Source organism: Manis pentadactyla, chromosome 8 (genome assembly GCF_030020395.1).
Source record: "Manis pentadactyla isolate mManPen7 chromosome 8, mManPen7.hap1, whole genome shotgun sequence".
NCBI classification, from domain to species: Eukaryota; Metazoa; Chordata; class Mammalia; order Pholidota; family Manidae; genus Manis; species Manis pentadactyla.
Window position 1 is genome coordinate 63888216 of NC_080026.1, and position 144179 is coordinate 64032394.

A 144179-nucleotide genomic window follows, 5' to 3' on the forward strand; every position below is an offset into this window, starting at 1 on the left:
CACTGAGGTAGTTTGGAGATGTGACTTCTAGTTTCTACTTCATCTGACTCATGAAAAGACTGAGACTGTGAATAGACCTTAATTTGGTCTGTTAGAATATAATGAAACAGTCAAAGCAGCTAGATCCTGTTCTCCAAGTCTATTAAAGACCTCTATGATGAAATGGCATCTACTTTCTGATCCGAATCTATTCTCCACTTCTTACAAAGCCAGATGTCCCAGTTATTAATTCCATTGCAAAGTTGGGAAGGGCCTGGAAGATGGGCATCTCTGAGGCTCTCAGACTGGGCCTGGGCTGCCGACTGTACACTCCCCACACACAGACACACACACTCTGAGAACCATAATATGGCTGATGAGTCTCACACTGGTTCATTTGTTTCAGCCAGAAACCACCTGTTTTCCTATATCTTTTGAATCATGGTCAGAGAAGCTGTGGTTAAGGTCTCACAACTAGTATTGATGGGGCTGAAGATGAGGACCCAGATCAGTGCTATGAAACAATTCCCACAAAACTTGTGACCCCCTGAAGCACTTCCATCTCACCATGCCTCAAAGAAGGCACAATTGAATGGACCAAAAAAAAAACCTCACTGACAAACTTGCAGCATTGAGGAAAAGAATTAGGTTGTCTTCTACTCTCTGAAAAAGTCAATGCAACCCTTTAGTGTTCATGGATTTCCACTTTTTTCCTACTTCAAATGAGGCCAATTTAATAAATAAAAGTCAGACAAAATACATTTATTTAATAAACAAAATACATTGGTGAGGGGATACAGGTGTTTCCATAGTGACTTGTTTTAGCATATGCTGCCTGCTGTGAGTGGCTCATAAGAACCTGGGTGGGGTATACAGAGAAAGGCTTTAGATCTTTTCACAAATTTCTTAGGATAGAGTTGCCCAAAGGTGATGATGACTCAAGCCACTGCTGAATTCTGTTTTTGCAGTTTTCAGAAAATACCCTATCTAACCAGTTTATTTTTACTACGTGCATTGTGTATGTGTGTGTGTGTGTGTACATGCGTATTTGATAAATACACATACACACCAATTCCCCTTTTCATAAAATTTCCCCAAAAGTTAAAAACAAAAAACACAAAACCCAACAGCTAAATACTATGACATCCCAATTAGTAAACACAAAACAAACACTTAACAAAAATGAATAAAATATACCATATGCACTCAGCTTCCACATGGTAGTACCCAAGTGAGGAGGCTACTGGGATGATGCCTGTAGGTGGTTTCTTGTGGTGGACAGCTCAGCGGAATTGCCATTCTCAGTTATTAAGTTACGTGTAAGACATGTGTGACCCACTGGATATCTGTGAAGTGACACTCGTGCTTCATCTCATGCCCTGTTCCGTCTGTCCGCCGGCAGCTGTCCACCTCAGAGCCTGAGAGCTATTGCCAACTCCCATACTGCTACCTCGGGGTACCCAATGCATTGGCCCGGAAGGGTGATCTCCATGACTGGGAGCCCACCTTGCAGTGGATGGCCGCAGACTTGTGGTGGGCCACCTATGGGATGCCCCGAGTGAGGTCCTGGACCTCCAGTTGGATTGTGAAGCCAATCAGAAACTCTGGAGGAGCTGTGGCTGAATGCCTCAGGGGCAAGGTTACTAAAACCTAGTATCTCACTTTCAAAATTGAAAGTTTTCATTTTTCTTGCTCGATGCTCCAGCAGGCTTCGTATTTGTTCCCTGCATTCATTCTGAAATGTCAGTAGCTCTTCTTCAATCTGTTGTGGTTTGGGGGGGGAGGCAAAAAGAAAGCTCATTTATTTTAAAAAATCTACAAACTACAGGAGCAATAATTATTGTGGTTTAAAGTGAATCATAAAATGTCCACTCAGGCTATTTTAAAGGATGTACATTTAAAAATCAAAGAGATGTACTGTAGGAATCATATATAACTTATATTGCTAAAATGTATAAAATCAAGTTCTTAAAAGCAAAGGTAATAACCTCTATGAAAATAATAAATCAAGGCAATTATCATCAATGGCTACTAAATCCATTATGTAAAAAGAATGAAAAATAAATTGTGTAAGGAGAATCTACCCTTATTAGACATACCATAATGTCACTCTAATAAAATAAATATGGTATTGGTGTAGGAATCAGCAATTAGTAAAACAGAAACAGAATGAAGTTTGTAAGTTTTTAATGCAGGACAAAAGCACTAATTAATTTAATGGGAAAAACAACACAGGCACAAGTGGCCAACCATCTGGAAGAAAATAAAAATGGAACCTCATCTGATACCATATTCCACACAGATCAGAGCATTAAGTGATTAAGAGTGTAAGTGAATGCACTGAACAAATAAAAACTATAAAGTTTCCATTAGAAAGTTAGGACACTCTATGTACTTAGAAATGAGTGGTTGGGTAGCCATCACAATCAGTTCTGGATGACTCACAGGCTTACAAATACATATAGCTGACTATAAATTTTCTTTAATGTGAAAAAATACATAATAAAGTCAATGACAATGGGAAGAAGTTGATGGAGAACTTGTTAATGAATGAGAATACCTGAACCCACTCATCAAATATCACTTCAAAGTGGGACAACTAGACATTATATATCTTTTGATGTGATGCAAAAGGAATTGTAACACAGTAACCCTTATGAAAATTCCTCACAATAATTTTTAAAAGGAAAAAATTTTTAATATAATCATGCCCCTAGATCTAATTACCAGTTTACAGGAAATATAAAGTAAAGAGGAATGCATTAAATGACACCATGAGGTTGGAATCAGCCAAATCCAAATGTGAGAATTCCTACAAAGCAAATGATCCAGTCCACAATAATACAAGAAAGGGCAGGGGAGACCAAAAGGCTTAAAAGACAATCAAATGCAATGTCTAGACCATGTTTGGGCCCCAGTCTAAATAAACCAAGAAGACATTTTTTAGATACAAAGGGAAATTTAAGTATGGACTGAGTATTAGATAATCTTAAACATTTATTATATTTTTCTTAGTTAACACAATGGAATTATGAGTATGTTAAAGTAAAACAGCCCTTATTTCTTATCTGTGTTTAGAGTGAAATGATTCTACGCTGGGATTTGCTTTAAAATATTCCAGATACTCTGCCCCATATTCTACTCCCCTAAAAAGCTGCATGTGGAGTGGGGAAACAGATGAAATATTAACAAGATACTGGTAACTGTTGAAGTTGGGTAATGAGTATTTGGGGACTTCATTGTACTAATTCTTAATAATTTCACTAATATTTTTGTGTATGTTTGAAAATTTCCATGATACAAAGTTTTTCAAAAATAGGAAATAAAGAGTATTTGTAAATAAATATTCAATTAGGTTTCAAGATATTTGAGGACTTAAGCCAAACGTCATTGTTCTCTACAGAAATCTAGCTCAACAAATGTTTAATTTTTATGTATTTTTTTTTACTAAGTTATCATTGATATACAATCTTATGAAGATGTCACATGAGCAACATTGTGGTTACAACATTCACCCATATTATCGAGTCCCCTCTTATATGTCATTTTTCAAAGTGTCCTTTAAAAAAACACAATTTAGCATGGAAACACATGCAAATAAAGAACTACCACATAATATGATCAGACATAATAACAGATTTATAAAGTGAAGCAGAAATACAAAGGGATGGAGTAATTCACTCTATAGGGGAAGAAGAGTAGGGCAAAGAAGTCTTCTCAGAGAAGGTGACAGAGACTGGATTCTGAAGGAAAAGCACAAGTTTACCAGAAGACAAGGGAAGGGAAAGATATTTTCAGCAGAGGGAACATGGGCAAAGGCATGCAAAATGATAAAATGTGTGTGGGGAATTACAAATACGACTTTGGTAGGGTGAATTTGAAAATTATTAAACTCTAAGTACTAAAGTGTTACAAAGGTTTAAAGAGGGCATTTCGTAATGAAGGTTGAAAGAGAACTTAGATTAGACACAATGCTTCTTTTAAGGGAAAGGTATTAAATTGTTAACTGTGGTGACTTCTGAGTGGTGGGATTAAAGACATTTTAATTTCTATTTGTTTCTCTATAACTGCCAAATTTAAAAAAATGTGTATTTGTAAAATAACTTTTCTACTCTTTTAATATCTACATATAAAATAACCAATTCATATAGAATTAAATTTATATATCTGTAAGGATTCAAATAACTTCAAATTTTTCTTTTAAATCTTTTTCTATTTTAAAATTTCAAAAATCCATTTATTAAGAACATTTAATTCAAAGGACCTAATAAATGATAGGCTTGTACTGTTCGAATACGAATGCCTTGTATATTATTTGAAGGAAACTCATGATACAAATGTTAAACACATTCATGCTTATCCACTTTTATCCAGTAAGCACAGCTTCAATTTTGTTTGCTGAATTATTTTGTCATTTAAGAAACTCAGAATATTTTTCAATAAAAATTAAAACTAAGATTTGTGATAGGTTATATTAACCCCCATTTCTTTGAAAATATCTTACTTATTACTGTAAATAAGAAGGGTGGTTTCACTGAGTATAAGACTTCTGAGACTTCTCTCCTAACCTATCTTTTCTGAAATCAAATGTGATATTTTTGTGTGAATACTTTTAGTTCGAAATGTCCTATAAGATATATCAATTGTCAATTCTTATTTAAAAACTACCAACCATGCTGTTGATACTAAGTGAAATATTCAGGAAAAATTAAAGGAAATGATAAAACAAAGAAAAGCCCATTTACACTTTGGAAATACTGCCACTTTTATGCATGTATGAAATTCACATAGAATTTTAACATTTATAGTTATGTTGTCATTTTGCTGAAATTTAATATAAACGAAGCACAAGAAAACTTTCAGTAAGACCTCATGTGAGCCTCAACTGAGGCTTACTCTGTTGGCGACCTGGAGGACAATTCTTGGTTCATTTGGAGGCTGAAAGCAATCTTCAAACAGAATTATTATTCATCTAGAAACAACTAACATTCTCTCTGGTTCCACCTCTATTTTCAGATGAGTGTTTCTTATCTGTGCAACCAGTAAGCACAAAGCACAGAAAATATAGATGTTATAATGTTTACAAGTCATACCATGGGTGCATCATGGTCTTGGTAGTTGCCAACTGACTGACCCCAAACTGCTTTATAGTCATGCACTTCATTTGAAATGTAAACATGAGCCCTAAAAATCAAGTAGCAACTCAAAGCACTGTAGATTTATTCCACTGTTTCTTTTATTATTTTTAATACTAAATGACCTTATGCATGTCCATTGTCAAAATAATGTAAACCATCACAACCAATCTACCATATTAATATAGCCACTATAAGCATTAGTTCAATTCACTTTAAGTGTGATTTGTCTTTATTTTATTCAACACCTCATAAGCATTTTTCCCCATTATTACTATCTTTATAGCATCATTTAAATGGTTGAGTAAGATTTTAAGTGGCTTGGTCATGAGCACTTAATTATTTTAGATGGTTAGGTGTTTTAAACCATTATAAATGATGCCATAATTAACATATTTATGCATATTGCTTTTACTGTATTCAGGATTTCTTTTCTCTAAATTCTTTGCTTAACATTTTCAAAGATCAATATATACTTCCAAATTGCTTTCCAAAATGCACTAACAATGTATGAGAGTTCCACTGCACCACTGGCAATGCTATCAGCCCTATGCCAACATTTTACCTGGTTTTGTAGAACATAAAGGCCTTAGTTCACATATTGAAATAAGACTACACCTGGTACTTATTAGCACTCTTTAACTGAGCCACTAGGTGGAGCTAAAAATACAAATAAAACTACCAATATTTCTCTTATAACACTGTTACTGAAATAGTATAGGTTTTTCTTTTAGAGATAATTTTGAAGCATAAGAGATGGAACTTTAAATTAAATTTTAAATGCGCAAGTTGAAATCAGGCATATTTATGAATTCTGTACATGGGACAACTACATTTTTCTAAAAATTTATATGTGTTTCAATCTGCCCATCTTGAATGAGAAACATAATTGAGATCATTTTTAGAGGCAAGTAACTGTCAAAGGAGCCAGTAATAAAGACAGCTGAATCAGCGAAATAGCAACACCTTAAGACGATATTTTTTTAATATAAATGAGGTATTCTATTTTTATCACAAGAACTGTAGAAAATAGGGGAAAATCTACGGGCCAGTTAATAGTCCAGAAGCAATGACAATTTTTAATAGACAAAACCCTTAGGCACATGGTAACTTACAATGGACCAATGCACCTAAGACCATACCAGCTGCTGAGAACTTATGGCTCAGGAATTCTGGAACATAACATTCGATCCTGGATACAACTGATATTCTACTACTACTCAAAACAAATGTCTTTCCACTCTTTCTTTCTCCAAATCTTCTACCCATTATTCTTTCTCCAAACACACACAGACATAAGCCTCAGTACCTTAACGGATACAAGTGAATTTAGGGATTCTAGTTCTAATGTATATGATAGAATAAGTAAAAAAAATAAAGATACATCTAGAAATATTTTCAGCCTAACTCTTCATCTGTGTAAAACTGGTTTTACCTTCTGTTTTCTAGTAATCTACCAATCTGTACAGTTCCAGACCAAGGATGAATGAATAAAGTATATTCCTGATCCTTTTTCCTTGTCTCTCCCAAGCAATTACTAAAGTTTTTTCCTTCACTATCCAACTTTTTCTCCAATTTATTTAGGTACAACTAGGTACACGAAAGAAGTGAGCAAGACAGAGCTGGAGCTATCCTTCCACAATTCAACTGTCTTCACATAATTCCACATCATTCCTCTAGCAATTACTACTTAAGTATATTCCCTTAATATATCGAACTCATTAATTTTAAGGTTCATTACTGAATCAGTAGTTTTAAAGAAAAAGAAAACACTACCAAAACTAGAATTAAGCAAATAAGGTATTGTGAAAACAATCTAATGCCACCTCTGTCATCATGAAAATATATTTATGAAATGATTTTGATGAAAGCAAATACACAATTACTTTTTTTGTTATCATTAATCTACAATAACATGAAGAACACTATGTTTACTAGGGATTATGATTACTAGGGTCCCCCCTTCACCAAGTCCCCCCCCACAAACCCCATTACAGTCACTGTCCATCAGAGTAGTAAGATGTTGTAAAATCACTACTTGTCTTCTCTGGGTTTCACAGCCCTCCCCGTGCCCCCCACACACATTATACATGCTAATCGTAATACCCCCTTTCTTTTTCCCCACCCTTAACCCTCCCTTTCCTCCCATTATCCCCAGTTCCTTTTCCTTTGGTAACTGTAAATCCATTCTTGGGTTAGTCCATTCCTGGGTTCACTTTATTCTTCCTTCACAGGATTGCTTTGGCTATTCAGGGTTTTTGGTGTTTCCATACGAATTTTTGAACTATTTGTTCCAGTTTGTTGAAGAATGCTGTTGGTAATTTGTTAGGGATTGCATCAAATCTGTATATTGCTTTGGGCGGGATGGCCATTTTGATGATATTAATTCTTCCTAGCCAAGAGCGTGGGATGTGTTTCCATTTGTTAGTGTCCTCTTTAATTTCTCTTAAGAGTTTCTTGTAGTTTTCAGGGTATAGGTCTTTCACTTCTTTGGTTAGGTTTATTCCTAGGTATTTTATTCTTTTTGATGCAATTGTGAATGGAATTGTTTTCCTGATTTCTCTTTCTATTGGTTCATTGTTAGTGTATAGGAAAGCCACAGATTCCTGTGTGTTAATTTTGTATCCTGCAACTTTGCTGAATTCCGATATCAGTTCTAGTAGTTTTGGAGTGGAGTCTTTATTGTTTTTTATGTACAATATCATATCATCTGCAAATAGTAACAGTTTAACTTCTTCTTTACCAATCTGGATTCCTTGTATTTCTTTGCTTTGTCTGATTGCTGTGGCTAGGACCTCCAGTACTATGTTAAATAACAGTGGGGAGAGTGGGCATCCCTGTCTAGTTCCCGATCTCAGAGGAAAAGCTTTCAGCTTCTCGCTGTTCAGTAAGATGTTGGCTGTGGGTTTATCATATATGGCTTTTATTATGTTGAGGTACTTGCCCTCTATACCCATTTTGCTGAGAGTTTTTATCATGAATGGATGTTGAATTTTATCGAATGCTTTTCAGCATCTATGGAGATGATCATGTGGTTTTTGTCCTTCTTTTTGTTTATGTGGTGGATGATGTTGATGGATTTTCAAATGTTGTACCATCCTTGCATCCCTGGGATGAATCCCACTTGGTCTGGTATATGATCCTTTTGATATATTTTTGAATTTGGTTTGCTAATATTTTGTTGAGTATTTTTGCATCCATGTTCATCAGGGATATTGGTCTGTAATTTTCTTTTTTGGTGGGATCTTTGCCTGTTTTTGGTATTAGGGTGATGTTAGCTTCATAGAATGAGTTTGGGAGTATTCCCTCCTCTTCTATTTTTTGGAAAACTTTAAGGAGAATGGGTATTAAGTCTTCTCCGTATGTCTGATAAAATTCCGAGGCAAATCCATCTGGCCCGGGAGTTTTGTTCTTGGGTAGTCTTTTGATTACTGCTTCAATTTCTTTGCTCGCAATTGGTTTCTTTAAATTTTGTGTTTCTTCCTTGGTCAGTCTTGGAAGGTTGTATTTTTCTATGAACTTGTCCATTTGTTCTAGGTTTTCCAGCTTGTTAGCATATAGGTTTTCATAGTATTCTCTAATAATTCTTTGTATTTCTGTGGGGTCTGTCATGATTTTTCCTTTCTTGTTTCTGATTCTGTTGATGTGTGTTGATTCTCTTTTTCTCTTAATAAGTTTGGCCAGAGGCTTATCTATTTTGTTTATTTTCTCAAAGACCCAGCTCTTGGTTTCATTGATTTTTTCTATTGTTTTATGCTTCTCAATTTTATTTATTTCTTCTCTGATCTTTATTATGTCCCTCCTTCTGCTGACATTAGGCCTCATTTGTTCTTGTTTGTCCAATTTTGATAATTGGGATGTTAGACTATTCATTTGGGATTGTTCTTCCTTTTTTAAGTATGCCTGGATTGCTATTTACTTGCCTCTTAGACTGCTTTCGCTGCGTCCCAGAGAAGTTGGGGCTTTGTGTTGTTGTTGTCATTTGTTTCCATATATTGCTTGATCTCTATTTTCATTTGTTCATTGATCCATTGATTATTTAGGAGCGTGTTGTTAAGCCTCCATGTGTTTGTGAGCCTTTTTGCTTTCTTTGTACAGTTTGATTCTAGTTTTATGCCTTTGTGGTCTGAAAAGTTGGTTGGTAGGATTTCAATCTTTTGGAATTTACTGAGCCTCTTTTTGTGGCCTACTATGTGGTCTATTCTGGAGTATGTTCCATGTGCACTTGAGAAGAATGTGTATCCTGTTGCTTTTGGATGTAGAGTTCTATAGATGTCTATTAGGTCCATCTGTTCTAGTGTGTTGTTCAGTGCCTCTGTGTCATTTCTTATTTTCTGTCTGGTGGATCTACCCTTTGCAGTAAGTGGCATGTTGAAGACTCCTAAAATGAATGCATTGCATTCTATTTCCTCCTTTAGTTCTGTTATTATTTGTTTCACATATGCTGGTGGTCCTGTGTTGGGTGCATATATATTTATAATGGTTATATCCTCTTGTTGGACTGAGCCATTTATCATTATGTAATTCTTTATCTCTTGTTACTTTCCTATTTTTGAAGTCTATTTTGTCTGACGTTAGTACTGCAACACCTGCTTTTTTCTCTCTGTTTTTTGCATGAAATATCTTTTTCCATCCCTTGACATTTAGTCTGTGCCTGTCTTTGGGTTTGAAGTGAATCTCTGGTAAGCAGCATATAGATGGGTCTTGCTTTTCTATCCATTCTATTAGTCTGTGTCTTTTGATTGGTGCATTCAGTCCATTTACATTTAGGGTGATATTTGAAAAATATGTACTTATTGCCATTGCTGGTTTTGCATTCGTGGTTACCAAAGGTTCAAGGTTAGCTTCTTTAGTATCTTACTGTCTAACTTAACTTGCTTATTGAGTTATTATAAACACTGTCTGGTGACTATTTCTCTCCTTTATTATTCCTCCTCCTCCATTCTTTATATGTTGGTTGTTTTATTCTGTGCTCTTTTGTGTTTCCTTTAACTGCTTTTGTGGGTAGTTGATTTTATTTTTTGTGTTTAATTAGTATTTGGTTGGTCTGCTTTCTTTGCTGTGATTTTATTTTCTCTGGTGACATCTATTTAGTCTTAGATGTGCTCCCACCTAGAGCAGTTCCTCTAAAATACCCTGTAGAAGTGGTTTGTGGGAGGCAAATTCTCTCCACTTTTGCTTATCTGGGAATTGTTTAATCTCTCCTTCATATTTAAATGATAATCGTGCTGGATACAGTTTTCTTGGTTCAAGGTCCTTCTGTTTCATTGCATTAAATATATCATGCCATTCTCTTCTGGCTGTAAGGTTTCTGTTGAGAAGTCTGATGATAGCCTGTTGGGTTTTCCTTTGTAGGTGACCTTTTTCTTCTCTCTAGCTGCCTTTAAAATTCTGTCCTTGTCCTTTCTCTTTGCCATTTTAATTATTATGTGTCTTGGTGTTGTCCTCTTTGGGTCCCTTCTGTTGGGAGTCTGCATGCTTTGTAATCTGAGCAACTATTTCCTTTCAGCAATTATTTTTTCAAAGACATTATTTTTAATTGAAGTTTTCAGCAATTATTTCTTCAAAGACACTTTCTATCCCTTTTTCTCTCTTCTTCTTCTGGTTCCCCTGTAATGCAAATATTGTTCCATTTGGATTGGTCACACAGTTCTCTTAATATTCTTTCATTCCTGGAGATCCTTTTATCTCTCTCTGTGTTAGCTTCTCTGCATTCCTGTTCTCTGATTTCTATTCCATTAACGGCCTCTTGCACCTCATCTGCTCTTAAGTCCTTCCAGAGATTGTAACATTTCTGTAATTTCCCTCTGGACTTTATCCCTTAGCTCTTGCATATTTCTCTGAAGAACCATCTGCATGGTTATGATCTTTATTTTGAATTCTTTTTCAGGAAGATTGGTTAGGTTTACTCCTTCTCAGGGGTTGTCTCTGTTGGTCTGGTCTGGATCAAATTCTTCTGCCTTTTCATGGTGATAGAGGTAGTTGTGCGGAGCTGGTGCGTGTGATGGCTGGGAGAACGTCCCTTCTTGCTGGCTTGCAGCCTTCCTCTTCTGGGAGAACAGTGACCCCTAGTGGCTTGTGCTGGGCAGCTGCTCGCAGACGGGGTGTCTGATTCTTCCTGGGCCGCTGTGGATGAAGCTCTTCCCAGTTGCTGTGGGTGTGACCACTGCCTCTATGTGCCGGAGGGGGAATGGGCCAGAGGTTGTTTATCACTGTGAGGGACCTCTGAGCTGCACTGTTGCCCAGGGGGTTGGGGCACCTGGAGTTCCCTGGGATTTCCAGTTACTGGGCTGATTGCGCCGGGGCGCTTCCATCCAGCTGTGAAGCCCCTGTTCCTTTAAGAGTTTCAAAGGGCATTCGCTTTTCTTTGTCCCAGGGGTGCCAGCTGTGGGGATGTGCTCACAGGTTTTCCTGTCCTGTTTCCCTAGCATTCAGCACACCACACACTGTGTGTCTGTGCTCCGGTGTGGATGGCTAGGGCTGGCTATTTAGCAGTCCTGGACTTCCTCTCCCTCCCCGGTCTGACTCCTCTCCTCCTGCCAGCAGCTGGGGTGAGGGGTGGTCGGGTGCCACCGGGCTGCATCTTGTATGTTACCCCCTTTGCGAGGCACTGCGTTCTCACAGGTGTGGATGTAGTCTGGCTGTTGTCCTGTGTCTTCTGGTCTCTCTTTTAGGAATAGTAGTATTTGTTGTATTTTCAATAATATGTATGGTTTTGACTGGAACAAATAGTTCAAGAATTCATATGGAACCACCAAATACCCCGAATAGCCAAAGCAATCCTGAGAAGGAAAAGTAAAGTGGGGGGATCTTACTCCCCTACTTCAAGATCTGCTACAAAGCCATAGTAATCAAGACAATTTGGTACTGGCACAAGAACAGAGCCACAGAGCAGTGGAACAGAATAGAGACTCCAAACATTAACCCAAACATATATGGTCAATTAATATATGATAAAGGAGCCATGAACATACAATGGGGAAATGACAGTCCCTTCAACAGATGGTGCTGGATAAACTGGACAGCTACATGTAAGAGAATGAAACTGGATCACTGTCTAACCCCATACACAAAAGTAATTTCGAAATGGATCAAAGACTTGAATGTAAGTCATGAAACCATACAACTCTTACAAAAAAACATAGGCAAAAATCTCTTGGACATAAACATTAGCAACTTCTTCATGTACATATCTCCCCAGGCAAGGAAAACAAAAGCAAAAATGAACAAGTGGGACTATATCAAGCTGAAAATCTTCTGTACAGCAAAGGACACCATCAATAGATCAAAAAGGTGTCCTACAGTGTGGGAGAATATATTCATAAATGACAGATCCGATAAGGGGTTGACTTCCAAAATATATAAAGAGCTCACACACCTCAACAAACAAAAAGCAAATAATCCAATTAAAAATGGGCAGAGGATCTGAATAGACTGTTCTCTAAAGAAGAAATTCAGATGGCCAACAGACACATGAAAAGATGCTCCACATTGCTAATCATCAGAGAAATGCAAATTAAAACACAATGAGATATCACCTCACACCAGTAAGGATTGCCACCATCCAAAAGACAAACAACAACAAATATCCATGAGGTTGTGGAGAAAGGGGAACCCTCCTACACTGCTGGTGGGAATGTAAATTAGTTCAACCATTGTGGAAAGCATATGGAGGTTCCTCAAAATGCTCAAAATAGAGTTACCATTTGACTCAGGAATTCCACTTCTAGGAATTTACCCTAAGAATGCAGCAGCCCAGTTTGAAAAAGACAGTTGCACCCCTATGTTTATTGCAGCACTATTTACAATAGCAAAGAAATGGAAGCAACCTAAGTGTCCATCAGTAGATGAATGGATAAAGAAGATGTGGTACATTTACACAATGGAATATTATTCAGCCATAAGAAGAAAACAAATCCTACCATTTGCAACAACATGGATGGAGCTAGAGGGTATTATGCTCAATGAAATAAGCCAAGCGGAGAAAGACAAGTACCAAATTATTTCACTCATATGTGAAGTATAAGAACAAAGAAAAACTGAAGGAATAAAACAGCAGCAGAATCACAGAACCCACGAATGGACTAACAGTTACCAAATTGAAAGGAACTGGGGAGGATGGGTGGGAAGGGAGGGATAAGGGTGGGGAAAAGAAAGAGGGTATTATAATTAGCATGTATAATGTGGTGGTGGGGTACAGGATGGGCTCTACAACACAGAGAAGACAAGTAGTGATTTTACAGCATCTTACTATGCTGCAGGACAGTGACTGTGAAGGGGTATGTGGGGGGGAGTCGGTGAAGGGGGAAGCCTAGTAAACATAATGTTCTTCATGTAATTGTAGATTAATGATACCAAAATATATATATATATATAGATATAGATATATATATATATATGGTTTTGGGAGGAGATTTCCACTGCTCTACTCATGCCACCATTTGGCTCCGGCCCCTCACAATTACTTTTTTCTATTACTTATACCTGTTGTTCTAAGCGTGCCCTGCGGGAGGAGACCCTCTGTTCAAGCTCCTGAAGCTCTTGAGCATGTTGTGCCTCAGCCTGCAGCTTGATTTTGTTCTGATGTGCATTCAACAGCTCCAGTACCTGCTGCAGCTGCATTTTCAAAACCTGGCGCTCTGCCTCCTGTGCTTCATCCAAACGCAGCTGAAAGAGAGAAAGAAAACAGATATATCCTCCTGTGAGCTATCTTTTCATGACCTCTGGAAAGGAGGAGGTGTAAGTTAAGACAGACTACTCTTCTAAGGTGCACAGCTGTTCTCTCTTACATCTTGGAGTAAACATCTCTGAAAAAGGAAAACATAGCACCAATGATGACATTATAAGGATAAAGCTATCATTAGCTATTTGGATGATGTCTAAATAATCATTATTTTTTTAAAGAATAGAATCTGATTGATATAAGACTCTGAATCATTTCTCTCCAATGGAAATAACTATAGAACAGGGACAAGCATGCTACAGCTTATGGGCCAAATCTGAACAGCTACCTGATTTTTTGTTTTTGTTTTTCAATAGCCCACTAGTTAGGAATGGTTTTTACATTCTGAAATGGTCACATTTTAAATGGCAATGTAAGTACCCACATAATAATCACAATTTTTCCTCCTGGCCCACAAAGCCTAAAATATTTACTATCTGGCCCATTAAGAAAACGTCTGTAAACTTACATAGCAAATATTTTGTATCTGCACTCAAATGGAACCACCTGGATTCCCAATCAAGTACTACTTTTCGAACACTGCTTAACAAAGTTGCTTCTCCAATCTTGATATGCTGTTGGTGTATGTACTAAACCCCTGCAAGGCACCAGCAGAGAGCCTATGTAGAACCTCATGTCCAAGTGTATCAAAGAGAATTATATATACATCATGCATATTTCCAAGCAATGCTGAGAACAAGAAGAATATGGACCAGCAGCACTATTTCCCAAGGTGCAGAAGAGTTTTCATTTCCAACTTATTTTAATTGTTGGGATTTTATTCAGGTGGTGGAAGGAAAGGGGTACTATATTTGTTTTGCCTAAGTAAAATAAACTTACGCCTTGAGTGGCGAGCATTTCACAAATGCTGTTGTCACACTGCTCAGCTAAGATGGCTAATTTCTGGGTATGCTCCTCCTTAAGCCGTTTCAGAGCAGCTTTGCGCTCACTCTTTGGTGTAGTCTCCCGTAAGCGATTTCTTAAAGCTTTGTACTGTCTGGTTTGGATTTTGCAGGTGTCCTGGAACTGCTTTTTGATTTGGAGTTTTTTAGACTGTAAAGAAAAGAAACAGACATATAATTTTTAACATGTGGCATTTGGTATAGCATATGCTTACATGAAAAAGCTAGAATAGAAAAGAAGAGGAAACAAAAACTCAGATCATAAGGTTGCAGGTACCTCTACACTTGGGTCAAACCATTGGATTCCATGCAGTTTTATAACAAACTCTAAAACATAAGAATACCAAGAACTTCATTTATCATAGGACTTCAGGCAATACTTATTTTGTTTTTAATTTAGTGACCTGAGTAAATATTAAAATTACCTTTACTTACTGTGTATATTGATGGCAGAAAATTATATTTCTTTTCATGCACTTAGTAGATGTAAAATAATTTTACTGGCCAGGCAATATTTTATCAGATCTCTGAAGCAGAAAATAAGTATATTTACTGTGTTCCTTGTCTAAGACATTTTGCTCCAATTTCTTTTAATGACAATCGCAACTGTAAATATAGTCTGTTGATGGACCCCATAAAAGTAGGATACTAGTAACTGACTGCTTTGTTATTACAATTGTCTTTTCCTTAAGATACTGGACTAGGTAGAAACTATTTTCATAAGGGTTTACTCTTTAGCACCATGAGCAAAAACCTGAAAGTTAACTAATCTTTCAAAGGTCAAAGAAAAGTTATGAGGCAAGGGAAGGGATGGCAAAAGTTTTGAGATAAAATAATTTGAGTTCAGAAACAGAATAACTCTGGCTTTAAATCACAGGTTAATTATTCTATAAACTCAAGTTTTAACAAAACTTAGTAAGATGAGATATATTTTATAATGTATACCCATCAAGCCTACGAGTAACAACACTCATTTACTACACAAAGGCAGAACCTATAGTCAAAATTATTTCCCTCAATATATATACTGCCAGATATTGAATGGTTGAGTCAGTGTGCAAATGCATGTAAGACCAAACACTCTTGTCAAGGAACTAGTTCACACTCTTTGCTCCAATACTACAAAATCAAATATATATCCTTTTCTGCATTTTACACCAATTGAGGTACTAAGTCATAGTCATGTACCTTTATTCTGTGAAGGGTCAAGAAATGTCTAGCTAGAAAGACAAACTCTTGGTTTAGTTGGCTTAGCACTGCTCTTAAATACTGCCCTTGGTTAATAAAATTCCTCCAAGTTAGGAATGGAACAATGAAATTTAGAATTCTCTTCTGACTTTGTGTAACAGACTCCATTCTTTAAAAAACTTTTAAATATTCAAATATTTTGCCAAGAAAACTATAGTCACTCCATATCACTAGCTAATGACAAAAAGGAATGCCCTGAAAATTTTTTTCAACAAGATTAATACTTATACCAAGAATAAACTATATCCCTCAATGTTTCAATCAAGTGAAAGCAGGATAAACATGTTCCAGTTGTTTCTTAATCACATAATACTGAAAAAACATCGCCTGATGGCAGATGAAGAAATGGCAGATAGACAATAGGTGTTTACCCAAGTCATTCCACAGAAATGGTGCCCAATGTCTACAAATACTGTCAGCTTATCTAAGTGTGCACACTGAAGTCCTCCTATCCCCCTTAAAGTGTTGGAGAAAGCTGAAATAGTTGCCACTATTGAAGTTGAGCTATTACTTAGTGAATAAAAATTTACCTAAAAAAATTGCAACTGCTACTTACATAAATGAAATGACCTGGTGTTAAAATAGAGTCTGTTTTCTCCACAAAGGGACTAGGGTTACCAAAGGGAAGGGACTGGGTATCGTGGGTGGGGAGGGAGGGAGAAGGGGATTAAAGGGCACTATAATTAGCACTGACAATATAGGTGAGTAATGGGGGAAGGCAGTACAGCATGGAGAAGACAAGTAATGACTCTGTAGTGTCTTACTACACTGATGGACAGTGACTGCAATGGGGTGGGAGGGATTGATAGTATGAGTGAATGTTGAAACCACAATGTTGCTCATGTGAAGCCTTCATAAGATTGTTTATCAATGATACCTTAATTTTTTTAAAAATAGAGTCTGTTTTGTTCAAATTGTGCAAGTAGATAGATATATACAACTAAGAGGAACATGGTGATTTTCTTTCCCACTAAAGTAACAGAACAATTTCTTTTATGGAAAATCTTGAGCTTATGTATCACGAAAAGGAAGCTTTCTATCCAAGGTCTGACTATGATTGTGAAACATTATTTTTCCCCTTGATTTTTTAATAGTATCTGTGAGAATAAGACTAGTGTTGTACAAGCTTTCAAACTGAGAAGGCTGCAACAGCAGGGAAAAAAAAGGAAGGGTTAAACAGCAAACAACTGACCTATTCCAAGCCCCAGAGAAATGAAGTCATATCAGATTTATGGTCTGACCAAAGAAAACCAACAAGCTTTCAGTTTGGTTTACTTCTGGGTGCTGCTCACTTTAAAATTGTAATTAATTGTATAGACATGCTTTAAATATTTTTTGGTGGGAAACTCTACTGTGTAGCTACTACAAAGACTAAATAAATCTGGAAAATCATCAAGAATTCTGATTTTCATAAACATTAACTAATGATGGTTATGTGCTTAGTCAACATATGAGCCACTCTGTAAATGATGTTCATTAGCTGTTTTGAAGATACAGCAAAGTAACATTTTACTTGGATTCACAAGGAAAGGGTGAATCTTAGCTTTGCTTCTGTATTTTCTTCAGGACAACCTGTATGAATGGAGCTGAATAGGAATTAGAGATACCAATGATTTAGCTTCTGGTTTTGACACAGATTACTTCTGTGAGTGAAGTTCAGTTCACTTCAGGACAGTTATTCAGGTAAGTGTTGATAGTTCTATAGTTAAATTGTCAAAGAGTTTGAAAAAAGGGGGTAAAGAAGATACTGTGGGATCTGGGCCTTATTGGATGTAAATAAAAGTTTAAAATGTGCATACATGTACAGATTAATTGAGATACTAGTATGGATGACAACATATATAGTGGGTTGTTTCAGTTTTTTGTTTATTAGGATGCATGTGATTATACTTCACATATTTATTACAAGTTATAAAATTTGAAAATTCCTTGGAATTGTTAACTCTGGTTGATTTTGGTAGAGGGGGCTGGACCAGGTGTCTTAAAGGACAAGGAGAGGGAAACCTTTAACTTTATAATAAATGCACTTTGGCATCTTTTGAATTTTGTATCCTATGAATAAATTTGTCTATGCAAAGCAAATACAAAATTTAAAGTCCTTAGATATTATATATCACCAACACTTGTCTTTCCTTATTTGTCTACAAGAGGGCATATAATAATAACTTGCTTCACTCTGATGTGCTAATTAAAAAAATACACTCCAACTATACATGCCCTGATCTTACCTATGCTACCAAGCACAGAAAGAATGAGAGTAACAGTGTGATAATTCCACTATTCCTCTTAGGATGAGTATAGGCAATGAAGGGAGAGGGGGTAAAAAGGCATTTTTCATTCACTGGTTTCTGTACTAATCAAGAACGTACTGCCTCTTTTGGATACAAATCACATTCAGAGGAAATAAGATCCTGAAACTATAAAACTTGGAACAACAGAGAGAAGCCAACAGGTTAGTATGTTGATATATAGTTGTAGTATCAACACTGGACATTTGGGTACACTTAAAATAAGATTTTGAACCTCATTTATGGCACTTTCTGCAGTGAAAAAGTTCTGGCCATTTTTTGGTACTCTGCTGAGAAATACATAAGCAGAAGTCTGTAGCTACAGACCCTCTACATCAAAACTAACCAAACATGCTTAAAATGAAAAGAAAAAAAGCTTATTCAATTTCTTTATGGCAGACATCTGGCTTAGACTTTTAGTGTTTACATGATGCCTTTTATCTGTTCTTCTTTGTCAAGAAGCTCAGGCTAAAGTTACCTTCAGACTCCTCGACTGTTGTCGAACCTCCATCACATGCTTTCGCCTTAGTTCTTGTTCTCTCCGTTTATTATGCTCCAGCTGGTTAGTGAGCTCGTCTTGTTGCTGCAATCTGAGCAGCTCACAGCCCATCTTCTGCATTGTGCTGAGCTGGCGGAACTCCAGTTCTTGCATTGATTCATGATGTCGAAGTAGCATCGCATGCTCCAAGACCTTGTGAGTCTGCCTCTTATTTAATTCCTAATTCATAACAAAAGACAAAGGCATAATTTACTGATGTACAATGCCAAGAGAAAAAAATCCTAAGAAACAGAATAACCAGGGTATAGATGTAATCCTCTGATTTAATACTGGCTGCACAGTAAATATTAGAGTTTTATTACTGTAACTGTAGAAAATGGGCAATTGGTAGCATAATTTCCTTATCTGTTCATTAGCTATTAATACTATTTTTAGCAATAAGCTTAAGACATATCAAATCTGTCCCAAGAGACTTAATGTCCTTTCTACTCTCTTTCATTTATGTTTCCTAATTTTGTATTTGAAGAGGACTTCTAAGTCATCCTTTGAATTTCTTCAGTGTATACATTCAATTCTATTACATGCAGTATACCCAGTATAGTGTAGTGGTTAAGAACACAAGACTCTAATAACAATGAAGCAAAACTGAAGGAACAAAATGGCAGCAGACTCAGAGACTCCAAGAATGAACTGGTGGTTACCAAAGAGGAGGGGTGTGGGAGGGTGAGTGGGGAGGGAGGGAGAAGGGGACTGAGGGGTATTATGTTTAGTACACATGGTGTGGGGGATCACGGGGAGAACAGTGTATCACAAAGAAGGGACATAGTGATCTCTGGCAACTTGCTGCACTGATGGACAGTGACTGCATTGGGGATTGGGTGGGGACTTGATAATATGGGTAAATGTAGTAACCACATTGTCTTTTCATGTGAAACCTTCATAAGAGTGTATATCAATCATACCTTAATAAAACTTAAAAAACAAGCAAACAAACAAAAAATAACACAAGACTCTAGGGCCAGACTGCCTGCTTTCTAAATCCTGGCTCTGCTACCAACAAGCAGTGAGTCCTTGGGCTAATTACTTAAACTCTCTGTGCTTCAATTTTATCACTTCTCAAATGGAGACCATAACATAGCTGTTTCATAAAATTAACGTGAGGCTGAAATGAATTCATAAGTGGAAAGCTCTCAGAATACCTACCTCATGATCAATAAATGTTACAACAATTTTTTCAGTTTAAAAAGATCAAATATACAACACACACACATACACTCACACACGCTCTCTCTCTTTTTCTCTGTAGAAGGAAGTCAGACTTGGCCCTTTAGCCTCTGCTGCCCCTTCTCCAGGGGCCAACATTTGGTGCATATGTTTCCCAACCTTCCCCATGCTATCGTGACACAACTATTGCACAAAAACATGCAGTTTTAAAATAGAATAAAATATATATTATAGGCATATAATATGCTTTCTTTACCTAAAAATATAATGGACAAATATACAGATCAGATCAGGACATACAGATCGTTTTTTTAAAGTTTTATAGTAGCTTCTACTTTGTTATAACGTAGTTGTTCTATTTTTTTGCTTTATGACAAATTTTCAATAAACATCTACACATGATACACCATATAACTATGTTACTATTTCTTTAGGGTTGAATTCGAGAAGTGGATTTGATGGATAGAAGATACATGCAAATTAAATTGTAAAAGCTGCTGAATTATGCTCCAAAATGGCAGTAGCAATTTATATTCTTCCCAACATCGCCCACTTTTCCATGCCACTACTAGGACTTACCAATTCTTTAGACTGATCTTATCGAATTGATTCAATTCTTTTAATTTGAATTTCTTTAATTATTAGTGAATTTGAATAATTAACTTATATTTGAAGTTTATTTTAAGCCACTCTTGGAAATAAATTGATCTTTGCTCATAGGTATACCTGATAATGAGAACCGTTGTTTTCATTGGCATAAGTTTCTACATATGCCCAATGAAAAATTTCATGATAATAAAAATATGTTAAGTGGTAGTATATACCTTCATGGCACCCATTTTGGATGAAAAGGCATAAATTATCCAATTAATTTTCTCACATTTAAAAATTAATACTTCTTTCACTCATGGATTTAATATTTATTAAATATTTACTTAATATATATTTATTGAATACCTATTATGGGCCAGCCACTAGGTATAAGGCCTGGATATATCTATCCACTGGATATAAAAGCCCTGAACAGAACCTGGGACTTCATATAATTTCCATTCTACTTGGGGAGAGAGAGATCCCCATAAAAAGTGTGCACGTGTGTGTGTGTGTGTGTGTGTGTGTGTGAGAGAGAGAGAGAGAGAGAGAGAGGAGTGCAAGAATATTTAAAGAAGGGAGAAGGATTTGGTGATCAGAATTGAGGAGATATGAAGTGAGGGAGAAGGTGAACTGTGTGGGTTGAGTTTCCAGGGAAGAAGGAATTAGGCAAAGAGAAGCAGAAGCGCTCTAAGGCCTTAAGGGTGGGATGTGACTGACATATTTTCAGGAAGATTCTGATTTCATGCCATTTAAACATACCTCCATGACAAGGTCTTGCTCCAAGTTACAGTACCCAAGTATTATCTTTCTTTGGAAGAGACGGCATTGCAGCCCTAGGTACTGTCCCTGATGTTGAAGAAGATCAGTCTTTTCCTCTTCTTGGAAATGCTGGATGTTCTCTATCTGCTTTGAAAGCCATTCCTGTTTTTCTTTCCTTGGGGTGCTCTGGTTTTCATTCAGCGCCTGGCAAGATAAAAAACAACTAAGTTCAAAATACATAAAAATTAACTACATGAACATATTATTTGGTAGCTGGTAATCTTCAGTAAAAGTACCTAATTTGTGCCCACTCTCATGGGCAGGCAGGGCGATGACCTTAAGGAAGTAGGTAGTATTTTTACGTTTCTTGAGTTATCCATGAAGTAGGACAAGAAAAGAGAAAACATACACTAGAAAACATGCATACTTTTTAGCTTTGCACAGCTATATTTATGATGGCTCGTAGCTTTGAAAGCACATAATGATTGGTGAATGAAGTAAAACATCTTTCTTTAAATCCCTCCCAAAAAGGGGAAGAAGGCAGTGCTTTCACGTAAAAATCACACATGAATTAAGATCAAGGTTAAAATATAGTTAAGCATCACTTCTTGATTTTCAACAATAGAAATGCTAAGTTTTTGGCAAAGTTAAGGATGGGTTGAGTATAAAAGACTTTGGAAATTCAATGGAAAATCAAGAAAACTATAGGAAAATAGAGACCTTTTAGAATGGATTTAATATTCAGCACTATAACCACTGCACAAGGCAAGACCAATGTTTTTCTACAGCATTTTAAATATCATCTCACAAACTACCTAAAAAAAATTCATTTATACTGGACAAGATGAGAATATTGACAATACATTCAATGATACAAACCCAAGGATGCTAATTAATACTAGCATATTTCAACCTAAAATGCATCAGCCTTGTAGAGAATATAAATCAGCCATCTTTCCTAGGTCTAAGATGACTTTTCAGAGACTATTAACCCTATGGTTCTTTATCTGTTATTCAAGAAAGAAACCAATTATTCATTACTTTCATTAATAAGATATTCAAACACATAAAAATAAAAAGCACATAAGTTTGTAGTTCTCAACTTACAGATGTCAGTGATAAGACAGGGATAATACAGGCATATACACAAAGACTCACTTGGCTATGTTTTTCAAAATCTTTTGCCAAGGAAACTCCCCACCCACCAAGACGCTAGTATGTCCCTTCCTCTATACTGATAATAATCATTCTAAATGAACACACACACACACATACAAATACACAAAACTACCTTCTAAAAGAAAATGAGCTTGTTAGTTAGACTACGAATTATATGCTTGAAGGATTATCTAAACCAACACATTCATTTATAAAACTAAAACCTCATTTCACTAAGAAACAACTATAGAACTGCATTTTGTTGGGTATTTATTTACAGTTGGGAATCCTATTTACCATCTTTTCAAATTCCATGTTCTAGTATTGAGTTTAGCTTTTAGATTACAGTAATGGGAATACATAGCAGGTTATACTCTTTTGAGTCAGAAAAATCTTATCAATGAACCTCACTTGGCAGGGTATATGTAGCAAGGCTTTGTGCCACCAATATGTCCTTTATAAGACTTATATATCTAATTATAGGTCAAATTCCTACACACACAAAAGCACTGTACCAAAGATATTATGGTTATGTCATCAAGGTTAATTTATCTGTGTGCTAATAATTTATTACATGGGCTAGAAATTTCAGCCCATCAGTTTGTAAGAGGGAGTGTAACTGGAGAAGTCTTGGTGGGTGGGGAATCTCCTTGGCAAGAGATTTTGAAAAACATAGCCAAATGATTCTTTGTGTATACGCCTGTATTATCTCTGCCTTCTTATTGACATCTTTGAGTTGAGAACCACAAATTTATGTGATTTTTTATATTTATGTGTTTGAGTATCTTATCAACAAAACTAATAAAGAATTGGTTTCTTTCTTGAATAACAGGTGAAGAACCATAAGGTCAATATTCTCTGAAAAATCATCTTAGACCTAGGAAAGATGGCTGATTTATATTCTCTGCAATATAATAAATATGCAAAAGCTGACACATATCATTTTCATGTCCTGACCACTATCCTGAATAATAATCCCCTTTCAAAAGTTGCCTTGGAACAACCATGGCTTTCCTCAAAGTTAGAGTCCATCTGCAATAAAAAGAAGTTCAAGAAAGCAGCACATAAAGGGCAGACACACATGAAATCATGTAGCCATAAAGACATAATTAGCATGCTTTCCTATTAAAGAAAATGGGATGAGCAGAAATGCCTCTTATCCTTATTCTATGTTAAAATCAGAGTAAGAACAAATTATTATAATCTGAGCCCGAAGTAATCTGAGCCTTTTAAAGGAAGAAATGTATGGCTCTTTTTCACAGCTAAAGTATTTTTATTTCTAGTGACTCAGTTACTCAGTAAGTGCTTAGGAAAGCTATTATAAATAATAGCTTCATAAAATAATTTAAATGTTCAAGAGATCACTCTTTTTAGATCCCACTCAACTGAGGATATCAGCCATTGAAAATAGGTTATAATCAATGTCCTCACTTAAACTGATATATAGTTAGTGGCCACAAACAAAAGAAAAATTTATGCTAATGGTTCTATGAGTAGATCAATATTGAATATAATCAGTAAGCAGGTAAGTGGCTTGAAAAGTTTTATAAAGTAAATACCTTCTTGAGCTGTTTCTTTTGAAGTTTATATTCCCTCTTCTGGGACTTCAAAAAGCCATTCAGTTCTTTCTTCTGTTGGGCCTGAAGATGTTGCTTAAATTTTTTCTCTTCATTGGACATCACTTTAGCCTATAGGAAATTTTAAAAATGGATCAAATTAGCTAAACAGATAAGCTTCAAAGCAGCAGTTTAATACACATTAGCAAGGATACTTCCTCCCACCTAAGAATATAAAATCAGTATAATCATTACCAAAACAAGAATATCCAATAAGTTATTAAGTATTACTCAGCATCCTTATTATTTGAATTTCAGAGAACCAATAAAATGGAACTCATCTTTAAAATGCTGATCTTTTACAGGGTCAGTGTTTTCACCTTTTAGAACTATGTGATCTAGTTCATTGAAGAATGCTGTTGGCATTTTGATAGGGATTGCATTGAACTGGTAGATTGCTTCAGGCAGGATGGCCATTTTGACAGTATTAATTCTTCCTTTCCATGAGCAAGGGATGTTATTTCCATTTATTGGTATCTTCTTTCTCTCGACTGTCTTGTAGTTTTCAGGATATAGGTCTTTCACTTCCTTCATTTGTTTTATCCCTAGGTATTTTATTCTTATTGATGCAATTGTGAATGGAATTGTTTTCCTGATTTCTCTTTTGGTTAGTTAATCATTAGTGAATAGGAATGCAACAGATTTCTCTGTATTAGTTTTGTATCCTCCCACTTCGCTGAATTCAGTTATTAGTTCTAGTAGTGTAGGGGTGGATTCTTTAGGGTTTTTTATGTATAATATCATGTCATCTCAAACAGGGACAGTTTAACTTCTTTTCCAATCTGGATAACTTTTATTTCTTTGTTTTGTCTGATTGCCATGGCTAGGACCTCCAGTACTATGTTGAAGAAAAGTGGGAAGAGTGGGCGTCCTTGTCTTGTTTCTGATCTTAGAGGAAAAGCTTTCAGCTTCCCACTGTTAAGTATGATATTGGCTGTGGGTTTGTCATATATGGCCTTTATTATGTTGAGTTACTTGCCCTCTATACTCATTTTGTTCAGATTTTTTACCATGAATGGATGTTGAATGTTGTTAAATGCTTTTTCAGCTTCTATGGAGATGATCATGTGGTTTTTGTCTTTGTTTTTGTCAATGTGGTGGATGATGCTGATGGATGTTTGAATGTTGTACCATCCTTGCATCTGTGGAATAAATCATATTTGATCATGATAGACGATCTGTTTGATACATTTTTTAATTTGATTTTGTTGAGTATTTTTGCACCTAGGTTCACAGGGGTATTGGTCTCTAATTTTCTTTTTTTGCGGGGTATTTGCCTAGTTTTGGTATTAGAGTGATGCTGGCTTCATAGAATGAGGGTGAAAGTATTCCCTCCTCTTCTACTCTTTGGAAAACTTTAAGGAGGATGGGTATTATGTCTTCACTAAATGTTTGATAAAATTCAGCAGTGAAGCCATCTAGTGCACAAGTTTTATTCTTAGGTAGTTTTTTGATTACCAATTCAGTTTTGCTGCAGGTAATTGGTCTGTTCAGATTTTCTGTTCCTTTCTGGGTCACCCATGGAAGATTGTACTTTTCCTTAATGTTGCCCATTTCTTCTAGGTTATCCAGTTGGTTAGCATACAATTTTTCATAGTATTCTCTCCTAATTCTTTGTATTTTTGTGGTGTCCGTAGTGACTTTTCCTTTTCATTTCTGATTCTCTTTATGTTTACTCTCTATTTTTTCTTGATAAGTCTGGCTAGGGGTTTATCTATTTTGCTTATTTTCTCAAAAAACCAGCTCCTGCTTTCATTGATTCTATTGTTTTAATCTTCTCAATTTATTTAAGCATGCTCTAATCTTTATTATGTCCCTCCTTCTACTGACTTGTGCCTCATTTGTTCTTCTTTGTCTAGGTTTGTTAATTGTGAGTTTAAACTGTTCATATGGGATTTTTCTTCTTTCCTGAGGTAGGCCTGTGTTGCAATAAACTTCGCTCTTAGCATGGCCTGTGCTGTATCCCACAGATTTTGTGGTGTTGAATTAGTGTTGTCATTTGCCTCCATATATTGCTTGATCTGTTTTTATTTGGTCATTGGTCCATTGATTATTTAGGAGCATGTTGTTAAGCCTCCATGTGTTTGTGGGCTTTTTCACTTTCTTTGTGTAATTTATTTCTAGGTTAATACCTTTGTGGTCTGAGAAGCTGGTTGGTACAATTTCAATATTTTTGAATTTACTGAGGCTCTTTTTTGTGGCCTAGTATATGATCTATTCTGGAAAATGTTCCATGTGCACCTGAGAAGAATGTGTATCCTGCAGCTTTTTGGTGAAGCATTCTGTAGATATCTGTTAGGTCCATCTGTTCTAAAGCGTTGTTCAGTGCCTCTGTCATGTTACTTATTTTCTGTTTGTTTGATTTGTCCTTTGGAATGAGTGGTGTGTTGAAGTCTCCTAAAATGAATGCATTGAATTCTATTTCCCCTTTTACTTCTGTTAGTATTTGTTTCACACATGCAGGTATTCCTGTGTTGGGTGCATAGATATTTATAATGGTTATATATCCTCTTGTTGGACTGACCCCTTTATCATTATGTAAAGTCCTTCTTTGTCTCTTGTGACTTTCTGTGTTTTGAAGTCTATTTTGTCTGACACAAGTGCTGCAACTCCTGCTTTTTTTCTCCCTATTAGATGCATGAAATATCATTTCCCATCCCTTTACTTTCAGTCTGTGTATGTCTTTGGGTTTGAAGTGAGTCTCTTGTAGACAGCATATAGATGGTTCTTCTTCTGTTATCCATTCAGTGACTTTATGTCTTTTGATTGGTGCATTCAGACCATTTATATTTATAGTGATTATTGATAGTTACGTACTTATTGCCTTTGCAGGCTTTAGATTTGTGGTTACCAAAGGTTCAAGGGTAACTTCCTTACTATCTAAGAGTCTAACTAATCTCACTTACTATGCTATTACAAACACAATCTAAAGGTTTTTTTTCACTTCTTTTTTCTTCGTCCTCCATTCTTTATATATTAGGTATCATATTCTGTACTCTTTGTCTACCCTTAACCTACTTTGGGGTAGTTGATTTAATTCTGTATTTGCTTAGTAATTAATTGTTCTGCTTTCTTTACTGTGCTTTTATGGCCTCTGGTGACAGCTATTTAGCCTTAGGAACACTTCCATCTATAGCAGTCCCTCCAAAATATACTGTAGAGACAGTTTGTGGGAGGTAAATTCTCTCAGCTTTTGCTTTTCTGGAAATTGTTTAATCCCTCCTTCAACTTTAAATGATAATCTTTCCAGGTAAAGTATTCTTGCTTCTGCTTCACTGCATTAAATATATCATGCCACTCCCTTCTGGTCTGTAAGGTTTCAGCTGAGAAGTCTGATGATAGCCTGATTCATTTTCCTTTGTATATGATCTTTTTACTCTCTGTGCCTTCTTTTAATACTCTGTCCTTATCCTTGATCTTTGCCATTTTAATTATTATATGTTTTGGTGTTGTCTTCCTTCGGTCCCCTGTGTTGGGAGATCTGTGCACCTCCATGGCCTGAGAGACTATCTCCTTCCCCAGACTGGGGAAGTTTTCAGCAATTACCTCCTCAAAGACACTTTCCCTTTTTCTCTCTCTTCTTCTTCTGGTACCCCTATAATACAAATATTGTTCCGTTTGAATTGGTCACACAGTTCTCTCAATAGTCTTTTATTCCTAAAGATCCTTTTTTCGATGCCTCAGCTTCTTTGTATTCCTCTTCTCTACTTTTTTTTCATTTATTCTCTCCTCCATTGTATCTAATCTGCTTTTAAATCCCCCATTGTATTCCATAATGAATGGATCTCTGTCTTGAATTTGTTCCTGAGTTCTTGAATACTTTTCTGTACCTCTATGAGCATGTTTATGACTTCTTTTTAAAATGTCTTTCAGGAAAGTTGATGAGTTCATTTTCACTAGATTCTTTTTCTGGTGTTTTTGGTATCTGGGGTTGAACCAGGTCCCTTTAATGTTTCATATTTGTATGTGGAACCCTCTAGTACCCAGAAGGTCTACTCTCTGGAGCTGCTTAGCCCATGGAGGGAAGTCGGGGGTCACAGGGGAGTGGTGCTGGTCACTGGGGTGTTGGGAAGAGCTGTTTCCTGCTTCCCGGCTGCTGTGCTTCTCTCCACAGCCAAACCAGTGGGCCAAACACACAGGTGTAACCCTGTATGTTTTGCATTTGTAGCTGCTGTAGGCAGGGCTTCCCTCTGACTGGACTGACACCAGGGCAGGGGCATCAGCTGGTTTGCAAGCCAGTGCCAGCTTTCCAGAAGGTGCTGCAGGCTGCATATCATGGTGGAAGGCCTCAGAGCTGTGTAGCCAGCCTGGGGGATGTAGCGCCTGAAGTTTCTGAAAAGTTCCCAACCTGCTGGGCAGAGTGTACCTGGACAATTTTGTCTACCTGTCCTTTTTCCTGAGCAGCTAGCCCTGTGCAATCCTTGCCCCTTTAGTAGTCCTCTCACTGTTAGGAAGTCTCTCATACTGCCTGCCTTTCTTTTGTCCCAGAGCAGCCAGATGTGGATCCCCATTTTCCACAAGTGGCTGGAATCTCAGTCTCTCCAAGTGTTCCTCCTGTCTTAGCTTTCCAACCCCACTAATCACCAGAGCACCATGCAATGTGGGTTTTTGCTCCCACAGCACAGCAGATCTCCAGGGCTGGGCATTCAGCAGTCCTAGGCCTCCACCCATCCCACTCCATTTCTCTTCCTTCTGCCAGTGAGCTGGGGTGGGAGAAGAGCATGGGTCACTGTGGATCATGGCTTTCATATGTTACCCTTTAAGAGGTTTGTTTTTTCTCCAGGTGTAAGCAGTCTGGGGCAGCCTTCTTTCCTGTTGATCTTTTAGGGTTAGTTGTATTAACTATATTTTTGTATTATATGTGGTTTTGGGAGGAGGCCTCTTCTCACCTGTCACGTCGTCATCTTTAATCTGATCTACCTGACTTAACCACTGTTAAACAATAAAACTATCAAGTTATCAATCCCATATCTACTGGTTCCCAGACTCAGCACTGAAAATTTTACCTATTATATAAATATTTCTCCCTTTCCCCAACTGATTTGCTTGGTTCTGGGGAACAGATACCCTAATAGCAAAATGCCATCTTGGTTAATTTTGAAATAGTCACAAGTTAGAATAAATACATTAGTAATACTGATCAGCTACCTCTTTTCCCATAGCAATCTGATGTTTCTTGTTAAGTTTATCCATTTCTGCGGCAAATTTCATACACTGAGTTTCAAAATCTTTTTCTAATCTGAGACAATGCTCATCCATCTCAGCCTTTAGCTTGTTTTTCAGAGTCATCAGCTTTTTTCGATGTTGCCAGCTCATTTCGATGTAACAAGACATTTGTTCTCTAGGCTCGTGTTCTTGCATTTGCCTTGTAACCTACAGCAATGGAGAGGAAAGAGTGAAGTAAAGCAAAACATTTTCCTTTCAAAACCATCTTAGACCAGTCCTCTATCAACTAAGCAGGTAATTCATGTAGGAGAATCCAGTCAACAGCTTCTAATAAAATTTCATCTGAAGAAGCAGACAAACTAGATGGTTCTAAAATTTAAATGGGAATGTAAAGGACCTAGAATAGCCAAAATTTTGAGGGGGAATAAGAAGTTGGAAGATGTAAACTACAGTAATCAAAACACTGTGGTATTGGTATAAGGACAGACTGAATAGAGGAAAGGTACACAGGAAAACCTGGAAACTGACCCACATATATTCAGTCAATTGATTTGCTACGATAAAGTCAAGTTAATTCAAAGAGGAAAGGAAAGTGTTTTTAACAAACCCTGCTGTAACAACTGGTTCTCTGTATTCAAAGTAAATAAATGCTTAATCATTCTACATACAGAAATTGATTTAGAAAGAATCACATGACCTAAACCTAAAATCCAGAATCACACAGCAGAAGAAAACACAGAATATTGTCATATCTTTGGGGTCAGCAAATATTTCTTGGAAAGGACACAAAAAACACTAATTATAATGAAAAAAAATGTACAAACTGCATTCTCAAACAGAGACAAAATTCATAATGTAAGATTAATCATGTAAAGTGAACAACTGAGTAGCATTTTGTATATTCATGATGTTCTGCAACCACTGCCCCTACTATAAAGAAAAAAATATACAAACTGGATTCTTAAATAGAGGCAAAATTCACACAATGTATGATTAATCATTTAATGTGAGGAATTCAGTAGCATTTAGTATATTCATGATGTTCTGCAATGACTGCCCGTATCTAGTTACAAAGCATATTTAACACCTCAGAAGAAAACAGAAAACCCTGTATGTTTTAAGCACTTGCTCCCCATTCTCCCCTTCTTATCACCACCAATCTATTTTCTGTCTATGGATTTATCTATTTTAGATGTTTCATATACTATGTGACCTGTTGTATCTGGCTTCTTTCACCTAGCATGTTTCTAAGGTTCATCCATATTGTATAGCATGTATCAGTACTACATTCCTTTTTATAGCTGATTAATATTCCACAGTATGCACATACCCTAATTTGTTTATCCATTTATTTGTTGCTGGACCTCTGGGTTATTTCCACCTTTTGGCTATTGTGAATACTGCTGTTATGAACATTTGTGTATATGCATTTGCTTAAGTACCTGCTTTCAATTGTTTGGGGTATATATCTAGGAGTAGAATTTCTGGGACATGGGGAAATGCTATATTTAACTTTTTGAGAAGTCATCAAGTGTTTTCCATAGCAGCTCACATTTTACATTCGTACCAGCAATACAGAGCAGGAGTTCCAATTTCTCCATGTGCTCCCTAATTGTTATTTTCCATCTTTGTTTTTGTTTTTCTCTTTTAATAGCTAGCCATCTAACAAAACAGCAGCAGACTCACAGAGTCCAAGAAGGGACTAGCAGTCACCAAAGGAAGGGGGTGGGAAGGGTGGGTGGGGAGGGAAGGAGAAGAGGATTAAGGGGCATTATGATTAACACACATAGTGTAGAAGGGGGAGACGGGAAGGCAGTAATAGCACAGAGAAGACAAGCAGTGACTCTATAGCATCTTACTACACTGATGGACAGTGACTTCAATGAGGTGTTAGCGGGGGACTCGATAATATGGATGAATGTAGTAACCATTGTTGCTCATGTGAAACCTTCATAAGATTGTGTATCAATGATACCTTAACAAAAAAACAAAATAGTTAGCCATCCTAGTGGCTGTAAGATGGTACCTCATTGTGGTTTTGATTTGTGTTTCCCTAATGATTAATTATATTGAGCATCTTTTCATGTGCTTGTTGGCCATTTGTATATATTCTTTGGATAAATGTCTATGCAGGTCTTTAACACATTTTTAAAAATTGAGGTATAGTTGATATATTAATTCTAATAGTCTTTTGGTAGAGTCTTTAGGGCTTTCTGTATGTAGTATCAGGTCATCTCCAAACAGTGACAGTTTTGTTTCACTTCTTCCTTACCAGTGTGGATGCCTTTTATTTCTTTTTCTTGCCTGATTAATGTAGCTAGGACTGCCAACACTCTGTTGAACAGAAGTGTTGTGAGTAGGCATCCTTGCCTTATTCCTGATTTTAGAGGAAGATTTTTTTACGGCCTTTACTCATTTTTAATGGGTTGTTTAAATTGGATTTTAAAACTAAAAAGTTTTAATTTATTATAGATGAAGAAAAAATATTTGCAAGACATATCTGAGATATAATACTTGTACCCAGAGTATATAAAAAAAACTCCTACTAATCAGTATTAAAAGGTGAACACCTGAATAAGAAAACAGACAAAAGACTTAAAAAAACACTTCACTAAAAAGATACACGAATGGACAATAAACACATGAATAGGTGATTCTGGTGCCATCTGCAGTCATAGGGAATTGCAAAAACAACTATCATGAGAATCCATTTCATTCCCACCAGAATGGCTAAAATAAAAAAGACTGACAAACCAAATGCTGGAGAATATGTGAACCAACTGCAAGTCTTATACATTGTTAATGGGGATGTGAAACATACAACCATTTTGGAAAGCTGTTTGACAGTTTCTTATGAAGTCCAACATACATATGCCCTATGACTCAGCAATTTTACCCTATGTATTTGTCATAGAAATTAATACATCATGTTCACATAAAGACATGTACAATGTTTATAGTATCTTAGTATGCTGATGGACAGTGACTGTAATGGGGTATGTGGTGGGGATTTGATAATAGGGGGAGTATAGTAACCATAATGATGCCCATGTAATTGTACATTAATGATACCAAAATAAAAAAATAAAGTATTTATTTCATTTTCCACTTGCCTCTTAGCAACCTCTAATCTACTTTCTATGAATTTGACTATTTTAGATATTTCACATAAGTGGAATTCTAATAATATTTGCTCTTTTTTGTCTGGCTTTTATTATTTGGCATGTTTTCAAGGTTCATTCACATTGTAGCATACATTAGAATGCTGTTTCTTTTCACAGCTGAATAATATTCCATTATATGTATATATTATGGTTTGTTTATCCATTCATGTGTTGATGAACACTTGGATTGGTTCCATCTTTTAGCTATTGTGCCCAGTAACTTTGAAAGCAGTGAAGTTAAAAAGGAAGCATTTCCATCAATTGTGAAAAGGAGTTATCTGACCTTCAAATGTTTTCAAGACAAATGTAACCAGACTAAGAAAATTAGTTACCAAATTTGAAATTTTTTTCACTGAAATCCAAATACTCACGGGTTTTAAATGGGTGACAGAACTACTAGGCATGACTGTGTGGACTCCCTCCATCATGTCTAGCTCTCTCTTGTCATCTGAGGCATCTGGAAAGCTGTTAACACTACTGCTTTGACTATTGGCCCCTCTGGACCTACTGGGAACAGACTGATGACGTTTAACACTATGCACTGTCCCTTTCAATCCAGAACAGTGATCTTGTTCCTGAGGGAAAAGAGCATTAGATTCAAATATCTTTATCTCCTGAATTCTTGATTATTGGTACCGAGCACACTGCTTGGCACACCGTCTTTAGAAAGTTAGAGGTCTATTTTGAGAAATTCCCTGTATTTGCCAAGACTAGGAAGTTTATCAATTGTTAGTTGACAGATTTAAAAAAGTGACCAAAAAGCCCAACCATGTGAAAAAGTTAATCAATTTTGAGTTATTTCCAAAGTGTAGTCTTTTCTCTAAAATTTTTGACATTAGTTTGAAATCCATTTCTATTACACATCTCATGGGGTATACACAGAGATGCTGCTCATTTCTCAATGATTCCAATGGTGAAAACAAATCCCAACCTTTATTTTTACTCCTATAAACATCACTTTTACTTATTCTTTATTGAAGCCTTTTATATTTCTTTTCTTCTCAGAATATAGTCTTTAGCCTAAACTTTTCCACTAAGTAATTTAATATTAATTCCTATCTATTTCTGTGTAAAATTAAAAATTGTATATTTAATCATAATTAGAAGACTATTCCGAACAAATCCGGAAAGCTTTGGTATCTGGGCCCCAATATTATAGTCTTATTAAGACTATAATATTCTTTAAGACTAAAATTCTTTAAGATATGCAGAATAATAAATACAGACCCAAGGTATATAGAGGGTCTTTTCTTATATCCACAGCCTAAAAACATTGCTGTTATTCTAATGTTTAATGACATTATAATTTTATTAATTTCACCTTACTGAAATATTTCATATACCTAAAAGAGCCCCAATTTTCTAGTGACTACTGTTAGAACTAAAAGGCAATATCAAAAATAACAAAACTGTATGTAAGAAACTCTTTTATTTTATAGTTCATTAATCATGTAGTGCTTTTAAAAAGAAAAGTAACTACTACTCCTGGTTTCAGAATGCAGGGATCTTTCTCAGTAGAAAGCAATAAAAAAGAATCAAAGCTTTGGCATTGTGACATGAGCAAAGAAGAAAACAGAAAATACGTAGACTAAAAAAGATAGCTCCACAATAATAAGCTTTATATTTTCCTTGTGAGGAAGTTCTGTAACATTTCTCCAGCAAATTTGGAAACATGGCAAAATGGAAAGAACTTGGTCTCAAGAGTCATATATGAATCTGAACACGTGCTTCTACAGTAATAATTTAGTTAACCACTCTAAGCCTTACTTTACTCACCTATAAAATAAGTATTTTAGAACCATGTAGAGGAATGAATCCTTGTACACAACTGAAAAGAATCAAGTGTTCTTAGTAACAGAATAAGAATGCTTGGTAATTTTTTTCCCTCAGGATAAATTTAGTTAAGTCACATGTTTATTTTATTTACTTATTTATTTTTAAAGAAGCAAGAAATTTCCAATTTAATAAACACTTATCAAACATTATATAAAGGGCACTGGGGGAAAGGTTTATACAATAACCAAGATAAGGAGAATGGTTGGTAGTTCTAATGACTTCTGTGTGAGCACCGTCAACTTCCAAAGCCTGTAATTTCAAATACTTCCAAAAGCATGTCCCATATCATCAGACAATCAGCAAAAAAGTGCCCCGTAGCACAGAATTTTGAGAGGGAATACATTAAATAAAAGTTGAACAGGTTTCTTTAATAGACTTCACAGAGCTTTACTATGCTAATGTGCACTACCAAGAGGATGGTTTAAAGAATGCAAAACCTTTTCCCCCATCTGGGTGGAACCTTAGAGAATCACTGTTAAGGCACAATCTGGAAACCACTGATATAAACATTCTTGGCAAGAAAAGTTGCATAAGGAAAGAAGTCAATAAAGAGACCCCAATACTTGAGCCATTTCTAAGTTATTACCTCGTCTTTCTGTGATTCTACTGCTGGTTCATTAGGTGCCTCCTGGGAAAGGACAGTTGCCCTCTGAATGAGATCTTTTAACACTGTTCTAGGGCGCTCCCGATGAACAAACATGTGCTGGTTAAGAGTAGAAGGCAAAAGTCAGGTTGAGACCTACATATTTTTTCATTCAGAACAAATGAATCCCTCCTTAGACCCTAGAGTTACTATCCTAAATAATGATAGATAATGCATGTAATCTATAGTTACCTAGTTCTGCTATGCTTTTTACTTCTTATATTTATAAAATTTAATTTACATGTATACACTCTGTGCCTACATAACATCCCCCATACTTTTTATGAAAACTTTGAACATGACACCTTTGTTGGCCAACTGAAAATGCAGAGTTGAAATAATCAGAGTCTAAGTAAACATTAAGAATTAAGTCCAATTACAGCCCTAAGTAAACGCTCACAAATTCTTAGAACTGATTTCATAGAGGAGACCTGTTCAGTTCTGAATTACATTAGATTTCAACAGGAATGTATTTAGTGATGGTGAATTACGTAACATACCACTTGGGTATTATGGGTTCCTTTATGTTGCTTAAATGACACTTCATAAAACACTAGCAGTTGATTAAAAGACATTATGTATTAGTGATTTTTACCATTAATACTTAATAAAGCTTAACATTATCAAATACAGAAAAGTAGAAAGAACAATTCTACCATTAGATTATCATTGTTACTTTTGGTATTTTTTGGATATTTATTTCTTCTCAGAAATTTTCTGTGTATAGATTTTGTTTTGTAGTTAGCACGGATTGCAGAAAGCTGCCTTGTGCACTGGAGTTCATGAGATGATCTTGAATTCTTTTAAGACTTTTACTTCCTTTACTAGCTCAAATTTATTTCTTCTCTGAAGAGTTGTAACTATATATTATTTTCTTTTCATTGCTGTAAGTATTATGCTATTTCAACTCATAAACATAATGCCTACAGACTACTTCATCAAATGTTCATGCCAAAATTATGTAACCATTATTCTAATTCTGGATAATTATTTTCAATTTTGCATTCTGAGATAAATAGCTTCATACAGTAAGTCACTTTTTTCCATTTTAGTTTTTTTCCTTATGACAGACTGCAACAGAAATGTGATCAGGCCAAAGGGAAGGATGCACTTGATAGATACTTCTTATCACTTCCAATAAGGTCAATATACAAAATGGACCAGGTAACTGAATATATATACAGGTTTGGGACCTGATCACCCAAGGCCAAGTATCCGTTCCTGGAGGGTTGGGTTATTACCAAAAGGGCTTCTTTTGCCTTCATTAGGCAGATGTAAGAAGCCAGTCACATTCTTCCTTTTCCTGAGCTTTAGCTTGGTATGTACCACTATTTATGCTATTCGGTCTTTTTTTATCTGAGAATAATATATCTTATAATTCTAAGTTATTTAACAGTTTTCTACAAATGGATTCTGCTTATTTTTCACTAACATAATTCACAGCTCTACTAAACCTTTTGTTGCTACTGTGAATACCTATTTTTTGGGCTTTCGTTTGAAACTGTAAGTGTGCTTATGGCCTAGAATTCCCAAAGTGTTACTGAAACTTTATACTGCTCTTCTACATACTGTAGTTGCAAATAACCCTACTGAATATGTACTTGATCCTTTCAATATTCTTGCATCTTGAACTGTGTGTTGGTGAAAGTAAACTGAACTTCTTTAAAATTCTAAAACATTCATGCAGAAATTATTTTCTAGTGCAAAAGCCACAAAATTCCTTAGGGTCACAAAGAGATAGAGTCAACTGCTACTCACTAATGCCTTATCTAGATGTTTTAAAAACTATATTAAATTGAATAATACTATTATTGCTATTAATAAGACATCAACCTCAAAATGAAATAAATATATCTTGTAATTCTAAGTTATTCAACAGTTTTCTACAAATGCATCCTGCTTATTTTTCACTAACATAACTCATAGCTATACTAAACCTTTTGTTGCTATTGTGAATACCTATTTTTGAGAACAGAAAGCATATACTAATAATTTATTTAAATTAGGTAACCAAACCTACTGAAAAATGAATAGAATTCACATCGCTTTTAAAATATTTTCATTGCTAAGTTAGAAAAACATATTTCTCAAAAGGAAACAAAAATGTGATATCCATTTTTAGCAGTTCTTTTGAAATCTCTTTTCTCCCACAGTATTTACATAAATGTATTACACATCATTTCTCTTACTTTCATATTATTTTATATATGACAGATGGATATATCAAGTGTGGTACATACAAAAATTAAATCCAAAGTTAAAGTATGTTTTGCCAATTCTGAAATGCCATGGTTCCACATGAATTAAAATTTATAGTTGTAACTCATGAATATATGCTTGTACATATAAAAATTAAGCCATTTAATACTACTAAATTGAATATTTAATTATATATTCTTTTCAGACATGGTAAAAGCAGTTAATTTTGAAAAACAAATGAAAAAGCAACTACCAAAGTTTCCAAGAAAGAACAGTATTATGAAATTAGTATTTTAGCAAAAACTGGTACCGTACTTAATACTGATTCGGAATCAAAGAAGAATAAAACACATTCTTTAAAACAATTTCTTGGGTGTACAAAACAGAGTATAACTGACCTTTGAAAGTTTCCGTGATGTAGGGCGATCTTCAGGGATTTTCTGGAGGCAAGAATCTACAAAGTGTCGAAAATAATGAGACCTATTGTAAAGGAAAGTATCAAGTGAATATATTGCTATTTCCTTTAAAAACATATCCACAAAACAAAGCATGTGCCTATGGGTGGGAGGGAGAATAAAAATGATAAAAGAAAAAAGCAGACAAAATACACTATATATTTCATCATGTAAGTCTATAAAAAGTTATGCAAAGTAACTAATGAATCTTTACCATTTCCCAAAGATAAATTTGCACACATTATTTTAAAATCCTGCTCTCACATACATAAGTATCACAACTCATTCTACGTTGAGTTGAATTAGGGAAGTCAATCATTTTCCTTTTCACATTCAAATCTAAGATAATATTCTTGTTAGTATTTTTTTTTTCTTTTCTCTAGCCACGTCTCTTTTTTGCTTGACTCTTGGATCATCTTCCATATAGCATGTTTCAGAACATCACGCTATTTGTTTTGGAAGGAACATTTTTTATACCTAAGTATTTAGCATCCTTGAGCAAATGGATAAAAGTTCCAGAAAACAGTAAGATTTTTTTAATTAGAATTCTGTAACATACTATTATATAGTGTTAATGATGAGAATCCAGTAAGGCAGTAGGTAAAAAATATTCCGTCAATATTTGTCATCAATAGTCAAATAAGATTTTTAATTCTTTTATACAAGAATGTTTGTCATCAATATTGAAATAAGATTTAATTCTTTTATACAAGAATTCTTTTTTGAATCCCCAAAGTATCAACCAGTGTAAAGACAGCCTGTGTTTACTGTAGCTATTATTTAGAAGTACCATAATAAACTCTTTGTGAAGATTTCTTCAAAACATCTCTATAGAAGGAGCAAAGACCTGTGAACTTGCCTTAATTCCGTAATGCTAAAAAATAAATTTTTGCTAATTTATGCATCTTACTTGTGAATTTTAAAGTATTTGTTAAGTATGGTAGGTAGTCCCCTAGAACTTTTCAAATGCTAGATACACCTGAAGAATTTCCCATTAAAATTTTCTATCACTGATAAAAATCCTTGTTTCCTAAAATCATCCATCTGTTTTCAATAAACTTCTTTACATGAATAACAGTATTATCAAAGAAGCACTAGGAGATGCAACATCAAAGCACATTCTGAATAATAAATAATAACAATTAGAATGATCCAAAAATTATGAATTATCTGGTAACTCTGATAAATTATCTAATCATTTTTACCTATGTTTTATACCATATCAATTATAAACCATTCCCCAATTAAATATCTCTACAGGTTGTGGCAATCTATATATTGCAGCTATAAAATATGAATGTTTAAATCATGCTATTATTATATAATTAGGGTTGTATGTGTTGCTAAGGTACAAAAAATATAGTAATTTTTATACAAAAGCCATACTTTTTGCTCCCATGTAGCATCATGTATCTTTTATTTCTAAACTGAGTTACTTGTATGCTATGAAAAATAGAGATAATAAAGGATAAACATGATGTATGGATAAAATTAAGCTATTTTAATATTTCTTCAGGTTATATACACTTCACCTCATTGAAATGAAATCATTTTGATAACATTATGAAAAAATATTTAAATTTTTCCATGTTGAACAATACATCTCTCAGCCATACTCACCATTCAGTAGACTGTAGTGTAGGGGATTCACTTCTGATTATGTGACTGAAGACACTTACTGAACTATTATTCCAAAAAGGAGGCTTCATTTCCGCTATAAAAGAAAGAAAACTTCCTGTTAAAATATGTGCCTGTTATACAGGAGAATGGAAGTAATTAGTTTTTTTTTAAAAATAAACCCAAACTTAGCAAAAAAGTTGAAAGTAGAGTTCAGAGAACTTATTCAAGGGAGTCCAATAGAGAGGAAATTGCAGTGCTGATGCACATCATCTCTAAATAGTGTATTTTTCCAATAAGCAAGAACATTCTAAGAGAACCTAGTACATTCATTAAATCAGACCATTGATATGAATACATGACTATTATCTAATCCCCAAACTCCATTGTAGTTTCAATCAAATGTCCCAATAATGTCCTTTGTAGCAAAAATAAGCTTCCACCATATGCATCCTTCAAAGAAATTGTCCATTTTTTGTATGTTTTAAACTTACATAAAATTGTTCATAAAATTTCCCTATAATCCTTTCAATATGTGTAAAATCTGGAGTCATGTCCCCTGTCATTCCTGATATTGGTCGTTTGTGTCTTCTTTCTGCTCAATCTAGCTAGAGGTTTATTAATTTCATTACTTTTCCCAAAGAACTAATTTGTGATCTCATTGATGTTCCCTATTGCTTTCATTTTCTCCGCTTTGATCTTTTGTGGGTCTCTTTATTTCTAATTACTGTGGATTGAATTTGCCCTTTTTTTTTCTAGTCTTAAGGTGACAGTTGGACCTTGACAATTCACAAGTATAATTTTGACTCTCAAATGTCCCTCAGTTTGGCTTTGTGCTGTTACTAAATTTGGTTTACACATCTCTGGCAGGAATATCACAGAAGCAAATATCATGCTTTTCTCAGTGATTCTATGATGTAGTCCATGGTTTCAGATCGTCTTGTTATTGATGGTATTCACTTTGATCACTTTAGGCCATTCCACAAGTTTTCATGGTAAAGTTTCACTTTTTTCCTTTGTAATTAAGTATTTGTGAAAAGGTACTTGAGTCTATATAAATATTTTTTTGCATAAAGATTTCATTTTATTCTCTTATTGTATGGATTTAGATTCTTCATTTAATGATTTATAATCTGCTACTATCATTTATTTTGATGTTGAAATCGCTTCATTTTTGAGCGGTTAAGAACCTTTTTAGGCTGACTTCTGTCTTTCTGGCATGGCTCCATCATTCCCTGCTCAGTTCCTTGCTCTCTGGCACACTAAGATGTTCCAGGATCATCTTATGCTTTCCCTACTGTAGACCCAGCTTAACCATTTCTCCAAGGAGAAAACAACTGAGTTCACTATAATATCTCAAATCCAATACTATAGTACTATTTATTCTAGCCTTCTCTTTCCATTATTTGTAACATCCTTCTCTGACAATAAGAAACCTCACTCTGATTATCCTTAATATGCTTGATGAATCCCCCCTGTACATAGCCAGTCTCCCATCTTGGCCACCACCCTTTCCGCTTTTCCCCATCAAGTTTTCAAACCCCATTCCAAGTCTGTCTACTTCATCCACTCAGTTTCTGACACCCCATCCAAACTGGATCACTTTCTGCAGTGAGGCCCTCTTCATCAGTCCTCAGGAGGGAAGCCCCTTCCTTTCAATCAGGCACTGCCATGTGTCAGGTTTACCCACCCCAAAATATGGACCTGCTCCTTGGCCTCTGACATTCCATGCTGGGCTACTTCCAGGTATGAATGCTTTGGTTACCCCACCAGGACTCTGAATCTCCAAACTTGACTGCCGCCCTTCCTGCATAGGTTCTGCTTCCACTTACAAGGCATTCTGTCTGTGGGAACTCCCTCCTCTCCTCACAGCACTCTGACACGCCACTCCGGGCTACCATGACTCAGAAGGTGACATGGACACCTGCTTTATACTGTCCTCCCAACAGCTTTAAGAATGACTAGTTTCATCCAGGAAGGGGAAGGGATTACTGAAGAAATTCTTAATGAATAAAATAACTTGTGTTTCTACTGTGATTTATTAAAGTATTCAAACATTCTAAATGGTGTATGATCAATATATCAGACCAGAGGATGATTTTTGATTCTGTCATTTACCATAAACCTGACCATCTCAATTTAGTCAAAGAACACTGAACTTAGGTAAAAACCATCCAGATTTACTAAATCTAAACTGTGGGAGCCTTCAGTGGATTCAAAGGATATTTTCCATTTCAATTATTTTTTTAATTAAAGTATCCTTGAGATTCAATCGTATATTGGTTTCAAGTATACAACACAGTGGTTCTACAGTCACCCATATTAAATCCTCACTCCCCCTCCCCACTGAAGTTACTGTCAACATATGAAAATGTTACAGAAGCAGTGCTTTTATTTTCCACGCTATACTACTATCCCTGTGACCAACTTATGACTGAAAATTTTTGTGCCCTTTTATTCCCCTCACCCTTAACTACTCACCCCAACCCCTCCCCCATAGTAGCTTTCTTCTTTCTCAGAATTGCTTTGTTCTTTTTCAGAATTGCTTTGGTTATATGGGGTCTTTTGTGGTTCCACATGAATTTTAGAACTATCTGTTCTAGCTCATTGAAAAATACTATTGGTATTTTGATAGGAATTGCACTGACTCTGTAAATTGCTTTGGGCAGGATGGCCATTTTGACGATATTAATTCTTCCTATCCATGAACATGGGATTATTTCCATTTATTGGTTAGTTTCTCTCATGAAGAAAGTATAGGTCTTTCACCTCCTTGGTTAGGTTTATTCCTAGCTATTTTATTCTTTTTGATGCAGTTTTAAATAGAATTGTTTTCCTGTTTTCTGTTTCTGCTAGTTTTTTGTTAATATATAGGAATGCAACAGATTTCTGTGTATTAATTTTGTTATTAATTTGGTTATTTTGCTGAATTTGGTTATTAGTTCTAACCATTTTCTGGTGGAGTCTTTAGGGTTTTCTATATGTAATAATATCATGTCATCTGTAGACAGTGATAGTTTTGCTTCTTCCTTCCTGATCTGGATACCTTTTGTTTCTTTTTCTTATCTAATTGCTTTGGATGTTATTTCCAATACTCTGTTGAATAAAAGTGGTGAGGGGATATACTTGTCTTGTTTCCAATCTTAGAGGAAAAATTTTTACCTTTTGGCTATTAGGTAGGATATTAGCAGTGGGATTGCCATTTATGGACTTTGTTATGTTGAGCTATCTTCCCTTTATACTTATGCTAAGAGCTGAATTTAGTCAAATGCTTTTCTGTGACTAATGAGATAATTGTGATTTTCAACCTTCATTTTGTTAATGTGGTGGATCACACTGATCTGCAGATATTGATCCATATTTGCATCCCTGGGATATGTCACAGTTAATCATGGTGTATTATCTTTCTAGTGTATTGTTCAATTATGTTTGCCAGTGCTGCACTGAAAATTTTTTCATCTATGTTCCTCAGGGAAATTGGCCTGTAACTTTCTTGTAGTGTCCCTGTCTGGTTCTGGTTATCAAGGTAATGCTGGCTTCATAAAACGAGTTTGAAAGTACTCCCTCCACTTCAGTTTTTCGGAAGAGTTTGAGAAGGACTGGCATTACTTCTTTATATGTGTGTTAGACTGCAATAGTGAAGCCATCCGGTCCTGGATTTTGTTTTCTGGGAGGTTTTTGATTACTGATTCAATCTGTTTACTAGTAATCAGTCTGTTCAGATTATATCTTCATGATTCAGTCTTGATAGGTTGTATGTTTCCAACAATTTATCCATTTCTTCTATGATGTCCAATATGTTGGCATATTAATTGTTCACAGTAGTCTCCTGTGATCTTTTCTACTTTTGCAATATCAGTTGTAATGACTCTTCTTTCATTTTTGATTTTCAGTCCTTTTTATCATGGTTAATTCTAACTACAGGTTTGTCTATTCTTTTTCTTTTCAAACAACCATCTCTTAGTTTCATTGATCTTTTCTGTTAACTTTTTAGTTTTATTTCATTTATTTCTGCTTTCACCTTTCTTATTTCCTTCCTTCTCCTAACTTTGTGACTGGTTTATTCTTATTTTTTCTCATTTATTGAGGTTTTAACTAAGGTTGTTTATTTGAGAAACTTCCTAATGTCTTAATGTAGGCATTTATTGCTATGAACTTCCCTCTTAGAACTGCTCTTGGTGCATCCCATATGTTTTGGTATATTGTATTTCCACTATTTGTCTCCTTATATTTTTTTATTTCTTCTTTGACACATTGGTTGTTACAATAGCATGTTGTTTAATCTCACATAGTTGTGAATTTCCCATTTTTATTCTTGTAACTGATTATAAGTTTCATACCATTGTCTCTGGAAAATATGTTTGATATAATTTCATTCTTCTTAAATTTATTTAGACCTGTTTTGTGTCCTAACATATGATCTATCCTGGAGAATGTTCCATGGGTGCTTCAGAATAATGTGCATTTTGTTGTTTTGGGATGGCATGTTCTGTATATATGTTTGTTAAGTTCATCTGGTCCAGTGTGCTGTTAAAGGACAGTGTTTCCATATTGATTGTTTTGTCTGAATAGTCTATGCATTGATGAAAGTGGGATGTTGAAGTCCCCTACTCTTATTGCATTGCTGTCTATTTTTCCCTTTAGGTTTATTAATATTGCTGTATATACTTAGGTGCTACCACGTTGGGTGCATAAATATTTACACGTTATATCCTCTTGTTGGACTGACCTCTTTATCATTATGTAATGTCCTTGTCTCTTATTAGTATGTTTTAAAGTCTATTTTGTCTTTTGTGAGTATAGCTACCCAGGCTTTCTTTTGGTTTCCATTTACATGGAATATCTTTTTCTATCCTTTCACTTTCACTCTGTATGTATCCTTACATCTAAACTGAGTCTCTTGTAGGCATCATATGCATGGGTCTTATTATTTTAAATCCATTCAGCCACTCTGTCTTTTGACTGGAGAATTTAGTCCATTTATAATTAAAGTAACTTTAGATAAGTATGTACTTATTGCCATTTTGTTTACTGCTTTCTGGTTGTTTTGTAATTCCTTTGTGCCTTTCTTTTTCCTCTTGCTCTCTTTCTTTCTGATTTGATTTTTTTGGTACTGGTATGCTTTGATTCCTTTTTATTTTTTGTGTATCTACCATAGCTTTTAACTTCGTGGTTACCATGAGGCTTACATAAAACTAATATTTATAATTATCTATTTTAAGTTGCTAATTTGGAAAGCATTTTAAAGTTCTACTTTTTATTTCCCACCATGTTTTACATTTTTGATGTCATAATTTACATCTTTTTATTTTGTATATCCTTTAACAAGTTATTGTATTTTTACATCTTTTATATTTCTGAAATTTTATACTCTCAACATGGACTTTTATAATCAGAAAAAATGGCACATTTTATTTTTATAAACACAACTGTGCAATCATGCACATAGGCTGAAAAGCAACAAAATTGGGATCTTTTTCATCAAATTGTGAACAAACATATAAAGTCATCTATGAGAAAATTCAAGTTATTTCAACCTCAAATTCATAAATAAATATGAATACATAATTCATAAATAAATATGAAAGTCATATTTATTTAGAACTGTATTTATCAAAACCAAAGATACAATTGGTTTAAGTTCTGCTCTCTTACCTACTCTGTAAGAAAATTTTGCTTTAATTCATTATCCTTAGTTATTTTAAAGTAGAAAAGCATATAACATATATTTCCCAAGACAGCAAATCTAATTTGCATTAAAAAAAATCAGGCCTCTACAGCTCTTTTGTCTAAAAGAGCAGCTATATGTTACTATTTAAATGCAAACTTACTTTTTATACAATTTTTTTAATTAACGTATTATTGATATACACTCTTATGAAGGTTTCACATGAAAAACAATGTGGTTACTACACCCATATTATCGAGTTCCCCCAATGCCCTATAAATGCAAACTTATTTAAATGAAATAAAATTTAAAATCCAGTTCCTCGGTTGCACTAGCCACATTTCAAGTGCTTGAAAGACATGCAAATACAGAATATCTCTATCACTACAGAATGTTTCATTGGCCTGTGCTACTCTAGATCTTTCCCCTGGGACCAGTGTCAGGTTCTGGTTCATGACATTTCAGAATTCAAAACATCTGTAAGTAAAACTTTAAAAAGTGATCATGAAAGAGTTTCTAAAAGTTGAAGATGCCTCATGCATGCCTAAAACTTTAAGAATTTCTTCGAAATGTCTCACTCCTTAAAAATGATCTAAAGGTGGTCACATCCAAAGTTGCTTTATTCTAAGTATAAAAACTCTCATTGTGAAGGAAGTCTATTTTATGAACTATAATAAGAAACTAGAAAACATGGAAAAATAAGAATCCATCCCACAGAAACTCCCTAGTTTATACATTTCTTTCTGAGCAGTATAACTGGCCAAGGAAGACTTTCTAATCAAATGAATATCAAAATATATCAATGATATCTAAGAGGATCATTAATGCAATTTCACTATCCAAAGGGGCACATATATGCATCAACCACATACCCCATAAAAATACCCCATAGCCAGAGTATATTAACCAGATTCTGTACATTTACACCCAAGTTTCTTAAGAAATTAATTAGGATGTACTGTTAGGAAGAAGAATCAGGAGTAAAAGAGCAAGCGTTTAAGATACCTAAAGATATTTTCAAATGGAAGTAACACTTTGAAAACCTCAAATTGAGACCAAAATATCAGAAGAGGATGACATGGTAAACTACAAATCTCTCTTTGCTGATGTCAAGCTTTAAAATATATATGATGATACAGAACTTGAAGGGAATGATTAATGTAGGAATTCTAACAAAAGTGAAAAAACTCTAAAGGTTATATTATTTTGGAAAAATATTAGATTGCAAGAAAGAAACAGCCTGGTTATAATGGAAATTATAGTATTTATTGTGTAATGATAAGCAAGTTTTTACTTTTGTTTTACCTCAATTTCCCTTTCTGCTTTTTTTTTTTCAACTGACAAACCCAGGTTGATGACTTATCCAAATGACACATGGATTTTACTTTTAACGTGTTATTTTCGATCTTTGGTCACTCCTAAAATGGTTCAATTAAATATTCCCAGTATTTCCTACTATTAAATAAAGCTTAAAGAAAAAAATGGGAAGGTACTGTGGACTGGTGCAGGGACTCAAGAGCAAGAAGATGGCCATCAGCTTCAATTACAGTGACAGTTCAATTACCCACCATGGCTCCCTTACAAGGGGAGTATTAGCAAAGTTTTGATGGTCCACTGCCTTAAGCATAGTTCCACTTAAGGCAACAGAATAAAATATGTACAAAAAATGAAACTGTACAATAAGGTATGCAGCCTGATAATCTAATCCTCATCCCTAACACAAAGTATTAAGTATCTTAAGTAGCGGTATGTAATTCATGAATGCTTTAGAGACCCTTCATACATGGTAAATCTATAACCATAGACATATTCTAGGTGTTTAACAAATACTCATTAAATCTTAGACACAGATACCTCAAAATTAATACCACATTATAAACTATTTTAGACCTAATTTAATACAGCAAATCTAATACACCTAAGCTAATATATGTATATATAAATTGCCAAATAATCAAAGTGACAACTTTAATAGATTTATTGCTCCCCTTAAACACTGACATAAAAATAAAAATCTGTAATTTTGTACAGAAATTGAGGTAAAACATTGATCAAAACTTACTGCAGAGTAATAAAGAGCAATGCTTACCTAGTTCAATACATGTTATTCCAAGAGACCACACATCTACTTTGGCACCATAATGTAGTTCTCCAAACTTGGCTAAAATTACTTCTGGGGCCATCCTAAAACATAAAATGTCACTTAAAGTTAAAAAAGAAAAGAAAAGTATACTATTCTTTAAAAATGTAATGACCATCTACATGGAGAATACCTGTGTGAATTCCAGATGATATAACTGGACATAAGAATTCTTGTAAAGGGAAATAAATGCATTACAGGTTGTGAGGTAAATATTTACCATTGCATATACAGTGTTAGACTTATTCTCACCATTTGTCATGATCATGTAACAGCGTCCTGGAGGAAAGATTCCCCAGAGCAGGGTTGTATTCTACATCAATTCAAGTTTACAGATTCTAATATTGTATATCCTTTATGCCAGTGATTCTCAAACATTTTCGTTTTAGTATCTTATTACAAAAGTCTAAGTTTTGCTTGAAAGAGGGCATTTTATCACTGGCACTCATTTCCTTGAAGTAAACAAGCTCACTACATTTAGCTGAGAAAATATCTGCCACAATAAGCAACAACGAATAAGCAGTTTATCAGTCTTTTTTGCAAATAGGAGTAATGTTCTGTGATAAAAGTGGCTAGGACAGCCACTCATAACTAAACAAATCATACAATTATTAACTTTATAGGCATCTTGGTTATAAAATGAAATGCTAATTCACATCTTCAGCTAGACTCTAATGTTCTCACTGGTATGCTTCACCTTATACTTCCTTTGTACTTGTTGTTAAGCACAGACAGACATTTAAAACAGTTTCTGACTGCTTAGTAAGATTGTCATCAGGTGTATGTGTGTTCCTCTGTGTAAAAACATGTAAATATGTACACAGTGCTGTGTTTCTAATATACTATATACAAATTAATACATATGTAACTTCCAATTGCCAATAATAGAGGGCTTCTAATGTGTTAAGATGTTGAAGTAAGCTTGGGGAGTCAGTAAGTTCAACAAAGTTAAAAAACTAGTTTTGTTTTTAATGCACAACTTTCTAGCTCCTTTCTAGTATAAAATATTGATCACTGATTTGTAAAGGGAGACCATTAAGAAGAATTATTTCTCCAAAGAACCCTTTTTTTTATACAGGGGAAGAGGATTCTATCTAAACTAGGGTTCTACATAAGAAAGTTTTGGTCATACAGAACAGTAGCCTTCAAACTTTTTATTTTCTTACTTCCAATGAATTTATTTTAAAAATGTATCTGCTTGTACATTTTTGAGTTGGTATCGAAATTTTATAAACTTAGTTGCAAGGGATATAATGCACACATACATATATACATTATTTTGTATATGTGCTTTACAGATATTTACAACTTGGAGCTGAGGACCTAGCTCATTCAATTCATTAGAAACACTGCTGTATAATAACCTAATTAGCAAACCCAGTCTGCATGGTCATACCAACCATTCAAATCCGAATTATTTTCTATCAGGAAATGCCAAACTTCATTTTTCAATGTAAATAACATGTTAATGTGTCCTCATGGCAATTGTCCCAGTTATAAATGAAGTAATTTATGATCTACTAGAAAAGAAGATGGGAGGGAAGATAATTGGGGAAAAGAAAGAGCAAGGAGTAAAAGGAAGTGAAGAGAGATGACTGTGAAGCCAGAAGGCCCTTGCCAAAACTTTGTGTCCTAACTCTTCAATATTTCTGATGCTATATATTCTAGATGTATGTATTCTCAAGTTGTCCCTCTGGTAATGGTTTGAGTCTTTTAATCCTCAGAACAATGCATCATTCTACTATTCAGGATGGGTGAGAAGCCTTTCTTTAACAAAGTGGGAGTTGGGAGATTTGAAAGGTAAGTGGAAAAGAAGATGCAATAGACCTAAGACACCTCTCAACATATACAGAGAGAAAACACCTATGGAAGTTGAAGATGTGGAAAATTATTCCCTTCAGACTTGCTGACATTAATATGGAATTATTTATGAATAAAATTAGATGATGTCTAGAATTCACTTCAAATAACTGGAGGTGGAGGGAGGGCAAGAGGAGCAAGTACATAGGACAGCTGGGCCCTGGGGTAGTGCTGTTAGGCTGAGCTGACCACTATGTGAGCCTTCCTTATATTTTTGCCTATTTCCCTGTATACTTGAAATTCTCCATAATAAAAATTTTTTTAAAAATCGTAATTAGCTACCAGTCTTCAGATACTCTTATTCAGAGATACTGACACACAGTAAGTATAAATCTAAAGAATATTTCCACTTAGCACTTCTATCTTCTCCATTCTTAAATATTTAAATGTTTTCCCTCCTATACCCAATACATGATGTAGATGATAACAGGAAAGAAACATTGGGGGAACAAATGAAACAATAGGAGATACAAGGGCAGCACTCCAAATCTATATCTGAAACTAACTATAGTGCTTAGAGTAATGTCTAAAGCAGCACTGTATTTCCAAGAAAAAAGATAAAGCATCTGAAAAAAGTACAACCACACACTGCCTATTTCAATTATGAGGATCAATACCAGACAGGACTAGTCTTACCAATACGGCGTTCCCACAAAAGAACTGGCACGAGAGGTCATGGAAGCCAATCCAAAGTCAGCAAGTTTCACCCGGCCTTGTTCTGTCAGAAGGATATTTGCTGCTTTGATATCTCTGGGTTTAAAGAACACAGAAAATTATTTGTCTTTCCTTCATAAGATTATACTGAAAATGATAAAAATCATATAACATTTTATAAAACACAGAAGGAGAAATCAGAATAATTAAGGCCTTTGATAATCTCTCAGTTGAGATAATGAGAATTAAGATCCAAATTACGAAGTGAGATACACAGAATTCCTGTAAGTATATAGTAAAAATTTTCTAAAAGAGAAGATAAAATAGCAGTAGAAACAGAAGAAAAAATTAGGTAATTAATAGCACATACTCTGTATTTGAGTTCCTGTTCACTGGTACAAATAATGGTTTTAAAAATTCAGCTGAACATTCTTACGTAACTGTAAGATTTCTGAGTATACCCTTAACATTAAAATGGTAAAAAAAAGAACCTCATGCCCTAAATTTGTTTTTTTTAAATTACTCATATCATTCCAAACTTTAGCAGAGTTCTCCTACCTAAATATGAAATGAAAACTGAAACACATGGATAAGGTAATATCAATGATCCCAAATTTAATTTTAAGCTCTTCTCTAAATCAGTAATGTACATGTGAACTAAGAAAATTATAATGGGATTGTATGCCCAATGGGTACCATACATTCAAAAAGAAATAAATTTCTAAGCACTTGTCAATTCATACTACATAGTATTATAATGGATATAATAGTAAGTCAATCTATTTTCTTCCATTTGATTTTTTTAACAAATGGATAGGTTCTTTGAAGTTGAGAAGACCTTAGATTTTACTTCCAAATCTTCCATTCTCTTATTTACTATGCATGTGTATTTCTCTTGGTCCTTAGTATTCTCATCTAAAAACCTGATAACCCATTAATTTGCAACGACTCTACTATATAAGTTTACTATGTATTGTCTGGTTCACATAGATAATTTTAAAAATGCTAGCTTCCTTCTAAAAACAGGGAAAACCAATACCAGTGCTAAAAATGTAGTTTGTGATGGTTTAATCTTTAAATTACTATCCACTATCAAGGATTATCTCAAAAGCATAGAGTCTTAAGTAGCTTTTACTTGTCTCTGTCATGGAATCAAATCTGGCATTATGAGTCACCAGGAGGACGAAAGATCTAGGTTAGTTCTAGTCTAATCTATCTTGCTTGTAAGCTTTGGGAAGTTAGTCACAAATTGGGGCATCAGTTTCTTCATCTGTAAAATGAAAAAAGTAAGAATACATCATCCCTATCGTCTTTTCCACTTCACAAATTAAATTATTCTATAATTAAATTTCTATCACAAATCTATAAAGTGCACATACTTCAGACAGCCTGGCAGCATGTGTAGAAAAAGATAAAAATTATCCTCAACAAAGAGATCAAATAAATTAGTATATTATTTTTAAGACATGGATAACCTAAAAAAAATATGAGTTTGTAAAACTCCAGAATACTTCTATTTACCTAAAACAAATAAAGCATTCAGGATCAATAAATTCTAGGTCTGATAAACTCAATAAGCCATTTGCTTATTGATAAGTGATAATTTTTAAAGTTCTTACCTATGGATCATGTTATGAGCATGTAAGTAGGTTAATCCCTGGAGAGCACCATGTGTAATTGCTGCTATTTCCATTTCTCGTAATGGCTTTTTGTGAACTTAAAATAAGAATTCATTTGAAAATAATTATTCTATAGAACATTTCTATTTAAAAATATATATACACATATCTAATATATGGGGAAATTTTTAAAGACTAACATTTAGCAAGAAGGAACCTTTAAGGTTTTTTAGGCAATTTAACTTTATAACAAGTGTGCAGTTGTGCCTATTTGTTATAGTTCACAGGCAATTTTCCTCAAAGTTAACAAACAACATTTAACAAATATTTCATGATTATAAAAACAATAAAATAGAAGCTTTCCCTTTTTATATTTCTACATACCTTCATTCTGAACAGAAGGAACAAATCAAGTTTAATGATAAAGAATGCAGAAAAATGCCTGTTAAATCATAATGAAAGAAAATTCTTCTGTATGCTAAAACATAATATTTAATGACAGTGCACACCACGCTGAGACTCTAGAAAAGACAAAGGTTTTCACTCTTCCTGAAAAGTTTTAACATTATGAAAAAAATCTCTTACTGAACGAATTCTCATTTTATTATACTAATACTTTTCTTTTCTTAATAAATAAAGGAAACTTACTTTTCAGAAAATCTGAAGCAGATCCTATACAATATTCCATTACAAGCTACATGGGAAAAAAATGATAAAAACATTAAAATATACTATTAAAATAAAAAGATTCTATATGAGATAAAACAAATTCACCAAGGAGATCGAGAAGATACTTTGAAGTGAAACAAACTCTAGTTATCAATTACCTTTAGTTACACATTTTGTGAACTTGTTAAATGCATACATGAAGTTAAGCTAATGCTACATTAATCTTTTATAATGCCAACATAGAATTGCTTGTAGATATGTGTTTCATATAATTACTAACTAAAGCTATAAAGGAATATACATATTCTATTAATATTAACCTATAGTAGCAATACTGGTATTGTTAGGAAGCAGAAAATTATCCTCTGGTACTATATATACAAAGTTTAGGTTACAGTTTAAATCTTTCCTATAAAGCCAACACAGAGCACCTCTTATGTGCAAGGTATTTTATATATATTAACTAATTTAATCCTCACAACCACATTTGGAAGTAGACCCTATTATCATCCTTGTTTTACAGATGGAGAAACCTGAAAGACAGAAAGGCAGTACCCTCTTGGCCACTGTTTTTTCTTTAACCACAGCCTCAAATTTAGGAGTACCATCACCACTAAATTAAATCAAACATTACAAATCTAAATCTAAGTTCAGTATATTAAAATGATAATCAGCTATAGCTTATTAAAAATAAAAGGTCATTCCTGTTGAAAGAAAATTTAGCCTTCCTCTTAAAAGACATAATTACTATGCCTATACTGTTGTAAAATTACTACCTTATCTTAGTTTTAACAATGGGGCAAAATTAATTTCCATTTTCTGCAATAAAATGTCTCAATTTTCTACCTTTAGTATCATTCAGCCAAAGCATCACAATCACTTCAGATTTCTTCAGGATTCACCACCAATATTCCACACAAGATCCTTGTGGTTAAATAGTTTACATTTATGTCAAAAATATATGCTGATTTTCATCCTTGAGTGATAGGATTGTTCTCAACCTTCAAATGTTTGATAAAGCATTTGAAGAATGATACTACTAACATATATCAGAACATTTTCCCATGCACGTAATGATCAGGTGAATCTCTGGAGTAAACTGGCAAAAGTTCTAGTATCTCTTACTGCCCAAGAGTTCCAGGAAAAGCTGCTCCTCCTTTCTCAGTATGAATTAACATTTCAAGGGGTTTGTGCATGGCTTTACACACCTATTTTGAGACATTTTGGAATTAATTATAAACTAAACCTGCTAAAATTACAGCAAGGGGAGAGCAGATACCTACCCATGCTGTGTGCTCATGTAAATAGCAGCCTTTGTATTCTACAATGTTGGGATGTTTTAATATTCGTAGAAACCTGATTTCCTTAATAATACCCTGCCATCTCTGTGGGGAGAAAAAAAGAATAAAGGAAATAATTAGGAACAGTTGCTTTTCCTTAGAAAGCTATACAAGTAAAAAAGTAATGATTAGATTAAAATGTTAACAAAAACATACAATTTTGTTTCATTTGTAATATTTAAATGTCAAACTAATACATTTTAAAGAACTTACATCCATATAGTTTACAACTCAATTACATAAAATTCATTCCAGGAAGGACATATTTTTATTTTCATAAAATTTATTATCAATGAGTCTTATTAAAATTTTACAACCACACACCAAGCCTGTAGAACACTATATACTATATTTAGTGGTTTTTCTTCAAAAGTTCAACCTCTCCCTTCTTTTGTGCAGCTTTATTGTTGCAAAATTTACATACCTTAAAGTTCAACTGTTGTGTTTTTGGCTTATATTGTCTACCAAATGTTAAGTTTTTTCTGCTGTTTAAACTCAAATCAAGTAATTACCTAAATTCCTTGCACATATTCTAAAATGCTAGTGAACACTTAGGTTATAGCAGAGGGAAGTTCACAGAAAAACCAAGCAGCATGAAAACATTTTCCTACAGGATTTTATGAAGAGCCTTCCCATTGATGCCTACTAGTAAATAAAAGATAAACCTTCAGCAATTAAAGCTACTCTATGACAACTTCAGAAACTTAGGCTATATCCTAACTATAGTTACTTCTAAGAAGCAATCAGGGAACTCTGAAAATACAGGTACTTGGGCCCATGCCCAGAGACTCTAGAAGCTTAGTAGATGTAGGATGGGAACTTGGAATCTGTTTTCTGTTCTTGTTTCAGTTTTTCCAAGCTTTACCACTCACTTGTATCATATTTCTAAAGGTAGGGGAACTAGAATACAGAACTTTAAGAAATGTTTTGTACTAGAATTTAAGATCCTATATCTCCTATGTTATTTCATAAGCCCTCAACAAAATAGAGCAGAAGATATTCACAGTGTAAAGTGTGTAAGCTGGAAGATGCTAAGTTTAGAAAGTGTTTTATGGGCTTTACATTTCAAATTTGAATGCTCTGGGAGGCAAACTCTCAAAACAAAACAAAACAAAGCTAAAACCTGTATTCTTCAATGTAAAAAACACTTATTACATTATTAATATTTTATTACAATATTAGATGAGAGAAGATGCTGCCCTAGGTGAAACTTTTTGTTCTAGGTGTGACTAATTAAACAGACTTCAACACAAGTTGGCTAGGAAAGCTAGTTTTAAAGTTATACTATGGAATGGCAAATAAAATTACAGTAAACTTGTAAAAATTGAATTTTTTAAGGGGTTTTAGAAATTATTAAGAGTTTTTTTAGATATCAACATAATGGAACAGTGATCAATCACAACAGTGTTATTATGCCCATAAGTGTATCACAAAAAACAAGATTTACCATAAAATCGGGATTCCAGAAATATACAAAACCAAAACCTTTAAAAATTAAAGACTGATCCAGCAATTCTACCTCTGGGCATGTACCCTGAAGTATTAAAAGCAGGGACTCAAAGAAATATTTGTGTACCTATACTCATAGCAGCATTATTCAAAATAACCAAGGGGTAGAAACAACCGAGTGTTCATTTACAGATGATGGATGGACAAAATGTGGTGTTTTTACACAGACACACACACACGCAGTCACAAACACACACAACATGGATGAACTGCATGTTGTGCAGATGGATGTGGTGTTGGTCGCACAGCAATGTGAATGTCCTTAAGGCCACTGAACTTACACTTCAAGTGATTAAGATGGTAAATTTGTTCTGTGTACTTAACCACAATAAAAAATAATTAAATTTTTGAAGAATTAAAGAAACAGATAACATTTAGGAAGTAGACATTTTATAAACTTATGCAATTAAGAACTAATCAGAATACTGAAGAACAAAGTACATGCAATACAGTATCAATAATTTTATTTTTCAGATTATTACCCACTGCCTTATTTTTCAGACTAGATATATGCTGCCTGATGATTATTTGAAACAGCCATTAGATAATTTCTCTACCATTAAAAATTAATATCCAGTATACTTACTGTCAAATGTACCTTATTCTAGTTTACTTTCTTAGACATGATAATCCCTCTATTATAGAATAAACTTCTAAACAACAATTTAAAAAATTAAACTCGTGTCAGCAGCACTTATCTAAAACAATTAAAAGTAAGGGACACAGTTGCGAGGTTTCTGGTATGTCAGGAATGTTGTTTACGGCTCTAGGTACAATTTAAATGGGCACATTGAGTCTGTGGAAGAAAATTCACTGAGATATACACTTAATATTTGTATATTTTTCAACATTTAAAAAAAAATTTCTCACCTATCCCCAATTCAAAACGGTATGGCTTTCTTTAACATGCCAATACAAACATACATATTTCACCTACCTTTGCAGACCATATTCCAGTATAAGATAATTTCTTGATAGCTACCACTTCATTGTTGCGCACATCTTGTGCCTAAAAAAGACATAAGAGCATTGTAAAAATTATCAGATTAAATCTGGGAAATCATTTCTCTGAGAATAAAAGCATTTATAAACTACCATGTCAAAAAAGATATCAAAACTGCTTTTAAAGAACATTTAAAAAAATAACTAAATAGCAAAAAACATCAAATTATCAAGGAGCTGGTACTTTAGAAATAAAAATAATGAATGTTTATCTTTGAATGAGCTAGTTGAGAGGAAAAATATAGAAATTTGAATAGAACTGTAAACAAACAAAAAAAATGACTAGTACATACAAGTCTATGCTATGCCTGTAAACTTCAAAATTTCAATGAAATGGACAATTCTCTAGGAAAGAACTACTAAAATTGATCTAGAGAAGAAAATTTGAGTAAAACAGTGGTGGCAGACTGAAAAGAATACTAATCATCTTTAAAATAGTTGTGAGTGGAAGAGTTTCACCAGGGAACTCCCCAGGATAAAAAGGGAGAAAAAAGGAAAGCTACCCCATTAATTTTATGGAGGCAGTCTAACCCAGCAACTAAACCCTCACCAGCAGCACAAAATAGAAACTTAGGTACCAATTTGACTTATAAATTTAGACAAGGGAACTCAAAATAAAATTTTAAGACCAAATATTACAGGGCATTAAAACAATATTTCACTTGAATAAAATACATTACCAAAGAAATGCAAAATTTTGATACAGGAAAACATTTCAGAATTTGCCATATTTTTTAACAAATCAAAGGGGAAAAACATATATGTTCAATAAATGCTGAAAATGCAGAAAAGGCCCAGCTCCAAATGTATTCAATGCAGGGAAGACCAAACTCTTAGGAAACCCACATGGGAAAGTAAATCCTCAACATGATAAATCATGTCTATTGTAAATAACTATTAACTAGAATTAAGACAAGACAGCTAAAATGCTACCGCAATTACTATTTACCATTGTTCTGGAAATTTTGATAAAAAAATAAAAGCATAACAGAAACATAACTAAAAAGTTTACTGTTTAGAAACTAAGAGCCAAATTCTCATTATGTGTTTAAGAAAAAGGTTATATATAAAGAAGGCACAAGAGGATAGCTGCAAAATATTTCAAATGAGTTCAGTAAAAAGAGTTAATCATCTCTAGTCATCTGTGGAAGAATTCATCTTCAATTCAGTCTTTAATGAATTCCCAAAGACAAAATCTTTTAAATTTAAAATTAGATTATGGTGATAGCTACAAAATTCTAACTTACTAAAAATCTATGCAATGCACACTTAAAATTGGTGAACTTAGAGTATGGAATTTAAATCTCAAAAAAACTGTTAAAAAATTAGACAAGCACATATATATATATATGCGTGTGTGTATATATATATATATATATATATATATATATACATATACATATATATTCTTTTAAGTGGGTCCTGGGAACAACTAATGGCATTCCAATTTCGATTACTGGCAGACTGGTTAATGAAAACGTGCACCACTTACCATAATGGGTGAAGTGGATCTATCTGCATAAGATCTTGCATATGAATTTATTTTTCCAAAATGTTCTCTACTCATCTATTTGTGAGCCCCTTGATTTTAGTCAATAGCTATATTCTTTTCTAACAGTTTTAATGAGATACAATTTACATACCACACATTTCGCCCATTTGAATGTGTGTAATTCAATAGCTTTCAGTACACTGACAGATACATGGCAATACTGATTGATATGACAGATACATGCAATTTACTGATAACTACAATTTTAGAACGTTCATTACCTCAAAAAGAAACTCCAAATTGTTTCATTTAAAAATGATTAAAATGGTAAATTTTATATTATGTGTATCTTATCTCAATTTTTTTCCCAATTAAAAAAAAAAAGAAACAAAACCCCACACCCTTTAGCTATCACTCTCCTATCCCTTTTCCTCACCCTTTCAGCCCTAAGGAACAACTAATCTACTTTCTGTGTCTCTGGAGATTTGCCCATTCTGTACACTTTGGAACCATACAATATACAGTCTTTTGTGACTGGCTTCTTTCACTTGGTATAATTTTTCAAGACTTGTGACCAGTGAATGTTGAGCATCTTTTCATGAGCTTTTTGGCCATTTGTACATCTTTGGAGAAATGTCAATTCAGATTCTTTGCACATTTAAAAATTTGGTTGCCTTTTTATTATTGAGTTGTAAGAGTTCTTTATATATTCTAGACACAAGTCCTTTAGCAGACATATGATTTCAAATAATTTCTCCTATTTTGTTGGTTGCCTTTGCACTGTTTTGAAGCATAGAAGTTTAACATTTTGATCAAATCCAATACCTATGTTTTTCTTTTTGTTCATGCTTTTATTGTCATTTCTGAGAATCTTTTGACAAAACCAAGGTCATGCAGTTTTACCCTAAGAGTTTTATAGTTGTAACTGTTATATTTAGGTCTTTGATACATTTTAATGTTCATATATGGTAAGAGGTAAGGGTCCAGTTTCATTGTTTTGCTAAAGAGCTACCTTTCTAATTAGCACAAGATAAAGTTCAAAAGTGGGTATACTGAATGCAGTGTAGTATCCTGGAGTAGATTCCAGAACAGAAAAGAGCATAAAGACTGGGAAAATCTGAATAAAGTATGTAGCTTAGTTAATAGTATCAATGTATCAATGTTGATTTCTTAGTTTTGATAAAGGTGCTGTGGTTATGAAACTTGTAAACTTTAAAGGATTTGGGTGAAGATTATAGGGTAAAACTCTTTACTATTATTGCAAAATCTGCAAATCTAGTATTACTTTAAAACAGTATGTTAAAGTCACGGTAATTTATTAAAATCCAAACTCATTAGATTACATTAAAATTAAATCAGATTAAGATGAGATTACTTTTGCCTATCACACACACACACACAAAAAAAAAACCCACAGAAAAATATTTAATGTCCACAGTCATGTTTCTCTCTCCCTTCAGGATTACAAATTGTGCTTACTCATCATGTTTTATTCATCTCCTCTAATCTGGAACAATTTGCTCAACCCTTCCTTGACTTTTACAAGACTGGCAGTTGTTGAGACTACATAGCAGTACTTACCTTACTAAATTTGTGTTTGTCTGAAGCTTCTTCAAGATTAGATTCTGGTTACATATCTCTGGCTGAAATACTACATGAATTATATTGTGTCCTTTTCAGGGTATCATATCTGGACACATACAATGTCTGTTCATCACTGGTTACTAATTCTCATCACCCACTCAAGGTATTTGACTGTTTCTTTCCAATGTATACAGTTATAACCCCTGTTTCCTACTTTGTATCTAACAAGCAATCCGTGGAGAGATACTTTTAAACTATATAAATATCCTGCTCATCAAACTTTCCCCCTAGGCTTAGCAACCACTGAAGATTCTACCCAAAACAATCTTTGCAATGATTGCTGCAATCTTCAAAATGCTGGTTTTTCCCAACTCTACCATTCCCTTCACATGTATCACTCAGCATTCTATTATAAAGAAAAGCCCTCCCTTTCCAACTATCTATCCATCCTTCATCTATCATGGAAATTAGGAATTCCTATTTTATTCAATGGGTTATAATCAATAGATGTTTATGTTGATGCTCAAATTGTTCCAGATCTGGCCAGTGGGAGCACCTTCAAGCTGCTTCTAGCATCCTCTTGAAAGGGCCCCCCTTTTTTTTAAAGCTCTTTTTAACCTTCTGGTACAAGATATTCTAGAGCTTATCTTTAATGATCCCTGTCCCCACAATAGAATGAACCATTACTCCAAGAGCTCTTGATCCATGTAGTGAGGAATTCAAGATCTGAGTGCTAAGTGTGCTTGTTGTTACTGGGATATCAATGCAACTAGAATCTTACAGAAGAGAGAGCTAGGAAATATATATGTCATATAATTAGTTCATATTAATGCCACAAATTCCTATCCAATACCTATCTAGTCCCACATGGTTCTTCCTTACTTTTGCCAATTTCCTATTTCTATCATTCTTTCAGTTAGGATCTGACTCCAAATGACATCAAAATTACTCACTGCTCAATCTTTAAACACACAATTTCAGAACTGTCATACCCATACCAATATGAAACAAATTTACTGAGAAGAGTTCAAGATTTGTTTGCAGTTTCCTCTTCCCAAGGAGACAGAGGGTATAAAGTTAAAATACTGTGTATGAAAGTTACTCGTATTAGTTTTGGTTTTTACTCTAATGTGGTTATAGCCCAAATACAGTTGGATTCATTGTTCCTGCTTGCCTTTTCATGACTCCCCCATACATAATGACTTAATTTTAACTTTTAACTATATATTTATTATCAAAAGAGGTAAAACAAGTTATCATTCTGTCCTCTATCTACTTCTTTCTAGTCCCCACACTATCACCATTCTGTATCTTGAATAGTTGTTGTATGGTATATAACTTGTCTAATTTCATTGAAGTATACATTTAATATATCTGTATTTACTGTATATAAATTATACTTAATAAAGTAAGTCAATTTAAAAGTACTACTGACACACATTGAAGGGCTACATGACAGGGATCTTTTCAACAGGGTTCTCTTATTGGGCCCATTTCTAAGAGTCTGTATATTTTTTCCTTTATTATTCTATATTTCTCCACATTAGTATTAAGGAGAACAACAGGAGAAGTGTACATTCAGACAAAACTGTAACACAGAAAAAAGGCTGTTTATGAAATACCTGTTTTCTGAGTGCCTCTTCCCTTATTCTGTGTCCAACTCAGAAATCAAACAAACATAACCTACATTACACACACACATAAAGCATGTGTACACAAAATATTCTGAAGGATGTCTATCTAAATGTTAACCGCAGCTGTCCTTGGGTAGGTAAATTACAGAGAGAATTTCTACTACCTTATTTTTACCTCTAATTTACAAATGGGAAATAAATAAAAAGTTCAAATTGTTACAAATTTGGAAAACATTTTCTCTAAGGAAATAATATTTCAAATTGTCGTTTTATTCTTAAGGTACCCATTAAAACTAAAAAACTAAGTCTGTAATACTACCAAAATATTAAACATCTATACAAAACTTGTTGCTGAGGGAAAAAAAACAATCTTAATAGGAAGAAATAATGAATGAATAATAATGAAATGTGTGTACAGGACTTTACGTAAGTCAGTGTTTTGCAATATTTGATTCAATAGCAATGTAAGTCATAAAACTGCTAAAGTAGTGTAAACAACATGGAAATTAAAGCAGAATATCTTTCCCATTTTTTTCAATAATCTAAGAAGCTCAATAAATAAAATTATCCTTTCATATACACCTAATGCAAGTGACTATAAAATAGACTATTGCCTATATCTTTTTGAATTACTGATTTTTACTCTTCCAGGACTGGATATTAAATAAATGCTGGTCACTGACATTAAGCCTTTAACACTTACAGAGTACACTGCTCCAAAGCTTCCATAGCCAGCTTCTATGAGATCTGTGAAGAGCTTCTCTGGATCTTCTTTGGAGAAGAGTTCTGCAATTTCAGGGTCCTTCAGGGCCTCTGTTGAGATAGTTGACAGCATCCTGCTGGACAATCAGCTGTCTGATTCTAATTGTATAGTGCTAGCCCAATCTTTGGTTCATCTGTAAGAATGAAGCCACTTTAGCATAAACTATTGTAGAGAAATAAGAAAAGAAAAAAGGAAAAGCAAAAGTTGCTAAGAATAATTAGTATAACATCATTTTCTGACTACATATATAAATTATCTTAGACCTGGAATTTCACTGAAGTGTTGCCTACTAGTGCAGGAGTCTTAAACCCAGCTCATCATCACAATCACCAATGCTGCTTTAAAAAAAAAGATTCCCACTATACATAGTATGTAAGTACATACTATATACATACACTTCTAAAACTTAGATAAATCTTTACATCCTGGAAGGCTTTCTGTATCTGTACTTAAAGATTTATCTATTGCAATAAGCTCATCAGCAAAAGAGATAAATATAGTAGGAAGACCATTAAAAACATGCCCAACAACTCAAAATGTACCCATAATATGTTTCTGACAACAGGAAGATTCCCACTTATTAATGACCTCCAAATGCAAGAAAGTAGGACAATAGATTTAATTTGTTAAATTAAATCAGTAAGATTTCTTTTCCTTTCAGATACCACATGGCAGTGTTTAATCAACTTTAACACAGACATTCCTAAGGAAAATGAAATGTGAGAAAATAATGAATTTAACATAGATAGATAACTGTTTCCTTCATAACCTGATTGACATTAAAATATGGCCTTATCAAATCTGCTTCCTTACATAAGTAGATACACTACAGAATTCCCTGGTGGTTCTGATAGCAGTTCCTTTATATCAGATTGCCAAATTTTAAAAATGACTGCCATAAATGAGAAGCTTCAGAACCTGGTTCTAGAATGACACTGCTTAGATAGGAATCCTGGCAACAACTATTTACCAACTATGAATTTGGGTAGCCTCATTTTCCAAAATATAAAATAAAAGAAATAACCTACCTCCTAGAGTAGCTGTGAGGGTTAAATGAGTTAATAAATGTTAAGTATAGCCTAGAACTCAGGAACAATAAGCAGTACATTAAATGTTAGTTATCATGACCTCCTTAAATTTACCAATTAAAATTTAAAACTCCAAAATTGATTTCATTAAACTCATAAGGGAAAATAAAACTCTAGCCAGTTCTTTCCATGCCCAAAACATATTTGTTTAATTTTTTAATGTTTTAAATTTCTTTTAATTTCAAAAATTGTTTAAACTGAAGAAAAAATTTTAAGCCTGTCTCATTTTTAGTGAAGTCAACTGAACCAATTATGCTTGTTATTAAACTTCTAACTACATAAAACACATTTACATATCTTTTGCTCCTCCCTAAATTAATACTACATTGCAGTAAAAACTCAAATCATTAGTTTGTATTCCTTTTCTAACATGTTTTCAAAGCTGCCCCATATTCTACACTTTTACCAATCTCTCTGCTCTGGAAGTTAGTTCCCTGGAACAGAGCTTCAAGTACAATTCTTCCAAGAATATGTGACCACAGGAAAGTCACTTAACTTATCACTTCTAAAATGAGGAGACTGAAATAAATTCTATATAAACTTTTACTATTTAATTAATATACCTGTGAAAAACAAAAAGTCTTCTATGTTACTTAAGACCTTATTTAAGAACTTTGAATTATCAATTAAAAGTACCTTTATTACATGCATTATTTTACATAAAATTTTGTAAGTACCTGCATGATTTGCATCTTCTTTTCTATCTGCCTAAAAAATTCCCACTCAAAATCTTTCAAAATTTAGATTAAAGGTAATGTTTGTGAAGTTTTAACTCCAGTAGGATGAGCTGGTCACTGTCCCTTCATGCTCCAAAACATCCTTCAGCATTTACTACACAAGTATCCCTCTGCTCTAGACAAGTAGGCACAATGTGACTCATTCATCTTTACATTACCTCTCTACATCCTACACACTACCTCTTACAGTTAATATACAGATATTTGTTGGACTAAAGAATTACTTAATTCTTCTGCCTACAGCCCCTTTAAAAATCATTAAGAAATTTGCTCCAATTTGAGAAAAATAAAATAGAATATTTTTAAACCTACAACACAAACTCTGATTAGGAAGACTATCCAAACAGCTTTTAGCAAATTTTTTAATTCACAAAAGACTAACTCATTAAAAAAATTTCTATGTCAAAAAATTTGAGTCAAACACAAGAACAGAAACATCCACATTAAGGGTTAATATTCCTTAAATATATACACATCATTCAAATCACTCACAAAGTACCTAATCCAACAATACATAAATGGCCAAAGGATATCAATATTCCATAAGCAGGTAATATAAATAATTGGAAAGAGAAATCAAAACCTGAAATATTATGGATTTAGTCATGAGTTTTCTGATTCCGCTTTCCTCTACCTCCTGGCTTTGACCAAAGAGTTGCCTGAGTAACTAGTTTGATAGTGCTGATGACAAGAAAACCCTTAAAAGTAATCTTGCTCTTCTGTCCCAAAGGGGACACTGTGATCTTCAGATTGTGAAGAAATATGCCATTTTCCCCCTTTTCTTTTTTCTCTCAGCCACAGAAATGCAGTGCCAAAGGAACAGAACAGCCCTGTGAGAAAAACCTCACTCTCTGGCCAGGAAAGCTAGAAAACAGGGTCTCTGTCATTCACAAAGGATGAGGGGAACTGCCATTATGTTTTTTCTCATTTTCTCTCTTCTTTCTGCACTTTAAGCAAGGACAGCCCCAGTTACAGGCAAACTGTACAATGCAGAAGTCTAAACATACCTGTGTCTTTCTGATCAAAGTAACTGGGAAAAGGCCACTGGAAACTGAAGAGTATGGAGGAAATCATGCAGAAGAAAACAACTGGAAAAGACAATCCCATTCTGGGTATGAAGTAATACAAATAACAACTTGTGTTTGTTGAAAATAGACTCAGAAAGTTTAGAAAAGACAATGAGAAAGAGAACTAATAATGGATGACAAATACTACTGCCTAAGTCCTAGGCTATCACTGAGAGACATAGTACAGGGCAAATGCAAAGAGCTCAGGGAAAGTTTTGAAAACAGAACTAGTATAAGAAGCACCACATACAGAAAGTTAGACAGAACGTGTCATCTAAAACAAACAAATCATGACCTCACACGAGTAAGGATGGCTAGCATCGAAAAGACTAAGAACAACAAATGCTGGTGAGGATGCGGAGAAACGGGAGCCCTACTACACTGCTGGTGGGAATGTAAGCTAGTTCAAACATTATGGAAAGCAATATGGCGGTTCCTCAAAAAACTAAAAATAGAAATATCATTTGACCCGGGAATCCCACTCCATGGAATTTACCCAAAGAATACAAGATCTCAGATTCAAAAAGACATATGCACCCCTATGTTTATCGCAGCACTTTTTTACAATACCCAAGATGTTGAAGCAAACTAAGTGTCCATCAGTAGATGAATGGATAAAGAAGATGTGGTACATATATACAATGGAATACTATTCGGCGATAAGAAACAAATTGTACCATTTACAACAACATGGATGGAGCTGGAGGACATTATGCTCAATGAAATAAGCGAGGCAGAGAAAGACAGATGCCAAAAGATTTCCTTCATTTGTGGAGGATAACAATGAAGCAAAACTGAAGGAAGGCAAAACAGCAGCAGAATCAGAGACTCCAAGAAGGAACTAGTGGTTACCAAAGAGGAGGGGTGAGGGAGGGCGGGTGGGGAGGGAGGGAGAAGGGGATTGAGGGCTATTATGCTTAGTACACATGGTGTGGGGAATCACGGGGAGAACAATGTAGCACAGAGAAGGCACATAGTGGATCTGTGGCATCTTGTTGCACTGATGGACAGCGACTGCACTGGGGTATGGGTGAGGACATGATAATATGGTAAATGTAGTAATCACATTGTTTTTTCATGAGAAACCTTCATAAGAGTGTATATCAATCATACCTTATGGAAAATTAAAAGTAAGTAAATAAATAAAACAAATCAACCTTTTTGAGAAGATGCAAACATGACACAAATATGACAATATCATATTCAAAATGGCCAGAATAAAATTCAAACTTTACTCCACATTCGGAAACAGACAACACATACATACACACAACTGGAAAATGTGACAAATTATCAAGGGAAAGAAAGGACAGATGCCTATTATGAGATGCCTCCCACTGGAATCATCATATAAAGACGTTAAAGCAGCTTTATAAGCATACTAAATGCACTAATGACTAACACTCTTGAAAAAACTGGAAAGAGTTAAGTTCTTGGCAGAAAAATACAAACTATAAGAAAAGATGCACATGGAAAAATTTAGAACTGAAAAACATAATTAAAAGAAAGTGCATGGGCTCAACCACTGAACAGAGATGATAGAAGAGTCTGTAAACTTGAAGATAATAAAGCAATAGAAATTACCTACACTGAAGAAAAGAGAGGAAAAAACATTGGAAAAAATGAATACATCCTTAGAAACTTGTGGGACAGTATCAGTTTGTCTAATTTCACATTATAGGTGTTATATAAAGGAAATTAAATTCTAATTACTTTAAAGAAAAAACAATTCTTAAAACAAGCAGAAAAGATCACAGATTTGACAAAAAAATAAATTTAGAGATTCAAGATGCCCAGCAAGCCCCAAACAGAGCAAATTCAAATAATTTAGGTCTGAGAAGGCAAAAACTCAAAATCAGTAACAGTTAGGCATGATAAGGCCTAAACATGTCATAATGCTGAAAAGTAAACATAAACTAAAGTTTGAATGATTACAGATTTCTCATGAAATACAATGGAGGCCACAGAATGTGGAACAATATCTATAAAGTGAGGAAAGAAAACAACTGCCAACCCAGAAGAGAATCCTTCATCTAAGAAAAAGTCTTGTGGAATGAATGCAAAAAAGAGAGAGAGAGAAAGAGAGAGAGAGAGAAATACACAGATGATGGAAAGCTAAGAGAATCTGACCTCCATTAACGGAAATGTGAAATATTAAACAAAAGAAAGCTAAAGACTATATTAATAACAGAGAAAATATTCAGAGTGGCAGAGCTATGAAAACTACAAGGAGTAAAGAGGGACATTACATAATGTTATGATTCCATTCATCAAATTCTAAATGTATACTCACCTGGCAAAAGAGCTTCAAATTACATGAAGGAAAAATTGATACAACTGAAATGAGAAAAGTCTGTAACTCGAACACCGCCACCATAGACCAACACTACCAACCAACAGGACCTAATGACACCCAGGTATGTAACCTGGCCACAACACAGTGGGCATTCTTTTCAAGTGTGCATTATGACATTCACTGTGACATCATATTTTGGGTCATAATACTAATCTTAACAAGTGAAAAATTTCAATTCATACCAAACGTTTTCTTACAAGAGGGTGATAAACATAAAATCAGTAACAAAACAGTTAAAAGCAAAACAACCTCAAGTTTGGAAATTACATACACTTCTAAGTAACCCATGGGACAATAAAGATATTTCAAGGGAAAAGGGAAAATAATAGGAATTGCGTGAAAATAAAAATATAACATCAAATTTACAGGATTCTTACTCAGAAATTAAGGCACTAAATCATAGTAGAAAAAGACTCCAATGCAGCTCCCCTCTTAAAATGTAGAAAGGGAAAAGCAAATAAAACCAAAACTGAATATAGAATGACATACTAAAGACAGAATAGAAATCAATAAAACTAAACAAAATCAGTAAAATCAAAGCTAGTCTTTTGCAGAGAAACAAAAGTCAGTACAACTGAAAGAATGCTGCCAAAGTGGAGGGGTGTGGGAGGGTGGGTGGGGAGGGAGGGAGAAGGGGGTTGAGGGCTGTTTTGCTTAGTACACATGGTATGGGGTATCACGGGGAGAACAGTGTAGCACAGAGAAGGCACATAGTGGATCTGTGGCATCTTGCTGCACTGATGGACAGCGAATGCATTGGAGTATGGGTGAGGATCTGATAATATGGGTAAATGTAGTAACCACATTGTTTTTTCATGTGAAACCTTCATAAGAGTGTATATCAATCATGCCTTACTGAAAATTAAAAGTAAGGAAATAAATAAAACAAATCAACCTTCTTCAGAAGATGCAAACATGACTCAGAAATGACAATATCATATTCAAAATGGCCAGAATAAAATTCAAGCTTTACTCCACATGCTGAAACAAACAACACACACATCCACACAACTGGAAAATGTGACAAATTATCAGGGGAAAGAAAGAACAGATGCCTATTTTGAGATGCCTCACACTGGAATTATCATATAAAGACTTTAAAGCAGCCTTTGTAAGCATACTAAATGCGCTAACGGTTAACACTCTTGAAAAAACTGGAAAACTTAAGTTCTTAGCAGAAAAATACAAACTATAAGAAAAGATGCACATGGAAAAATTAAGCAGTGAAAAATATAATTAAAAGAAAGTGCATGGGCTCAACCACCGAACAGGGATGATAAAAGAGTCTGTAAACTTGAAGATAATAAAGAAACAGATATTACCTACACTGAAGAGAAGAGAGGAAAAAACATTGCAAAAAATGATACATCCTTAGAAACTTGTGGGACAGTAGCAAGTTGTCTAAATTTCACATTATAGGTGTTATATAAAGGAAAATAAAATCTAATTATTTTAGAGAAAACAATTCTTACTAAAAAAGCAGAAAAGATCACAGATTTGACAAAAACATAAATTTAGAGATTCAAGACACCCAGCAAGCCCCAAACAGAGCAAATTCAAAGAATTTAGGTCTGAGAAGGCCTAAACTCAAAATCATTAACAAACAGTTAGGCCTGATAAGGCCTAAACATGTCATAATGCTGAAAAGCAAACATAAACTAAAGTTTGAATGATTACAGATTTCTCATGAAATACAATGGAGGCCACAGAATGTAGAATAATATCTTTAAAGTGAAGAAAGGAAAGAACTGCCAACCCAGAAGAGAATCCTTCATCTAAGAAAAAGTCTTGTGGAATGAATGCAAAAGAGAGAGAGAGAGAGAAAGACACAGATGATGGAAAGCTAAGGTAATCTGACCTCCATTAAGGGAAATGTGAAATATTAAACAAAAGAAAGATAAAGGCTATATTAATACTAGACATAATATTCAGAGCTGCAGAGCTATGAAAACTACAAGGAGTAAAGAGGGACATTACATAATGTTATGATTCCATTCATCAAATTCTAAATGTATACTCACCTGGCAAAAGAGCTTCAAATTACATGAAGGAAAAATTGATACAACTGAAATGAGAAAAGTCTGTAACTCGAACACCGCCACCATAGACCAACACTACCAACCAACAGGACCTAATGACACCCAGGTATGTAACCTGGCCACAACACAGTGGGCATTCTTTTCAAGTGTGCATTATGACATTCACTGTGACATCATATTTTGGGTCATAATACTAATCTTAACAAGTGAAAAATTTCAATTCATACCAAACATTTTCTCACAAGAGGGAGATAAACTTAAAATCGGTAACAAAACAGGTAAAAGCAAAACAACCTCAAGTTTGGAAATTACATACACTTCTAAGTAACCCATGGGACAATAAAGATATTTCAAGGGAAAAGAGAAAATGATATGAATTGCATGAAAATAAAAATATAACATTAAATTTACAGGATTCTTACTCAGAAATTAAGGCACTAAATCATAGTAGAATAAGACTCCAATGAATATTCTAAGCTACCCTCTTAAAATCAAAAGACACAGAGTCACTAAATGAGTAAAATAGCAAGACCCATCTATATGCTGCCTACAAGAGACTCACTTCAAACCCAAAGACATAACACAGACTGAAAGTGAAGGGATGGAAAAAGATATTTCATGCATCTAATAGGGAGAAAAAAGCGGGAGTTGCAGGACTTGTATCAGACAAAATAGACTTCAGAACAAAGAAAGTCACAAGAGATGAAGAAAGACATTACATAACGATAAAGGGGTCAATTCAACAAGAGGATATAAGCATTATAAATATCTATGCACCCAATGCAGGAGCCCCTACATATGTGAAACAAATACTAACAGATTTAAAAGGGGAAATAGAATGCAGTGCATTCATTCTAGGGGACTTCAACACTCCACTCCCTCCAAAGGACAGATCAACCAAACAGAAAATAAGTAAGGAGACAGAGGGATTGAACAACACATTAGAACAGATGGACCTAACAGAAATCTACAAAACTCTACACCCAAAAGCCAGAGAATACACATTCTTCTCAGGTGTACATGTAACATTTTCGATAATAGATCATATACAGCGCCACCAAAAGAGCTTCAGCAAATTCAGAAGGACTGAAATTGTACCAACCAGCTTCTCAGACCACAAAAGTATGAAACTAGAAATAAATTACACAAAGAAAATGAAAAAGCCCACAAATATATCGAGGCTTAACAACATGCTCCCAAATAATCAATGGATCAATGACCAAATTAAAACAGAGATCAGGTATTACATGGAGACAAATGACAACAATAATTCAACACCGCAAAATCTGTGGGATGCAATGAAGGCCATGCTAAGTGGAAAGTATATTGCAATACAGGCCTGCCTCAGGGAAGAAGAACAATCAATCCCATATGAACAGTCTAAACCCCCAATTAGCAAAACTGGAAATTTGTGGAACATATTTATACTAAAAAAAAAAGATTCATTGTTTATCTGAAATTCAAATTTAACTGGATTTACTGTATTTTATGAGGCAAACCCACTCTTCCATCCTTCACCAGGAATAGCTCTGCTCCAGTGTCAGGCTGAATTGATTTAAATCCCAGCTCTCCCAAAGAGTTACTCCATTATCTCAGCCTGCAAATCTGGGGAGAAGGGGGGTACCACTCAACCCACTTCATAGGCAGCCACGAAGATAAAGGAAGCAAGAGGGTGCTACACTGAGAAACTCCTGTGTAAGGGTTATTTATCCTCCCCCAACTCATACATCCTACCATGCAGGGTTTATGGTAGGGGCCAGTACATCCTCCAGTTCTATAACTTTGATGGAACTTCAGATGCTGAGACCTGTCTGCCCAGGGGCAATAGGAGAGGTGGGATTAGGAACGGCAGGGCAAATCTGGACCCAACTCCACTCATTTTGGTGATGGGATGCAGGCAGAGTTGAATTGGTATGTGGGAGCTGGTGTGGGGGCTGCGAGCATACACCTGAACCCTCTGGAACTTGAGTCCAATTTGTTCTATTGGTCTGGTGCTCCTGGAGAATGTCCCAGAGAAGGCAGCCCTCCTTTAGGAGTGCCAGTCAAGGGAGGGTCTTTGGGCACAGTCACAAACAGGAGACACAGACAGGAGATCTGGCTTGCTAGCTGTGCACACTCTCCTAGAGTGAGCCCTGCCTGCATGTGAGCCCTGAAGGCAGCACACAGTCCTGCATCCAGGAGCTCTGGCTCAACCTCCCCAGGGGCCTTCCCTCCAGGATGAACTGGGGCTCTTGGAACTGGCTCCTGGGCCAATTTGGGATTCAGTCAAGGAAATTGTGGTCAGCCTGACAGATGCTGAGCCCTGAGCTGGGTATAGGACTCTAGGAGGCTCCCTGGACATCTGCCATGGAAGTGACATACATGCCTGTGCACACTCCTCGGCCTTGCTGATGTTCCAGAATCCAGAGATGCTGGTCCAGACAGCTGTGTCTTGGTCCCTGGCCAGCTCTGCCATGTTGGCCAAGGCTGTCAGACATTCTGAGCTTCAGGTTCATTGTCTTCAAAGCTGAAAAATTAGGGTTTATCGTGTGACTTCAGCCTTTGTGAGAACCAAATATGACATTTTCGGAAAAAGCTCAAATCGCATGTAAATACCTTCCTGGGGAGCTTCTCTGTGCCAGGGGTTTCCCCTCAGTGCAAGGCCACCACACCTGGAGCCGGTGAGCCTCTTCCACAGATGATGACATGGAGGCTCCAAGGTTTTGTCCTCTTGGGGCCTCCTGGTTCCCAGGGCAGGACACCTACTTGAGAACTCCAGTGCGGGGTGTCAAAGGTGGGAGGGCAGAGGTGGGTGGGTGGGGTGTAGAGCAGGCAGCTGTCTCCTGGCTGTACCCCTCAGACCACACTGAAAGCTCAGAGGAGGGAGCTTGGTTGGGGTGGGAGGACCAGGGGTGTCCAGGGCCAGGGAATGCAATCTCACATGTCCCCACACTCTTCCTGGGACACCAGCAAGAGTGGGGAAGACGACACACCTCCCCTGTACGATTCTGTTTTACCACTGTGGGGCCAAATGATTGTTTAAAAAGGCAGGGGGTAGTATCAAATAATACAAAAAAAATGTTCTTTATTTAGGGAGCATTTTCAAACTTCAGATCTTTTTGTATGACTGCGTTTTTGCTCTATCTGTACCACTCCCACTATTGCATGCTATGCTAATTTAATTCCACTTCCCTTTTAATACTTAAATGATATCTTAAAAGAGTGAATCAATCCTGAGCCATACCTGAATGTCTATTGTGCTAGTTATACTTTTCTCTTACCACTTTTAAAAATGAATATGTACATCTGTATTTTTTAAAATACTGTTTTCAGAGTGCCACCTAAAGTCATCCTGTCAGTTACACACCAGGAAACAATGATTTGGTGCAAACTTTCAACCTTGTACTAAGGTCCTTTCCCCTAAACCCAGCCATTGAATTCCGAAGGAGCAAACATCCCAGGCTGGGCAGAGGACCACGGGTGGCTATGTGGACTGGGCACCAGGGGTCTGGAGACCATAACACAATAGGGCCATGATGATGCACCTGCCTTTTAACCCTGCCTCCCTCCTGCCTTGAACTCCACATGACTAAGGTGTCCCTGAGGAGCAGCAACTCTGAGTGTGAAGTGTGCGAGAGATCTGAAAAATCTCATAGGGAACCGGGAATTGTTTTGGGTCTTGATGGGGAATGGAGTTCCCTGGAAAAGAAAGAAAGTGGAGCCTTTTAAGCAGAGATAGTGGCATAAGCTAAAGATAGAGGGGAAAGCGTGGTGGGCTCTGCTGCCCTGACTTTGGGAGGCGCTTCTGTGGCTGAGCAAAGAGCCCAGGTTAAAAAGGCAGAGTCTGATGGCCCCTGGCCCCAGAGTGTTGGCCTGTATAGCCTTTTAAATTTAAATACTTGCCAATGAAAAATTATGGAGACTCTATCTAAAGTTTTACATCCTAACTCCCTCCCCTCCACTCCAATTTCCCCTAGCACCTAACTACCTCTACAGATTATGTGCTTAATTACCCATGTTTAGCGCCATTTCCACCCCCCTTTCCCCACCTCCTCAGCATGTAAACTTCACGAGGATAGGGGGTTTGAGTGTGGTTTTTTTGCTTTGTTTTGTTTCCTTTACTAAAGTACTTCAAACAACAGGTATCTGGAGCATAGTAGCTGCTCAGTAGGTATTTTAATCAATGAAAGGAGTACGTGGGCTCTGATGGTCCCACACTCCTGTGTGTCCTGGGGTCCCAGGGCTCTGCCAGACCGGAGGCTCGGCTCCCTTCAGCCGCGACTATGCGTCTCCTCCAAGCACCTCCCTCGGATAGCCGGGCAAAACCCCGATTTGTGGCAAAAAGAGCAATAAACAGAAGGCTCTGGCTTTAAGTCCTGGCCAAGCCCAGGTCCAGACCGGGATCTGAACCCACACAAGGAATCAAAGACCCACGTAAGTGCCGTTGGGATGTGGCGAGAGACGGTTGAAGAGGAGGGGCGGGGAGGAGGGGGAAGGGAAGGGGGAGCCTCAGCCGGGACCCGGGTGGGAGGGGAAGAGGCGGGAGCTGGGGGAGCCTCTGCCTCCAGAGGGCGCCCGAGCTCAGCCGTCGCTCTCCGCAGGCCGCCCGGCAGGGCTCAGGGCTGGGCGGCTGCCGCTCGCGCTCTGCGGAAACCGGGGAGGCGGGGATGCCGAAGAAAGCCTGCCTAACCTTAGCGCAGGGAGCGCGCCGGTGGGCTTCCCTTCTCTGTACCTCTGCCCTGCCCAGACGCGGGCTAGGGCCGGAGTGAACCAACGAACAAATGACTGAGCGCAGAATCCCAGCTCATCTAATTGGGCGCGAAAATACTTTTGGGGAAAAAGACACGGAGGACAGCCATCCCTGGGCCGCAGTCCCAGAGCCTTCGCAGCCTCCTGCTGACCGCCCCCCACAGCCCCCCGCGGGATCTGCTGCTCCCAGGCCGGTGGGCCCTGAACACTCCCCCCACTGCCGGGACCCTGGAACCCCCAAGGATAGAAACTGGTCCCCACCGCGCGGGGATGGAGTCCACCCCACCATCTAGCCATACCGGCAGGGGTAGGCGCAGTGGCCAGAGCGTCCTGGGGTCACTGGCGAAATACAAAAGGATGCCCCTTCCTGCCAGCGCGGCGCGCACCCTCCCTCCCTGCTCCATATGCCCAAAACCCACCCTCCCTGCGAAACCTCCCGGCGTGGCGGGCCTTTCAGCGTGTCCAGGGCGCGCCGACCGGCGGGCTAACACTGCCACGCGACGACTCGGTGGGTGTAGTTCCCAGAACCAGAAAAGCTGACGCTAGAGCACAGACCTGGGCTGGGAAGTAGGGGGCCTCCTTTCACCACTTTGGGTCTCGCAGGGCCTGCACCGTAGAGAGGCAGAAATACTGAGGTTTGAACAATTATTTCTAGGTTCGTTTACTGAGTTCTATGTGTCACACGATGCAGAGCGCTTCGCGGTGGTGGCGAGGAGACTCGCGGAGGATTCCCCCAGCTCCACTCACAGGGAATATGCTTAGCTCGTTTCACAGTTGAGAGAACATAGGTACAAAGGGTTAAGTAAATTCACGTATACTAAGAGCCTCAGGGGCGAACTGCTTTTGTTTCCTTCCTGGAGGGTAGCATTTTATTTTTCTTTTCTTTTATGTTACTGAAGAATAGTTGGCATACAATGTTATATTAGTTTCTGTTAGGTTCAGGTGTACAGCACAGTGATTCATTAGTAAGCTCACCACAAAGGGTGTTGACCGGATGTCACCACACTAATTCATTAAGATACTGTTGACTATATTCCCTATGCGGTACTTTCTTCCCCTGATTTATTTACTTTATAATTTGGAAGTTCATTTTAGAGCCTCAATTGACAGGTAAGGGAACTGAGGTTTGGCTAATAAGCGATGGCTTTGGCTTGGAATAGGAGTCGTTCTGCCTGCAAACACCGGCCTCGTTCCTTGGGCTGAGCTTCTGAGGCGCTCTTAGTGAACCTGGGCCAGCGGTCGCCTAGAGTCCCACACTCCAGAAACGGGGAGCGCCGGCCCAGCAGGGCCTCAGCCCCGGCACCGACTGGTTTTCCGTTGGTTCTCATCCATCGCCCACCTATGGAACTCAGTCTGTCTGTCTGGGAAACGTGCCCAGCCCCGCAGCCCAGCCTTCTTGGGCGGCTGGTCCCTCGCCAGAGGTCAAGCTTGCAGAGCAGGCCCCGCGCAACCTGAGCGGGTCAGAGCGCAGCAGCCCCGGTCACCCAGGCGCGGGAGGCGGAGGGAGGGAGGGCCGGAGCCGGAGGAGCGGTCTGTGGGAGGGACGCTTGTCGGAGCCCCAGCCGCGCGGGATGCGGCTCCAGGCCCGCCCCTCGCCGGGCCCCGCCTGCCGCCCTCGCCTCTAAAGTGCCCCTCGCTCGCCTCCCGGCGCTGTGCTTGCCCTTGCCGCCGCCGTGTCCGCTGCGCGCCCTCCTGCTGCCGGTGCCATGGATGCCAAGGTCATCGCCGTGCTGGCCCCTGTGCTGGCTGCGCTCTGTCTCAGCGACGGTGAGTACGCTCGGCTGCGGAGACGGGGCAGACGCCGCGCCCCGCGCTCCGCGCCTGGAGCGAACCCGGTTCGCATTGTACTGCCTTGGGTAGGTCGATGCAGTCCCCTGGGCGGGCGCGGCGCTCAAGCCGGCATAGCACCAGCCTTCTGTGGCCCCGCGCTCCGCAGGGGCTGGGATTTCCGGGGACCGCGCGGCCGCCAGACCTCGAGCAAACTGCGGAGCGAGGTCGGCCAGGAATGCTGGCTAGGCGCGGAGGGCGCAGATGTAGAGCGGAGCCCCGAGCTGCCGCTCACTGACCGGCCTGAGCCTTCCCGCGCCCGGCGGTTTCCGGGGCGCACGGGCTCCGAAGCTCCTCTGCGCTTGGTGCTGGAGGTGCAACTGGCGGTTCGTGCGGGAAAGCTCTTTGCAAAACGCTTTTCGCTTCGCTACTCGCTGGTCGCGGCCGTGAGATGCGGGCCGCTGAGCGGCGGCCGCTGAGCGGCGGCCGCTCACGGTGAGTCCGGCCCTCGCTGCACCCGCCCAGCCAGTCTCCGCGCCTTTCGACCCGAGCAGCTGGAGGGTTTGGACTGCCCGCCCGGCCGTGCTCTGCACAGCTCCGCAGCCCCCAGCGGCGGGCGACCCCGGTCACCAGAGAGAGCTGCAGGGGCCGTGCAGATCGCGCAAGCGCCTCCGCAGCCCCGAAATACCCCTGCAGGCAAGCGCCTTTGTCACCAGCCAAGTGAGCACTCTCACCTCAGAGTGAGCGCTGCAACGAAGCGAAGTTGGGTCACCCAGACATAGGCCACTGGGAAAGGTGGTGTCCCTTTTCACTGGAGAGCTTTCTCTTTTGAAGATTAAGAGAGACCTCACTTGCCACAGGACGCTGGTGCTGCAAACCAAAATAAACTGTCTTCTCTGGACACACAAACAAAGCCATGTTAGGCCACGCTGCCCTGCTTGGCTGTGAAATTTCCAACGAACTGCACAGGGTTGCAGGACACTCATGACACTCAGTGCTCTTAGCACGGCCAGCCTTGGCCTGTGCAGGAACCAGGCTCCTGAAGTACGATGCTCAGTTCCAGCCAGTGCCCCACTGTGGCATTCTGGGCTAGTGACCCTGAAGCCAGTGTGGGCGAGGTGAGCATGCATGTGGCTTGGCCAGTCGACTAACAGGTTCACGCTGAGCACCCGGGGAAGTGTTCTTTAAAAGTGTAGCAGTCGCTAGTCAGAGCTGCAGAGGGATCAGATCAAAGGCAATTCAGAATTTTCCTCCTAGACAAAAAGGTATCCTGGGCTGTATCTCCAGGATACTTTTCTCCAGGAGTGGGACATTAACAAACTGAGCATCTCCAGGACTCTGGGTGGGGCATTAACAAATCAAGTGGTCTGGTAGAACGGATGTGTCATAATGCACCTCTCTGGGGAAATGGTGCTGTCCCTAGATGCCCCATCCTCCAGGGAGCTACAGAAAGGACTGGAATTTGGGGATCCAGGTCACTGAGTCCTGAGCTGGTGGCACAGAGGGAGTGGGACCCTCATTGAGAGACTCCTTCTGACCTGGGGAGGCTGCTTGGTGGCCACTCTGAGTTGCCTTCCTGGCAGCCAGGTGGCCAGGTCAGGGTCCTGGGCTCCAGGCTGGTTTGGTTTTCCTTGCATGTGTAGGTCAGAAAGCACTTTTGGCTCACAGAGTCCCACACTGCATTTCAGAGATACCTTAGCTCCAGCTCCGGCCCTTCCCCCACTTACTGACCTCAGCGAAGCAGCTGGTACCTTGGGTGCCCTGGGCTTCCAGGGGTTAACCCCAGTGTGGGCCCCATTCCCAGCCCTAGTGGGAAAGGTTGGCCCAGGCTCCTGTCTCTGCATTAGCAGGTTCTCAGGGAACTGCTCCAGAACATGGCCACATTAACCAGTTCCCAACACCAGGTAACATCTGGGCCAACTTGGCAGCTTGCCCAAACACCTTGTCATATCCCTAACAGTTGGAAAAGGTACTAATGTTCATAAAAAGCTGGAGAAAGGACTCCAGGTGGACATGGCACCAAATTTTCTTAGTAAAACCACTTGGTGTTCTGTCACTTTAAAAAACCTGTTGAAATTCCCCACTTGACAGGCCCACAACTGGGTCCTGGGAGCAGGAATAAGAATTGCCTTTGAAGGAAATGGATAATCCCAGGGGGGAGGGGAGGAAGAGGGGAGAAAGAGAAAGCTTGTGTTTCGAGCTCAGAATCAGCTTTAATTTCTGGCCTGATCTCCACTGCTTGGTCAGTGGAGCCAGAACAGCTTCTCTGAGACAGCAGAGCAGCAGCCCCCTTCCGCCCCAGTGCTCACACTGTGTGCCCAGCTCACTGCTGCTCTGGGACTGGGACCCATCCTGCCTCACCATGGGCCCCAGTTCTCCAGTCCCTGCTCAGCTCAGGAGGATCCATGAGAATTCCATGGAAACCTGGGGCAGGACACTAGTGGGAGACTGACGCCTCCATTACCCAGGCCTCCCAGCCCTGGGGACACTTTCTCAAGTGATCTGGCTACAGGGCAGTTCAGACTTCCCCTGCAGGGACCCAGTGCAGTTGCTAAAAGCCTGGCCCCTGCAGACTTTCTGGAGTTGTGTTGGGTGAAGGCTGCTCCCATCCCTGGAGTCACTGAGCTCCCTAAAGCCTGGCTTTCTCCTTCCTAATTTTCCAAGTCCACTTTGGTCCTGGGAGGCCAAGTTATCTGCTTTTCCCTGGACGTGGTGGCTAAATAGGCTGCTGTCCCCAGGCCATGTCTTCTCAACTGAATGCGCCTTTGGAAAGAAAAAGTTAAGAAGTCCCTCACTCACAAGCTTTCTTGTGGCTAACCCAAGTCTCTTGTTCCAAAGTGCAGAACTTCACCACCACCAGGAGGCCTCTGGGAGCTCTGTAAACAGGCAAACTTTTTTTTATACCTCTGGACTAAATATTCTCAGACATACATTTAAACCCTGATGAAAGTCTCACAGATTCAAATAATTTGGGGTATTAAGTGGGGCTTGGATAAAATCTGCAGAAAAGAAAAAAGTACACAAATCCCAGCCCCCAGGCTTGCAATTCTAGGTGTAAAAGGTGAGTGGTGAGTTCTGCAGAAGACCTGGCCAATTTACAGTAATGAGTGTCAATTACGACATTTTGAAAATTGGTAAATTGGCAAAGATGTACTACAACCCTGGAGGCTGCAAAGTCTCTGCCTAGACAATGAAAGCCACATTTGACTCCAGCCTGATAATCTCCAGGACCTCAGGGAAGTGCTGGGGAGAAGGCGCCCTCTATCTGCCCTCTGGGTCTCCCAGGTAGGAAGCTAGCTGGGATTCTTTTGGTGTGGCCTGGACTGAAGGTGGAGTGGGAAAGAAGACTGCAGGAGGGGATGGAGAGGGGGCAGCATTCCCAGGGGAGCTGCAGAACTCCTGGGATGAGGCCCATGCCAGATGGGGGAGCAGAGAGACCCAAGGAGCCTCCTTCTTTCCCCTTCCCTGACTAACAAGGTCTTTTTCAGTTGGCCCTGGGGGAGTTTATTTTGCAAAGAATAACCAGGACCTCAGTGCCTTAGACTGAAACATTTCTCTCCTGTGATTAACAGACTTTATCTTGACACACCTGGGCAGGTGGGCTTCTTATTTAGGTCCCTTCCCTCCTAGGTCTAGCTGTCCAAGGCTCTTTGCCCTCTGGCCCTGTGGAAGCTAAGTCTGAGCATACCCAGAGCCCCCTAAGCTGCCCAAGAGTTCTTGGCACGGGGGTCCCCATGACTTACCCATCCCTCTTGATCCTGCCATCATTCTGCCTTCTGAGCCCTCGGCCCCTGGGCTGCAGACCCAGCCACGTGTATCCTCAAGGCCTGGCAGGCCAACAAGCTCTTGTTCTCGTTACCTCTTTTAGGGAAACCAGTCAGCCTGAGCTACAGATGTCCTTGCCGATTCTTCGAGAGCCACATTGCCAGAGGCAACATCAAGCATCTCAAAATCCTCAACACCCCGAACTGTGCCCTTCAGATCGTGTAAGTCGGAACATCACCCTCCAGGAATGCTACTCCTGATGGGCATAGGAACACCTAACTGGCAGACTTGGGAGTGCTGGAGGAATGACATGCTGTGTCCAGCCCTGAGCTTGACTTAATCAGAGGCACATGTTACTACCTCGAGGCCTCTGAGTGTGCCACCAGGCAGGAGCTTCAAAAGTCACTCCCCTGACCCTCGGTGCCCCGCTGTGCTCATAGTGGTCCTCCTCTCTTCTTCCCAAGTTTCCTCCCTGCAGTGCAGCAAATGGCAGTTGGCTGCCTCCAGCCTGGAGAAGCGTGTCCTTCACCCAAGTTTCTGCTAAAGGCCCAGCAAGTGAGCCAGCCCTTTACCAGTAATGGTTCTACCAGGTTGGGGGCTTCGGTGCTCTAAATTAGTCATTCTTCACATAGCAAAACCTCACAAGACCCAAATTCCGTGTTAAGTCATCTTTAACCATTTGGTGAAACCCAATATTTTCAGCTTACTTACCTGCATATTTTCAAATACAATACCTGAGATTTTGTTATTTTGTTGGGGGAGTTGATGGCAACTGTTAACATTTGATTTCCTTCAAGTGGGAAACAAGACAAACCCAAATCACACATACATGACACTCAAAGATCTGTCACCTGGGGCGCAGGAGGCTGGGCGAAGCTCAGGAAAAAAGCCACACAACAAGTGTAGTCGTGTATCTAGACGCCTGGGGGTGAGGCTTGGGGTTTCCTGGGGAGAGCTCATCCCCTGCAAAGTCCCAGTGCTGAAAATGGGACAGGAACACAGCAGTTAGAAAGAAAGCTGAATTTCCTGAAGGCTTTTCCACCCAACACCAGCGTTTTTTAAGGTTGATTTTCTCTTTTTTTTTTTCCCAGTCTTTGCTGCCTTGAATATGTTTTCATTTGCGATATGTTTTAGGCTGCTCGAAAATGAATGTTTTTTCACATAGTTTGTTTACAATAAAATTCTCTCCTTTGAAAGGTAGTTCATCAGAGAGTGAATTTAGCCAGCTGTTTAAAATATCAAATGAGACCGAGGAGCAGCCATTGAACTTGTAAAATCTCTCTGGAAACCATTTTCTGCCAAACTACCTACCCTGCCCCGACCTTGTGCCCCGTCTCTCTCGTCCTGCTTGCTCCCTTCTCTCCCCAGACTAAGGCAGGCAGTGCCTCTCGCAGGTCTGCTACCTCCAAGGCTTACTCTGAAGCCTGTCTTCCATGTACTAGCAAGATGATCGAGCCAAAACTCTGCTGTTGTCACTCTCCTGTTTAAAATCCTCACAAGTCCCCATAACCTTGCAGATAAAATCCCCCTCCTTTGCGCTTCTCATCTGGCCACCTGCTTCCTGAGCATCCTGCCCGCGCTCTTCCTCTGCACCCTCTGGACATTGGCTGGAAACTCCTGTTTCCCCCCTCCCTTCCCTTCACTTGCCGGACTCCTACTCATCCTTCCAAAGCCAACTGAAATGTTCCCTGGCCACCCCATAAAGACGTTTCATTTTCCCATCTTTCTGCAGTGGAGCTTGCCACACTCCTAAGCGCTGGGTTTCTCCAGCCTCCCTTGAATTCCTCCAGAACCCAAGCCTGTCAGGTGGGGCACTGGGCACCAGTGGGGGTCCTGACATGGGTGTCAGATGACCGAACAACGCTCAGGTGAACACAGTGCCACCTTCTGTGCAGCTGCACACTGTTGCCTCTTCTGTTTTGGCAGGGCAAGGCTGAAGAACAACAGTAGACAAGTGTGCATTGACCCGAAATTGAAGTGGATTCAGGAATACCTGGAGAAAGCTTTAAACAAGTAAGCACCACAGCCAGAAAGGACTTCCCTCTAGATCCACTTGAGAAATTTAAAACCATGTGAGGGATGTGAAGGCAGAGGTGGGGGAAGGATAGCCTGAATAGCAGGACCGGGTGTGCCTATGGGTAGCACAGTGACCTGGGAACGGGCTGGAGGTTTGCCCAGCATGTAGACGATTGCATTTATCGTGTATTGCAGCTTGTATTCGCTTGTGCCCTGTGCCCTTGCACACTGGCTGTCCTATAACTGGGGTTTTCTAAGAAATTGTATTATCCCAACCGCATTTCTCACCAGTCAGTTCCCTCATGATGATCACAGTCAGCATCATTTCATTACCCTTTTCTCAATCAATGATTACTTCAATATCTGTACGTGGCTTGTTTTGGAGCTTCTCCTTTCTTCCCTGGGGATTCTGAGCACAGTTAGGTGATGGCCAAGCGTGGAGCTCAGAAAAATGTCCCTCCTCCAGATGCCAAGGCTTGGAGGAGGACTGCGGGTGGCTCCTGCCAGGGCATCCCTCCTGAATGACAGCCAGGTGCTCCTAGTACTGAGTACTGCTAGGCAGCAGCCACCAGCCTTACCTGATCTTTCAAGCTCAGCGAATCTGCAGGCTCCGTGTAGAAGCCGCTGTCACTGGGAACTGTGCTCAGAGACCCTTTCCCGGTCATTCCCAGGCCTCTCCCTGCCTCCCACAGCATGCTTTCATCTCTCGCCTGCTTCTCATTTCTGTACTTGCTCAGCAGGAGGAGGGGGTTCACTGGGGCTCCTGCCCTGCAGCCCCCTCCTCCCTTTGGCCTCCCCTCCTGCCCAAGCCCTCTGTGAGAATCTTCCCTGGCCTCGTCCAGAATGGGGCTGGCCCTCCCCTGGGGAGTGTGAGATCATGACTCTCACACTTACATCCCAAGAAAGGCAAGTATTTGCAGAATCAGATGCCGTTTTCAATCTGAGAGCGTGCTTTGAGGAATTTGAATTCTGAGATTGCCTCATGGAGGCTCTATAAATTCTGAAGTTTCTGAAATCAGAAGTGAAAAAATAAATGAATAAATGAGCCTCTTGCCACTAACCCCTCCTCCTGAACCACAACAGTTAGGTTCCAGTCAGAGATGTTGGCAAGTTGAAATTTCTATGCATAAATGTGATCCACAGATGGGCCTGGTTGTATTTGTAACTTTTTGCAAGGCATTTTATATATATATACTTTTGTGCACATTTTTTAAATGTTTCTTTAGAAAACAAATGTATTTCAGAATATATTTACAGTTGAGCAATTCATATATTTGAAGTGGAGCCATATGAATGTCAGTAGATTATGTTTCTCTATTGTCTTCAACTACTGGCAATTTGTAAAGAAATAATGAACTATAAATGTGATTGCAGCTTTTTAATGTTAGCCACAGTGTATTTTTTCACTTGTATTAAGATTGTATCAAATGTGACATATGTACTAGCAATAAAATGCTAATTGTTTCATGGCATAAACCTCCTACTGTATGTGGGAATTTATTTACCTGAAATAAAACCCATTAGTTCAGACCTGGGGCTCACACACATTTCTGGAGTTGATGAAGAAAGGCTGGTCTGCTGGCAGCTGCCTTAGACGCCTCTTGCCTCGTTCACGTGTGAGGCCAGCACATGGGCCTTGCTCAGAAGCAGTTTAGATCTGTAACTCAAATTTTTGCCTCTTCTTTTAAAATTTTTAAACCCAGTGGAAACAGCAGTGCTAGTTTTCTGAAGATTAATATGACTCACTAATTCCCCTTCTCTCCCTCCTCTCCCCAGTCCTCCTAACATCCCCATGTAATCTTCAAATACTCAACCCTCATAATATCCAGCTTTCACATTTTACCATGTAAAAATCCCATAATTCCAGGCCATGGTTAATATCAAGCTTTCACAAAAACAGGTGGTTCTTCCACATAAATCATTAAGTACCATTCAGCTTGAATCATTTTAATGTGACAGTCATGAGCCAGTTGCTCTAATAAAATTCTGCTAATCATCTCTCTCCCTTGCTCGCCAGAACAATTTCAGTCATTCCCAGGGGGTGCCTACAGGCATCCAGAAAGGAGAAGGTGGAATCAAGCCACCTTCTTTCTCCAGATGGCTGTGTGAATACTGGGCCTCCAAACTCCAAAAAAGCATTATTCTATTTGAAATGCAGTTTTTGTAGTTCAAGTGAAGAGTTCAGCTCTGCACTGAGAAGGAAGGAAGCCCAAGGAGGCCAGGTTGAGTAAGATAATTGACCAAGTCCAGCCTGGCGCCTGGGGTGTGACGTGAATTTCGCCTCTTAAAGGTGCATTTCTTTCCCGTTTGGAAGCCTTGGGCAATAGTTGGGGCCAGCCTCAGCTTGGTAAATTGGCAGTTGCTCTAACCAGTTCACAGATATTGTGGAAACCCCTCTAAGCTTATTTTTTGAAAGGGAGAAAATGTCTGATTAATGTTAATGAAGTACTGATGGACAGTGTTTTGCCCAGGGGCCTCCAGGCAGGGGACTGAAGACAACAAATGGTCCAGTGTTAAATGTTATGCAGACTGACACAGTTCTTGTGTATTTCAACATCATTAATGGTTCTACTAATTTTATCTAAGGGGGCGCAGAGAAGAAAAAGTGGGGAAAAAAGACAAGATAGGAAAAAAGAAGCGACAGAAGAAGAGAAAGGCTGCCCAGAAAAGGAAAAACTAGTTATCTGCCACCTCGAGTTGGACCGCAGTGCCCTCTGCTCTTGTCTCTCTGGCGCCCTGTAAATTTTCTCTACCCCTCCTCCACTGGGCAGGTGCTCAGCCTTCCGAGGGGAAGCAGTGCTTTGCCACCCCTGTGGCCCCACTGGCTCCTGCATTTATGTGCTTTTTAAGGCCCTTCCTGATCCACTAAGGTATGGAGAAAGTAGTTGTGCAGAGACTGGTGTTGGGGTCTGAGACGTGGAGCCCGCTCAGGACTCTAGGACAGCCGGGACTCCATCTCGAGCGGCCTGGGGTCTCTGGCATCACTGGGGATGCTGAGCCTTCCACGGACACTCCGCCTTCTCTCTCGGGAGGCCCAGGATGGTTCCGGAGCTCACACAGCTCCATGAGGCCTATGCCTCTGCCTTCTTCCCTCTTGTTTTCCTCCGCAGGTTCTGCCCACCACAGGCTTGTAGGGGCAGAGCTGGCTGAGGCCACGCCACTAGGTGATAACTGACCCCTTTTCCCAACCACCTGTTGCTGGCCCTCCACCTTCTGCTGCCTGGAGTGGGCCACTTCCAGCACTGCCTCCCTGGGCCTGGGCTGAGAGAACAGCTGTACCTCCCAGCATGGGTGGGCTTCTGCCAAGCCTGTGGGCAGGGTGGGTGGGCATTCTGTATTCCCAGGAGCAACTATGGAAAACCCTGCTCAGGGAGCCTCCGGGCCAGGTATTTCACGTTGCAGATTCTTAAACGGGTTCCCAGTGATGAGGAACAGTGTGGAGGGCCTGCAGCTCCAGGGACTCCTCACTCCTGCTGGGAGAGTCTCCATGACCCTGTGCTGTTAGGTTCCAGGACACAGCTGCCTCCATCCTCACTCACGGGAAAAATCTGCTTACAGTGAACATGGTTTAAATTCTAGGACTTTCCTCTCCCCTCCCAGATTCATGCCTAAAATGTCTTACTAAGTAACTCTAGCTTGGACCGGAAAGAGGGGGATCACATGGAAGAGCAAGGCCTTGATGTCAGTAGTGCTTTGAAAAAGGGTGCCTCAGCCATCTGGACTGGCATTCCCACCTGCCGTCACTCACCCTGCACCCTAGAACCTGGTCATAGTTTCAGTACATGGATCCAGAAAGCTGAGGTGGTCGGAGACAGAGCAGATGAACTACCAGGACAGAAAACCCAAGGTCCCTCACTGTCAGACTCACTGTGTGCCCTCATGCTTCGAGCACTCCTGTGTGATTGCAGACAGAGAACTGCAGCCCTCCTGCCCACTGAGAAGTGTCCCACTAGGGTGTTGCAGACAGATGTTATTGCCGCTGCCCTCCCTTTAATCTGGCTGACTGTCCCAGCCTGCAGCCCTTTGCTGGCACTGGGATCGGCAGGCCTGCTCCCACCTGGATGGCATCTGGAAGTGTGCTGGGCTGCCTGGGGCTGTTCTCCTTTCCCTGGAAGCCAGCAGCGGTTCTGGCCTTTGGGGCCTTGGCGGGATTGTTCTGATCACCCAGAAGTCCCTGTGAGAAAGTCAGACCTGTGTCCCATGCTCTTGGTCATTCTTCACCCAGCCCAGAGAGGGATGGCGAGTCCATCTGGGAACCACGGGATGTTTGCCCTCTAGCGACAGTGGGACAAGCTGTTGCTGCCCTAATGTGACCAACTGCTTCAGTGCTGGGGGGCCGCACCTCCCACTCCTGGGGATGAAGTGAGCACGGCTACTAGGAAAGGCTGGCAAGCTCCACTGCTGATCTTGTGACCCCAGTGACCCCACTGGAGACGGGGTTGCCACGGGAGAGCACACAGCCCAGCCAGATGTCCTGTTCTTCAAGGGGGTTGAATCTGGGCAGCATTGGGTTGGGCCAGGTGAGTGGTGTGTGTGGTGCCGGCTGCCCAGCCCTGGCCAGTGTGGCTGGAAGGTAGAAGTGGCTGCTGGTGCTGGGCAGGCAGCCCCAAGGGCCAAGCTGGGCAGGGGCATTGCGCCTATCTTGCCAAGTGGCTGCCCTGAGCTCCTCGGCCTGCTGTGCCCGCTGCGTGCTGCACCCACCTGTCTTCACCCTACGTGCTTGCCATCCACCCTTGCACTTCACCTGGCTCTCTCACTCCCTTCCCCCTCAACCTGCCCCTCTTCCTCCCCTCCCTCTTCACCTGGCCCTCTCCCTCCCTGCCCCTACCCCTGCTGGAGGGTGATTGGGAGTCAGGAGTGGGGGCCCTGGCCTCCAAGTGGGCTCAGGTGCGGCCTGGGGACCGTGCCTGGGGACCCACCTTAATGGTGTCTCCCTCTGTTCTTGTTAACAGGAGGTTCAAGATGTGAGAGGCGCAGGTTGGGTCAGACGCCTGAGGAACCCTTTCAGTAGGAGCCCAGGTCTGAAACCAGTGTTAGGAAGGGCCTGCAGCCACTCGCCTGAGCCCAGGCAGGGCTGAACGCATTCCCAAGGGCTTTATTTTGCACAGTTTGCCTTACGTTCACCATTTGATTATGTAGCAAAATATATGGTGTTTATTTTTCATTTAGCTTGATTATCCAGTGTCACTGGTGACAGATAGGAACATAGTCTAAGGCCATTATTTTACTAGCTTTACTTCAATATCTTTCCATGGAGCCCCTGGTCACACCAGAGGTTCCTGAGTTTTGTATCTCTGAGCTGCTGAGGCTGGACCCTAGATGGAGGGACCTCAGCCACATCATCATATCCTGAGACCATCCAGGAGGTGTCAGGACCAAGCAGCATGGGTAAGCGCTAGCAAAGGCTGCCCTGTGTGAGGGTTGGAGGGGGTTAGGTTCTAGAGGGCCAGGCAGGCGCCTCCCTTCCCTCAGAGTGGAGCCCGGATCTGCCTCTTTGGTGGGATCACAGGCCATCCCTGAGCTGAGGCAGGCAGTGTGAGGCCAGGGTAGGGTGAGATGTGCCCTCCATCCCGAGCTCTCCTCTACATCCCATCACGTTCTTCTCATCATTCTCTCTCTCATCCATCATCATTGTCTCCAAGATTGTCTCCATGACCCTGGAAAAGGACTCTCTCAAGACCAAAGCTTTCATTTAAACTGGGCACCAAGGAGCAGATCAAAATGTCTCGTGTTACCCAGTCCTGAAAACACTGTGCACGTTGTGTCTTGTTTGGAATATTGTCTATTGTCCAATCCTGTGTTTCTGTTCAAAGCCAGTGTCCCTGGTGCACACTGTCAGTTCCTCGTGTGCAAAGGCTGAAAGTGAGGAGATGCCCCGCAGGGCCTGTGACCAGGTTTCCGTTGATGGTGGTTACCTTTGGGGTGGATGGCTGGTTTCCCTACTGATCACAAACCCATGGTGGATCAACAGAGCCCAAGGGAATTCGGTTAGCTGCAGTCCTGACCTCTGAGGGTGTCAACCCTTAGCACTTCCATAGTGGTTAATATATCAGAACTATAGAGAGCTGTTCTTCATTGTGCCAAGCCCAGCATTCTTTGTGGAATAACATGATGAAAAGAGTTCTCAACTTTTTCTTTGGTTTTGAAAACCCAATCCATAAAATAATCCTAGACCTGAAGATGTTTTCACCATTCAAATCCACCCTCATCTTTTCCAGCATTTGGCAATCCCATCACCTTACCTTGCAACTGGCCCTGGGCCTTCTTGGCTGCTGCTCTTTCTGTGCTCCCAGGACAGCCAGCAGAACATTCCTTCCTCTTAGCAAATGCTGGGATACCTGGGAAAGTAAGTTAAAAAGCCTGACATTTAGTTTATTTCCTTTTCCTGAGAGCAGTTTTTGGAGTTGCATTAAGCAGTTTAAAATTTTCACTTTTTGAAAAGGTAGGAAGGCTCTGAGGGTTTTTTACTTGTTTTGTTGCTTTTCATTTGGCCTCACTAATACTTTAATCCTTTGGTTAAATATCCCAGTAAAATTTTTTAAATTAAGAAGAGAGGGAAAAGGAAGGGTAAAACAAGGAAATTATTAATTGACAGGACACTATAAATAACATGCAGGAAGTATATTAGAGTCAAATAATCTTGAATTGTAGATGCTTTTTGGTTTAATAATCTTTGGAGTATCAGTAACATGTGTTAGGCATTTCCATAAATATTCCTTTAAACAGGATCTACATAGTAGGTAGAAGGCCAGCCCATCAATCAAACAAAAATTCACATCCTCAAACCAGCTATGTTCTATTGAAAAAAATAAGAGTATGGGGGTCTTTATTAGCTATAAAAGATACAGAACTGGTTTTAAGACTCTGTTTTGCAATTAACCTGTCTTCTCTACAGGGCTCCTGAATTATACATGAAATGATTGAATTTTCACAGGTCTGGTCATTTTTCAAGTAATCCAAGATATTTAAAAATCTCGTGGATGATTTGGAGGCAGCTTCCTCTGGAATCTGTGGACCAGAACCATTAAATCTCTTGCTCCAAGAATGTAAATGTGGCCCTAAGTCTTGACTATGTGGTTAAGTGAGGAATCATTTCCGTTTCTCCCCTGTTGGGGGAAAAACAGATAAGAGTAGAAACTACAGGGAAAATTATTTGTGTAACAATTCCTCTGCTTGTAATCTGCTCCTAAGTGGAGACTAAGGAGCCACAGCAAATATGCATTTAAATAGTCTATTTGCAAAGAAAAAGGCTCTCTTGACCCCCTCTTGCTTTCAAAATACCAGTCAAGTGCATCAGTTGGTTCAGGATCACCCTGCTGTCCCTCCAGGCCCAGCGCTGCACCGACCTGACTTTCCCTTGGGCTCCTGTGACCTCCAGGGAGGTACTCCACTCACTGCCAGCCCTTGGCACCAGGACCCCGCCAAGCTTACAGACGTTCTAAGTATTAGAACCCAAATCTGTGCCATGTGTTGTCTGTGCTGTTCTTTGTCCCATTCCAGCCAGGTGCCGAGACCCCAGCGAGGAGGCTCAGGAGTGCCCTCTGCTTGGCTGCCTGACCTCTAGAGAAAAGAGGTTTAATTTTTGGCTGAGGGCCAAATAGTAAAAGGTTGCAATCCCTGTACAGGAAGTCCACAGAACTTCTGCACCTTTTCTTTGGATCCGACTTGACCTTTTTTGACCACTGCCTGGTGCTTTCGCCATGGGCTCCTACCCTGGGCATTCATCACCTTTCCCAGGTAGCACCCCCTTTTGCAGCTGGCTGGAAATTGTGGGGCCCTGATCCCCCTATACATCTCCCTTGTCCCATTACAAGAGAGCTCCATATTCCACGCAATCGCTCAGCTGTGCCAGGGGGACCCCCATGATGCTCCCTAGAGAAATTCTTCAAGTGCCCTAAGCAGACCACTCACATGCCAAGTTGAAAAGCCCCACAAGAAACTTGTTATTCTGCAACCTCGCTGGACTCTCAGTCTCTGAGCAGTGAGGGGTTCAGTGTTAAATGTGATAAATACTGTACTTTGTATTGTTTAATTCGCATCTCCCACATAATGTGAAAATGGTCCAGGAGAAGGCAGCTTCCTGTATGCAGTGCGCTTTTTTTTTTTAACAAGTAACAATTCCTTTTGAGAAACAACAATTCCTACATTGAAGTCATATTAATGAAAGATGTATATGCACTTATAATTTTCCTAATAAAGACATGTATTCCAATGTAGCAGCGATTGGTTTGAAATTAGTGTTACCATTTGGAATTTTCCAGACTTGGTTTTTCTTCTTCAAATCCAACACAGGAGAAATATACAATCTTCTTGGTGGGGGTCTTATAGGATCCCTGGGCACCTGTGCAATGCTGGTTCCAGCACCTCCCACCACTGTGCTAAAACCAGGAATCAACCACCTCCACGTTAGTTCTTCAGAATAATGTCTCTTCAGAATGATGCGTCATTGAAAAAACAAAAGTAGTCCATGGCCCATCATGTGTTACATGGCTGATGGTCCTCATGAGCTGGCTTATAACAGCTGCTATGCTGGCCCTGTACCAGGTGGTATGGACACTGCGAGCAAGCTGGCTGCTTCCTGGGTTTGTGAATCCTGAAGCCTGAAGGACTAACTTGCAGTTAAGTGAGTATTTTCATACAGCAAAGTAAGTGGGAGACAGGGTGCAACCAGGTGTCAGGGGAGCATGGAGCACTAAGGGCTCCCTAAAAGTGCTGGTGAAGCTGAGACCTAAGAGAAATAGATTCCTTCGCTGGTGATTTACTGGTCCAGGATGGCAGCTATTGAGAGCCCAGGTGGTGTCCTGCTGGGAGCTAATTCTGCCAGGGGTGTAGCTCATGTGGGGAGCCCAGCATGAGAGCGGAGTATCATGAGGGGTCCCATCCCTCCACCCCATGCCACAACCAACTGGATGGTATAGACCCCTGGCCCAGGCCAGCCCATCCACTCTGTCCCAGGAACTCAGAGTTGAGACTCAGAGCTCAGTGGATTCCCGGGTTCCTCTGTGCCTGCAACTGAGAACTGTGCACTCAGAGTGTGCGTCCCAGGAGACAGGCTTACAACTGGAGGAAATGGATTCAGAGAGGTGAAGCTGAGGGGCCAGGCAGCCCTAGCCAGGGGTGAGATGGGGCCATCCACACAGGGCCCAGAGAGTCGGGGAAGGTCCCTTGTGAGTACAGCCACACTCCCTGCCCAAGAATTCCTGAATGAGGATTTCTGTTACTTACACCCAACTAACCATCACTAGGGGCAATTGGTCAGGCAAAGGAGGGAGGGGGATGGGGCCATGGGCTGGTGCTTGCACATGTCATGTGGGAGACCTCCCTATGCCTCCATGGCCTCCCTAGGGATCTTCTCTGAGCCCTCTCCCTGGCTTCAGCTTGAACCCCAAAGAAAGACCATTCAAGCCAGCTGCTCTGCTGCGACTGACGAACAGTCCAGAGCCCCACCCACCTGTAAAAGGTGCAGAAATGCTGTTTGGGGCATAGGCCCTCTTCCTTCCCTGAAGGCATCCAGAAGCACCAACCCAGCTTGCCCAGCATCTCCCCAGTGAGCTGGCAGAGCCTGCAACCCGGTTGTGGTGACCTGCAGCCCAGCCCAAGGAATGGGTGCGTGGGGGCAGTTTGCAATTTATCCCACAGCCTGTGTATCTAGAGAGAACGTACTGGGGCACTGGAGTTCTCAGGCGATCCCATCCCTGGGGCCCCCTGCAGGGCTGTAGGCTCCATGAAGTCTTGTGAGGGGTTGGGGGAGCTTTGTCCCAGTACCCTAAATACTGCTCATCATAGTAGGTGTTGAACACACATTTGATGGATGCTGCCAGGCATCACCAAGCCCCAGGACAGCAGCCTTCAGGCAAGCCACAACCTAGCCCAGCTGGCCCTACCTGGAACTGGAGCTACTCTCAAATATCATGGTGTGTTGTCAAGTTTGCAGAAGTTAACACTCATTTTGGGACAACTGAGTGGCAGCTACCCCTTGGCCCATGTAACTAAACAGAAGCCAAGCGTTGTGGAGCCCAAGATGAAGCCTGGCATTCCCTGATATTCCTGGGAATGGAAGGGGAGGTGCCCAGATTGGAGGAAGGCCAGCTGGTCCTTGCTGTATGCCCCACCCCCAGTTCAATCTAACTCAGTCCATGCTGCCCCGCACCTCTGCAGGGGATTGGACCTCTGAAAAACAGTGTATACCCACGTCTGGTCCCTTCAAATTCATGAACTAACCAGAAGCAGGTCCTCATTGCTGCCAGGACCCTACCTATCTTCCTGAACCATCTGCTCCTCCTTTTGCTGTGTTTGCTCCACACTTTTCCCTCCTTCCCTCTGCATGAGGGGCTGATGGTCTGGCTTCTTTGTCAGAATAAAAGGGAACAACAGGGAAGGAATTTCCAAAAGCTTCACCTCTCCCCCACTGCCCGTCCCCCCTCTCACAGTGTCTGCTAACACCTCACCGGGAACACCTGCTCCCAGGTCTCCTGCCCCTGAATGGAGCCCGGTGTTCCTCACCTGCCCAAGGAGGTCTCTCCTGACACCCCCTCTCCCCTGCACCAAAAATCTTTCACTGTCCACCATACTATAGTATCACCCATAGAAAACGAAGACAACCCAGTGCTATATCCTTGGCCCCAGTGTCTGCAGCTTCCTCTCCTCCTCTTCACACAGTCCTCAGGAGCGTTGTCTGTATTTTCAAAGTCCAATCGCTCTCCTCATCTCTCTTAATGTCCTTGAACCTGCTCCAAGGAGCATTCTGACTCTACCACTCGGTCTACTAGAAGAGCTCTTTGTCAAGGTCACTGCCGTGTTGGGAATCCAGGGCTCAGCTCTCAGTCCAGGGAACTCAGGTCCTCGGCACCTTTTGACCTCATCAACCTGCCTCCTTGAAATAGTTTCTGGTTGACTCTCAGGACCACGGCTGTTTCCTTAGCTTCAGCCCCTCATTTCTCCTCTCTCCTCATCCTCAGGACATGTACACGTAGTAGGCACTCCCACTGCTCAGTCCTTTTCTGTTGCTGCAGGTGGGCTCGCTCACTCTCTCAGCCTTGAGCACCAAGGAAAGGTTACGGATCCCAGAGCAATGTCCCTCCTGGACTCCAGGCTGGCATGCCCAGGTCCTCCTCTGAAATGCATCATATGCAGAAAGAAACTCCTAGTTTCTACTGGTTCCCCAATCTGCTCATCCCTGCTTCTGCAAATGACAACTCCATTCCTTCTGGTTGCCCAGGCCAGAGCTCTACAGTCATCTCGGATGTATTTTATTCTGTCACACCCCAAACTAAACCATTAAAAAACCCGATTAGTTGCCTTCAAAATATATCCAGAATCCATCACTTCCTGCTGCTGCCATCCTGGCCATGGCACTGCCATCTCCTACCTGAGATGGCACTGTGCTCACACCAGCTGACCCACTCCAGGGCCCTGCAGCGTCCTCTCAGGCTGCCCTGCCATATCAACCCTACTCAGACCCTCCAGAGGCCAACAGCGGTTTACCCTGCTGGCCCCGTCACCTCTGACCTCACGCCTCTCTGCTCCAGCCACGCTGACCTCCTCTCCCTTGAACAGGCCAGGCCTGCCCTGGCAGAGGACTTTTGCTCCAGGTGGCCTTTGTCCAGAGATGGCAGGGTTGGCCCCCCACCTTTCTCAGTCTCTGCTCACCATCCCTGTGTTAGAGAAGCCTCTGCAGTATGCCCTGCCCTCCTCATTCAGCCTGTACTCCTCCACAGCCCTGGAACCCCTCCCTGGTGCCTGGGGCACTGTTTACTGCCTGCTTCCCCGCTGCAGAAGGTCCATAGAACTGGAAAGAGATGGGCTTGGTGTGTTTTGCTCACTCATTACTCTGCGGCTGGCACAGAGAAGGTGTTAGAGAGATTTCTTGAATGATGGCCTGACAGCTAGAGGGGATGTTAATGAGCTGCAACCTCCCTGCTCATGTCTAAAAAAGAGACAGCAGTACTGGCTGTGAGGCTGTGTCTTTGTACGCTCAAGGCTGTGCTGTGAAGTCACAATTTGGACCCAAATTCAGCTCATGCCCATGTTTGTGTGCCGGTGGTCACACGCTGCTCATCTCCAGAATCCCCTGTGCCTGGCCCTCCCCACTAAAGTCCCAGCGCATGAAAGACTATAGTGGTTCTTTTCCTGTGAGTCCAGATTAAAGAATCACCCTTTCCCCAGAGGCGGCCTCTTCTGAGCGCTCCCTCCTTCAGGGACCTGCTCACATCCCTTGTGCAGACCATGTGGGTGGTCCGGGCTGGGCTGCACCCAGTAGGCCTGGCTTTGCAGCAGGGCCCTGGGAGGACAGCACAGCTGGTGGGGGTCCCAGGATGGGATCTCTTTTACTGGAGCTTCATCTCAGGCCTGACTAAGATGGGGCCGTGGGTGGCTGGCCAGACCTCAGGACCCAGAGCCGAGAGGAGCATGACCCCAGAGACACTGCCAAATGGAAAAGAAGGGTCGGCAGGTCGGCCACTGGAAGCCAAGGCTGTGTCTGCCTGGTGGACAGAGCTGGGGAGTGGCTAGTGGGGATTCCGACCTGGGTCTGCTTGCTCCAGACACGAGTTCTTAACCTACAGGATCCTCACCTCACTTCCTGAGTTCTTGATGCCTTCTCCACTGCCTTGCCCAGGGGGAGGCCTCAGTCCACCGCAGATGCTGCTGGCTTGGCATAGAGGCAGATGCCCACAGCCACACCTCAGAAGGATGGCCAGCCCTCTAGGAGGAGGCCAGAGAAAGGGCCAAGAAGTCAGGAAGGGCTGGTGGTGGCAGTTGCTGGGTTCAGCTCTCCACAGCAGCCAAGCCCTGCAGTGCAGTTGGGGGAGCTGCTCAGGGGCAGAGCCTAGTCTTGGTTAGTCTGGAAGGCCCCAGATGCAGCCTCAGGCTCACCTTGTCCTGGCCTCTTCCTGGGCATTTCCCTGAATATTGACCCGGGTCACATGTGCTCCTGGGCTGTGAGGAAGCAGTCCTGAGCATTCCTGAGTTTGGGGGAGGTGGCTCTCCTTCCGGCCACTCTGGGGACTCTCCAGCGCCACATTGGAGCCTTGATGCCAGGGACCAGCTCTTTCCAGTTCTTTCTCTGTGAAAGCACCTGTCCAGCCAGCTGTGTGGGCCTGCCCTTCCCAGTGGCCAAGCGAAACTGGAGGATAATGCATTCACTGCATGTTTCCTTAAGTGGGCAGGACAGAGTTACCAGTGGGGACAGCAAACGCTTGGTCAGGCATGCTCCATCCAGCTGGCATTTCTAGGGCAGCCTGTGCCCACCAGGACCATGGAGGTACTGTCCTCTTCAGTCTCCCCACAATCCTGCCAGGTACAGCCCTCTCCCGTGTGATGGACACAGAGACAGAAGCCCAAAGCAGTTGTGGGGCCTCCCTCTCAGAGCTGGGACATGGGGAGGCCAGACCTGATCCTGGGCAACCCGACATTGTAGTTTGTAAAGCACCTCAGGCAGAGGGAGTGTATGTCCAGGGGCTGTGGGCTGGACAGTCTGGGTCTGTCCTGGATGGCCCAAGGATATTTCCACATTTAAATGAGAGTCCGTCTAGAGGAAATGCTGGACAACACCAGGCTGTGAAATCAAAATAGTATCAAACAGAGAAGAAATAAGAGTAATATGCTTAAACATTGGCATATGTTACATCTAAGAGGACGAACAATTTGCACACATGCGTGCGTGTGTGTGTATGCATATGTTTTATAATGTCAAATATAATTTTTAGTGTAGATTATGGTATAAAATGTGTGTGCACTACTCCCATGCACATAAAATCTGAATTTTGCTCACCCTCCCTGAGGAGAAGGAAAGAAGTCAGATAGCATTAGATTTCCTTGATTTAATAAGTTTTTAAAAAAATTCTGTTTCACAATATTGCTTCTCTCTCACTTACCAACTTTACATTTCCCTGTATGGCCCCAGAAGATGACTGGTTAGCCAGAGACGGGTAAGATTCCTCAAGGGAGGAACAACCTAAGACAGGCACAGTCGCAGGGGGGGCCATCAGGTGAGAAATTGGGGATCAACAGAGGTGAGGCTTAGAACCTCACCCCCCCTGTTTTGAGAGAAATCTTCTGCATCCGTGGATGTTTTGTTGCCCTTGTCTAGCTTGGATTAATACTTAATCTATAGGCACACACCTGATCATCTACATTTGCCCTCTTATAGCACTAAACTATGTTTTCTACCTTTATCTTGCGTCTACCTACCACTTCAGCATTTTATTTTAAAAAATAATAATAATAAGGGAGAAATGTGGGATTCACATATAAATCAAGTATAAAAATCAAACGAATATTCATATTTGAACTGACTGTTTATAGTTCATGATGCGTGATCAAAACCGAAAGTTTCTGTGATGACTGCCCTTGTACTGTTCACCATGTAAGAACTTATTCACTATGTAAGAATTTGTTCACCATGTAAGAACTTGTTCGTTGTGCTTCAGAAGATCGGAGACTGATGAGAATTAGGTTTGGGGTGGATTAATGATTGTGCATCGAGTCCCCTGTACAGAATTTTATTGTTGTTAACCATTTGATCAATAAATATGAGAGATGCCCTCCCAAAAAAAAAAAATTCTGTTTCAAAAATCAGGAGACATTGTACAATTTCAGTACACATCTAATGGCTGCTTTTCTCCTCTCCTAAAGAGCTGTAGGCTTTACAACAAGGTGGTGATGTCTCAGGCCCAAAGACCACAGTCATGACCAGCTCCCGATGTCGAGCTTCCCCACCTTCAGCGAGCGCAGCCCTCCCAGAGTGAGGCAGCTGCCTAGTCTGGCTGTGAAGATGCCGCTGACCCCAGGCATACAGGACAGGGAGGCTCAGCAGGTCCGACGCCACACGCTGAGCTGCAGCTCTGGAATCCAAGAGCATTCTGCAAGCTCTCTGGAAAAGGCTGGGTTTGAGCCATCCCAGGAGAGGCACAGCCCTCCCTCTGAACTTTCCTAGAGTAATGAAACCAGATCTCAGCATGAGGCCTGTGTTCTCAGGGGGCTGCAGGGCAGGGCCCCACACCACCATGGAGCCTTTTAGGGAGCCCAGTGCCACCTGGGCAGGGCTCGTGGAGCCCCCGCTGGCCTCCCCAGGCCTGGTCGTGTGGCTCTGTGTGCTGGGTCTGTGTAAGGAGCCAGGGCCTGGAGCCTAGGGTCCCAGAAAGGGTGAATATGGATCCCAAAATTCCTGAAGAGAGAGAATGAGGGCTCATCTCCTGGGCAATCATGGGCATCAGTGATGTTGCTCAAAGCCATTTCAAAGTCATCAGGGAATAGAGTGGCCCTGAGCCCCAGTGTGCCCAGAGAGCCCCAGTGTCTGCCTGTGGCCTACACGACCCATGCTCTCCCAGTACATCCTAATTGAATGGCAAACTCTATGGCCACCTTATCAAATAACCAGTGAGTCTGTGGGGTGTGCTAAGTTCCTCCTAGAATGGCAGAAGCCCCTCTCCTAGTTCTCTGCCCCTCTTCTCCCTCCAGGAAAGTCTGGGAAGGCCTCAGGCGCAGGTCCCAGTCCCACTGGCCTTCCTCTCTCCACCAGAGCCTGGGGCTGCTTCTGGGGCCCCGGTGTTCCTGGCCAGGCCTTGGGCCCCTCACAGTCCCCAGAGGCCAGGACAACACAGGAAGGCCAACAAGGGAAGAGGGGCATCACTGGGCCCAAGGTGAGGGCCCAGCCCACCACAGACCACCTGAGACCCTGGCCAATCTCCAAGCCTCTCTGAGTCCCAAGTTCCTTGTCTGGGGTTCCTTGTCTATAGCTCACTGAGCAGGGAGAAGGGACAGCCCTGGACTGGCCCAGAGGTGAAGCAGAGCTGGTGCCCAAGTTCAGGGCAGGGTACCAGCCTAGCCTTCACTACATCCTTCCATGAGCTGGGCATGGGACACACTTCCTCATGCTCCATGCTCCCTGCCAAGGAAATGCTATTTCCATTTTGCAGATGAGCAAACAGTCTAGTTGAGCTCTTTCCCTAAGCCACGTATGTGAAAGTAGCAGAACCTTGAGTCTTTGCATTCTTTATTGAGACTCCGTCTCACCAGTCACTCCTTCCTGTGTGTTTCAGACCAACTATTGAAAGATAAAAGGGAGGTGTGCTAGGGGCTATGGTCACCAGAGGGAGTCACTTCGAGCCCAGAAGGCCTTGGAACCCTTCATCCTCTGCTGGGCTGGGGGATGCCCTGGCTTCAGGGGGGACCCTGCCTCTCAGGGAGTCTGGTGCACACGAGGTGCACAGAAGCCCCTGCTGGGTATCCCAGTGCTGGCTGACAGGCCTCAAGTTTGAGCAACCACGGGCTCAGGAGAGCAGGTATACAGGATCCCAGCCCCCCGGTGTGGTCCTGCTGGGTTGGCCTGAGCTGTTTGAGGTGCACAAAGGCACACACTGTCACAAAGCCAAAGGTCAGGAATTGTCCCAAATTCACATGCTTAGTGCCATGGCTTTGGCCTTAGGATACACAGGCCCACAGTCCACCCACCCTGGGCTCAGCCCACTGCTACCCTTCTGTTCCCCATCCCCATGCTGCTCTCTTCTTGCAACCTCACACCCATCCTCTGGGTCCCCCTAGACCCTGGCTCAGCCTCCCGCAAGATGCCCCACTCGTCTGGGGCTTTGGGCCCTGTCCCCTGGGCCCTGGCTCCATCGGAAAGAGTCCCAGCTCTGCCCAACTCCGTGGAAGTTTCCAACTCCTAAGTGTCAATCCTCGGGCCACCACTAAATCACTGCAAGAAATGTCAATTACTTGTTAATAGCATATTTACACAGACATATGAGGTTACATCACAGCACTAGCTGTCACTCCCTGACCTGCAGCTTTGGAAGGGTTGAGACAGTTGTGTCTCTGGACCAGACCCTAGGGCTGCTTAGAACCAGGCATTCCTGTGAGGTTTGGGAACATGGGGCACATCTGATTATAAGTCTGCTGGCAAGGACGTGGTTTGCAAACCATTTTTGCTACTTCACCTGTGAACTGAGAAACTTCCATCTGGATTTCACCATTTCTGAATTTTGCTGACGGTTCACAAACCACAGGTCTCCACGGTTTTGAACATATGTGTTCTTGGGAGTTCAGATTCTCAACTTTAATCTTCACTCCCAATTATTCCAGCTTCAGCAAATTCATTCCACCATCTGTCCTGCCAGGGGGCCCGGCACCACCAGTACCAGTGTAACAAAGATGGAGCCCTTCTCAGAGCAGCCAGATGGTCTCCCATCAAAAAAAGAATTCAAGTAAAATAAGACAGACCCTCCACCAGTATCCCCCCCACACCCACCCCTCAACCTGGTTCCCACCCTGAGATTGCTTAGGATATGCAGGAATGTCCAGTGCAGCTTAGGAATGACTTCTATCTCCTCCCAACACATGCACGAGCTGTTTCACAGGATTCAGATCAAGGAGGAACAAATCTGTGAGGTTCCCAACACTGAAATGCTCCTTCCCCATGGTTTTTGTTCACATGTTCACACCATTCAGCCTCAGAGTGAAACAAAATAAGACAGAAAAAGGCATCTTTGGCAGGTTTGGCCTCGGAATTATGGCAGAACTAAAGACACTCATGAGAAATCCCATCTCAGAGACCTAGCCAGAATCAAACACTTACGAGCCAGGGAGCTGCTACCAGCCCTTGGGAGCAGCTCTGGCCTTGATGTGTGGCCCTTTGGGCATGTCCCCCAGTCTCAGTGTGATGAAATGAAGGTTCCTGCACCTTTTCACTTCCTAGCATACAGAATCAGAAGCACAAAGGAGAACTGACTCCCAGAACATACATGGCCAGTGGAGGTCATCCATGTGAGAAAAGACATGCAAGGATTAGAGGAGGGTGTGAAAGTAAAATACAAACAGAAGTCAAAATGGATGGAAAGCAGAATTTATAAAATAATAGTACACATATAACTTTAAACAATGTGAGGAGGGCCTTTATAATGGTCTTGAACTATTTAGGATTTGGGATTCAATCAATTTTGTTCTTCACAGAAAGTTGAAAAGTACCTCACAGATAACACTGTGTTAGATTCTGGAGCAGAAAGATCAGCCTCACCTTGCTTTTAGGTTCCCCTGTTGTGCCCAGTAAAGTGCAAACTCATTGCGGGCACTAAATAAATATGTTCTGCGTGAATCTCACCACTCCGTATGTGAAAGCCTCCAAGATTTCCCTGGGCGAGCCCTCCCCTGCCCTCCTCTCCCTCCACAGCCTCAGTCACACCACCTTGCTCCTGCCTCCTCCAAGGTCCTCTGGTGTGCCTTCACTTTGCTCAAGGCCTGTTCCCGCCCTGGTTCCCACCCTCAGATTGCTTAAGATATGCAGAAGTGTCCAGGGCAGCTTAGGAATGACTTTTATCTCCTCCCAACACATGCACGAGCTGTTTCACAGGAATCAGATCAAGGAGGAACAAATCTGTGAGGTTCCCAATGCCGAAACGCTCCTTCCCCATGGTTTTTGTTCACATGTTCATACCATGTTCCACCACGTGACTCCACTTATACTTCAGCTGGACCCTGCCCTCCACCAAGATGCCTCCCTGATGACCGTTTCTGCCCAGCCAGTTTCCTTCACAACCCACAGACTCTCCATTGCTTCCTTCACAAGTCTGTGGTCTGTCCTCCACCCTGGCCACCAGCTCCACCAGGCGGACACCTTGCTCCCCACCACACACGGCCACTCCTGCCAGGGCTCCCCGGGGGAGCAGCGGGCCTTCCTACAGGCTCACCTCTCTGGAAGTCTCTTCCTGTCACCCAGCCAAGTCCAAGTTTGTTTACCTTCTCTTTGGTCAAAGCCTGACTTTCTATCCCAAGAAGAAAGGCCACAGAACTGCCATAAGTCAAGTCTCTACAAAGTGTGGCCTGGTTTTGTCACTGACGCCCACATTCCCTGAGGATTTTGCCTTGGTCAGGTGATCATCATTTGAATAATGCAACAAGCTGATATTTCTCTGAGCACTTTCATGTGGTTACATTTGCAATATATGTTAATATGTTATGTGACCAGAAACTATACTATTCATTTTGTTTAAAAAAAAACTTAGTTTCTCAAGTTCAATATAGAATGCTGTAACTCCCCAGGACTACAGACTGAAGCATTAGGCAAAATGGAATGTACTATTTTTAGCACACTTGTGCAAACCCCCAGACAAAAGACATGCTCACAGTACCTATCTTGTTTAGCATTTTTTCCCATCAGTGTTTGGAAAGGAGATTATCATTGGAAAGGAGTAGATGGAAAAATAAAAAAAGAAGGCGAATCCAAGAAGAGGATTTAGCAAAAGAAATGCAGAGCTGCAAAGACATATGAAAAGTGAGTTTAGAGTCAGCAGAGCCCCTGGGGAAGCTCAGGGCAGGGCCCTCAGCCAGAGCTGCTCGTTGGGATGCTGACTCCCAGGCTGTGACCAGGGAAATCAGTCTTCGGGGTGGGACACTGGTGGCAGTACTTTTTACTCCGTAGGTTATCTCAGTGAGAAATTGTTGCTCTAGACCAGTGGTTCTCAAATTTAAGAGATTATCAGAACTGCCCAAGAACTGCTTAGGATGCAGACTTCTGGCTGTGCCCCCAGAGCTCCTGGCTTAGCAGGTGCAGCAGGACCTGAGCAGGCATGTCTCTAACAGGCCCCTGGTGATGGGGTGACAGGACTACAGAGTGGCCGACCTTGGCATTAGGTGCAGGCAGTGACCTTATGCTGTCCTGGGGCTGTGAGGCAAGAGAGCCGCAGACTCCAGGGTGGAAAGGCACACCCAGCCCTGGAGTGCAGGCCCATCCTCTGGGTCCCCTCTTCCAGATGCACCCTCCCATCCGGTGGGGGGAGCTCCCTTTCTCCCTGGGAGCCCAGCACATTTCTTCCAGATTTGATTATTGTAAAATCCTCCCTTAAGCAGAGCTGAGTTTTCTCTGCTGTATCGCCTCTTCTGTCTCAGCTCCCCTGAGTGACATGAAGTGACATGAAGACCAGGGCAGTGAATACCTTGGTACCTTAGTCAAGTGCCTCCCCAATAGCTCTTTGGGTGGGGTACCCAGGCTCTTCCGTGGTTCTCTTTGAACTGTTTTGTCCTCTGGGAGGAACGTCCCTGTGACAACCTTCTATTTCCAACCAGCCCTTCATAAAAGCAAACAGGGTGGGGCTGGAGTGGGGAAGGGTCATGTGAACCTGGGCACCAGAGGCAGGTAAAATTTGTCCCTCTTCTGTCACTAGCTGTGACACCCTTAAATAGCCCCTCCTTGTTCCTGAGCCCCAGTGACCTCCAGTGTCCTTGTGGCCAGAATCCAGGGTAGTGACTCCACCATCAAAGGAAACCACCCCGATCTCAGACACACTGGCTCCTTGAAGCATCTTCTCCCTCACCTGGGGATGCAAAACTTTGTGAGACTGAGTGGGGCTGGCTCGGGGCTGGCCCTGAGAGGCCCTGCTGAGGACCTGGGCCCAGACTGCCCCCCTGGGGCTGGGCACTGACTCGGGGCGCTGGCTCTGAAGCTGCTCCCAGTCTCCTTTCCCTCTGAATTCTTCCCACTGCCTTTGCTCTGCCTCCCAGGCTTCCTGTTCCACCTGTCCTGAGATCTTGGGAACGGAGAGCGAGAGAGGCAGACAAAGAGAGTGAGAGATGATTCTGCCCAAGGAGGGAGGAGGTGAAACTACCCAAACTCCAGCCTCTGAAACCCCCAGGCTGGGCACGTCTGAGGTCCAAGTGCTGAGAATCTCACATGTGTATCTTCCATCCTGACTTCTCAACTGCACTTTAGACCCATTTATTCTATTGCTTGCTGAGATATCAAAGGCATCTCAAAAGTTGCATGGAAAAAACGGAAATCTTGATTTTTGCATCCCCTTGCCCAGATCATTCCCCACCCCAATAGCCTGTCTCAGTAAACCCCATGGTGTCACCCCCAAACCCAGAGTCACCCGGCTTCCTTAGCTGTACATGCCGCCACCCCAATCCAACCCATCAGCAAAGCCACAGGAATTGTTTAAAAACCAAGTGAGACCCAGACTCTCTGCTAGCTTCCCATAGCTCTCAGGCCACAGCTGATCACGCCTGCACTTGCCTGCTGCCTCACCTGGCTGCACAGAGAGCTTTCAGGCCCGTGGAGAGAAAGCCAGGCAGAAGAATCAGCAAGTAGAGGGGTGAGTGGGTCTCACAGGCTGCATGTGGGGACCTGTGCTAGAGCCCTCATGGGCTCCTATGATGACTGCATTTCTCATAACAAGCCTATGTTCCTGTAGCAAAAGGAAGCCGTAAAGATAAAGGACAAGGGAAGGCTGCGTTCAGCATGCTTCACGGTCAGGAGCTACTCCCCGACCTGGCTCACTCTGGGCCCGAGTTTCAACCCCAGCAGGGTTACAGAGCTGCCCTGTTCCCCACATCTGTGCATAAAAATACCCAGGCAGATTTTTAAACTCAGTGAGTTATGATGACTCCAAGAGGATTTGCTGAGAGCAACCCAGCCTCCACTCTGGAGTGAGGACATTATAACTTCAGTCTGTGTTAACTGCAGAGTCTACACGGAGCTTGGACGCTACAAGCCCAGGCTGTGGAGTTGGGCAGACCTGGGCTGCAGTCCAGACTTAGTCTGTGTGACCTCAGACAAGTCACCTCACCTCTTGAGCCCCAATCTTGTCTTTGGCAGGATATTACCTGTGGGAAGAACTGAGTGACATAATGTACTTTAAACGTTTGGGCATAACAAGCACCCAGTCGTGCTCAAAACACAGAGACAATTCTCTTCATAATTAAAAATGCGATTCCACATACAGAGCAATTAACAACTTCAGCGGTTGTGGTATAGTGGCTTCTGGTTCCCTCTTCATGGGGCAAGTGTGGCAAGGGGTGTGTTTTGTCTTGGTGCAGCCTGGGTCCCTCTCATGGTCTCCAGCCCCCATCCTGCCCCTCCTCTGCTATGTGGTCCCAATGCCTGAGGCCCACCTGCTCTGTGTTGGGGTGGCATCTGCAACCATCCAAAGTTCACACCAGGCACAGAGGTGCCGCCTGATGTCTGAGGGAGAAAAATAGTCTCAGATCCCCAGACCACGAGCTGCCACTCCCAGTGGTTGGTTTAGGACAAGCATGTTGCTGTAGGTCACCTGAGAGCTCTGTAACTGGTTCTCTTGGTTAAGGAGCTTTTCTCATTTGCTATTCAAGAAGAGTTTTTTCCTGAATGAAGTTAAAGAGTGTTCCTGTTGGGCCCCTCCATGGACACAAGGATGGTTCCCCCATAAGGGCACCCCATCTTTGCTGTTCCTCCAATCACCCTGCCCACCCTTAGAGGGCCCCACCAACACCTTTGTGAGTCAGCACCTGTTTGATGCCCATCATAATCATCCAGTGTGACAGTGGGAATAGCTAGTCTGAGGCCACATGTACCCAGATTGAAAGACCAAGGCCCCTTCCTCATCCAGCCCAGGCGGGTGGGGCAGGTGCCTGTGCGGAAGGCTTTCAGAGTGGCATGAGGGACAGCTGGGGCTCCCAGACTGTGCCATGCTCTCTGTCTGTCATCCCTAGTCCCTCGTCCTTCTGCTCATTGCAGCCCAGGTCTGCAGGAGGGAGATTATGTTTGCAACGTCCATGTAACCGGGGCGCAGTCCGAGGTTTCCACTGTACAGCCCTCATCCCCAGCTGCACAATGAACATTGAACAACAGCATTCTCTGCAGCACCAGAGACTCTACCAGGGCATCCAACAGCTCTACTGACTGGTTTGATAACTAAAATCTAAGTTACTTCACACCCTTCTCCCCAACTGCAATTCCCCAATGTTTTTCTAAAGTATTTTTTATATTGAGATGCATACAATAAAATGCACAAATTTTAAAATACACCTTGATGCATTTTGACATGTGTATACAGTCAGGTAACCATCATCCAATCAAGACACCAAACATTCTCACTTCTTTCCCTTCACCTATTTCACCCATTTCCCCCCTCATGGCAACTGTTAATCTATTCTCTGTGTTTATGAGTCTTTGTTTTTGTTCATTTGTTTTGTTTCTTAAATTCCACATGTAAATGAAATCGTACGGCATTCGTCTTTGTCTAACTTCTTTACCTTAGTGTAATACCCTCTAGGTCTATCTATGTTGTCCCAAATGGCAGAATATCGGTTTTTGTTTTAGTGGCTGAGTAATATTCCATTGTATGTATATACCACATCTTCTTTATCCAGTCATCTATTATTGGGCATTTAGGTTGTTTTCATATTTTGATTATTATAAATAATGTGGCAATAAACATAGGGGTGCATATATCTTTTCAAATCAAGGATTTTGTTTCCTCCAGATAAATTCCGAGAAGTGGAATTACTGGGTCGTACAGAATTTCTACTTTTAGTGTTTTGAGGAACGTCAATTCTGCTTTCCATTGTGGCAGCAGCAATTTACATTCCCACCAGCAGTGGAGGAGGGTTCCCTTATCTCCACACCCTCGCCAACACTGGGTATCTCTTGTCTTTTCAATGCTAGCAGTTTGAAGTGGTGTCACACGATGGCTCACTGTGGTTTTGATTTGCATTCCCTGATGGTTTTCTGTGCATTTAAAATAAAATCCAACTCCTCTCTGGAGCCTACAGGCCCAAAGAGCTCTCTCTACCTCTGGTTACCGTCCAGAGCTCCCTAAAAACTGCCCACCCCCAGCCCCAGGCGATCCAACCTCCCTGGCTTCTTCTGGGTCACTTGACCAAGCCCAGCGTACTCCCTCTTCAGGACTTGCAGAACCATTGTTCCCTTTGCCTGGAACACCATCCTTACATCTTCCCATGGCTGACCCCCTTCACCCTCAACTTAAAGAGAGCCCCTCAGAGAGACCTCCCCTGGCCCCACCAGGCAGACCACCCTCTCCACGTCAGCCCCCTGCATCTGCACCCTAACTGGCCCACAGCGCTTATCATTATTTGACTTGGTAGCTTGTTTTCCTGTTCATTGTCTGTCTGTGAACACGGGTGTAAGAGCAGAAAGAGTGTCTTGCTCCTCTGTGTTACCAGGGTCCTAGAACGGAGCAGAGAACACAGCAGGTATTTAATGACTACATGAGGATTGGATGGATGGATAGATGGTTCCCGAGGCATCTTCCCAGTGCAGAGACACGGGGTCCCAGGTCCAGAACAGAGGGGCCATGAGGAGCTGCCTGGCAGCTGAGCTCCTCTGGGAACCTGGGCATAGCAGGGAGTCTGGAGGCTGCAAATGCCCGAGCAGCAGACCCTCCTGCAGAGTCAAGCCCATGATACTCCTGGCAAGGGACACAGGGTATACAGCAGCATGAGGCTGGAGCTCACCTCGGCAGTGGGGAGGTAGGGCTCAGGGGCTCCCCGCAGGCCCCGGACTGAGGGTGAGAAGCCTGAGCTGAGCTTGACATCAGCTGGAGGGACCTGGGCATGGAGCCAGGCGGCCTGCCCAGGCCCCGCTGGCTGTGCTCATCGGCCTCCCCGAGAGGAGAGCTGCGTAAACAGGAAGCTCACTGCCCAGGCGCTGATGCGCCTCTGATAAGTGCCGAGTCCTTGTAGGTCTCTTTCTCCCAAACAGTCTCTCTATTGGCTTGAAGCCACAGCTCTGGTGCAGGAAAACGAACTGTACTTTCCTCCTTCCTGACTCAATCATAGTGCAAGAGAGGGACAGAGACAGCGGGAGCATAGGAGGGAGGAGAGGAGAGGTGAGGGAGAGAGAGTAGGGGTCAGAGAGAGAGAAAGGGGGAGAGATGGAAGGGAGTAAGGAGAGGAAATGGAGGGAGAGGGCAAGACACAGACGCAGAAGCAGAGAAAGAACCGAGTGATGGCATGGCCTCTCTGAAGCAAAGTAATGGAACAAAATGCCCTTGGGAAAGCTAGAGGTATTTTGGATGGTCCAAGCTATGAAGTTTCATGGATTGGAATTTCTGTGCACGCCCTGCTTGCAAAACACCCAAGTCAGAAGCACTCTCCAAAAAATGGGTCTCTTCAGACATTCCATTTTCTAGCAGGTGCTCTCCTCTCCAGGAAGGCGGCAGAGACTTGTGGGGCCCCTGGTCATTCGTCCCCTGGGGACCAGCGCACAGTCCTCCTGACACCCACAGAAGCCTCCCCTTTGCTGCCTAGCACCCTGAGCCCTTGGGACGCAGAGGGCAGGTACGAGTGGTGCCGGGGCTCGTCACACTGGGGTTTATGTGGGCCCTTGTCACCCTGTTCTCTGAGTGAAGAAGGCAGAGTGGGAAGTAGAAAGAAGCACTTGCTGGAGGCGAAGCCCACCACCCAAGAGCAGCTAGCAAGGCGTGGCCTTCTGGGGCTCCTGCAGCATTTGCACAGTTCCTTCACCTGTAAAATGGGGAGAATGAGAGTGCTGATCTCTCATGGTGATTGACGATGCTCAGAAGGAACAAGGCAAGGGCCGGTTATCTACAAACAGGACCCACTGTGCCCACAGGGGAATCGGACAGCCAAGTGCCCTGGCAGCAGCACACGTCCGCATCATGTGGCACATCTGAGCAGGGAGGTGGGCAGGAGCCCTGCAGACCCAAGAGAACCTTTGTGGCCCCTGAGCAGATAGGAGATATGACAGATTCTCCACCTGCTCCATGCACCCAGCACAGAGCAAAGGCATATCCCCCAGGTTTTCACTCCGTTTGTTGAACTTCATAAATGAGGCACTGTGGGCGCTTCCTACATGCCAGAGCCCACTCTGTGTGCAGGGGCTGCCAAGATGCATAAAGCTGCTGATTCTTAACCACTGCTTTACACATCTATCTCCTTCAGTTATCCTACAGTCCACATGGTAGGTATTCCCATTTTACAAGTGGAGAACCCGAGGCCCAGTGAGGCTGAGTCGCATCCAGAAGCCATTAGGTCATTAGGAGGCAGAGCCCGCCAGCATCAGCTGAATCCCCAGCCTTTGCTCATAACCACCATGCCAAGCTGCCTCAGAATAAGAATGGGACACGTCCTTGACCTTTGGGAATGGGAAGGAAACAGACATGAAGATGACCAAGAAGTTGTACAATGAGAGCTGCAGGGGTGGGACAGGAGGGCAGTGCCTGACCTGCACAACCACCCATAAACTGGGGCAGCCCCACAAGGTGGGGGACATTTGCTCCTTGAGGGAGGGAGGTGCAAGGAGCAAGGGAGGAAAAACCTGGCACCTCTAGGAAAAGACAGGGAATTTGAAGTGGCAGATGTAGGGTTCATAAAAGGTGGTGCTGAGGAAAGAGGCCCAACCTGCACACTGAAGGATCTCCCTCCACCTGGCCTGAGGCCCCACTTGGTGACCCACAGCAGGGTCTGCACAGCTTTAAGCCAGTAGATTCAAGACTCCCTGGGCATCTCCGCTTGGACAATGGTGACAGGCTAAGCAAGCTAAGGCTCCCCCAGCACAGACAGTGTAAGCCAGCACCTATCTCAGCACTGTGTGGAGAGCAGCCCCTCTAGTTCCCCAACAACCATGGAAGGAGTACTATTATTAGCTCTTTGACAGATGAGGAAATGGGAGCTGCCTAGTGTTCACTTGGCTAGACCATGGTCTCCAGATATTTGGTCAAACACTAATGTAGATGTGGCTTGGAAGGTATTTTTTGGATGTAATTCACATCTAAATCAGTAGACCAAGTAGAACAAGTCATCCTCCATTATGTGGGTAGACCTCATCTAATCATTTGAAGGACTTAAAAAAAGTTGAGGCCCCTGAAGAGGAAAGCATTCTGCCCCCAGGCTCTTTGGACTCAGCACTGTAACATCAACTCCTATGGGAATTGCCAGGCTACCATAGGTCTGGACTTGTCAGCCCACAATCGTGTGAGCCAGTTCCTTAAATAAAATCTCTGCCTGTCTCTGGATCTCTCTCCATGTATGTGTGTGGACATATATATCCACATCCTATCGGTTCTGTTTCTCTGAAGAACCCAAACCAGAAGCACAGAGAAGAGGTTAATGAAACTGTCACTCAGCTGAAGGGTTGAGGAGCTGAGATTTGAATCCAGGCAGTTTGGCTTCATCACTCTCCTTCCCCTCATGCCCCAATGTCTCACAAGTTGGTCACCCAAGCACTGAGTCCAGATTGTAACCCCTCTCTCCAGGCCTAGTCTTCCTCTGCTCCTGATGCAGTGGGGCCCCACCAGTGGCCAGTCTCAGTCCAGAACTGCATCACCCAATCTTCCTGTTTAGCCCACGTGGCTCCCATGTGGCTGCTCAGGCCCTCAATACCTCCTGGTTGATGTGCAGTTGGAGGAAATAAATTACCCATCCTAGCTTACTCTAGAGAATGTGCTGGCCATGCAGACTGGCCTCACATGGGTGGAGCCTCAGAGCACCTGGGCCCAGTGCTCTTTCCCTCCATCTCTCTTCTCTGCTACCACAGCAAGGACTTCTCCTCACAGGGTGGACTGTGACCGCCATCAGCCTCAACATCCCAGGGTTGCAGCTTAGACACCCAAGTGCAGGGTAATTCCAGGAAAGGGTCTCCTGGGCCTTGCTTGGGTCTCTTGCCCATCCCTGGACAGGCTCTGTGCCAGGTGACAGGGACAGTATGACCTGTCACACCAGGATAATGTGCTCAGTGCCTGGAGAGATGGCGTGGCACCTGATGACCACCTGAACAGGGAGGAGGTGCTGCTCAGGTGAAAGGTGGAGGTTCTGACAGCAGAAGAGAGTGAATGCTCTCAGGACGAGCCAGCAAGCATCTCCCTTCCCAGCTGGCTAACTCAGGAGTCACCCCCTTGGAGTGGGGGCTAGGAGTGTGTTTGCACATACTTCCTGTTTTTAAACAATATTTCTTACTTCATGAACACGTTTTGGTTTGTTTTAATTTAATTTGGATTGCTGCTTTTTTTGTGCAGCATTTGCTTTCCTTTGGAGTTGCTAACTCTTTTTTTCATTTTTATTTAGTTATTTTTAAAATTAACTCCTCCAGCCTTTGTCAGGCCCCTGGTGCCCCCCATGCCCTGTCCCACAGTCAGAGCTAATAACATTGCGCAAACCGTCTGCTTTCTCTAGACTGTGAGCTCCCTGAGGGTAGGAGTCCTGACTCTCATCTCTGAATCCTCTGAACTGTAGCTCAGTAAATGTTTGTTAAGGTAAATGAACTTTGTCTTATGAGGAACCCTGACAACTTTCTGAGCAGAGGAATAGCCTGGTCCAGTCTGTGCTTCAGAGAAGGATGGTGGTGCTGGGTTGGAGGAATCCAAATGGAAGTAGGAAGACAAATTTGGGGGATATGAGAAACTATAGCACACAAGACCATGATCTGTGAGCTGTGCTGGGATGAAGAAACGTAAAATATCGATGTCTCAGCAGGTCAGGCCAGTGGAACAGCCAATAGACAAGCTCAGCTGAGCACCTGGGGCACCACTGACCAGGGAGTCGTCACACCAAGTGAAGTGTCTGTTGTGTCCGCGTTCTGCACCCCACTGCCCAGGTAAGGATTCAGCTCTTGGCACTTGACAGGTGCCAAGGAGGGAAGTAGTTAGGTTGTCTAGGGAGTTGTCTAAGATGCCCAAGTGTGAAGTGGTTGAGGTGGGGGCTGGTCTCAGCAGCTCTGACACAGAGGCAGGAAAGTCATTTGTTAAGCAAGGCACTCTGTGGACGTGGCCACAGATCAGCTGGTACAGCAAAGCTCACAGTAAAAGGCTGCCGCCGCTGTCCCACATCACTCACAGACCCACTCCTCCAGGCCCTCTTCGCATCATTTCTGTTTCTACTTCTTCGAATAGTTTATTTCTTATTTAACCTGCTTTATACAAGAACTATTGGTGTGTGGGACTTATCACAATCCACTGACCCACTTCTACCAGAGTTGGAGGGTCATGTTGTTAATTTTAGTTCTTCTGACATTCTATGTATAGCTTAAAAAAATATATATATTTTTTAAAAAACCCACACACAACACTTGGGTTCCTTGTTCAATCACCTTTACTCTAGTCTCAGCTTACCTCATTGTAGGGGGACATTCACAGCCTTACCTTTCTTCTCTTTCTTGTTCTGCTTAGTTTTGCCTCAACATTTTACAAGGCTGTGAATAGTTACCTGCTCCGAGCCTTGACCCTGGTTAGTGCTTTGCCATATTGTCACACGTTGATCCAAAATCTGAACAATAATAAAATGCATTTAAATTATTATGAGGATAATGTCTCCATTTGCACCCCCAGGACAGAGTGGGTTCTAGGAGTGTGTTTGTACATTTTTTGCCATATGAGTCTATATCCTGAGAGATCTTCTTGACTCCATCATCTTCCTCCCACCCTATTTTAATGATTGTTTCTGTTTTTAAACAATATTTCTTACTTCGTGAACACATTTTGGTTTGTTTTAATTTAATTTGGACTGCTGCTTTTTTTTTTTTTTGAGAGGGCATCTCTCATATTTATTGATGAAATGGTTGTTAACAACAATAAAATTCTGTATAGGGGACTCAATGCACAGTCATTAATCAACTCCAAGCCTAATTCTCAACAGTCTCCAATCTTCTGAAGCATAATGAACAAGTTCTTACATGGTGAACAAATTCTTACATAGTGAATAAGTTCTTACACGGTGAACAGTACAAGGGCAGTCATCACAGAAACTTTCGGTTTTGATCACGCATCATGAACTATAAACAATCAAGTCATATATGATTATTCGTTTGATTTTTATACTTGATTTATATGTGAATCCCACATTTCTCCCTTATTATTATTATTATTATTTTTAATAAAATGCTGAAGTGGTAGGTAGATACAAGATAAAGGTAGAAAACATAGTTTAGTGCTATAAGAGGGCAAATGTAGATGATCAGGTGTGTGCCTATAGACTAAGTATTAATCCAAGCTAGACAAGGGCAACAAAACATCCACAGATGCAGAAGATTTCTCTCAAAACAGGGGGGGTGAGATTCTAAGCCTCCCCTCTGTTGATCCCCAATTTCTCACCTGATGGCCCCCCTGCAACTCTGCCTGTCTTAGGTTGTTCCTCCCTTGAGGAATCTTACCCGTCTCTGGCTAACCAGTCATCTTCCGGGGTCATACAGGGAAATGTAAAGTTGGTAAGTGAGAGAGAAGCAATATTGTTTGAAAAGGTTAGCTTTTTACTTCTTTGCAGATTTATGCCCTGTGGCTTCTATGCCCAGTATTTGTCTTGAGGTATCTTTACCACTTGGAAGAATTATGATACTTGGTAATTTTTGATATGAGGCACGAATTCTACTAAAGGGTTGTAATTAGGAAGGAAGAAGAAAAGCTATAGAAGTAGCAGACAGACGAAAACATGGGAAGATTGATTATTTCTTTGATATATCTTCTTGTACAGTCACATAAGCATATATAGGTTTTAAACTACTAATTAAATTGTGCACACACATTAACATAATAGGAATACAACTACATAACAAAAGCAGACCTACAATTGCCAGCCATATCCAGTGAAACCAAGAAAACCAGTTAGGTACCCTAGGCATTTGTGAAAACTTATCAATGATATGATGGATATTGTCTAACTGAATTTGAATAGTTTGAAAAAAATCAGACAAATTAAAACAACCCATTCCTGGGAACTGTTCACATCCCATATGTTATTTTAACAGTAAATAGTCCATAGTCGCATGATTTTGGAGCACTGCAACTTGCACTTCTCCTAATTCTTGGTTTAGTTCCGACAGTATAGATCCAGTCAAATTTGTTATTTTACTGTATGTACAGGCCAGCTTAGATATCTCCTTCTTCATTCCAATGGCAAGTCCAGGAACTGGTGGGATGAATGCAGCTACAACTGCAGCAGCACCAGGATCTTTGTTGAAGTTTTTTGATGACCATCTTCTGGAATGACTCTTCCAGAGGATGTTGATGTTGGAAGTTCTTCTTCATATCGTATCTTAATTTGTTTTCTGTGTAGCCAAATTAGGCTTTGATCCTCTGTATAAACACAAACAAACCCTTTGCCCACACTTTGATATGACCTTTATACCATTGTGAAGAACCTATTAGAGATGACCACACAGGAACTGCTTTTTTTTTTTTTAAGAGAAAGGAATATTATCAGAAAAATGTACTTCCATAGCTGATCATCTCATACCCTTTAAAGATCAAAATTAAGTATATGTAAAGCATGCATTACTCGTTGATTTGCAGTTAGTTTTATCCTATCAGGGAGTAATCCCCCTTTTCTTTCTCTCTCTTTTTTTTTTGTTATCATTAATCTACAATTACATGAAGAATATTATGTTTACTAGGCTCTCCCCTATACCAAGCCCCCCCACCACAAGGACTGTTGCTTTTTTTGTACAGCGTTTGCTTTCCTTTGGAGTTGCTATCTCTTTTTTTCATTTTTATTTAGTTATTTTTTCAATTTTAATTTTTTGGAATTGCTGAAGACAGATTCATATGTCTCTATCAGGTATCACATTTTCCCATCCTTTTTTTGTGCTATCTATGGCTTGAAAATACATATTTCCTCTGACATCTTTCTAAAGTCCTTGTCATTCCTGCTTCAATTTGGAATGGCTGAGCTTCAGGACTTATGATAGTTTTCATATTAGAACGTCCTTCTGCACCGGACCTGCTGTTTTCAAATCTCATTTCTTTATTCTTGATTCTCTTCTTTTTTTCACTGGAGCACTTACCTATAAACGGAATGCATGGAAAATAAACTTTTTGAGTTGTGATGTCAGAAACATCTTTACCCACATATCGGATGGATACTTTGACTAGGTCTGCTGCCAGTCTGATAAATCCTTCTCCTGTAAGTTGGTTTTCTTTGTTTGTTTGTCTCTGAAGTATCTGCAGCTCATTTTTGGATCTTCATAATTCTGCCATGTGACCAGGGTGTGTCTGGGAGTGGCCATTTTTTCATTTATGGGGCAGGGCTCCTGCTGTATCCCTGAAGTATCAAGACTCAGAATTGCTTTCAGCTTTGGGGAGATTTCTTCTTTTTAACTTCATCTTCTCTATTTCATATTTTTATCTCACTTTCCAGTAACTTCATATTGAAACTCCTGGCTTTATGCTGAGTATTATTTGCATGTCCTCTCAGGTTATTTTACGTTTTTTGCCATAAGAGTCTATATCCTGAGGGATCTTCTTGACTCCATTTTCCAGGCCATCATCTTCCTCCCACCCTATTTTAATGATTATATTTTTAGTGTTTAAAAGCTATTTCTTATTATCTGAATGTGTCTTTTTCATATTACTTGTACTTCTTTGTGTATGAATGCAATATATTCTCAAATCTCTTTGACTCTCCTAACTCAAGAACATTTTTACTCTTTTTAAAGTTCTTTCTCCAGAATATTCTGTTTCCTTCAGGGTTCAATTTTACCTTTTGTCTTTTTGTTTCTGTCTGTTGGTTGATTTGTCATCTTTATGTTCTGAGCCTCCTCTGCCATGTGGTCCTTTCTCCTTGCTGTGCTGAGATCCCTGGCCACAGGGTCCATATCCACTTGTCATGGACTGATGTTTGTGTCCTCCCAGATTCATATGTTGAAATCTTAACTCCCAGGGTTACTATATTTGGAGAGAGGGCCTATAAGAAACTACTTAAGATTAAATGAGGTTCTAAGAGCAGGGCCCTGACCCAATAGGATTAGTGTCCTTATAAGAAGAATGACCTGAGAACTCCCTGCCTTTCCCACATGCACATATCTCAGAAAGGCCATGTGAGGACATAGCAAGAAGGCAGCGTTCTGCAGCTCAAGAGGGAGACCCTCATCAGACACAGACCCTGCTGGTCTTGGATTTCCCAGGCTCCAGAATTATGAGAAAATACGCTTCTGTCGTTTAAGCTGCTCAGGCTGTGTGTTTTGTCATAACAGCTCTGGTAGATGAAGATGCCCTCCATTTATTCTGCAAATGTTGCCTGAGGCCTGTTCTAGGCACAAGGATACACCAGTAGCCAGAGAGGGCAGAGGCCAGGCAGCCATCACGAAGTCTGCATTCAAGTAGAGAGGGCAGAGAGGAAATAAAATGCACAGCAGGTGTCAGACAAGATGAAGCGCTATGAGGAGTAGACAGAGGCCAGACCATGAGCGTCCGCTTAGTCCTCCAAGTCACCCTGGAGGTGCTCCTGGGTCTCTGAGGCCAACAGAGCCCTTTGTGCCCTCAGCCACGATCCTCATGATCAGAAGAGGGTGCAGACCAGACTCGCTGAACTGACCTGAGAGGTGCAGAGGGGTCTGCGCTGGGGCTGAGTGTGCCAAGGGGAGAGCCACCACCCAGGCCCTGGGCCCTCCCTGCCCACCCTTCCTAGAGGACATGCACAAGAGGGACCAAGGTTGGGGCTGTGACCTCTGTGGGCTGAGCCCTGAGGCCAACCCATTTTGGGTGTCTTGTCCTCCCTAAGAGGTGGGGGGTGTAGGAAAAGAATTAAATTTATTTAAAGTAAGTAAAGGAAAGGGTGCTCTTCACCCATCCTGACCAGCAGATTCATACCTGGCATTTATACATGCTTCTCGCTAAAAGGAATCAGTGTTGCCAGACCAGTGTTTCCTTTCCACAGGCCTCATCAGGAAAGCTGCTCACCTGATATAGCTCAGGCAAATGGCACAGAAGATTCTTCCTTGGGTGAGCTGAGGGCTGGTACCCACTCTTCAGTGAAGCAGCACCCCTCAGGGGAGGTGTCCAGGTGCTGGGGTACCAGCTGCCTGACCAGGAACCCCAGAGAGACCAGAGAGCCCCTTCCCTCGGGCTCAGGGCCTGTGGCCTGCACCTGTCTTCCTCCAGCAGAGCCCCCTCTCCGGGACATGGCACTCCCAGGGTGCCCAGGTTAGGTCCCAGGTTCTGGCAGCACAGCTGAGACCACCAGTCCCGGGCCAGGGCAATGCGACCTCTCAGCTGCATTTCCATGGCCGCTCGGTCATGCAGAGGAGCTCAGGGGTATGCAGAGATGGAGAGCTCTATGGACAGAAAGCTCTAGGAGGAGGAGATTAGAGAGAAGTCCAGTGAATAGGCCATTACGTTTGCCAACTCTTCCTGACATGGGGCCATGAATTTAGATCTGCTTTAAAGTGACTGCCTCACAGGCTCCCTACTGTGACGCCCTGGTGCTGTGTTCCCAAGGCTCTCACCACTTCTGTCTTCCCTGGTGGCCTCTGCACCTGGGCCAGGGGATGCCTGTGCTCCTTGGCTCTGCCCAAGGTCCTTGGGGCAGAAGAGTCCCCTGAATCTCTGCAGCAAATGTTTCTGTTTTCAGATCTCCAGACATTCGTCCACCTTCCTAACGGCAGAGACTCTATTCTGCAGAATCTCTTCCCCCCTTCCCTGATTCCCTCACTTCCCCTTTGCTGGGGCAGGGTTGGGAGCTGGGAATTGAGGGCCTGTCTCCCAAGCTGGGCTGAGGGATTCCCTGGGGCAGATGTGACCTCAAGAGCAGAGAGCCAAGGACAGAAACATAGCAGAGGGTGCTTTCTCAGGTGCTGGTGTCTGAAGGAGAAAGCTGGGGGACTGCTGAACCCCCAAGGCCACTCTGGTCCTTGTTCTGCCTCTTCACTTGTTCTGAGTCTGTTATCCATTGTTCTTTCCATTCACCCCTCAGTAAATGTCCCTATAGCCTGAGTGGGGTGGGCAGGTGGTGGGAATGGGGGGTCACACATTTCTAGCCGGTATCTGAGACCTGGGTACTTTAAACATGGATGCTAACAGAAACTTGTAAGTCAACCGACATGTGGGCCAGGGAATACATCCACTTAAACATACAGGTGTGTTTTGCTTAAAAAATGTAAACAAGTATTTAATTAAAATAATTAAGAAAATTACTTTGGTGTCTGCCAAGCAGGGAAGTGTGTGTGGGCCACGGTGGGAAGAGGAGTTTAAAGCTCCTAAGACCAAGGGTGCCTGCAAAGGAGACCCTCCCAGGAGGGCCTGCGCAGTCCCCTGGGGCAGCTGAGCCTCAGGCTGCGGGGTCACAGGGCAGTAGGCCAGCCCCTCAGGGACCGTCAGTAAGGCTGCCGGAGGGAACAGAGGTTTGGCCCCACCCTTGGAGGGTCTCTCCTGCCCTCTTCTCCCTGCTCACTGAGCTCTCGCCCTTGCAGAGCTCATCTGTTCAAATGAATCCATGAAAATCACTCCCAAATCTCCACTCTACCCCATTTCACTTCCAAAATGCAGTCTAACGCTTTTACTGCTCCCTCCACCTAATGTCCCACTGACCCCTCAAATGTACTAAATTCTGGCCTTTGAGCATTAAGTAACATAGAGGGACAGAGGGAAGTCCATCAGAAGTAAGAAAGAGGAGAATAGCTTTGAAGTCGCACTGCTGCCTGCAGTATTCCCACATCTCCTCCCACATCACTCTTGCACGCAGTAGGTGCTCAATGGCTGTGCCCTGTGGATGAACTGATGGAGGGTACGCCCAGCTGGAAGTTGCTCAGGAGTGAGCCTCTCAAGCCCCGCCCTCCTCCCAGCTCTGCCGGCCATTGTAACTCAGGTGTCGCCTCCTTGGAAAGCTCTGTGGCAGCCCCTTCACCTGTTCGCTCCTCAGCGTTCCTCGGCTCCAATCCAGCCGGCCAGCCACATCCTCAAGCCAAGGTTTGATAGTATTTGGCACGTGCACGTCCTGCTGTGTGCCTGGCCCTGTGCTAAACACCTCTCAGACGTACGCTCGCTTTTCCTTCAGTGTCACCCCCTGAGGCAGGGACTTGTGTTCGCCGCCAACCCTTTGCAGGAGACAACCGCTTAGAGGCAGCGCGGCTCAGCTCCGCGGAGCGAGGCAGGAGCATAAACTCCTCCGCAGCTGGGCTCTGCAGGCTCCCTGGGGCTCTCACCTCAGCAGCAGCAGCCTCGCCTGAAGCTGGGGGTGACCTAGGTCCCAGGGCCTGTCCAGACTGCGCCCTGCGCGGCTCCATCCCCCCCCAGCCGGAGCTTCAGGTTGGCTCCTCCAGGCTCTTTGCGCGCACACCTACGTGTGCCCTTCTCCTTGCCTGAAGAGTTATTTCTCAGGGCGTTCAAACGCTACCCCTGGTTGAAGGCCAAGGTCGCATAATACTTGAAACCTCTTTTTGATAGTATTTCCCTGAGACTTTCCTGTGTGCCCGGTATTTAGCCCCCTAGTGCTGCCCGTGGCTGCCTGGAGCATCGTGCTGCTCCCAGGCGCTGGGCAGAAAGGAGTGTGCATGTGTTCCACTTGCTCTGTGATCAGATTGCAGGGGGCTCCCCGCTGCCCTCCTGGCATTGGGGTGAGAGGCCTGGAGGGAAGTCACTGCTCAGAGCCCCCTCGGAGCCTCCTTACGGAGGCGTTGTCTCCAAGGAGAGCTCCATCCCACCGTCCTGCACCCAGAGGCTGGTCTGTCCAAACCCTTTCAAAAGAAATCCAGAGCAGAAATGTGTCAGTGCACTTCAAATGTACACTATGACTGCATTCTCAGTTAAGCAACTTTAGTATTTTAAAATTTTGGATTCATTATTCCAAGTCATTACAAATAATTGTGAACTTCACTCGATGCAATAATGAAGAGTTGCAGGCAGGTCCCGGCAATTTCCCTAAAGTCCCTGGAATCCAAGCTCTCTCTTTCCCCAGTTCATCAGAATTTGAAAGCAGGTCCTGTTTTCTGCCAGGTTTCAGGGGCTAAAAGCCACTTTTTCAGTAGAACCAGGGGTTGGTATGAATCTGACTATAAGGACAGATGGATTTGTTTTTAAAAGTGTAGCATTGTCATTTTTCAGCCATGGGCTCCACCGCCCCAAAGGAAAGCCTTGGGTTTCTTTCCCAAAGGAGCCCCAATGACAGCGTTACAGTGTGCAGGATATTGGAGGAATCAGTGCTAATTCAATGCTTCCAGCCCCACCCTGGAGGAAAGTACTGGAAGTTAGATGCAAGGCAAGGTGTGCTGGAAGCTACACTGATCACTACAAAATGAGGGTGTGGGTGCAGGCCTGACGGCTCCCCTGCCCAAGTCAGGTGGCTGGTACTCTGCTCTGAGGCACTCTCAGCTGGCCATGGGCTCAGGGCTGCCCTGTCCCCCACCACTGGGATTCTGCCCTTTCAGACCTGCAGCCTTCGAAACATGGAGTGGGGGCTGGGCCTGGGCAGTGCAGCCCTCTGACGGTGCCGTTTGTCTACAAGCCCCCGAGGTCAGTACCCTGAAGGCAGTCCTAAGAGGTAGGTATGGTTGTTGGATGCCTAAGGCATTTGGGTTCTCAGCCTGGCCTCTGCAGCAGGCTCAGGAGCATGTTCTGTCACACAGATTTCCTCTTTGGACTTTCACTTTACTACATTTTGTCCATCTCCCTGGGCTGTTCAAGCTCATTTTGGATCTTGGTTCTAGCACCCAAGGCATTAAAATTCATCCATCCTCAAGCCCTCAAGTCTTGATCAGAGTGTCAACAATCAGCCAACATCTCAAATGCTCTTTCAGCAGCTCATGGTTCTTCCCATCTTAATAAATGGTGCTGAGAATTGGACTGGACTAGCACTCTGGGTTCTGAGGCCCCCCAGGAAAAGGTGGAATCAGGACCCCTTCCATCTCATCTATCTGTCATCCTGGCCGCTCAGCTGGACTGTGACTCATTTATGCCCCACATGGAAAGGGGCACCATTCTGCCTACCACATTCAGACTCTCAGTCTCACTGATGTTTTCACATGTTAGGGACAGGCCAGGGTTCTAATGACAGTTTTCTAAACATTCTTTCCAGAAAAGTTTAAAGAGAAGGACGTGAATGAACCTTTCTGACTCAGGAGGTAGAGAGCCAGTGTTTCCATCCCTGTCCTCCCTCCCCTTCAACAGTGGTCATGACTCTTTACACCAGCCTGGGTGGGCAGTGTAAAGAAACAAACAGCCTGTTTCATTCTCTTTCCTTCTCAAAGAAATACATTTCCCACAAAGAAATCTGATTATCTGTGTATGTTCCCCACATCCTTCATTACAGGTGGTTCTAGGCCAGCTCAATGCTAACCATAAAATTCACAAGAAAGCCCTTGTAGATGGAAAGAATCACTCCAATAGTTATGACATTTCTTTCTTTTATTGATAGAATAACCCCCAATGCATCCTCAGCTAAGTTATTTATCAAATAAAAATTCCAAAGTTTATACATAATTGACTTTAAGCTTTAAACTGATCCATCCTATAGGCCGGGTTTGCTGAGGGTTCAGTGGTACATAAGAAGATGCAAAGAGGGAGCTTGGGAATTGATGCTCTGAAATTGAGACTTTTGGGGATGGTTCAGAGAAGGCTACATTTCTGGGCAAGAAAACAAAGAAAGAAGAGACAGGAAGAGGTGAGAAGTCTTATAATTTGGTTTAACGAGGACTGCTTTGGGAGCCGTGGCTTTCAGCCATAACAACAAAACCCTCCGTTGGCTACATCTGAGAGCTACATCAGAATTTTTCTCCTAAAGTTTTTGGTATTCCAGTTGTGTATTACTGTCTATCACACCATCCCAAGATGCAATGACATAAAACCACCCCCATTTCCCTATGCTCATGGATTCTAGGGGTGGTGAGTTTAAACAGGGCAGAAGAGGTGGCCAAGGCCACAGCTGAAAAGACTTGAACGGCCAGGAGTGATGCTAGCAGCTGGAGGCTAGACTGGAGTCATCAATCAATGTCTGGCATGGGGGCTGGATGGCTGGCAGGCATGGCTCCACAGACCGCTGACCACAACACCTCCTCCTTGCCTTTCCAGAGCTGGTACAAGGCTTGGCACCAGAGCTGCTGTGTGGTGGGGAAACGTGGAAGGGTACAGGCATTCCTGGCAGAGACACAGGTCGAGTAAAAGTGTAGAGGCAGAAACACACATGGAGCCCTCAATGGTAAGAGCTGAATGTGCAGAAAGAGATTCCTGGGAGAACTGTGGAAGATATGGGCTGCCACCCGATCATGAAAGGGCTTGGACACTAAGTCATTGCCCTTTGCTTTCATCTAAATCTGTGCTTTTCCAAGTGTGGTCCCTGCACCAGCAGTTTTGAGCAAGAGACTGCTATGATCTAAGCTGCTCCAGAAGCAGATCACCCCAGCTGTGCTGTGTGGGCAGCTGAAGTGGGAGAGCAGACCTGTCCTTCAGGAGAGGGCTTATACACAATGGACTAGCATAGGAAGGCAGAAGGGGCAGAAGTGATGGGTGAGGCATGGGGGCAGCCAAGACCCTGGGACTTGGAGGCTCACAAGGAGTGGGGGCCTCCACAGCCCCTATAGAGCTCATGGGCACAGCTGGCTACTGAGGTTTTCTAAATACTTGAACCATGTCACCTGGGAATCTGGGTATAAGCTGAGGACCTAGGGGTTTGGGTGCAGGTGGAGTTTCCTGCTACGTAACCAAGCTGCTCTCTGCAGTTTGCCTGGGACATCATTGCTTGGCTAAGCATTTTCTTCCCAACCCTCACCCTCATTACAAGGTCTATTGGCTCAGACCAAAACCTGCTGAGTTTCCTAAACCACCTTTGCAGACTTGGCTTAATAATATGATCAACCGTGTGTGGTTGAAAATTAAATGAAATGATTGCACACTCAATACATGTTAGCTATTTTTATCATCATTCTTGCTATCCTTTTTATTTATTAATTCATTCAAGGTATATTTGCTGTGCTCTTACTGTGTGCGGGACAGCTGAGAACACAGGACTGAATTAGGCAGTCACGGTCTGTCCTCTGGGGCTCTCTCCTTCCTGTGAGCTCATCTGTGAGATGGGCCAGAACATGGAGCTCAGAGTCTAAAGAACTGGGTTTGAGCTCTGCGTTGTATAAAATTTGAACTTCATGATCTTAGAAAACCACATCTCTCCATCTGTTTATTCATCTGCAAATGGAATTAAAAGACTTACCTTGTTTCACATGATAGTGTGAGGGCCAAATGAGAAAAGGATGGGAAGATTCTTCTTTACTATTTGAGGGCAGTAAAGGCTGTCCTCACAGAGCGGGCCCGGGCTCATGCCTTCCGCCTCCCACCCAGCCCACTGCCTCTGCCCACCACTGGGCCATCTCCATGCCTGCTGCTTCTCTCTCTCCCCTCTAGGCCCAGTTCTCCACTGTAATGTTGCAGATCTCCTCGTCTCTTCTTCTGGGCGGCTCCTGGCTGTGTTTCCAATTCCATGAGAGCCAATAAAGTAATGAATCAATTTGCCAAATGACTGACTCAATGAACACATCAAGTACACATTTGTCAACAACTTGTTTCTTCAGCTCTTTACAAAGCAGTTGGTGGTTCTTACTGGATGGGATGATTTGATCAGCTTATCTGTACTCTGAGGGCTGCTGCTTTTGTGCTGCTGTAGGGCACCTGAAGGGCATGCGGTGCATAGAGGAATTCCCCGATGGAGGAAATGCAAGGGCAGGCATTGTGCAGCCCCGCTGGGACTGCCTGACTCAGGGAGGGAGGGTCAGGGGGACCTGGGAAACACAGATCCCAGCTCCTGTGGCTCCCTTAGACTCTGTCAATCCATCCAGCATCAGTCACTGGAGGCCTTAACAATTTTTCCAGCAGGTTTGGTAAATCTGCACATGGGTCATTGAAAAAACTGGCCATCAAGTACCAAATGATTCCAGCACAGGTCACTGTGTGATCTACTGGCCTTTAGGGACTTTCTGAGGCCCAGACAAACTCTTCCAAATGGACTTTCAGCCACTTATGAGCACATGTGGCTCAGCCTGGTTTTCAAGGCACCCAGACTGTTGTGGCCTCAACAGTTGCCTGCCCTCTAGCTGGTCAGCAGCCCAGCACAGGCCATGGAATTGAGGGGAGAGGGGCTGCTGTCCAGAATCCAAGGTGAGTGACTCAGTGCCCCTGGAGAGGCTGGCCTGGGAACGTCTTAGGTAACATCTCTGATTTTTCTGTCTGAACCTTTCCCAAAGCAATAACTTTTTCCACCTGTTTCAACAATTTTTTCTCTTCTGAGCCAAGAATGAAGTCAGAGAACTTCCCCCATTAGCAAACACCCTCTGAGTATGCTCACCTCCAGCCTAGGCCAGAGTGGCTGCCCAGCTGACCTTCACCTCCCTCTTCTGTTCTGCATGTGTGACCACAAGCTGTCCCTGGGGCCTGCACCTGGGGATACACGGGGCATGCATGTGCAATTGCTGCAGCATCTCTTCCCCGGGAAGAATGTGGGGTTTCCAGAGCGGAGGCGACCACGAGGTCCCAGTGGGCTCACAGTTGGCAGAGCTGAAACTGTCCCATCCAACCCCTCTTCCTTAGGAGGAGGAGAGGCGTGTCTGATTGACACGTTGACTGCTGGGATCACCCACTCTGAGGATGCCCTGGGAAGATCCCACCCCTACCAGGTTAGTGGCCATGAAGGTAACACCATACAGTTTTGTTTCTCACTGGAGCAAATGAGGGTGGAGGGCCAGGAGCAACTTGCCTAAGGCACTTGTTAGTAAGGGACAAAGGCAGGTTTTGTGCAGGATCCTGAGCTGCTCACTTAACTGTAGCTGGGTGTCTCTGTGGGGTCTCTAGGCCCCTTCATCCCCTACTCTTCCCAGCAGAGTAATGGGCTAAAGCTCAGATGTTTCAGGCCCCATCTCACATTCCAGCATCCTCTTCTCCTTGAGGACGATTCCCAAACTCCCCAGGCTGGCACATACTGCGTCATTATCAGAGTCTTAACCATGTTGAGGAAGGGCAGGGACGTGGGACAGGTATCATGACTAATTTCTCCTGCCTATGATTTAAAGTGCTGAGATATAAATAGTATAGTAGGAAGAGACTCCATCTCAAGGCTAAGATTCCATTTTAAATGCCAGGGAGTTAGGAGGTAAGATTCCTAACATACTTTATGGTAATTAGCCAACAAGCAAACCCTACCTGAAGGCAGGGCGAGCAGCCCTAAATGGTGTGTCCCCAGTGCTTGAGGGAACCCACTGCTTTGGAGAAGAGGATCAATGAGTTCCTTGTGTTAACTTTCTCTTAAAGAATCTCTAGAGGGCTAATCATAGATGGTGACTTAATGTCTCTCACCATAGACAGACATCATGAGACCACATGTCAAGGATTCAGCCTCCCTAGCCCTTTGTCCCTTTCTTTTATTTTATTTTATTTTTTTTATATTTTGGTATCATTAATACACAATCACATGAGCAATATTGTGGTTACTAGATTCCCCCCATTATCAAGTCCCCACCACATACCCCTTACAGTCACTGTCCATCAGCGTAGTAAGATCTATAGAGTCACTATATGTCTTCTCTGTGTTATACTGCCTTCCCTGTGTTGCCCCACATATTATGTGTGCTAATTGTAATTCTCCTTTTTCCCCCTTCTCCCTCCCTTCCTACCCATCCTCCCCAGTCCCTTTCCCTTTGGTAACTATTAGTCCATTCTTGGGTTCTGTGATTCTGCTGCTGTTTTGTTCCTTCAGTTTTTGCTTTGTTCTTATGCTCCACAGATGAGTGAAGTCATTCGGTACTTGTCTTTCTCTGTCTGGCTTATTTCACTGAGCATAATACCCTCCAGCTCCATCCATGTTGTTGCAAATGGTAGGATTTGTTTTCTTCTTATGGCTGAATAATATTCCATTGTGTATATGTACCACATCTTCTTTATCCATTCATCCACTGATGGACACTTGGGTTGCTTCCATTTCTTGGCTATTGTAAATAGTACTGCAATAAACATAGCGGTATATATGTCTTTTTGAGAGTGGGGCCGCATGATGAATTCTTAGGGTAAATCCTACGAGTGGAATTCCTTGGTCAAATGGTATTTCTCTTTTAGTTTTTTGAGGAACCTCCATACTGCTTTCCACAATGATTGAACTAACTTACATCTCCACCAGCAGTGTAGGAGGGTTCCCCTTTCTCTGCATCCTTGCCAGCATTTGTTGTTCCTAGTCTTTTTTATGTTGGCCATCCTAACTGGTGTGAGATGATATCTCATTGTGATTTTAATTTGCATTTCCCTGATAATTAGTGATGTGGAGCATCTCTTCATGTGCCTGTTGGCCATCTGAATTTCTTCTTTGGAGAACTGTCTGTTCAGCTCTTCTACCCATTTTTTAATCGGGTTATTTGCTTTCTGGGTGTTGAGGCTTGTGAGTTCTTTATATATTTTGGATGTCAACCCCTTGTCTGATACGTCATTTATGCATATATTCTCCCATACCGTATGATGCCTTTTGTTCTGCTGATGGTAACCTTTGCTGTACAGAAGCTTTTTAGCATGATGTAGTCCTGTTTGTTCATTTTTTATTTTGTTTCCCTTGCCCAAGGAGATGCATTGAGGAAAAAGCTGCTTATCTTTATATTTAAGAGGTTTTGCCCTATGTTTTCTTCTAAGAGTTTTATGGTTTCATGACTTACATTCAGGTCTTTGGTCCATTTTGAGTTTACTTTTGTGTATAGTGTTAGACAATAACCCAGTTTCATTCTCTTACATGTAGCTGTCCAGTTTTGCCAACACCAGTTGTTGAAGAGGCTGTCATTTCACCATTGTATATCCATGGCTCCTTTATTGTATATTAATTGACCGTATGTGCCTGGGTTTATATCCTGGCTCTCTAGTCTGTTCTTGTGCCAATACCAAATTGTCTTGATTACTGTGGCTTTGTAGTAGAGCTTACAGTCGAGAGCATAGTACACCCTGCTTTATTCTTCCTTCTCAGATTTACTATGGCTATTTGGGTTCTTTTGTGGTTCCATATGAATTTTAGAACTATTTGCTCTAGTTTGTTGAAGAATGCTGTTGGTATTTTGACTTTTGTCCCATTCTTGTAATCCTTAAAAGGCACAAATCCTAAGCCTTATGTGCACCTCTTCTCTGAGGTTGCCCATACTGCCCTTTCTTCAAGAGTGTACTCTGCCTTAAATAAGGACTTCTTGCTGCTCAACTTACTGTGTTTTGTCTTCTCTCTGCTCTTCCAAGCCTCTTGGGAGACTGATAAGAGATCCTTTTACCTAGTGGTAAGTATCTTTGTTACTTTGCGTTTTATTCAGTTTTTTCAACTTAAGTACAAGTATTCACTCTCTCTGTCCTACTTTGGACAAGTGGGGTAGGGCCACTAATATCTCTGATTTGGGCTTGCAAGTTCCTGTCACCTGCATGATCCCGAGGACTGCAGCTGTACAGTCTTGTTCTTTAGTAGCCTGCCCCAAAACCTCCTTTTTTTGCTTTGAGAAGTTCTCAGAACATAGTCTCACTCCATCCAGCGCTCTGTGGCTCCCCCAAATCCTGGGATAGAAGGGGCTTAGTTCCCATGCTATGTAGAAGCGAGCAGACACTGGATGCCAGGTGTCCCTGGCTTCAGGAGCTGCCAAGGGATCTGCCTTATGCCAGTCAGGAGTTCCATGAGCTTCCCTTTCCTCCCTCTGTGGTCATTCCTTGCTCTCTGCTGCCTGCACGCCTGCTGCCAGTCATTGCTACTCTTGCTTTAATGATTTCCTTCCTTACCTACACTCACCCAAGCTGTCTGAGAATTCTTTCTTGTTCATGTCAAGAACGCTTGCCCTTCCAGGCTGAGGTTCTACTTAGTGTATAGGGAGAGACCTCCCCAAATGAAGCTGCCCAACAACAATCTCTCCAGCCTAACCACCTACTTTGGTATTTTATTAAATCACAGCACCACTCGTATGTTTTGTCTTGTGCTGGGCCACTGGCATGAGTGACTCTCCTCTTGTTTCGAGGCTGCCTCTTACCAAGCGTCCTAGTGTACTGGGGCTGCTACAGCAACACCACTGCCTGGGGGGCTTGAACACCAGCATTATTCCCTCGTGGTTCTGGAGACTGGAAAGGCTGAGACCAAGGCCAGCAGGATGGGCTCCCTGTGAGAGCCCTGAGAGAAGGATCTGTCCCTGGCCTCTCTCCTTGGCTTGCATGTGGCCACCCCTCCCTGTGCCTTCACATGGCCTTTCCTCTGTACATGTCTGTGTTCTAACCTCCTTTCCTTATAAGGACACTAGTCATGTTGGCTGAGGGTCCACCCTGATAACTTACTTTCACTTAATTACTTATCTAAAGAACTTATCTCCAAATACAACAGTATTCTCAGGTACTGGGCATTAGGACTTCAGTGTAGGAATTTGGGGACACAATTCAGTCCATAACACAAAACCCTGAGTAGGGGGAATAACTGTGCTGCTTTGCAGGGACCTGGGGTCTTTGAGTCCCACATTGTGGAGCTGGATGCTAAACAGGACAAGGCCCAGGAAGCCAGGAGATTCGACCCCCAGCCCTCGGTCTCTGCAGGTGTCAGTCTGTGCCGGGTGTGCCCCTTTCATCTCTACGGCATCCTCTGCCTCTGTTACCCTGAGCATTTCTGCAGGCTGGTAGGAGCTCCCTGAGTGTGGGGTCCATTACCACTCACCTTTGCACACAGCTAGCATAAATGGGGTGCTCAGATATGCAAAGGAGTTAGTAAGTTTTCCCTGAGTGTGTTCCTGATCCTTTGCTCGGGCTTCTCCCTGGAGTGCCCTTCCCTCTTCCCGTTTAACTTGCAGGTTTTTATAGCCCACACATGATAAAGGTGGAGCTCAAATGCAGAAAACATTCCAGATTCTCCAGCCAGAGCGACTGGGCAGGCTTCTCCATCCTTTGTGCACAGCCCTCCTCCCACGGCCCACACGCCATCCTCCACCTTGGGTTGAGCTATATGGAAGAGGCTTGGCTACAACCCTATCTGCCCCCTCCTGTTTGAGCTCAGGATGCAGGCGCAGTCCCACCCTAAGGTGATGATGCTTTCAGAGCAGCACCCCTCTTGCAAAGCTCGACTTCATCACCAGTTGCTTTCAGTTCTCTGGGACCATGAGGAGGAGTGGCCTGGCCGGTTGGGCTGGAAGGTTGCCCTTTGGGATCTACCACCATGACCAGGCACCCCTGGACACTGAGCGCAGTGATTTGGGCTCTGTCCCGCCTTCTGTCTTGCCTCCCATGGCATTGTCTGCTGTCCTGACTAGCCTGGGGCTGCTGAGGGTGGGGAGGTTCTCCAACTCCTGTCTCCATCTGTCTTGGCTGCGCACGTGGGCGCAGTGCCCATGAGATGGCTCTAGTGATTCCTGGCTGGTGCTTGTTCCCCTGCTCTGTCTCATCTGTGACATGAAGGCCGCTGCCCTCACTTTAGGATTGAAGGCTCTCAGGCTGTAGCTGACTTAGGCCAGGCCTAAATGTAAATCCCATGCATCATCATAACCATAACAGCTCTCATTTATTCATGCCAGACCCTATGCCAGGGGCTCCCGTGCAGCAACTCATTTTAACAGACCACCACCCAACCTGGCTGCTTCTCCTGTTACACTACAGATGAGGAAACTGAGTCACAGGGACTTGGGTTACCTTCTCGAGGACACAGGCCAGGCATGATGGGCTGAAATACACACCTGTGTCACCTCTCCTGCTCCCTTGTAGCCAGTAGTGTAGCTCTTCAAGTTTGTGTTTCACTCTAACCTGGAATTTAAATGGAAACCCTCAAAACAAGAGTTTACCCACACACATACTGCAGGACTGTGCCACCTAGGCCTGTCCAGGCGCCATGCGTGCAGGCTGGGAGCTCATGCAAACAAGACTGCCACCTTCATCCCTCCTGGCCTTCACCCAGCCATGTCCTCCCTCCCTTCCAGGTGTGGTCCTTCTGTTCCACACTCAATGCTGGCCTTGCTGTGGCCTATTCTCACTATAGCTGTGGTCTGGGCCATGGGATCTGGCAAAGAATTAATCTCCAATTGTATCATGGGAGTCATAAACATCTCTCAGCTAATACTGACTACCACAAGCTCCTGCACAAGACCTTGCAAATCTCAGGGCTCTTTTACCCAGGAGAGTATGATTGACTCTTCTCATCAGGAAAGCAGGTAGCTGTGCTGACCTCATCTTCTTGGTAATCCAAGGGCAAAGACAAGGGAAAGAGGGTGGGGGCTTTTTGCCATGTGCCAGCTTCAGTGCAAGCAGAGTACTTGGCATTTGAGCATGGCAGCTGCCTGTTTGGACTTCCAGAGAGGACACAGATGGGACAGACGCCTCCCCCACAGTTTGGGTTATTGCAAATGGAACAGATTATCACCCGGGATCCATAAGGAATATATAAAGGGGCTGAGAGGAGAAAGACCAAACAAAGTGCAGAAAGGAGGTGGCATTGCTCAGTGGGCACATGGAGTGACTGGAGCTTAGGGGCTCGCCTCACTCCCTTGGGAAATCCAGCAGCTGGTGGTGCTGTGGCTCTATCAGGTTTGAAGGTCATTATCTTCAGTTTATTATTCAGAAAGTCATGTTCATAGCTGAGCAAGAAGAAAGCAAATCCACCCTTTCCCATCTCTGGCCTTCTGGACGGCACAGACATCAGGACCTCAACCATAAGTGACTGTGAGGACATCCGGATTGGACAGCTGGGTCTGGGTGTATGCGCAAAGGAAAGATGCACATCTCTTCCCTTGGCACATCTCATGGCTGTGAGACAGCACGAGGGTCTCGGAGGCTCACTCTGTCAGGGGTAGAATGGACCTTTGAGAGTTCCCAGGATTAGGGCCTGGCTCCCTGTCACCACCCAGACACAGGGGCTGGCTGTGGGTGGTTTCCCAAGGCCTGCTTCCCAGCTGGAGAGCCACGGACCAGGAGAAGGGCTTCACCTTGAATCACCCCTGCGGGGTGCAGCCACTTAGCCATGGCCATCTCAGCTCAGTCTCAGTACACAACTGGGCACACATCTTTCTCCAGCCTAGCCTCTGGTCAGCCAACCTAATTCAAGGTTTAAGGAAACTTTTTTTCCCTTTCAGAAGAACATCAGGCTTTGCTTATTCATTTTCCTTTTTTCCCTTCTGTCTTTTTCTCTTTCTTCACTTAGAACAGATCAGTGCCAGGAATACAGTAAGTATTCAACAAACTGCTGTTAAGTGTACTACTATTTTATTCTTTTTAAATAACACCTTCTGTGTTTGATAATGGAATTAATACAAGTTCAACTGTAGGAAATCTTAAAAATATAAAATGCAAAGAGGAAGATAAAAATTCTTTAAATTTTCACAACTTGGACATGTTAACCTTGAAGCATGTTGTCTGCTAGTCTTTTATAGATGGCATTTTACATACATAGTTAGCAAAGTTGGGTCATAATTTATACACAACTGTATATATATATATATATATATATTTATAGTTCCATTTGTGTCATTTTTAACTCATTTCAGCAGAAGCATTTTCCCCACATTATTCAAGGTTCTTAGAAAAAGTGCGTCTTAGAGATTGCTCACGATTCCATTGTATGCTAGGTCAGAATTTACTGAGCCCTTCCCTCCCTGTAAACATGGCTTCAGTGAGCAGTGCCGTGTATAAGCAATCATGTGTCCTGGGATCTTTAGGTCATTGCTAGAAGGCAAGTGAGTGGGGGGTAGGGCCTGAGCGGCATGAGGGTCCTGTGTGCACCACACCCCAGACTGCCCCAAGGATGCTGTGGATGTGATCCTGTGACTTGCTCGCTGCTCTGGAGATTGAGGACACTTCTGGAAAGTGGAGCTACATGAGTACTTAGCAATCTGTGCCTGTAGGTCATGAGCAATATCATACAATTAGTAAAGGAAGGTGGGAGCGAGAGAGGTAAAGCACATGCATCAGGAGTCTGGCCTGGGAGCATGAACACATGGCCGGCGCAGGGGTCTTCTCGAGGCCCAGACCAGCAGGTGCCCCCCGTAGAGCTGAGCATGGATGCTCCCCTGTGCCTCGAGTGACCCCATTAAGAAGTGGAGTGGTGCCTGGCTATCTCAGTAAGTGTTGGTAGTAAAAATGAATCCCAGTGCTCCCAAAAGATAGAAGTTCCAGTTTCTCAGACCTTCAGCCTGAATTTCTCTTTCAGGACTTATTTTCCACTTATCCACTTGCACAAGTTTCAGGATCCAACTAAGAAACAATTCTGTGATCTGATCTTACTCCTCCAGACAAATTTCTCCTTTCTGACCTTTGCTGAGCCAGTCCAACCCTAGGTCACTTTCTCTCATAGCTCTGATCACCTCTTGTAGAAGTTCTGATTTTCCAAATCTAAGATTTATTTGATGTTAAGGATCTCACTTGGGGACTCTGCTGTGTCAAGAGTCAGTGGATCAGGTGAGCAGCATGAGGTTGTTCTTCTAATACATCATCTGGTAAAACAGGAAGGCAAAACTGGAATGCAGTTGTGACCCTATTTAATTGAGAAGGAAGCTTGGGGTGATGTGGGGAGCACGTGCCCAATTCTGGAGGACAGAGAGGGTGCTAACCTTGGCTTCTGTGCCCCAGGCTGAAGTGAGGCACACAGGGAGGTTCTCTTCTGACAAGACTCAATACAGCTGAGAAACAAGACTCTATTTGGAGTAAAATTCAGCAGTTGCATCTGGAGACCCCAAAATGAGTTTTTGCTCACTATGAACCCATCCCAAATGGAAACCACAGCACCAACTTGTAACTGGGTCCTCACGGCTCAGACTTCCCACGACCGAAGTGTAGACCTGGCATTCTGCAGGAAGCTGCTCGGGTGGCCCAATTTCTCTCCAGTGTAGGAGAAACCCTGGGAACCTGGGTCTGACATGGGGGGAAAGGCCACACAAGCTCAGGCCATGCTGTGTAGGGGAGAATGTTTGGGCCATCTGACCAAGGTGTGCATCAGAGTCCACTTAGAAGGGGAGAATACCACCATGATGCAGAAGAACAGATATTGCGGGGGAAAGGTGAGAGCAGGGGCTTTGAATGAGGGTGGTAGTGATGGTCGGTGTAGACAGGGAGTGGAGTTCGGGAATTTCCCAGGGTGTCCGATCTTACTTATTTATATATTTTGAGAACATTTTTAAAGTAAAGAAAAGTTCTAAGTATCAGAATGTTCCTACCACCCAAAATTAACAATTGTTTTCTACATTCTTTTATTTTAAGAGAGCAGATATATTCAAATGAGCTCAGATATCTTTTAACCACTCACTTCTGTCTTACTCCTCTCCTCCATCCTCTGTGGCAACCTCTACTGTAAGTGTGATGTGTTTTCCAGTCATTGCTTTTTATATTCTTACAAATATTTATCTCTGTAGCCAATATTATAGTATTGGTTCCTCGATGTGGGGGTGAGTTTTTAATTTAGATGAACAGTATTGTTACATATGCTTTATTCTTAGTTTTGCTTTTTGTCTTCAACAACATTTTTGAGATCTACAGTAAGTATTCAACAACTACTGTTAAGTGTACTACTATTTTATTCTTTTTAAATAACACCTTCTGCCATATCAACACATATAAGGTGGTTCATTTCATTCAAAATCTGTGTATAGGTTCTCTCATATGAATATCATACACAGACTTATAAAGTGGTTGTACCAATCTGTAGTCCTACCGATAGAGAAAAAGACATCAAGCTGGTCCCCATCCTAACTGACACTCGGTCTTTTTCATTTTAGCCCTTCTGGTATGTGTATCTCACTACGGTATTTACATTGTGCTGTGGCTAATGCTGTTGGGAATTTTTGTATGTTTGTTTGCCATTTGGATTTTCTCTCTTGTGAAGCCTCTGCTCAAGTCTTTTCCCCATTTGTGGTGTTGTATGCCTTATTTATATAGATAATCATTGTAGCGATTATTTATATACTCTGGATTATAGCCCTTTTTGTTTTGTTTTTCATTTTATGTGTTGTAACTGTCTTCTACTACTTCCATGACTTGCCTTTTCATTTCCTTAACTGCATATTTCAATAAGCAAACATTCTTAAATTGAATGAGGTCCTATTTAACATATCAATCCTTTATTTTGTGATTAGTGCTTTTAGCTCCTGTTTAAAGAATATTTGCCTCGGCCAAATCATGTAATATTCTCCTTTATTATCTTCTAGAAACTCTACTCTTTTACATTTATAGTTGTAATTTACCTGGGAAGTGTTTTGATGTGGGTGTCTGTGATACGAGGTGGGTGTCAAGATTCATTTTCCCCCCAAAGGACTCCCAGTACATCCAGCACCATTTTATGAAAAGGCTTTCTTTACTATTGGTCTGCACCTCCACTTTATCATTACTTTAAGTGCCCACATTTAACTGAGTCTGTTTCTGAGTTAACTCAATTAAATCTGTATTTAATTGAGTTTTATTTCTTCCACTTATCTATTGGTGTATTCTTTCTAATATCACAAACAATTACTGAAGGCTTTTTTTTTAACTTGATTTCTTTTATTCTAATACAGTCCTAGAAAGCATGTGTATGTCCTCTTTTTTTTTTTAAACTCTCAGGTAATTAATATTATGGGTTTTTTTATTGTTTTTTATTTTAACCCCTTTTTTCTTCCCCACCCTTATCCCTCCCTACCCTCCCATTCTCCCCTGTCTCTTTCCCTTTGGTAACTGTTAGTCCATTCTTGGGTTCTGTGATTCTGCTGCTGTTTTGTTCCTTCAGTTTTTCTTTTGTTCTTATACTCCACAGATGAGTGAAATCATTTGGTATTTGTCTTTCTCTGCTTGGCTTATTTCACTGAGCATAATACCCTCTAGCTCCATCCATGTTGTTGCATATTGTAGGATTTGTTTTCTTCTTATGGCTGAATAATATTCCACTGTGTATATGTACCACATTTTCTTTATCCAGTCATCTACTGATGGACACTTAGGTTGCTTCCATTTCTTGGCTATTGTAAATAGTGCTGCGATAAACATAAGGGTACATCTGTCTTTTTCAAACTGGAGTGCTGCATCCTTAGGGTAGATTCCTAGAAGTGGAATTCCTGGGTCAAATGGTAAGTCTATTTTGAGCATTTTGAGGAACCTCCATATTTCTTTCTACAATGTTTGAACTAATTTACATTCCCACCAGCAGTGTAGGAGGGTTCCCCTTTCTCCGCAACCTTGCCAACATTTGTTGTTGTTTGTCTTTTGGATGGTAGCCATACTTACTGGTGTGAGGTGATATCTCATTGTGGTTTTAATTTGCATTTCTCTGATAACTAGTGATGTGGAGCATCTTTTCACGTGTCTATTGGCCATCTGAATTTCTTTTTTGGAAAACTGTCTGTTCAGCTCCTCTGTCCATTTTTTAATTGGATTATTTGCTTTTTGTTTGTTGAGGTGCGTGAGTTCTTTATATATTTTGGATGTCAAGCCTTTATCAGATCTGTCATTTACGAAAATATTCTCCCATACTGTAGGGTACTTTTTTGTTCTATTGATGGTGTGCTTTGCTGTACAGAGGATTTTCAGGTTGATATAGTCCCACTTGTTCATTTTTCTTTTGTTTTCCTTACCCAGGGAGATATATTCATGAAGAAGTCACTAATGTTCATGTCCAAGAGATTTTTGCCTATGTTTTTTTCTAAGAGTTTTATGGTTTCATGACTTACATTCAGGTCTTTGATCCATTTTGAATTTCCTTTTGTGTATGGGGTTAGACATTGGTCCAGTTTCATTCTCTTACATGTAGCTGTCCAGTTTTGCCAGCACCATCTGTTGAAGAGACTGTCATTTCCCAATTGTATGTCCATGTCTCCTTTATCGAATATTAATTGACCATATATGTTTCCGTTAATGTCTGGAGTCTCTAATCTATTCCACTGATCTGTGGCTCTGTTCTTGTGCCAGTACCAAATTGTCTTGATTACTGTGGCTTTGTAGTAGAGCTTGAAGTTGGGGAGTGAGATTCCCCCCACTTTATTCTTCTTTCTCAGAATTGCTTTGGCTATTCGGGGTCTTTGGTGTTTCCATATGAATTTTTGAACTATTTGTTCCAGTTTATTGAAGAATGTTGTTGGTAATTTGATAGGGATTGCATCAAATCTGTATATTGTTTTGGGCAGGATGGCCATTTTGATGATATTAATTCTTCCTAGCCAAGAGCATGGGATGAGTTTCCATTTGTTAGTTTTCCCTTTAATTTCTCTTAAGAGTGTCTTATAGTTTTCAGGGTATAGGTCTTTCACTTCTTTGGTTAGGTTTATTCCTAGGTATTTTATTCTTTTTGATGCACTTGTGAATGGAATTGTTTTCCTGATTTCTCTTTCTATTGGCTCATTGCTAATGTATAGGAAAGCCACAGATTTCTGTGTGTTAATTTTGTATCCTGCAACTTTCCTGTATTCCGATATCAGTTCTAGGAGTTTGGGAGTGGAGTCTTTAGGGTTTTTTATGTACAATATCATGTCATCTGCAAATAGTGACAGTTTAACTTCTTCTTTACCAATCTGGATTCCTTGTATTTCTTTGTTTTGTATGATTGCTGTGGCTAGGACCTCCAGTACTATGTTAAATAACAGTGGGGAGAGTGGGCATCCCTGTCTAGTACCCGATCTCAGAGGAAAAGCTTTCAGCTTCTCGCTGTTCAGTAAGATGTTGGCTGTGGGTTTATCATATATGGCCTTTATTATGTTGAGGTACTTGCCCTCTATACCCATTTTGCTGAGAGTTTTTATCATGAATGGATGTTGAATTTTATCGAATGCTTTTTCAGCATTTATGGAGATGATCATGTGGTTTTTGTCTTTCTTTTTGTTGATGTGGTGCATGATGTTGATGGATTTTCTAATGTTGTACCATCCTTGCATCGCTGGGATGAATCCCACTTGGTTGTGGTGTATTATTCTTTCGATATATTTTTGATTTTGGTTTGCTAATATTTTATTGAGTATTTTTGCATCTACATTCATGAGGGATATTGGTCTGTAATTTTCTTTTTTGGTGGGGTCTTTGCCTGGTTTTGGTATTAGGGTGATGTTGGCTTCATAGAATGAGTTTGGGAGTATTCCCTCCTCTTCTATTTTTTGGAAAACTTTAAGAAGAATGGCTATTTTATCTTCTCTGTATGTCTGATAAAATTCTCAGGTAAATCCATCTGGCCCAGGGGATTTTTTTCTTGGGTACATTTTTGATTACCGCTTCAATTTCTTTGCTGGTAATTGGTTTGTTTAGATTTTGTGTTTCTTCCTTGGTCAGTCTTGGAAGGTTGTATTTTTCTAGGAAGTTGTCCATTTCTTGTAGGTTTTCCAGCTTGTTAGCATATAGGTTTTCAAGTAGCCTCTAATAATTCTTTGTATTTCTGTTGGGTATGTCATGATGTTTCCTTTCTCATTTCTGATTCTGTTCGTGTGTGTTGATTCTCTTTTTCTCTTAATAAGTCTTGCTAGAGGCTTATCCATTTTGTTTATTTTCTCAAGGAACCAGCTCTTGGTTTCACTGACTTTTTCTATTGTTTTATTCTTCTCAATTTTGTTTATTTCTTCTCTGATCTTTATTATGTCTCTCCTTCTGCTGACTTTAGGCCTCATTTGTTCTTCTTTTTCCAATTTTGATAATTGTGACATTAGACTATTCATTTGGGTTTGTTCTTCCTTCTTTAAGTATGCCTGGATTGCTGTATACTTTCCTCTTAAGACTGCTTTCGCTACATCCCACAGAAGTTGGGGCTTTGTGTTGTTGTTGTTGTCATTTATTTACATATATTGCTGGATCTCCATTTTAATTTGGTCATCGATCCATTGACTATTTAGAAGCATGTTGTTAAGCTTCCATGTGTTTGTGAACCTTTTTGCTTTCTTGGTACAATTTATTTCTAGTTTTATACCTTTGTGGTCTGAAAAGTTGCTTGGTAGGATTTCAAGCTTTTTGAATTTACTAAGGCTCTTTTTGTGTCCTAGTATGTGGTCTATTCTGGAGAATGTTCCATGTGCACTTGAGAAGAATGTGTATCCTGTTGCTTTTGGGTATAGAGTTCTATAGATGTCTTTAGGTCCATCTGTTCTAGTGTGTTCAGTGCCTCTGTGTCCTTACTTATTTTCTGTCTGATGGATCTGTCCTTAGGAGTGAATCGAGTGTTGAAGTCTCCTAAAATGAATTCATTGCAGTCTATTTCCTCCTTTAGTTCTGTTAGTATTTGTTTCATATATGTTGGTGCTCCTGTGTCGGGTACATATATATTTATAATGGTTATATCCTCTTGTTGGACTGAGCCATTTATCATTATGTAATATCCTTCTTTATCTCTTGTTACTTTCCTATTTTTGAAGTCTATTTTGTCTGATGTTAGTACTGCAACACCTGCTTTTTTCTGTTTTTTGCATGAAATATCTTTTTCCATCCCTTGACATTTAGTCTGTGCATGTCTTTGGGTTTGAAGTGAATCTCTGGTAAGCAGCATATAGATGGGTCTTGCTTTTCTATCCATTCTATTAGTCTGTGTCTTTTGATTGGTGCATTCAGTGCATTTACATTTAGGGTCATTATCAATAGGTATGTACTTATTGCCATTTCAGGCTTTAGATTCGTGGTTACCAAAGGTTCCAGTTTACTTTCCTTACTATCTAAGAGTTTAACTTAACTCACTTAGTATGCTGTTACAAACACAATCTAAAGGTTCTTTTCTATTTCTCCTCCTTTTTCTTCCTCCTTCATTCTTTATATATTAGGTATCAAATTCTATACTTTTTCTCTATCCCTTGATTGACTTTGGGGATAGTCAATTTAATTTTGCATTTGCCTCTCAATCAGCTGCTCCACCCTCCCTACCATGATTTTACTACCTCTGGTGACAGCTATCCAACCCTAGGAACACTTCCATCTATAGCAGTCCCTCCAAAATAGACTGCAGAGATGGTTTGTGGGAGGTAAACTCTCTCAGCTTTTGCTTATCGGAAAATTGTTTAATCCCTCTTTCAAATTTAAATGATAATCTTGCCGGATAAAGTAATCTTGGTTCCATGCCCTTCTGCTTCATGGCATTAAGTACATCATGCCACTCCCTTCTGGCCTGTAAGGTTTCTGCTGAGAAGTCTGATGTTAGTCTGATGGGCTTTCCTTTGTATGTGATCTTATTTCTGCCTCTGGCTGCTTTTAACAGTCTGTCCTTATCCTCGATCTTTCCCATTTTAATTATTTTGTGTCTTGGTGTTGTCTTCCTTGGGTCCCTTGTGTAGGGGGATCTGTGGATCTCCATGGCCTGAGAGACTATCTCCTTCCCCAGATTGGGGAAGTTTTCAGCAACTACCTCCTCAAAGACACTTTCTATCCCTTTCTCTCTCTCTTCTTCTTCTGGTATCCCTATAATGCGAATATTGTTCCACTTGGATTGGTCACACAGTTCTCTCAATATTCTTTCATTTTTAGAGATCCTTTTCTCTCTCTGTGCCTCAGCTTCTTTGTATTCCTCTACTCTAGTTTCTATTTCATTTATTGTCTCCTCCACCTTATCCAACCTGCTTTTAATACCCTCCATCGTGTTCTTTAATGATTGGATCTCTGACCTGAATTCATTCCTGAGTTCTTGGATGTCTTTCCATACCTCCATTACAATGTTGATTATCTTTATTTTGAACTCCCTTTCAGGAAGAGTCATGAGGTCCATATCATTTAAATCTTTCTCGGAAGTTGTATTAACAATTTTTCTCTGGACAAGGTTCCTTTGGCATTTCATGTTTGTATGTGGCACCCTCTAGTGTCCAGAAGCTCTATTCTGGAGCTGCTGAGCCCCTGAAGCAATGTCAGGGGTCACAGGGGAGTGGTACTGGGGGTAGGAAAGAGCTGTTCCCCGCCTCCTGGCTGCTGTGCCTGTCTCCACTGCCTGAACCAGTGGGCCGGTTACACAGGTATAAGTTTTTGTCCCAGAGAAGCCAGATATGGATCCCTGCTTTCCACAAGCAGCCAGAATCCCAGTCTCCCCAGGAACTCTGCCTGTATTAACTTTCCCACCCAGTAGTCATGCAAGTCTTATGAAAGCACCATGAAATGTAGGTTTGTGCTCCCAGTGCAGATCTCCGCAGCTGGGTATTCAGCAGTCCCAAGCCTTCCACTCCCTCCCTGCTCCATTTGTCTTCCTTCCACCAGTGAGCTGGGGAGGGGGGCGCTCAGGTCCCGTGGAGCCACAGCTCTGGTACGATACCCAGGTACGAGAAAAGAGGTTTGCTCTTTTCTCCAGGTGTGTGCAGTCTGATGCCGTCCTCTTTTCTGTTGCTCTCTTAGGATTAGTTGCTCCAATTAAATTTTCTAATTGTATCCAGTTTTAGGAGGAAGCCTCTGTCTCTCCTCTCACACCACCATCTTTAATCTGTATCTACTGAAGGCTTTTAAGACCTGATGCTTAGCAGAGTAATTCCATTTGCTTTTTTTACTAAAATTACCTTGCTATTTTTGGCCTATTTGCATTTTCATAGAAATTTCTTTCAACTTGGAAATTTCCACCAAAGATCCTAGATTTTTATAGAAACTGCCTTAAATCTTCAGGTGCCACAGGTGACTTTTATCTACATTAATTCACTGCCTCCCTCTCTTCCTCCTTTTTAGAATTATTTAAACTAGTCATTTCATTTCACTCTTCCCAGGAAGGGAGACAAGTAGTGAGAAAGGAGTTCATGGATAGTTGGAAGCATAAACTGGAAGAAATCTTTGAAGTGCAGAAGAAGTAGCATTCATGGCCAAGGCTGGGGTCCTACTCTTCCCTGTGGACCAAGTAGAAGAGCTTCCTATAGTCGCCTCATGGGTCTCATGTTTCTTTCATTTTACTACTACTAACAATAGATACCATTTAGTAACATCAAAGCATTATCTGATTTCATCCTTTCAATAACCCTATCAGTTATACATCCTCCATTCTACAGATAAGGAAACTGATTTGTGGACCCTAAATGGCTTTCCCAGGTGTCACTAGTGTGTAGGAGAGCTGAAAATGAACCCCGTACTTGTCTGACTCCAGATCTCACCCTGCCCACTGCCTCACAGGTTTAGCTATCTGGGCACCTGGCCAATTGGAGGGCACACATGGTCTCTACTGCTATACTGTTAATGCACTTCTCACCTCTTCTCACACGGGAGGAGCATGATGGTAACCCTTTTGGCAGACCTCTGCAAACAGGAAATTGCATGCACATATTTGTGGTATGTGTGTGCAAGTCTGTGTGATGTGTATATTTTCAGGTTCGAGATGTATGCAGAGTAGTGTGTATACATTACACAGTTGTCCTTAGATAAACCTGAGAAACTGTGACCATTTTGGCAGTTGCTGAATTCAGCTCTAGAAAAATCAGTTTTCCAAGTATTCCTTCTCTGAGAGAGGAGCATCACAGAATTAAGTCACTCAGTCACACATTTTAAATCTGTGTAACATTTTCTCATTCACCCCAAGACTGTCAGCACAACTGTTACCCAGCCTCAGTGTAGACAGCTTTCTAAGTCCAGTGGTTCTGGTTTAATAGACACAGCATTAGACATTTTCCAGTTTTGACTACTGTATCATATTAATCATCTTCTCTGGAGGAAACTTTTTAAAAAATGGAATAAAAAAGAGGAGGGAGAAGAGAAAGGCATCAATCTTGACTCAGAGTGATTCTGGGAGCTTGTCTGCCAGGGAAGAGCTTAGGAGGAGTATGGATGCAAGTGCTATTGGGGGACACAGTTAACCTGTCCCAAGACCTGTGCCAGCATTTCTAACACTGAGGCACAACCCTGGGGAGCAAACTCCCAAGTGTTCCTAAGGGAGTAGTGGGAAGTCTGGCTTCTGAAGGCAGCTGCTCCAGGTACCTTAGAAGCAGATCTTGGCAAACAATTACTCTGCATAGCCTGGACCCCCACCAATTTCCTAAGCTTTACCAGATTCTATAACTGGAGCAAAGTGGCTTCAAGCCCCACTTGGCTGATTTTAAATCCAGAAGCACACACAAACAGTTACATGAATTTGCATTGGTATTTTTGTGGCTCTGTAAATCCATTCTTAGTCTAATGCCTTAGACCCTCTGGATAACTTGGTGGCTGGGAAGAGAAGGCAGCAAGAAATCCCATAAACAAGGCAATGTTGGAATGAAAGCTCCTTGCAACTCCACTGCCCATGCTCTTTCCACCATAGGGCCCGGCCCTGGACGTGGCAGACCCTCAGGGCTTCATAATCCACCTCAGCTCCTTTTGTTAGTCTCATGTCCCATAAATCTACACTCTCCTTCCCTGTCTCCAGCCACAAGGAATTTCTCACCTTTCATGGACATACATTACTGCTCAAGTCAATGTCTTCACACTCATCTATACACGCTGCTTTGAATAGCTTTTGCCTTCTTGGCTGCCTGCCAAATTTCTAAATAAAGGGCAGCCACTTCCATAAGTTTTCCTTCAGCCCTGCTTTTCTATCTCTTAGTTTTCCTAGCTCCCTTTTTAATGGCAAGCATCCCTGAGCCTCTAATTGTTTGTTTCTCTGTATGCTTTCCTCACCAATGTCCCATTCCCCTCAGCAGCTCCTGACTTGGGAACACTGTTCAGCTCTGGTGGCATTTGGTGGGGATTATCTAATGAATGAAGGAAATTATGAATGGACAAATCCAATGAAAGATATCTGTGTAAATCTGAAAATCCCTGGGAGGAGGTGAGCTATTATCATTATATGTCACACACATCATTACACATCATGCTCAATAAACCATGACTGAGCTGGTCTCCCTGAGCCAGGCTTTGTGCTTCTTTCTGAGAGAGCAGAAGTCTCAGTCTGATGATAAATTAAGTATCAGAAATAATTAGCATTGCAGCCATCAGCCAGTATAGCCAATTATTTCATACAACCAAGAAGGGAGCTTAACTAGTAATTCAGCTACTGGTTTAGCATGTGACTTGGAGCAAGTGCCCCTGTTCTTTAATCTTTCCCCCATAAAAGAGAGATAAAGAGTTTGATCTTTAACTCAAGGACTAACGAGGCTGAGTTTGTGAAAGCTGAAGCATCTTGGGGGAAAACGCTTGCCACAGGATGTGGGACCATGCACTCTGATCTCATGTGGGGCATGTAGGATGCTGAGAGTTATCTGTGTTCTTCTCCACCATCTAAGGCAGATCATCTGGATTCAAAACATCCCAACGGGGGCCGTTGCAGTTAAGGCTGATGTTTCTGGCTAACAAAGAGAGATAATTAGCATTTCTGAAATAGTTTTCATGAGTTTGGGGTACAAAATGAAGCCAATACAGCTTTCTAGGGCTAAATTTGGAGCACCCATCCTGCAAAGTATGCCAAGCTCTGTTTTCCCTCTAAGGGAGTTCCCTCTTGTGATAAATTTGAGGACTCTTTTCTCAGCCCTGGAAGGTTGGTTCTGGTGATTATTGTCATCCACAGGCTCCAAAGCTGCAGGCACTGAGTTCTGCCAACAGTTCCTCATGCTGAAGGGTGCAAAGACCTGCACTCAGTTCTGGGTACCCCACTGTACAGAACCTGGGCCCTGGGTGCTGTGGCTTTGCTTTCATCACATGTGGTGTCTGAAATGAGCATTTCTCACAGATAAACCTCATGACATTTCAATGACAGCTTCACTCCATTGAAAAAAATATAGCTACAAATAAATCAAGATGGGATCCTGAGAAACAAAGGGAAAAAATAGAAGAAAACAGAAAAATGGCAGACTTAATCCCTGTCGAACCAATGATTGCCTTACATGTAAATGACCTAATACCGACTAAAAGACAGACATTGACAGTGGATTTAACAATGTGGTCAAAAATACACTACCTACATAACATATACAAGTATAATGGCATGGAAACATCAATGACCTTAGGAAATTGAAAATGAAAAAGATGGATAAAGATATACCATGAAAACATTCATTAAAAAGGAAAACAGAAGTGGCTATATATTAAAATACATAAAGTAGCCTTCAGGGAAAAGAAGAGAATAGAGGCAAAAAAGGATGTTACATAATGATAAAAAGATTAACCCAACAGGAAGACACAGTGATCCTAAATGTGCACACATCAAACAAAAGAACCTCAAAATACATGAAGCGTAAACTGATGGAACTGAAAGGAGACAGGCAATCCAGTTATAGTAGGAGACTCTGGCACCTCGCTCTCAGAAGCTGATAGAACTACTAGACAGACAATCAGCAAAGATGTAGAAGAACTGAACAATGCTATCAACAAACGGGACTTGACTGACATTTTTATGCATTTGTTGCCTAATAAGAACAGAATATACACTCTTTCCAACTGTACATGGACCGTTCACCACATTAGACCATAACCTGAACATATCACAAACAAACCTCAACAAATTTACAAGACTTGGACTCATATAGACCATGTTCTTTGACTGTAATGGAAATAAAAACTATAAATCAATAACAGAAAGACAGCAGGAACATCTTCAACAACTTACAACTTAAGCAGCACACTTGTCAATAACATGGGACAAAAAAAAGTCTCCCAAGAAATAAAAAAATGTGGAGAACTGAATCAAAATAAAAACACAGCACATCAAAATATGTAGGGTGTCATTAATGCACTGCTTAGAGATTTCTAGTCTGAAATTCTTAGTTTAGAAAAGAGGACAGAGCTCAAATCAAAAATTTAAGCCCCTACCTCCAGTAACTGAGAAAAATAAACCCAAAGCAAGCAGAAGAAAGGAAATAATAAAGAGCAGAAATTCATGAAATTGAAAACAGGGAAACAAAAGAGAAAAATCAGTGAAACAAAAAAACTAGTTCTTCAATGAAAAAAATAAATACATTAAAGTTAAGTTAGTAGATAAATCAATTAATAAGTCTCTAGCAAGCCTGACAAAGAAAGAAAACACAAATCATCAAAATCAGTAATGGAACAGAGGATGTCATTACAGATTCTGAAGCCATTAAAAGAATAAGAAGGAAATACTATGAATAACTTTACTCTCATAAATTCAGTAACTTAGAAGAAATGGACCAATTCCTCAAAAAAAAGGCTAGCAAAATTCAATGAGGATGAAATACACAACCTGAACAGTTCTATAGCCATGGAAGAAATTGAATATATAATTTAAAATCTCCCAAAAAGAAATCTCCAGACTCAGATGGATTCCCTGGAGATTTCTACCAAACATTAAAAGAATAATTAACATTGATTTCACACAATCTTTTCCAGAAAATAGAGGAAAGCACACAGCTCAACTCATTGTTTGAAGCCAGTATTACACTGATGCAAACCCAAAACATTACAAAAAAAAGAAAAAATGCTACAGACTGATATCTTTTGTGAATTTTGATGCAAAAACCTTTAACAAAAGATTAGTGAAGCAAATCCAGTAATGTATGAAATGAATTATAAATCAAGACTAAATGGGATTCATTCCAAGTATGCGAAGCTGGGTTAACATCTGAAAATCAGCAGTGTAATCCACCATAACAGCAGACTGAAGAAGAGCCATATGAGTATATCAACTGATGCAAAAAAAAAAAAAAAAAAAAAAACAGAAAGAAAAGAAAAAAAATTTGACAAAAAAGAAAATGAAATTCTATTTTATCAGAAAACAAGTATGTGTTGTGCTGGCCTTGTCCAGCTGTGGTGGGATGAACAATCATTGGTTCCCAGGCCTCAGAGAAACGGAAACAATGAACCGGAGCAGAGACTGGAGGAGGGTGGAGAGAGAGCTTTCTAGCCTCGGGAAGGCTAAGTCATTTGCTTAATGTCACATAGCCAGTAATTGAGAATCAGACTTTGACAGCAAAGTCAGAGACATGTACACCAGGGTCGCCTTGGAATTGTACTCTGGTAAAATTCTGTCATAAAATTACACACACACACACACACACACACACACACACTTCTTTGTATGTATATGTCATATAGATGCAAACATTTCCCAAGACAATAATAGTGAACACAGTAACTTGAAATCCTCACAATAATTTGAACTAGTGACCTTCATTCTCGCACCATTTTGGAGGGGTAGCTGGCCTCACAGACGCCTTCAGGGCCTGCGGTTTTCATCCGTGGCTCAGCACAAATGTTGCCTGAAATCACATCGCCATGTAAAGGCATAGTACAAACTAGACCTAGTTTACCATCTGAAAAGTGCCTTTTACACTGTAGTTAATAAAATGTGACTTATGAATGCACTATGTGAATCAATTATATAAGAGAACCCCATGTTCTTTTGGAAAGTGTTAATGCCACATAAAAATCCAGTCTCACTGCCTTTCCAATTGTAATTATAAATGTAGCTTTTACTGTAAACAGTCTTAGATTCTTTTAAAATTATGTGGGAAATACTTTATAAACACATCAAATTAGATCTCATATATTTGGTCTCTAAAATGAACATTCCAGAAAATATGGTAAATATCCATAAATATTTAATAATAAAATCTGGATAGTTTCAGATGATGTGAAAGGGATTGTTTTGAAGGGATTGTTCATGTTACTTACAAAAGATGTTCATAAAATAGGGACAATGTCATATTTTTCCCTCAATATATTTCCTCAAACAAACAGCTGTGCAGAATCCTTCCATAGACCGTTCTTTCCACAGAGAGTTTGAGCATTTAGAGAAGAAAGCACTTTTTATTTTTTATTTTTAATCTTATCTCATTAACAGTAATGATTTTGTGCTGGGCACAGTTCTAGGTGCTTTCTACCTGTATTTTCTTAATCCCCACAGAAATTTTCCAAGGTAAGTATTACTAATATCAATATTATTTCAATTTTACAAGTAAGTAAATTCAGGGGCTCATCCATCACCATAGCAGGCAGGTGGGAAAGCTGGGACAGGATCCCAGGAGATTCTGATTCATAAGCCTGGGTGCCTTCTCATTCCTATTGCCCCTCCTGCCTATTCTCCCCCACCCGCCCCAGCACTGGAGGTCCCTGTGAAGTTACCTTCCAGGACACTGCAGAGGGAAAGCAGAAGGAGCTCTTCAGAGAGAGGTAGTCTGTGGAGGTGATGTTCTGGAGCTGAGGTAAATGCCCCAGATTTTGAAGAAATCTCAAGAGCAGCAAGGAGCCAAGAACCATTACCTGGACTGCAACTGAAATCGCACTGCCATGAAGGACCGCCAACCACAGCCGGCCAG

The 144179-nt window shown here is 41.4% G+C and overlaps 3 protein-coding genes across 6 annotated transcripts; 2 read left to right on the forward strand and 1 right to left on the reverse strand.

Annotated features, from left to right (window-relative positions):
• Positions 1–726: 726 nt before the first annotated feature.
• LOC118922885 (serine/threonine-protein kinase TAO1) lies at positions 727–61210 on the reverse strand. The gene is given in 19 exon segments (XM_057505368.1): positions 727–1478; positions 1481–1741; positions 13599–13781; positions 14677–14889; positions 18753–18992; positions 21351–21554; positions 24068–24196; positions 29273–29497; positions 32826–33029; positions 34877–34993; positions 37531–37612; positions 39208–39301; positions 46962–47056; positions 49509–49622; positions 51146–51242; positions 51794–51839; positions 53098–53199; positions 55601–55672; positions 61079–61210. Coding segments are annotated over 19 exon segments (2796 nt in total). The 3' UTR covers positions 727–1292.
• An 11975-nt stretch (positions 61211–73185) lies between these two features.
• On the forward strand, positions 73186–74778 carry LOC130684470 (putative uncharacterized protein FLJ38767). Its single transcript, XM_057505369.1, has 2 exons — positions 73186–73347; positions 74401–74778. Exons 1-2 carry the CDS (start codon positions 73186–73188, stop codon positions 74776–74778), a joined length of 540 nt encoding a protein of 179 aa, XP_057361352.1.
• Positions 74531–95908, forward strand: LOC118918423 (stromal cell-derived factor 1-like). Of its 4 annotated transcripts, XR_005027143.2 has the most exons (5): positions 74531–74920; positions 78789–78906; positions 80612–80698; positions 88994–89324; positions 95336–95908. XR_005027143.2 is itself a non-coding variant. In XM_036897230.2 (4 exons), exons 1-4 carry the CDS (start codon positions 74860–74862, stop codon positions 83379–83381), a joined length of 360 nt encoding a protein of 119 aa, XP_036753125.1. In that variant the 5' UTR covers positions 74548–74859; the 3' UTR covers positions 83382–87584. The 4 variants fall into 4 exon arrangements, 3 of the variants coding, with proteins under 3 accessions (XP_036753125.1, XP_057361806.1, XP_036753126.1); XM_036897230.2 differs by lacking the exons at positions 88994–89324; positions 95336–95908 and adding an exon at positions 83288–87584 and having other exon boundaries at positions 74548–74920; XM_057505823.1 differs by lacking the exons at positions 88994–89324; positions 95336–95908 and adding an exon at positions 87597–88913 and having other exon boundaries at positions 74549–74920.
• Positions 95909–144179: the final 48271 nt, after the last annotated feature.

Excerpts from the sequence above, each read along its gene's own strand:
- LOC130684470 (XM_057505369.1), top strand. The coding sequence starts at position 73,186 with ATGACTGAGCGCAGAATCCCAGCTCATCTAATTGGGCGCGAAAATACT. Across the intron at positions 73,348-74,400 it reads GATCTGCTGCTCCCAGGCCG|AGTCCCACACTCCAGAAACG; the intron begins GTGGGCCCTGAA and ends GCGGTCGCCTAG.
- LOC118918423 (XM_036897230.2), top strand. The coding sequence starts at position 74,860 with ATGGATGCCAAGGTCATCGCCGTGCTGGCCCCTGTGCTGGCTGCGCTC. Across the intron at positions 74,921-78,788 it reads TGCGCTCTGTCTCAGCGACG|GGAAACCAGTCAGCCTGAGC; the intron begins GTGAGTACGCTC and ends TACCTCTTTTAG. Across the intron at positions 78,907-80,611 it reads AACTGTGCCCTTCAGATCGT|GGCAAGGCTGAAGAACAACA; the intron begins GTAAGTCGGAAC and ends CTGTTTTGGCAG.